Genomic DNA, 144,179 nt, shown 5'->3' on the forward strand with positions numbered 1-144,179 from the left:
ATCAAAATACAATGATACTCCATTGTAGCATTATGACATATTTTGTGTTGAACTGCACAGAATATAAAACCCAGAGAACAGATTGTACGGATAATACGAGCAGCCCAGTGGGAATGGGATGGATGAGAGTTGGATGGTTAGATGTCTTAAGGATGCAATTTTATTTTCAGACACAGGCAGACATTCCTTCCTAAAGGATGGGATTTACTTCAAACACCAAGCTGTATTCCCATGAAGTTACATTTGAACAAGACTCCAAGAATTACAAACTCATGAAAGGGATTTGGTGCCAACCAAGGTCCTGACGAAGGGTCTCGGCCTGAAACGTCGACTGCACCTCCTCCTACAGATGCTGCTTGGCCTGCTGCGTTCACCAGCAACTTTGATGTATGTTCCATGGTGTAAGTCTGATTTAATTTAAAATACTAATTCATCACTTACAGATTCCTTGGACGTCCACAGTCTCAAATATTCCACCCACCTGATTTCCAGCTTATTCCTGAGTCCATGATGATTGCTTGGTCAATCAATAACTCCAATATGATCCATGTATGATTATAGCTTTGGATGAATGTCAATATTTTGAGTATCCTAAGCTCAATAGTTAAAATCACCTGACCCTCTTTCCTAGATGCTTTCCGAAGTTCACCACCTGTGTCTACACTGCACAGCTCCCATTCAGAGATAAAATAGGCTAACTGATTGACAGACCTATGAGAGGGGCAATGCAATGATACACAAACAGGAAGGAAATGTCAGAGGAATGATCAACACTCCAAACCCCACATGGTCTCATAGATAAGGAGGTCTCGCCACATTTTACAACACTTGGAAGAAGTACTGAAAGTAGCAAGGTCAAAGGATGTACTCTGGATGGGGATTTCCAATTACCACCACTGACAGGCTTGGTAGAATCATCACACAGCAACTTCTAGAGGCAAAGTTACCTCTTTACACCATCACACAAGGAAATCTGCAGATGCTGGAATTTCAAGCAACACACATAAAAGTTGCTGGTGAACGCAGCTGGCCAGACAGCATTTATAGGAAGAGGTACAGTCGACATTTCGGGCCGAGACCCTTCGTCAGAACTAACTGAAAGAAGAGCTTTGAAACTGGGGGGGGGGGGGGAAACGAGGTGCGGTGAAGTCGAGACGGTTGATGTCCCGTCGGCAGTTAGCAATAAAGAGATCCAGAGCAGGCAGAAGACCAGAGCGGGATGTCCATGAAGAGGAGGAGGGTTGAAGACGGGAGAGGGGGTCATCGGTGGGGGTGGAAGAGTCCTTGCTGAAGAAGAAGGCTCAGAGACGGAGCTGGCGGAAGAAGAAGAGCTCCGCGTCATGGCGAACACGGAACTCGCTGAGGTGTGGGCAAAGGAGGACAAAGTGAGGCCCTTACTGAGGACAGAGCGCTCTGCCTCAGGGAGTTAAGGTCGAAGGGGATGGTAAAGACCTGGCACGGCTTCAGATTGCAGCCCCTGCCATTGATCTCACCGGCCTTCAGATTGCAGCCCCTGCCATTAATCTCGCTGGCTCCAATACCTCAGGGCATATTCAAAACCTGGACTCCAGCAACGACCATGGACACCTTCAAAGCGATTGCGCAACCACCAACTGCGACTCCCAGCCTTGAACTCCAGGCCGGGTCTTATGTGCTGCTATTGTGACTCCCGTCTCCCCTTCCCCCACCACCACTCTGCCACCCCGTCTCCCTCAGATCCCACCGTCAACTCCTGGGCCCTCAGAGGCTCCATCTTCCTCTCACCCCAACCCTCCCCTCTCCCCCTCCTCCTCTGATCCCACTTCTCATCTGTGCCGGGTCTTTACCATCCCCTCCGACCTTCAACTCCCTGAGGCAGAGCGCTCTGTCCTCAGTAAGGACCTTACCTTTGACCCCCTTTGCCCACACCTCAGCGAGTTCTGAGTTCGCCATGATGCAGAACTCTTCTTCCGCCAGCTCCGTCTCTGAGCCTACTTCTGTGGCAAGGACTCTACCACCCCCACCGATGACCCCTTCTCCCGTCTTCAACCCTCCACCTCTTCATGGACACCCCGCTCTGGTCTTCTGCCTGCTCTGGATCTCTTTATTGCTAACTGCCGACGGGACATCAAGTGTCTCGATTTCACTGCACCTTGTTCCCCCCCTCCCACTTTCAAATCTCTTACTAGCTCTTCTTTCAGTTAGTTCTGACGAAGGGTCTCGGCCCGAAACGTCGACTGTACCTCTTCCTATAGATGCTGCCTGGCCGGTTGCGTTCACCAGCAATTTTTATGTGTCTTTACACCATCAGTCATCTTATATGGTCTGAAACGAGCCAAATGGGATAAGCTCATAACAGATCTGATTGTTCAAAACTGGACATCCAGGAAGCATTGTAGATAATCAATAGATTATCAACACAGAGCCAAAATCTGTAACTCTCATTGTATAGCATATATAGTATCTCTCTCAGCTATTAACATCCGACCCCAATACCCTTGAATGGAGATACTTAACAGAAGTTCATGCCAGGTAAAGCCCTCTCCACCACTAAGCACATTTACAAGGAGTGAGGTCACAGGAAAGCAGCATCTATCATCAAGATGCCTCACCTTCCAGCCCAAGCTGTTCTCTTGCTGCTGCCATCAGAAAGCAGGTACAGGAGCCTCAAGTCCAATACCGCCAGGTTTAGGAACAGTTACTACCCCTCACCCAAAAGGCTCATGAACCAGAGGGATAACTTCACTCATCCCAACATCGAACTGATTCCTCAATCTATGGACTCACTCTTAAGGACCCTACAACTCGTGTTCTCAATATTTACAGGTGTCCCCCGCTTTTCGAACGTTCACTTTACGAAACCTCACTATTAAGAAAGACCTACATTAGTACCCTGTTTTCGCTTTCAGAAGGTGTTTTCACTGTTATGAAAAGAAAGCAGCGTGTGGGGAAAATCAGCGTGCGAAAAAATCAGCGCATGGTAAAAGGCAGCGCGCGCCCTGAGCAGCCACTCTCCCCCGGATTCGGAATGGCATTCTCGTCGGCATTGCTTAAACACGCCTGTGAGCAGCTGTTTGCAAGATGAGTTCTAAGGTATTAGAAAAGCCTGAAAGAGCTCGTAAGGGTATTACACTTAGCGTAAAACTAGACATAATTAAGCGTTTTGATCGTGGTGAACAAAGTAAGGACTAAGTGAGTTTGGCTTGTGGAAGCTGACGAAGATGATGTTGAAGAGGTTTTGGCATCCTATGACCAAGAACTGATAGATGAAGAGCTGATGCAATTGGAAGAGGAAAGGATAACAATTGAAACCGAATGAAGAAAGTGAAGCAACTGCGTGAGATTTTCGCTGCAATGATAAAGTACGACTTTAATTTTGAAAGGGTACATAGGTTTAGGGGATATTTGCAGGATGGTTTGAGTCCTTATAAAGAACTGTATGATAGAAAAATGCGCGAGGCTCAGTAGTCAAGCAAGCCTTCCGCATCAGCCACAGCAGACGACGAACCTCGACCTTCGACATCTAGGCAGGCAGTCACAGGAGAAGATGAACTGCCTGCCCTGATCGACGATGAGATGACACCCCAGTGTCCCACCACCCCAACACCCGGGCCCCGGACAGATACTGATTCGCGGAGAATGCAGCGGTAGCCGGGGGGGCACACAGCACATCTTTAAGAAAAAAGCCGAAATAAACATGTTAGTTAATTAGGTGCCACCCGACACGTAATTATTTAGCATGTTTATTTCGGCTTTTTTCTTAAAGATGTGCTGGATGCCTCCTGGCTACTGCTGGACCCCTGCATGCTTCACGGTTCGGTATCTGTCGGCGGCCTGGAGGGTGGGGGCCACTGCACCACCCAACCTGCGATGACTCAGTCTAACACACCATTATCAGTGTGCTCGGCGCTGAACCAATTCCGGTAAGTGATACTACACTGTACATACATTATTTCTACTTTATATCAGCTGTGTATTTTTACGTGTTATTTGGTATGATTTGGCAGCTTCATAGCTTAAAGGTTACTGGAGAGCGCTTGCGCCGTGTTCTTACCAACAGCACTTGCATGAGATTTTCTGCTGACGGCGCTTGGGCGAGATTTTCGCTACGGAGAACATTTCAGTAATGATTGCGGAAAAGTATTTCTACTTTATATAGGCTGTGTATTTATCATATTATTCCTGCTTTTACTATATGTTACTGTTATTTTAGGTTTTATGTGTTATTTGGCAATATTTGGTAGGTTATTTTTGGGTCTGCGAACGCTCACAAATTTTTCCCATATAAATAAATGGTAATTGCTTCTTCGCTTTATGACAATTCGGCTTACGAACCGTTTCATAGGAACGCTCTACCTTCGGATGGCGGGGAAAACCTGTATTTGTTATTTATTTATTATTACAGTTTTTGTATTTTCATAGGTTGATGTCTTTTGTACATTGCTTGTCTATCTGTTTGTCTTTGTTTTTCATTGATTCTATTGTGTTTCATGGTTTTTCACTGATTCTATTGTGTTTCTTTGTATCTACTGTGAATGCCCAGAAGAAAAAGAATCTCAGGGTAGTATGTGGTGACATATACATGCTTTGATAATACATTTACTTTGAGCCAGGGGTTTTAGCTTCGCTCAATGAGGAGCTTTAAAGGACATACCAGGAGCAATATCGGGTTTATCAGATAAGGAGTTGCCAACTTGGTGAATGTGCAGCACAGGAACAAAATCAGTGTTGAAGATGCAGAGGTAAGTTACCTCAAAACCAGCAGATCAGGTCAAAAGTGAATTTGGATCACATTCGCATTGGCTGACACGGACGAGTGGGCCGAACGGTCTGTTTCTGAGCTGAGTGGACTCCCTGAATCTACGACTGTCGTCCTGTCACATCTGGTCATGAATGATGGTGGACAATTAAAATATTAACAGGAGAGGATGCCACATCCAACACCAGCGATCATGGGACTAGTATGTTACCGGTATGAAGCACCCAGTACCAGATACAGCCTGTGGAGTGGATGATCCATCTCAACTTCCTCTTTAGTCCAAACAGTGGTTAAAAAGCCAAATTCCATGGATGAAGAAAGAGTAATTTCCCTTGACATCAAAGCAATATTTGAACAACTGTTATATCAAAGTAAAGCTGGAATCAGTGGACAGCATCCAGTCTAATGTTTGGAGTCGTACCAGACACAATGGAAAACGCTTGTGGTTTGCGGAAGCCAATCAACCCAGCTCTAAGATGTTGCTGCAAGAATTCTTCTGGCCAGCGTCTTAGGTATGAGCATCTACAGCTACTTCATTAACACTTACTTCCATCATCAGGTCAGAAGTGGAGATGTTCACTAAAAATTGCATAATGTTCACTTCCTTTCTCAACTCGATCCCAATGAACCACCCCATACATTCATGCAACAAGACCTCGACAAAACAATAAGCAATCTAATTTTTGAGAAGCAGCAAGCAACATTCACATCATAATTGTACTAGGAAAAAGCCATCTACAAGTCAAGACTTAAATCCCCTTAACATTTAATGGAATTACTAATCCAGAATCCTCCTGCGACTCAACACTGAGCAGAAGCTCAGCTAGAACAGCCACATAAAAACCAGAACTCCAACAGCAGTTCAGCGATTGTACGTCCTGCCATGTGTGACTCACTACCTGTCTCCCTCCTCCACTGCACTCCCTCCGCCCCACCACCTCCAAAGTCCTTTTTTGAAGGCGCAAGTCTGAAATGGAATACCCTCCACTTGCTTGGGAGAGTGCATTTGCAGCAACATTCACGTAGGTCAATGGCATCAAGACAAAGCAGCCTGCTTGGTTGGCACCTAAGCATTCATTTCTTCTGCTACCCAGTACAATGTTGCTGCAGTGGGTTTCCTACCTACAGAATAAACAATGACTATAGCACCACCTCCCAAATTCACAGTCATTGCCATCAAGTTAAACAAGAGTTTCTGGTACAAGGGGAACCTGCATCACTTGCAGATATCACTCCAAAATGTGTACCTTACCGACTTCAATAGAGGCTTGTTCCCTATATCCTTTACAGAACTGTAGCATTGATTTTTTTTAATTTATCCGATAAAACAACTGTAGTCTTGTTCTAAAGTCTCATGTCAAAGGGAGCACCGGGGAGAGTGTAGCATACCTTTAGCACTGCATTCGAATGTTGACCTTGGTTTGTGTGCTCAAGTCCCTGCAGCTCTCTGTTATCTCAAACTAAACTGTTTTGTTCTGGAGTAGAGATAATCAGCGATGTCAGCCATTGTGATCTTTGGTCCAAATTTAACAGCCCAATGTGTAGTGTGAGAGAAGTTTGCAAAGAAACATAGAGTGACAGAGAAAATTACTTGACAGCGATAAAAAATTTATACGTCCTAAATTTCAACCATAAAGCACTCAATGAAGAGACTCGGCCTGAAACATTGACTGTTTATCATTTCCATAGATGTGCCTGACCTGCTGAGTTCCTCCAGCATTTTCTGGGTGTTGCTCAGGATTTCTAGCACCTGCAGAATCTCTTGTGTAGACCATCACAGGTCCAGACCCACCCTCTCGACATCCCTTCCCGGATCCAGCGGCATGGTAGGGTCCAGGACGGCTGGGGGAAGTTCTGTTGCAGTGAATGGCCAGACCAAGCTTCGATGCAAGGGATGCCCTTTCCGCGCTTCATGGCACGTGTTTGCTAGATGGCTGTTGACCCTACTAGAGGGTTCATCCGCCCTTTGACAGGTCTTGTTTTACGTCTTGCAGGGTGTCTAGCCACCCTCCTCACCAGGCAAGCCTGGTGGGGGAGCTGGTTTAGTCGCCGACCACCCGACCATGTGACAGGTAGTACTGGGTTACATGGTACCAGTAGCACTCAGATGAGTGACTGACCAGACCTGACCATGACACTCTAACGTCTATGCTGAATGCTCTGATTGATCAAACCAAATCTCACCAAAAGTTTTCTTTACCTCACTGTCTACCTATCACACCACTTCCAATACACCTCAGCCCCTCATTTCTACACCACCTCTCAGTGCCCTACTGATCATTGAGAAATTCTTACTCTCATTCGTAGATAATTTATAGAGAAGTACAGCACAGAAATGTGCCCTTCGGCCAATCTAGTCCATGCCAACCTTCCAGCAGATTGCACCCGGACCATGGCCCTCCATATCCCTACATTCCACATACTTATCCAAACTTCTCTTAAACATCGAAATCAAGCTTTCATGCACCACTTGTGCTGGCAGCTCATTCCACACTCCCATGACCCTCTGAGTGAAGACATTTCCCCTTATGTTCCCCTTAAACTTTTCACCTTTCACCCTTAGCCCATGAACTCTGGTTGTAGGTCTACCCAACCTCAATGGTAAAAGCCTGCTTGCATTTACTCTATCTATACCCCTCATAACTTTGTATACCTTTATCAAATCTCCTCTCAATCTTCTACAGTTCTAAGGAATAAAGTCCTAACCTATTCTCTATCAGAAAATGTAACGTCTTGTATTTATCTTTATTTGTCTAAATTAAACTCCATTTACCAATTCTCAACCCACTTACCAACCAGACGAAGGTCCCTCTGTAATTCCTGATAACGGTCTTCGCTGTCCTTAAAGGAATTAGCAATGATGGCAGACACATGATATTGCCTTCAAATATACTTACTTCATTGAGAAACTGGAAAGAGAGAAGTGGCCACAATAACCTCTGAGATCCAATCACTGAATATTACTGATCGATCTGCTTTTAAAGATAGCTACTAACTTATGTTGAGCTTCACCAACAGAGGAAAAGAGTTCTAAGGCTAAGCATTAAATGTACTTTATTCTCCCTGTCTGGACAGAATTGTTGCATCATGATTTCCCTGATGTGCTTAAGACAAGATTTAGCCTGAATTTCAGGACTACTGTTTTCATTGAGGGTAACTGGGATCATCAGGAGAGAAAGAGTTGGCCAAATCACAGGTAGTGATGAATAAGCATACAGGAGTAAGCTAGAGCACCTGGTTGAGAGGATGTTGGATTAAAAATCTCGCCCTCAAGGTCAATGAAACTAAGGAGTTAATCGGTGACTACGGAAAGGGGAAGTTGAGAAACCACATGCCAGTTTTCATTGGTGGGTCAGAGATGGAGATAGTAAGCAGATTAAAATTAATATCTCAGATTATCTCTCTTGGGCTCACATGTAGATGGAATAACAAATAAGGTATGCCAATGCTTCTACTTTCTTTAGAAGCTTAAGGAGATTTGGCATATAACCATATAACTATATAACAATTACAGCATGGAAACAGGCCATCTCAGCCCTTCTAGTCCGTGCCGAACGCTTACTCTCATCTAGTCCCATCTACCTGCACTCAGCCCATAACCCTCCATTCCTTTCCTGTCCATATAACTATCCAATTTTTTTTTTATGACAAAATCAAACCTGCCTCTATCACTTCTACTGGAAGCTCGTTCCACACAGCTACCACTCTCTGAGTAAAGAAGTTCCCCCTCGTGTTACCTCTAAACTTTTGCCCCTTAAGATTCAGCTCATGTCCTCTTGTTTGAATCTCCCCTACTCTCAATGGAAAAAGCCTATCCATGTCAACTCTATCTACCTCCCTCATGATATTAAATACGCCCATGGAATTACAGGAAAGTTACATACGTGGATAGGCCGTTGGCTGATTGTCAGGAAACAGAGACTAGGAATAAGGGGATCCTATTCTGGTTGGCTGCCGGTTACCAGTGGTGTTCCACAGGGATCTGTGTTGGGGCCACTTCTTTTTATGTTGTACATCAACGATTTGGATTATGGAATAGATGGCTTTGTGGCTAAGTTTGCTGATGATACAAAGATAGGTGGATGGGCTGGTAGTGCTGAGGAAACAGAGAGTCTGAAGAGAGACTTGGATAGATTGGAAGAATGGGCAAAGAAGTGGCAAATGAAATACAATATGGTTATGCACTTTGGCAGAAGAAATAAATGGGCAGACTATTGTTTAAATGGAGAGGGAATTCAAAGTTCTGAGATGCAACGAGACTTGGGAGTCCTCGTGCAGGATACCCTTAAGGTTAACCTCCAGGTTGAGTTGGTGGTGAAGAAGGCGAATGCAATGTTGGCATTCATTTCTAGAGGAATAGAGTATAGGAGCAGGGATGTGATGTTGAGGCTCTATAAGGCGCTGGTAAGACCTCACTTGGAGTACTTGGGCAGTTTTGGGCTCCTTATTTAAGAAAGGATGTGCTGACGTTGGAAAGGGTACAGAGGAGATTCACTAGAATGATTCCGGGAATGAGACAGTTAACATATGAGGAACGTTTGTCTGCTCTTGGACTGTACTCCTTGGAGTTTAGAAGAATGAGGGGAGACCTCATAGAAACATTTCAAATGTTGAAAGGCATGGACAGAGTGGATGTGGCAAAGCTGTTTCCCATGATGGGGGAGTCTCTTACGAGAGGACATGACTTAAGGATTGAAAGCCGCCCATTCAGAAAAGAGATGCGAAGAAATTTTTCTAGCCAGTGGATGGTGAATCTATGGAATTTGTTGCCACGGGCAGCAGTGGAGGCCAAGTCACTGGGTGTATTTAAGGCAGAGATTGATAGGTATCTGAATAGCCAGGGCATCAAAGGTTATAGTGAGAAAGCGAGGGAGTGGGACTAAATGGGAGAATGGATCAGCTCATGATAAAATGGCGGAGTAGATTCGATGGGCCGAATGGCCGCCTTCTGCTCCTTTGTCTTGTCTATCAAGTCCGCCCTTAACCTTCTACGCTCCAAAGAATAAAGACTTAATCAAATACTCTATCAAACATTGACAGACGAATTGTGGAAAGTATCCTGACTGGCTGCATCATTGGATATTAGGGAAATTCTCACACACAGGAACACAAGAGGCTGCAGAGATTAACGTACACAGCCAGGTCCATCACAGTCACAGCCTTACCCACCATTGACAGCATCTACAGGAAACCCTGCCTCAAGAAGGAAACAACTTATAGTTAAGGATCCCCACCATCTGTGTTGTGTTCGCTTGTTGCTGCTACCAATAGCAAGAAGTACATCACCATCAGGCTCATGAACAGATATTTTCCTACAACCATCGTGTCCTTGAACTGACCTGCACAACCTCAATACTTTCACAACAATGGAACACTGCAGATCAAAGTTCAAAGTAAATTTATTATCAAAGTACATATATATATCACTATAGACAACCCTGAGATTTATTTTCTGGCAGTCATACATAATAGATTCAGAATAGAATAATACCCGTAATAAAATCAATGAAAGACCACAGCTCCTGGATTTTCAACCAGTGTGCAAAATAACAAACTGTACAAATACAGAAGAAGTAATAATATCAAATACATAAGCAATAAATATTGAAAACATGAGATGAAGAGTCCCTGAAAGTGAGTACATGGGTTGTAGGAAAATTTCAGTGATGGGGCAAGTGAAGTTGAGTGAAGTTATCCCCTTTGGTTCAAGAAGCACAGTCGTGCCTCGATCAAACCGCTGAAGAAAAAACGCTCTCCTTTTAAGTTCTTCCCACCGGTCTAACTCGCTGATGCCCACGTGCCTGCGCAGTCATGCCTCAAAGTCATCAAAGTCCAAAGTTCAAAGTAAATTTAATGTAAATTTTTTTATCAGAATACATAGGAGGGGTGATTGATAAGTTCGTGCCCTAAGGTAGAAGGAGTCAATTTTAGAAAACCTAGCACATTTTTTTCCTACATTTACACACTTTGTCCAGCGGTCGTGGAGCATATGGATCCCTCCTTTGTAAAAATTGGTGTCTTGGACCTCCAGAAGTGGTCCACAGCAGGGGTGATTTATAAGTTTGTGGCCTAAGGTAGAAGGAGATGAGTTATTAACTTCAAACTTTCTGCATTTTCACTCAAAGAGTTGAACTGCACGTGCATGTAACAAGAACTGTATAACTCATCTCCTTCTACCTTAGTCCAGAAATTTATCAATCACCCCTGCTGTGGGCCACTTCTACAAAGAAGGGATCTGTGTGCTCCACAACCGCTGGACTAAGTGTCTACATGTAGGAGGGGACTATGTTGAAAAGTAAATGTGCTAGGTTTTCTAAAATTGACTTCTTCTACCTTGGGCCACAAACTTATCAATCACCCCTCGTACATGTCACCACATACAACCCTGAGTTTTTTTTTTGCATACTTAGCAAATCTATAGAACAGTAACAGTAAACGGGATCAATAGACAACAAACTGTGCAAATGGAAATATAAATAAATAGCAATAAATAACGAGAGCATGAAATAACAAGATAAAGAGTCCTTAAAGTGAGACCATCGGTTGCAGGAACACCAAAAGTAGAATGAGTGTAGTTATCCCCCTTTGTTCAAGAGCCTGATGCTTGGTGGGTAATAACTATTCTTGAACCTGGTGGTGTGAGTCCTGAGGCTCCAGTACCTTCTTAGTGGCAGCAGTGAGAAGAGGGCATGACCTGGTTGGGTGGTGGGGGTCCTTGATGATGGATGCTGCTTTCCTGTGACAACATTCCATGTACAGGTGCTCAGCGGTGGTGAGTGCTTTACCCATGATGGACTGGGCTGTATTCATTAGTTTCTGTAGGATTTTCCATTCAAGGTGTTTCCATACTAGGCTGTGATGCAACCAGTCAATATAGTCTCCATTGCACATCCATAGGTGTTTGTCAAAGTTTTAGATATCATTCTGAATCTTCAGAGACTCCAAAGGAAGCTGAGGAATTGCTGTATTCTCCTTGTTATTGCATTTACACTCTGGGCATGGGACAGGTCCTCTGAAATTATAACACCAAGGAACTTGAAGTTGCTGACCATGTCCACCCCAATCCTTTGATGAGAATTGGCTAATGGACCTCAGGTTTCCTACTCCTGAAATCAATAATCAGCACCGTGGTCTTGCTGACACTAAGCAACAGGTTGTTGTTGTGGCAACACTCAGTCAGATTTTCAATCTCCCTCCTACATGCTGATTTGTCACCACTTCTGATTCAGCCTATGACAGTGATGTCATCAGGAGACTGGAATACGGCAAACAGCTGTGCTTAGCCACACAGTCATAAGTGTAAAGCGAGTAGCGCAGGGGGTTAAGCATACAGCTGATGGTGACTATAGAAGAGGTGTTGTTGCCAATCCAGACTGACATGAGGAAATTGAGGATCAAATTACACAAGGTGGTATTGAGGCCAAGGTCTTGAAGCTTCTTGATTAATTTTGAGGGGATGATAGTCTTGAATCTGTCATCGATAAAGAGCATCCTGATATATGCACCTTTGCAGTCCAAATGTTTCGGGATTGAGTGAAGAGCCAATGAAATGGCATGTGCTGTAGATCTATTGCACCAGAGGGAAAATTGGAGCAGATCCAAGTTGTTTCTGTGACAGGAGTTGATATGTTTCATCACCAACCTCTCAAAACGCTTCATCGGTCTGGATGTAAGTGCTCCTGGATGATTGTCAATGAGGCACGTTACCATGTTCTTAGACACCAATATGAGTGAAGTCTGCTTGAAGCAGGTGGGTACCTCAGATTGCCAAAGCGAGAGGTTGAAGATCTCAGTGAACACTCCAGCCAGTTGATCAGCACAAGTCTTCAGTACTTGGCTAGATGCCCTCTCTGGGGCTGGATGCTTTCCTTATGTTGACTTCTCTGAAGGATGCTCTCACATCGGACACAGAGACTGAAATCACAGGATCATCGGGGGCTGTGGGAGTTCATAATGGTTCCTCCATGTATTACCACAAACTTGTCTCTGTGGTTTTTATTTACACTAATGCTTGTTTATGCAATCTTTTTGTCTCTCTCTCTTCATGTATAAAATATATCCTTTGTGTTGTCTGTATCTAAGTGCTTGTGATGCTACTACAAGCAATATTTTCTTTCTTTGTTCCTATATCTCATTTTACTTGAGCACACGAAAATCACTCGACCACTTGAATATTGGGAAGATCTGGTAGAACAAAGGAATGAAGGTCTACAAAGTTTTTTACTAAGGCTCCATGCTATACTAATCAGACCACAATTAAACACACTGCAAAAAAGCATACCTGCGCACATTAGAGTAATTGTGTACAAAATATCTAATATGATCTCAAGTGTAACAAGTTTTTGATCTGGTGGAAATTAACAGTGACTATGCCTTAAAGTCAGTGATGAAGATGATTAAATGTTCACCTTATAATAATACTTAAAAAATAAATATTACTTTAGAATATCACTTTCCACAAGTAGGTGATAGAAATAAATTTAGAACACCATTGAAAATTATTATTAGAATATATTAAGAGTACACAGATTGACAGAATGAATAGCCCAACAGAATTCAAAATGAAATTGTATGATAAATAGGCAGGTTTGGGTGAAATACTAGATGAGGCTTGAGTGACTCAAATGACCTTTTCTCAAATTTGAGCTCTGCTTTAATTCTTAACTTTCTGCCATGTGTATCCAGGTGATGTTCATGACCAGAGAAACAATAGAATATTCAGAATATAGAAATGCTCAGCATCAGCTTACTATTTTAGCAAACGTGATGAAATAATTGGATTAAATCATTCAATGAAATGGAGGTCAGAGGAAAGGTGCATGGTGTAATTTCTGTTCACTGCTATTTGCTGCCAACACTTCTGTTTGTTTGAATTTGCTGCACCACTGCCAAGCTGTTTGCCCTTGTTCTCCAAACAAAGTTCAGGGAACTTTCAGCTGATTGAAATGGAAATGTACTTGTTTTATTAGTATTCCACCTGCTTTTGTAGCACTGGTGTCAAATCAGATTGCTATAAAATAGTCTACAACCACTGTTATAGTGGGATTAGCCATGTTAAGGAAATTGCAATTAATTAAACCATTCTAGAAACTCAAAGTTTGACTTAATAAAAGCCAGTCCATTCAGTTTAAGATTAATCTGGGCAAATCACCGACATCCCAAAAGTTTATTGCAACAGAATAATAATCTTAAACCAGAATTTAAAAAAAAATTCTGTAAGCAGATATCAGGGACTCTTGTTTTTTTTCAGTGAGCTTCCCTCTTAAAGTGCTAAAAGTTCTATTATTCAGACAGTAACATACAAGACAGTTTTCTGTGACTCTCTCAACATTATGCACATTAGAGGTTTTTAAATATTGCTATTCCTATTGTGTCCAACGACATGGATTCAAAATGAGTGCAAAGCAAGATGGAAAACTGAGGGCTAAGGAGAAGTTTAATTTACATTTAACCTGAATTATTCTGATGCATAGTTACAGGTGCTGGGTGAGTTGGGGATTGGAGTGAAGGCCAGAAATGATTATTATGTAAACCACAGATTTTACATCTATGTCAGTAGGAATGACTGCCCCAGATATTTTGACAGAACACATAATCGATAATGATATTTCACTTAATCACATAATTCTTAGGACACGGAAGAAAGCCTTTTTTGAGATTATGCCAACTTCTAGTTAAGTTGTCCGGTGGGTATTTAATGCAAATCTCCATTTGTATTCCACCAGCGTTTTCATCATAACTCCAGTCCCCCAACCGCTACACGTCTCTTCTCTGACTATTCTGCAAATTTCTCATCCAATACGTGACACCATCAAGCAGCAACTGCAACTCAAACTCACGTTCTCCTCGAGGCTACTCTCCATTCCAGCCCACCCCACTTAATCACCTATGGCATACAGTCTAACCAAATTCCTCTGCTTACTCTACTATTATGGAGTAAACAGAGGAAAGGATTTTTTTGGGCATTAACCATCCAAATCCTGTTCAGTTGTACATATCTCCTTAGTTTTCATGGATTGGCAGATCCTCACAATTTCTGCTGTCCAAACACCTCTACATCTCTCCTGCACGGTGCAATTTCCAAGATTTACTTGGAAGGAAGCTACCAAGGTGCAGAAGTACAAAGTCATGAAGAAATATAATCTTATGTGAAAAAACGAGTTTTATATTTGAGGTAAACAACAGGAATTCTGCAGATGCTGGAAATTCAAGCAACACACATCAAAGTTGCTGGTGAACGCAGCAGGCCAAGCAGCATCTGTAGGAAGAGGTGCAGTCGACGTTTCAGGCCGTGACCCTTCGTCAGGATCGAAGATCGAAGGGTCTCGGCCTGAAACGTCGACTGCACCTCTTCCTACAGATGCTGCTTGGCCTGCTGCGTTCACCAGCAACTTTGATGTGTGTTGTTTATATTTGAGGTGTTGGTCACCAAAGTGAGGTGAACAAGCCATACCTTACGGAACAGAAGGTAAAGTATATGAATCTGATAAGGAAAGAAATGGACTGCCAGGACTGGAGAGTACAAGAAAGCTTCTTCAGCATATACGGCTGATAGTGGAAGAAACAAATGTTAATAAAAAGTGGCAATAAATAGATTTGGAATGGAAATTACAGTTAAAAATTCAACTCTGGATCAAACATAAACCTTGTACCCGGCAGTATGGTTCAATCTGAAACATTACAAAAAAGTGGCTGTTTGGAAGGGCAGAGGGGATAGTATTCTTTTACTGAGGAATAGCTGATATTAACAATGAGAGGATTGAAAGTGAATGTCTATATGACAAGAACTAATTGGGGTTTAAGGCAGAAGTGTAACCATGAGCTGCATGTATATGCTAAAGAGCTGCGAATTCCATTTTCCACAGTCCGAGTCGTTAGCATAAATCGTTGGGACAATGCCTTGCTTTTCTAAGAAAATCTGAGAATGACCATTTTCTACAAAGAAGTTTTAAAATGCAGTATGTTATCATGCGCTCAGAGGAGTTTTGTTCTGACTATGTTTTAACCTCAACTTCTGAAGCCTGTTCCAATGGGACTCCACATCAGTTTTTAGAATATGGTTTCCAGTAAGGCGGGGGGGGGGGCGGGAAGGGGAAGTAGTGGAATATTGCTACATGATTCGTTATTTTGCTTTAACTGCTAAGAAATGCTGTTTATGTGCTTTTAACTACATCTGTCAGGTTGTACGTATTTTAAAGAAATTGCAAATGTTTCCACAGAAGCAAATATTTATTGAAGAATTTATCAGTGACTCATGAATGGAAATCTAATAATCTGGAAGTGATGACCAAAATCTGAGCAGACTGTTGATAATATCTCCTCCTCTCTGACAATCAACACTAGCACACCTCAAAGTTGTGTGCTTAGCCCACTGCTCTACCCCCATGACTGTGTCGGTAGGTATAGCTTAAATACTATCTATAAATTTGCTGATGATATAACTTTTGTTGGTAGAATCTCAGATGGAGATGTGAGGGGATAGAGGAGTGATATGTACCAGCTAGTTTAGTGGTGTCGTAGTAACACCTTGCACTCAATGTCAGTAAGACCAAAGAGCTGATTGTGGACTTCAGGAAGGGTAAGACAAGGGAACACTAATTAATCCTCACAGAGGGATCAGAAGTGGAGAGAGTGAGCAATTTCAAGTTCCTGGTTGTCAAGATCTCTGAGGATCTAACCAGGTCCCAACATATCAATACAACTATAAAGAAGTGCAATTATATTTCATTAGGAGATTGAAGGGATTTGGTTTGTCAACTATAGCACTCAAGAACCTCTATAGATGTACTGTGGAGAGCATCCTGACAGGCTGCATCACTGTCTGGCATGGGGGTCGGGGTGGCTACTGCAGAGGACTGAAAGAAGCTGTAGAAAGTTGTAGAATTAGTCAGTTCCATCTTGGGTACTAGCCTCTGTAGTACCCAAGACATCTTCAAGGAGTAGTACCTCAGAAAGGCGACGTCTATTATTAAGGACCCCCATTACCCAGGACATGCCCTTCTCTCATTGTTACCATCAGGAAGGAGGTACAGAGGCTGACGGCACTCACTCAGCAATTCACGAACAGCTTGTTCCTCTCTGCCATTCGATTTTTAAATAGGGATTGAACCCATGAAGACTACCTCATTTTTTAAAATATATATTATTTCTATTTTTGTACTATTTTTAAGCTATTCGATATACATATATATTTATTGTAATGGATTTACTTAGTTTTTATTTTTTTCTTTCTATATTTTCATGTATCGCATTGGAGTGCTGCAGGTAAGTTAACAAATTACACGTCACACGCCGGTGATAATAAACCTGATTCTGATTCTATTGTGTGTATTAATATAAGGCATATGATTATCTTTGATATCAAATATACAGTCTACTCCTCATCCTTTTTTTCTCCAGTCTTGCTGTATTGTTTCAGTCCGAAACACTGATTGTACTTTTTTTTCATAGATGCTGCCTGGCCTGCTGATTTCCTACTGCAGTTTGTGTGTGTTGCTGGGATTTCCAGCATCTGCAGATTTTCACTTGTTTAGGGACATCATTGTATCTGCTAAGTACCAACTACTTCCAAAAGGGGAAAAACTCACTCCATCTTTCATTCAAGTTTTTCAAAAGGGTGGAAAAGGAGACAGGATTGAGTATTTGAAATGTAACAACTTTGTGGGGCTAGGTCACACCTGTTGGAATCTTTACAACTGCGGGGAGGAGATTGTGCAAATGGTTATTCAATGCTAATCTTGTGTTTGTTAGGATAGTGGTCATAAATTAAAGGCGAGTATGTGCAATGTTATAAAACAATGACAACACTGAAGACTGCTGCAAATATGCAGCCTTCAAAAGCAACTTTAAGAGATGCTGAGTTATCCTCATTATCTACACAAGGAACATGTTTTTAATTAACACATACAGTTAAACTTCTACAAACCTCTTTCCAATATGTTGCTGCATTCAATAAGTGTCTTGGAAAGGAATTACGGTCCATTGATTAAATACATAGGTGAAGAAACAAAGCTGTAAAATGGAAATTAAACCTAAGATGTGGTTAAAAGTTTGCTTGCTAGCCTTTAGTTTCTGTTATAGAATTAACTATCACACAACATTTACCCTGACCTTTGCCAGCAATGCCCACATCCCAAAAGACAAATTACAATAATGGTCTTCTATCACTGGTAGAATAATGAAAGATAATCATTTTTCTTTGAATTTATTCCTTGATTCCTTTATGGGCACCTTCATTAGGATGATCAGTAGTAAAGTTATTAAAAGAATTGTGAAGGACAGGATTAATCTGTACTTGGACAGGCAGGTATTAGTCAAAATTAATCAGTATAGTTTCATATGGGCCCATCCTGTCAGAGAACTTTAACAAAGTGTATTGATGTAGGCAGTACAGCTGATATGGTCCTTATGGACTTCAGTAAATCCTTTGATCAGGTTCCACTTCAGAAAGGGACTGGTCCAAAAGGCTAGATCTCATGAGATCCAAAATTAGCTTGGTAATAGGAGGCAGAAGGTGATGATGAAGCAAAATACAAGCATCTGTGGAGGTAGAGTTACCCAATATTTCAGGTGGAAATGCTGCATCAGGAAGGTTGTATATTTTGTGAATGAGAGCATTTAACCAATGGTGCAAGCACAAAGATTAGTGCGGGGTTCCTTACTGGATATTACTGGATATTGGGTGTAAAGTATGATTAGTAAATTTGCAGATGACATGAAAATTGTTGATAGGATGGCAACTTTAGACCAGAGGACAAATTTGAATTCAGGAGGGCAAGAAGGGAGAGCATATACTGGTTCTCATGAACAGCTGGCAATGGTGAACAACTTTATGTTCCTGGGTATCAACATCTCGGAGGATCTATTCTGGGCCCAGCAGCGGGGAGGGAGAGCATTTTGCCAGGTATGGTGACCCCAATGCACGGGATTGCCATAGGCTGTAGAGGGTTGTAGACTCAGTCAGCTCTATCATGGGCACACCACTGATGACAGCTTCAAGAGGTGGTGCCTCAAGAAAGCAGCATCTATCAGTAAGGGCCCTCACCAGGACTTGCCTTCTTCTCAAAGTTCAAAGTAACTCCTAGCTACCATCCAGGAGAATGAAGACCACACTTAGTGATTTAGGAACAGCTACTTACTCTCTGATTTCTGACTGGTCCATGAACCCATGAACACCACTTCGATATTACTTTCTTTTGCAATATTTATTTATTCTGTAATGTGTGGTAATTTTATGTCTTTACACTGGAAAAAAACTAATTTCCTGACATTAGTTAGTTACAATAAACCAGATTCTTATTCTACCACCTTTACAGTGATGGTATTGTTCAGAAGGGATTCCTGAGATTCAGATCCAGTGATGTAGAAAAAAATCACAATATATTTTGGTTTGAATAATATGACATTCAAATTAACATTCACAATTATTTATCACATGTACCGCAAAACGTACAGTGAAATGCCTCATTTATGCCACATGCAACACACCCCAGGTGTACTGGGAGCAGCCCACAAGTGTCGCCACACTTTCCAGCATCAACATGGCATGCCCACATGCTCAGCAGAATAACACAGAACACTACAAAGCAGAACAGACCAAGGGACAGAGCAGGGTCACAGTTTGAGGATAAAGGGGAAGCCTTTTAGGACCGAAATTAGGAAAAACTTCTTCACATAGAGAGTGGTGAATCTGTGGAATTCTCTGCCACAGGAAACGGTTGAGGCCAGTTCATTGGCTATATTTAAGAGGGAGTTAGATATGGCCCTTGTGGCTAAAGGGATCAGGGGGTATGGAGGGAAGGCTGGTACAGGGTTCTGAGTTGGATGATCAGCCATGATCATACGGAATGGCGGTGCAGGCTCGAAGGGCCGAATGGCCTACTCCTGCACCTATTTTCTATGTTTCTATGTTTCTATGAACAGCAAAACAAGCCATCGCACACATACACAGTCCTCTGACCTCAGGCAGGCTGTCTTCAGCCTCAGACTCAGCCTCCAATGGACTCATCGATTCTCAGCCATTGGGTAATCATACTAAGGCAACAATCATACCAGTGCCCAAGAAGACCTGGTGAGTTGCCTCAACGTCCATCGCCCAGTTGCGTCACAGTTACTGTGGTGAAGTGCTTCAAAGATTGGCCATGGCCCAAGTCAACTTCTGCCTAAGCAGGGATGTGGAACTGCTGCAATTTACTTATCACAACAATAAGTCTACAGTGAATGCAATCTCACTGGCTCCCCATTCAGCCTTGAATCACCTGGACAGTAGAAATACCAACCTCAGGCTGCTGTTCATTAATGACAACTCAGCGTTCAACAAAATCATGCCTTCAGTTCCATTCGACACGCTACAAAACCTGGACCTCTGTATCTCTCTCTGCAACTCGATCCTTCACTTCCTCAGCAAGAGACCACAGTCAGTGCAGAACAGAAATAACATCTTCTCTATGCTGACAATCAGTACTGGCACACCTCAAAGACATGTGTTTAGCTAACTGCTCTACTCGCACTACATCCAGGACTTTGTGGCTAGGAACAGCTCAAACACCAGCTATAAATTTGCCAAAGACACAACTATTGTAGGCAGAATTTCAGCTGGCGCAAGGAGGTGCCGAGGGCGAGGTAGATCAGCTGGTCGAGTGGTGTCACAACAACAACCTTGCACTCAATGCCTGTAAGATCAGTTCTCATCGAAGGACCAGCAATGGAAAGGGTGAACATCTTCAAGTTCCTGGTTGTGGACCTCTCTAAAGATCTATCTGGGCCCAACACATTGATGCAATTACAAAGAAGGCAGGATAGTGGCTATATTTCATCAGGAGTTTGAGGAGACTTGATCTGTCACCAGAGACTCACAAATTTCTACAGATGTACCATAGAGATCATTTAACTGTTTGCGTCACCGTCTAGTATGGAGCAGCCAATACGCGGGATCAGAAAAATCTACAGAAAGTTGTAAACTCAGCCAGGCTCATCAAGGCCACTAGCCTCCCGAGCATTGAGAACAAATTTGAAAGGTGATGCTGCTAAAGAGTGGCATCCATCATCAAGAAACCCCATTACCCAGAACATGCCCTCTTCTCATTGCTACCATCAAGAAGGAGGTACACAAGCCTGAAGACTCACACTCAGTGTTTTAGGAACAGCTTGCTCCCCATTGCCATCAGATTCCTGAATGGACAATGAGCCCAGGCATGCTAGCTCACCACTTTTTCTTTTTTTTTGATTTCTTTTGCACTACTTATTTCACTTAATGTTTATATGTAGTATATATATAACACTTATTGCAATTTATAGAATTTTAAATTAAATATTGTATTGTTGCTGTAGAAGGTCAGAGTTAAGATGGCACCAAATGACTATGTCTTCCAGCTCATCTGCGGAAGCAGCTTAAATTCCTCTCTTTAATGTCTCTCTTTTCCTTTTCAAGGTGGTTGGGGTTCCATCATGGTATTTGATCTGCAGTGGCATTCAAAACTGGTGTTTTCACAACGATGAGTTCCGGTTCTTGAAGCTCACCAATCAACCATTCTCTAGGCGTGGCACAGAAGACACCCAGGGGGTAGCCCTGCCCGCCCCTATGGATGACCGAATCCAGGCTGATGCCACCAATTGAGGTATCACAGGAGAAGGAACATCAGGATTTTACAGCAGCGGATACTGTAGACAGAGGTCTCTGTAGTTGAGTGACTACTCTCTCTCTTTGTCTTGATGGTGGGGAGAATTTGTTGCCAATTCTTGAGTCGGAGAATCGCAGAATAAAAAGCAACGTGGCAGACTGTAACATCATAACAGCAATGGTTAGTGTCCCCTTTCACTATGAAATGGGTGACATTTCTCTGTCCCTTGTCAGTGTGAGAGAGAGAGAGAGAGAGAGAGAGAGAGTCTGTGGCATGTCAAACTGTTGGGTAAACAATAGTTTTTCTTGGCTGCAGATCATGATCTCTCTTTGGGCACTTTGCTTTTGCATAGTGGGGAGCTGTGAGCTTAACTCAGATGTACCAGTATTACAGTGGAGTAAAGGAAATTACAGAGGTATGAGAGAGAAGTTGACCAGAGTTGATTGGAAAAGAACACTGGCAGGGATGATGGTGGAGCAGTAATGACTGGAATTTTTGGAAGCAATTTGAAAGGCACAGGATATATACACCCCAAAGAGTGAGAAGTATTCTAAAGGAAAGATGACACAAAGATGGCTAACAAAAAAGTTAAAGCCAACATAAAAGCCAATGTGAGGGCATATAATAGAGCAAAAATTAGTGTAATGTTGGAGGATTGGCAAGCTTTTTAAAAATGAACAGAAGGCAGCTAAAAAGTCATTAAGAAGGTAAAGATAGAATACAAAAGAAAGCTGGCTGATAATATTAAAGAGGATACCAAAAGTTACTTCAAATACATGAAGTGTAAAAGAGAGTTGACAGTGGATATCAGACTGCTGGAAAATGATGCAGGCGAGGTAGTAATGGGGGAGGGGGCAAGGAAATGGAGGACAGACTGAATAATTTATTTGCATAGGTCTTCACTGTGAAAGGCATTAACAGTATGATGGGAGTTCCTGGTGTCAGTGGCATGAAGAGTATGAAGTCACCATAACTAGAGAGAAGGTTTTTATGAAACTATAATGTCTAAAGTTAGATAAGTCACTTGGACAAGATGGTCCAGAATTCTGAAAGAGGTGGCTGAAGAGATCGTGGAAGCATTAGTATTGACCTTTCAAGAATCACTAGGTTCTGCAATGGTTCCAGAAGACTGTAAAATTGCCAATGTCACTCCACTCTTCAAGAAGGGTAAGAGGCAAAAGAAAGGAATCTATAGGCCAGTTAGATTGACCTCAGTGGTTGATAAGATCTTGGAGATGATTATTAAGAATGAGGTCTCAGGATACTTGGAGGCACATAATAAATTAGGCTGTAGTCAGTATGGCTTCCTTGAAGGAAAATCTTTTCTGAAAAATCAACTGAAATAGCAAGCAAGATAGACAGAGGAGAATTGGTTGATATTGTATACTTGGATTTTCAGAAAGCCTTTGACAGGGTGCCACACATGAGACTGTTTAACAAGCAGTGAGGTCATGATATTACAGGAAAGATTCTAGCATGGATAAAGCAGTGGCTGATTGGCAAGAGACAAGGAGTGGGAATAAAGTAAGTATTTTCTGGCTGGCTGCCGGTGACTAGTGATGTTCCACAGGGGTCTGTGTTGGGACCAATTCTTTTTACATTATATGTCAGTGATTTGGATGATAGAATTGGTGGCTTTGCTGAAAGGTTTGTAGACAATATGAAGACAGGTGGAGGGCAGGTAGGTTTGAGGAAGTAGAGAGGCCATTGAAGGACAGGTAGGTTAGGTGAATGGGCAAAGAAATGGAAGATGGAATGCAGTATTGGGAACTGTATGTCATTCACTTTGGTAGAAGAAATGAAAGGGTTGATTATTTTCTAAATGGAGAGAAAATACAAAAAAACTGAAGTTCAAAAGGACTTGAGAGTCCTCGTGCAGGATTTCCTAAAGGTTAATTTGTAGGTTGAGTCTGTGGTGAGGAAGGCAAATGCAATGTTAGCATTCATTTCAAGAGAATTGGAATATAAAAGCAAGGAAGTAATCAGAATCAGAATCAGAATCAGGTTTATTATCACCGGCATGTGACGTGAAATTTGTTAACTTAGCAGCAGCAGTTCAGTTAATGTTGAAACTTTATAAAGCATTGGTGAGGCTTCACTTGGTGTGTTGTTTGCAGGTTCCAGCCTCTTATCTGAGAAAGGATGTTCTAAGACTGAACAGGGTTCAAAGGAGATTCATGACAATGATTTCAGGCTTGAATGGTTTGTCATATGAAGAGTGTTTGATGGCTCTGGGCCTATATTCACTCAAATTCAGAAAAATGAGGGGTGAGCTCATTGAAACCAATCGAATGGGGAAAGGCCTTGATAGTGTGAATGTGGAGAGGATGTTTCCTATGGTGGGAGAGTCTAAGACCACAGAACACAACCTCAGAATAGAATGGTGTCCTTTAAGAAAGGAGATTGGGAGGAACTTCTTTAGCCAGAAAGTGGTGAACCTGTGGAATCCTTTGCCACAGGCAGCTGTGGAGGCCAAGCCTTTACATATATTTAAGGCAGCAGTTGATAGATTCTTGACTGGTAAGGGCATGAAGGGATATGGGGAGAAGGCAGGAGATTGGGGCTGAGAGGAAAATTGGATCAGCCATGATGAAATGGTGGAGCAGACTCGATGGGGCAAATGGCCTAATTCTGCTCCTGTATCTTAGGGTTTTATAGTCTTATAAGCATCAACAGGTTGTGTAGATCAGTGAATGTGGAAATACTGTTTGTAGGAGTGTCATGTCAATGACTGGTAACTATATCTTTGAGAAGTATACACAATCTAAGCAAAAGCTTTGAAGACTCAACTTCTATGTATAGGTTATGTGTTCTAACATAATGAGCTTGTGAAAGTATTACAGTAGTCATGTTTGTGGGTTTGGGAGATGTTGCCAAACCATTATTCTCTGTAATATATTCTGAAGATTGTATGCGCTGATACCTAAAATCAAAGTGTTCCTTAACTAGAAGCCAATGCACTGTAAGTCAGCAAGCACAAGTGCATTACAAGTCAGGACGTGGGCAATTGTGTTTTGTAAGGCTTCGAGTTTACGAAAAATATGGCTAGCCAGAAATCTTTCAACAGCAGATGATCTGCTACCTGGACAGAATCTACACGTGTAAAACAGAAAAGTTCAGAAAAAGCTACTGTGGGTCTCCAAGCGATCGAGAATTCCAAAAACAGTGCTGAACAATGGGTCTGGAGTGAATAAGATACTGAAACAAATGAACCAATGGAACTGAAAGTCAATAAATCCCCAGAACCCAATGAATAGTGTCTTCAGGATTTGAAGATAATCAACATAATAGATTCCATAGACACCAGAAGAATGCCACAGACTGACAGGCAGAAAATATAAGTTAATCATTTAAGAAAAGATGGAGAGAAACCAGCAAATTACAAATCAGCTGCTTTGATATTAGAGGCAAGGAAATGCTGGAATCTATTATTAAGGAAGTGATAACAGGGATATTAATGTATAGAGAGACCCTGGGGATGAAGCCTATTATCCCTTGAATGTGGCAACACAGATAGATAGAGTGTTGAAGAAAGCATGTAGCATTCTTGCCTCCATAGGTCAGGATACAGAATATAAAAGTTCTGTTGCAACCTTACAAAACCCTGTTTAACCTGCACTCGGAGATTTGTGCGTATTTCTTGTCACCATACTATTGCATTGGCTACACTGGAGAGAGTGCAGGGGACATTTGTCAGGATGTAGCCTGGATTGGAGACATTAGTTATGGAGATAGCAACACACATTCTGTGTAGTCCCTTTGATTTACAGAGGTAGATTGCTTTCCCTGCAGCAAAGGAACCTGAAGGGTGTCCTAAGAATGATATTTCAAATTACAATAGATATAAACCGGGCAGATGGAAGCTTTTTCTTCTCATGGTAGGGATTTCTAAAAAATGAAGCACAATTTTAAGAAGAGATGAAAAGGCTTTAAAAGGGATTTAAGGAGTAAGATTTTACAGAGAACTTTCCATCAGAGTAGCTGTTGGAATCAGATACAATTACTATGTTTAAGAGGCATTTGCACAGCCACGTGAATAGGCAGGGCATAGAGGAATATGGACCTGATGTAGGCAAATGGGAATTGTGTAAATGGGCAAAGTGGATGTCATGAGCTGAAGGACCCACTTCAGTGCTGCTCAACTCTAGGACTATGGTTCTAAGTGTCAACTCATCGGCTTTAGTGAAAAAGTAGGAAAGCAAACAACAGGAATTCTGCAGATGCTGGAAATTCAAGAAATCTCTAGGAAGAGGTACCTCTTCCTAGAGATGCTGCCTGGCCTGCTGCATTCACCAGCAACTTTGATGTGTGTTGCAAGTAGGAAAGCAAAGTGCTTTTTAAAATAGTGTGAGCTTGAAACCTATTGTTGTTCAGAGAGACTTGGGTGTCCTTGTGTATTTATCACTGATGTTTGATGTTCTGGCATGGCAAGCAATCTCGTTCTTCAACAATACATTCTTCGTGAGTCTACAGCAGGCTTCCCTATCCAAGCAAGTACGAAAATGTTATAGGGGTAGTACAGTTTAGGTTCACGAGAATGATTCCTGGAAAATGTCCTATAAAGTGAGATTAAGCAGATTGGTCTTAATCTTCTTTAAGATAAGCATGAAAGTTGATCTCATTGAAGGAGTCAATATAGCTATGGGGCTTGATAGGGTGGGTGTAAGGGTGTTCCCTAACTGGATTGTCTAGAACCAGGGGGTCACAGTCTCAAAGTAAGCATCTGGGCATTCAGTATTGAGATGAGAAGAGATTTCCTCACTCAGGAGATAATAAATCTTTGGAATTGGATACCTGAAGGAGCAGTAGATGCTCAATGACCAAATATATTCAAGCCCAAGATGAAGAGGTTTTTTTGTCATATTAATAGGAATCAAAGGATATGGAATTTGTTCAAAGAAAGCAACAGCAAGATTAAAAAAGCTACAATATTCTTGAATGGCACAGCAGACACAAGGGGCCGAATGGCCCACTTCTACTTCTTTTTCTTGCGTCCTGTTGAATCAGCCAATGTTAGCACAGTTAACAAAGTCATATTTATGTTCAGACATGTTGTTCAACCCTTATCAAATTTTAATTGTCCTTATCTATTGAGAAGCTGTAAATATGGCTTCATACATGGAAAACTCGGAATGTCCTGCGCTCTACATGTAAGGTGTTCTGAACACCAATTTCAAGTACTGTGACTTCAACAGCAGGTTAGATCCTAAGCATCCTGTGGCAAGTGATACACTTCTTTACTCCCTGAAATTTTGTACTATGTACCAGAAGTTTGATGGAAGTATTATTATGGTTGCATTTATTTTACATTTCATGATAAACACAGCCCCAACAACACTTGGGAGTATTCACACCATCTGAAATAAAGCATCTAGGTGTCAGGACTTAACCAAAACCCATCCACCAACATAAATTGTATCTCTCTCCACCACTACAACAGACACGGCAGCAGATTTAGCAAGAATTGACATTCCAAAACCATGAGTTCTATCACCAAATGTTCATAAATTAGGAATGGAAACAATCCTTTTCCAGTCCCCACAGAACACCATTCCTGACCATCCTTTATGTAGTAGATACAGATACAGATGCCCTGCCTATGGTCAATGAACATTCCGAAGTGTTCAATCCAACACTTCTTCTTTTCCTGTGTTTCTGGTTGAAGACCCACTGTATAACAAGTACACTCAATGAAAAACCGCATTTATTAATCTGGAGTTGGGAACAAGCCCTTCCAGCCCAACGAGCCACATCACCCAGCAACCTATCTAATTAACATTAGCCTAATCACGGGACAATTTGCAATGACCAATTAACCTACTAACTGGTACATCTTTAGACTGTAGGAAGAAACCGGAGCAACCAGAGGAAACCCATGTGGTCACGGGGAGAATCTATAAACTCCTTACAGATGGCACTGGAATGGAACTCCCAAGTCCAGAACCTCCTGGGCTGGAAGAGTGTCACACTAACTGCAAAGCTACCACGGCACCCTTCAAATGTTTCGCCTTCAGTCAGTGTGAGCTGAGGCTCATAGTGATTTCTTGCCAAGAAAATATCAATTTCTGATATTTTATCAGTTTTATCAATTTTTGTGTAAACATTAAAATATGCCTGGTTTTCTACTGTTCCAAAACATACCTATTTAATTTCAGCCCATAGTTCTTCTGAGTAAAAAAGATCTGTTCCTTCATTGAATAATGGCCATTGTACAAAGTATATTCAGCTATAAATCTAATTTTTAGCCCTCCAGAGAAGATCACTGTAGATCTCCTTGCTCCAGTTCATGAATGGTAATTTCCTATTTGCAAACAACGGATTTTTTTTGTGTTAATGTAATATAGCTTAACTTGATATCTATGTTTTAAGCTAAATAAGAACCAAGTTATATTTGCTTCCAAGTACAGATAGATTGCAAAGCACAAATAACTAAAAAGATCAAAACAGTTAACAATGTAATAATTATGTTTGACTCCCTTGTTGGCTTTAGTTGAAAGTCGGGAGTCTCCAAATAGAATCTGTGTAATTTTACTTTCACGGCTGCAGAGTGTAAAACAAAATGGAGATCTGAAAAAGTCTGACTATTACTTGGGTACTGCTCAACTGACTGGAATATACGTAACAATGAGGTCCATTTCATATTATTTTCAACAACTTAATTTCCTTGTGGATTTTTATCATGAAATTCACTACTTCAAAAATCCTACTCCACACTTCTAGAAGGAATTAACACAATATTATAACTGAAACTACAGCAGTCATGGCAGCATCTGTGAAAATAGAAAGAAAATTAAGGTTTTAAGACAGATAAAAAAAGGAATAGATATAAATATGGCTTTATATTTATATTTATGGTGCTAAATGGCGACTCCTTTGTTTGCATCTTAGAAACAGCTCTATTTCCATCTTTAATATCTTTATTTTTCCCTTTTAGGGATCTCTTGAAGACTCTGACCTGGAGTTACACACTGACTTTGGTTCTTTGCGGGAATGGGACCCATTCTCGTGGTTTCAGGACTGCCCGTTGTTTAGCACACCGAGGGCTCAGCCTGAGAGTCCGGTTCATATTTGGAAGCCTGAGATCTCAGGGCTCTGAAGAAGGGCGGATCGAGGGTCGGTGTCATGGCAGGAGACCCGTGTGTCATCTGGGGAGCCGGAAAATCTACTGCTGCTGTGTGCCCGAAGACCCGGGATCTTTGCGATCTTCAGGCACAGAGCTCGAGAAAAGCAACGTAATGTCTTCTAACATCATAAACCAGCGAGTTGTTTGTTATGTCTTCCCGCTCGCTGGGAAAATGGAGACACCTCCTTCACCCTAATTAGTGAGAGAGAGAGCCTGTGGTATGTCAAATGCCGGATGAAACACAAAGTCTTTGAGGTCACTGCAAGTCTGTGTCTTTGCTATTGTCTTGCTCATGCTTAAGTGCTTGGTGGCGGTGCTGGTGCTTTTTTTTTGCTGCTGCGGGGAGGGGGGGATTGTTGCTCACTGCCGCTTATGTGCGGGGGGTGTTTGCTGGGAGTTGGACTTTGGAGTTCTCACATTTAACTTCATTCATTCTCTGGGGCACTTCTCTGTTTTCGTGGATGTTTGCAAAGGAAAAACGTTTCAGGATGTATATTGTATACATTTCTCTGACATTAAATTGGACCTTTGGACCTTTGAAATCACAGAGCACAGCAGGAGGGATGGGTAGAACAAAGGGAAAATAAGTTACAGCATGAAGAGAGGTAAAATTATTTAACGGAAGTCATCTTTGTCTACATTGTATGTTGCTATTAACAAGAATGTGGGTGTGCCAGTGGTCAGGTTATACTAATGGAGAAGGAAAAATTGAACCAATATCACAGATGGATGACTTACAGTAGAAATAGTAAGTTCTGATATAGACAGAGGAACAAGTTACGTAAAGTTAGCAAATTTGATATTGATTCCAGAGAGGTGCAATCTGATCACTTGGAAGATAAGGAGTTTTTTTTTATGGTCTTGTTCCTACAGTGCAGAATACCATAGCCAGCCACGTTAATGAAGGAGTCACTTTAATTCTCCATCCCATTTCCATTCTGACTGTGATCTCCCACAGTGCTACAATGTGGCTGCACGCAGGCTTGAGGGAAAACACTTCACCTTCCATCTGGGCATGCTATAACATTCCAGTCTCAAGGCCAAACCTTTAATTATAATTAAGGCAGGGGTTGATAGATTCTTGATTGATCAGGTATAAAGGAATAATGGGGGGAAGACAGGAGATTGAGGCTGAGAGGAAAATGACAGGGCAGACTTGATGGGCCAAATGGCCTAATTCTGCACCTATGTCTTATGGTCTTATTTAGCTATCACTTTTAGTGCCAGGTACAGAACAATCCATTTCTGTTGCAAAAATTACTCAGTTTTCCATTAATACAACCTAACCTGCTCGATACGTTTGACTGTCCTACTTTTAGCAACACATAAGGTAGATAAAGAACCTTAGTCACGATCTAACTGCATCCATTTACACATTTAACCTGGTCTCACCCTGTCACACCTATTCCCTTTGCTCTTTCCATCCCTTCCACAAATTTCTGTGCAATTTTAAATCACTCTTCTTATCTTACGTTCCCTGTTCTGATAAAGGGTCTACAGTGATGAAAGGCTTTGAGAGGTTGGTCATGACTAGACTGAACTCCTGCCTCAGCAAGGACCTGGACCCATTGCTATTTGCCTATCACCACAATAGGTCAACGGCAGACATAATCTCAATGGCTCTCCACACGGCTTTAGACCACCTGGACAACTCAAACACTTATGTCAGGATGATGTTCATCGACTAATGCTCAGCATTTAATACCATCATTCCCACAATCCTGATTTAGAAGTTGCAGAACCTGGGCCTCTGTACCTCCCTCTGCTATTGGATCCTTGACTTCCTAACCGGAAGACCACACTCTGTGCGGATTGGTGATAACATATCCTCCTCGCTGACGATCAACACTGGCTCACCTCAGGGATGTGTGCTTAGCCTCCTGCTCTACCCTCTATACACCTATGACTGTGTGGCTAGGCATAGCTCAAATACCATCTATGAGTTTGCTGATGATAGAATTTCATTGTTGGTAGAATTTCAAGTGGTGACAAGAGGGTGTACAGGAGTGAGATATGCCAACTAGTGGAGTGGTGTCGCAGCAACGACCTGGTACTCAACACCAGTAAGATGAAAGAGCTGATTGTGGACTTCAGGAAGGGTAAGACAAAGAAAAACATAGCAATCCTCATAGAGGGATCAGAAGTGGAGAGAGTGAGCAGTTTTAAGTTCCTGGGTGTCAAGATCTCTGAGGATCTAACCTGGTCCTAACATAGCGATGTAGTTATAAAGAAAGCAAGCAGCTGTACTTCATTAGGAGTTTGAAGAGATTTGGCATGTCAACAAATACACTCAAAAACTTCTATAAATGTACCATGGAGAGCATTTTGACAGGCTGCATTACCATCTGGTATGGGGGGGGGGTAGGGGGTGGCTACTGCATAGGACTGCAAGAAGCTGCAGAAGGTTGTAAATCTAGTCAGCTCCATCTTGGTACTAGCCTACAAAGTACACAGGACATCTTCAGGGAGCGGTGTCTCAGAAAGGCAGTGTCCATTATTAAGGACCTCCAGCACTCAGGGCATGCCCTTTTCTCACTGTTACCATCACGTAGGAGGTACAGAAGCCTGAAGGCACACACTCAGTGATTCAGGAACAGCTTCTTCCCCTCTCTGTCAATGTCAGTAAGACGAAGGAATTGGTTGTTGACTTCAGAAGGAGTAGCAGACTGCACGACCCAATTTACATCGGTGGTACGCAAGTGGAACAGGTCAAAAGCTTTAAGTTCCTCAGGGTCAATATCACAAATGACCTGACTTGGTCCAACCAAGCAGCATTCACTGCCAAGAAGGCCCACCAGCGCCTTTACTTCCTGAGAAAACTAAAAAAATTTGGCCTCTCCCCTAAAACCCTCACTAATTTTTATAGATGCACCGTAGAAAGCATTCTTTTAGGGTGCATCAGAACCTGTTATGGAAGTTGTCCTGTCCAAGACTGAAAGAAGCTGCAGAAGATCATGAACACGGCGCAGCGCATCACACAAACCAATCTTCCGTCCTTGGACTCACTTTACACCGCACGCTGTCGGAGCAGTGCTGCCAGGATAATCAAGGACACGACCCACCCAGCCAACAGACTTTTCGTCCCTCTTCCCTCCGGGAGAAGGTTCAGGAGCTTGAAGACTCGTACGGCCAGATTTGGGAACAGCTTCTTTCTAACTGTGATAAGACTGCTGAAGGGATCCTGACCCGGATCTGGACCGTACCCTCTAAATATCCGGACCTGCCTCTCGGTTTTTTTGCACTACCTTACTTCCCATTTTTCTATTTTCTATTTATGATTTATAATTTATAATTTAAAAAATTAATATTTACTAATTTTGACTATTTTTAATATTTAATATTTGTAATCCAGGGAGTGTGAAGCACAGAATCAAATATCTCTGTGATGATTGTACGTTCTAGTACCAATTGTTTGGCGACAATAAAGTATAAAGTATTTAGTACAGTATTCCTGTTTTTTGCATGTTTTAATCTATACAATAGACATATACTGCAATTGATTTACTTACTTACTTATTGTTATTATTTTTATTTTATTTTTTTTTCTCTGCTAGATTATGTATTGCATTGAACTGCTGCTGCTAAGTTAACAAATTTCACGTCGCCTTCCGGAGATAATAAACCTGATTCTGACCTGACCTGCTGAGATCTCTTCCACTGAACTTCCCATATTTCACATATCAGTAATAATCAGAACACACAGTTAATTCTGATGGTGTGGCAGATGAACTTCTGTACTAATAACATATTGTTTGGTTCAATGAGATTTTACTAAATTGTGATGCTAAATTCAATTGCATTTAATATATCTAAAAATATTTGCCCAATGAGATTTATAAACAAATTGTGTCTGAATCTGCTTTAAATTACTTTCAAAAACCTCAAGTTGTGTAGTCTATTACATTTTCAAATTTGTCGCATGTACCAAGAACAAAGTCAAATTCTCTCTCAGAAACTGTACTTGAGAAAGAACAAAAATTGTCAGTCCTCCATTGGCTCTAGTGGATGACGATAAGCTAAATATTCACTTTACAGGGTAATTTTAAGTCCTTATGAGTACATAAATTGAGCATTTCTTTAGTGACACAAGAAAGGTGAGGTTGAATAGACTCTGCACACCGCACTTTGGGGTAATTAATCTCCTACTTGGAGATTATTACCCCAAAGTGCACTGAATCTTCTGTTTGGGAAAAATAAAAATAAAGAAAAACAAACAGTTCTAAATTTAAAACAACAGGATAATCATCCAGCCTTAATGCTGGATTCCTTAATTAGTGCACATAATAAAGATAGCTGATACACACTTTATATTTCACAAGTCATTTACAAACACCAGTGCTGATATTTGTATTTTAGTGTAGCACTAAGTGCATGAAAGAGATAAATTATTTAATAATTAGAGAGGCATAGTGTTTATGCTCTTTTGTTATCATCCATTTTTGCACAACTGCAAAATCAGTATCAGCACCAACAAATCTAAATACAATATATAAAGATAGAGATGATCATGAATAATTTACCCATACTATGAAAAAGGCAGGTAACACACCAAATTGTCACTGTCTGATGTATTTCCATGATTGCATCATCAAGCCACTAGTTATCCCACTGTTCTTTGCCTCTATGCGTCAATTTGGGCTAATATTGCAAGTGGCAGAATCTTATGCATTGTTTCAATGTGCTGGTGATCATGACTCTTATATTTTGTATGCTGGCATGTCTGTGCATACTATGAGCATACCCAGGATCATCAGTAATGACCCACTTTTGCACAGTTAGAATTCTTGAATTCCAGTGACTTTTGTCCAGGGTATATGAGTACTGATCCACATGATCTACTGCCTATGGTCACACATCAGGTGGATTTTGAGGGCGAGAAGTCCCCTTTTTTGTTTCCAGTAGTGGGAACTGTTGGCATGTAGTGGCAACAAAGCAGAGTACATGTAACTATGAGCCATGAGGAAGCCTGCACTCTTGGCAAAAATAAATGCTCCTTCCTTTTAGGACAATATAGGACGGTGCAGTAACATAGCATTAGCGTATCACATTACAGAACCAGTGACCTAGATTCAATTCCTGCCACTGCCTGTAGGAGTTTGTACATTCTCCCTGTGTCTGCATGGGTTTCCTCCAGGTGCTCTGGTTTCCTCCCACATTCCAAAGATGTATGCATTAGTAGGTTAATTAGTCATTTAGGTGTAATAAAGCAGCACTGGCTCATTGGGCAAGAAGATAGATACTTTATTGACCCTAAAAGGAAATGACAGTATCACTGTAGCATTACATGTGCACAGATATAAAAATATACAAATATTAGAAGAGAAGTAAGAAAGAATGAAAATGTTACTTCAAACAGTCTAACAGGAGGGGGCCATCACTCCCCAGCTATGGGTTGACTCATTATAGAGCCTAATGGTCGAGGGTAAGAATGACCTCATATAGCGCTCTTTGGAGCAGCGCAGTTGTCTTAGTCTATTACAAAAAGTGCTCCTCTGTTCAGCTAAGCTGGCATGCAGAGGGTGAGAAGCATTGACCAGAAATACCAGGATTTTCCATTGGGTCCTTTGTTCTACCATAGCCTCCAGTGTGTCCAGTTAGACTCCTATAACAGAGCCAGCTTTTCTAATCAGTTTATCGATCCTGTTGCTCCAGTGTTACCAGTGTTAATGCTGTTGCTCCAGCACACCACCGCATAGAAGACTGTACTGGTGACAACAGACTGGTAGAACATGCGAAAGAGAGGCCTACATACTCCAAAGGACCTCAGTCCTCTCAGGAAGTAGAGGTGACTCTTGCCCTTCTTGTACACAGCCTCGGTGTGGTGCTCCACTCATCCGTCATCCAGGCACACCCCCAGGTACTTGTAGGTCTTTAACACATCCATGTCAATACCATCAATAGTAACGGTGAAAGTGCAGTCTCAGTCTTCCCAAATTCTATCACCGTCTCCTTTTGTCTTACTGATGTTGAGCTGCAGATGTTTCATCTTGCACCATTTGACAAAGTCCGCCACCAGGGCCCTGTATTCATCCTCCATCCACCCTTTATACACCCAATTATTGCTGAGTCATCATAGAATTTCTGCAGATGACATGACTCAGTGTTGTATCTAAAATCTAAGGTATACAGGGTAAACAGGAAGGGAGCCAATACAGTCCCCCATGGAGCTCCAGTGTTGCTTTTAGCCGTGTCTGACACACAGCTCTGAAGTCGCACAAGCTGTGGTCTGCCAGTCAGGTAGTCCATTATCCAGATTACAATGGAAGTGCCAACATGCATTGAATGGAACATTTCCCCCAGCAAGGAGGATTATATTGAATTGAATTGAATTGACTTTATTTCTTTCATCCTTCACATAACATCTTTACGTTACATCTCCATCTAAATGTTTAATGTACAATCATAGTAATTTATAATAATTTATAATAAATAGAACAGTCAATGTAACATCAAGTACACTCAAATCAGTGTGAGTTACTCCCATGGATCACGCAGGCAGGGGTTCCCAGTGTAGGAAAGTGAGTAAATGCTGTCTTTCCAATGTTCAGGAGGGTCAGTCTATTGTACCTGATGTGACTATCAGCTACTTGAACAGAAAATGCTAAGGAAATCATAGAAATTAGTAGTACACTGTAGATTTGGAACGGAGCTTGCAACATGGCCTCCATACACGGCACCATCTTGAAGGATAAAAATGGTGTGTAAGGTCCAGTTACTGTGCTGTATCTTGAAATAAAGTAAAAATTCATGATTGCCTACCAGGGAATAAAATATTGTTCTCTTTCCCTGAAAATTTCGGGGATCACCTTGAATCCTTTCTTTACACATATTCAAGCCTAAACCATGGATTAAATCAGAGGCAGTGAATATCGAAGGAGGATTCAGTTTTTGGCCTGTTCTGAAGCTGTTGATTTCAGTAATATCCAATTTTGAACAAGGAGCTCTCCTTCCCTCATCTCTCCCTTTCTGAGCAGCACATCCACTGCTTGTGCACACTACTCATTCTGCATCCCAACGGGAATGGTAAGTAACAGAACACTGACCAGTGCCTCCATGTCTTTGTGCAGTGGGTTATATAGGTGCCTGTAAGTCAGGAGAAAGTCACTCTGAACTTTCTGCACCATCCCCTGTAGACAATTTGAAACCAGAAGGAAAGAACAAAACATTCACTGAATCATTACAACTGCTAAAAATAGCAAAACATATCAACAAATACGTAATTTCCACATATTTAAATGGTGTTGATATGGAGTTAGGATTAATGATCTCAGGATTCCTGTCAACAAATATGAATCATATTGAATTGATATACAGCTGGATTAGTCAAATTGTTTTTATTGGATTACTGCTTTCATTTCTCCTTCAGCTAATAAATGCATCTGAAGATGGTGTTTTCCTGCATTAATCCCCAAGAATTTAATTTCTGGTTTAAAGGGTTAGGGAGCAAAACGATTACTTCTTGCATTGCAAAATCTATAGATTACTGCAGTGGTTTGGCAGGAATCGGGAGATCAGGAATAAAAGTCATATGCTCACTGGCCCATAAAAACCATAGAATTAATCCAAAGAGATACCAAAATTTTTTTTTTAATGTAGATGTTGGAAGCATGAACTAAAACCACAAAATTTGGGAACACTCACTAGGTCAGGCAGCATCTATCGCAAAAGTAACGGAGGCTATATTTCATGTTGAAGACCATCGGAATTAGGAAAGTGAGAAAAGTAAGTCATTTTTTCCCAGTTTCCCAGTTCTGATGAAGAATCCCCAACCCAGAACATAAACTCTGTTTCTCTTTCTGCAAATGCTGCTTAGCTTCAGAAATTTTCAGCAGTATCACTTCCATTATAATGACAATATTAATTTATCCGTTAACAGAATACAAGAAAATAGGAGCAGGAGTAGGCTATACGCCTTTAGTCTAAAGTCTGCCCCACCGTTCAATGTGATTATAGCAGATCTATCCCAGGCCTCATCTCCTCTGCCAGATTCCCAAAGCCCTCAATCCCCTGATGTTTCAAAATTTTACCTGTCTCAACCGTAAATACTTGTAATGATCTAGCTTCCACAACATTCACCACTCTGTCTGAAAAGAACTTTCGATGCACCTTGGTTATAAATAACTGGCTCTAATGAATTCCTCGGTGTTGTAATTTCAGAGGATTTGTCCTGGATCCAGCACTTAAGTGCCATTATGAAGAAAGTTCGTCAGCACCTCTGATTTCTTAGAAGTGTGCAAACATTGACAAACTTCTATAGATGTGTAATGGAGAGCATATTGACTGGCTGCATCACAGCCTGATATGAAAACACCATTGCCCTAGAATGGAAAAGCTTAAAAAAAGTAATGGATATGGCCCAGTCCTTCGCAGGTAAAGCCCTCCCCACAATTAAGTACAGCTATACAGAGAGCGGTCACAAGAAAACAGCATCCATCGTCAAGGACACCCCCACCACCCAGATCAAACTGCTGCCATCAGGAAGAAGATACAGGAGCCTCAGGACTCACACCACCATATTTCAGGAACAGTTATTACCCCTTAGTCTTGAACCAGTAGGGATAACTTCATTCAACCTTACTCGCCCCATCTCTATGTCTTTATGGGTACAGTCTTTAATTTTGATTCTACTGTGTTTCTTGTATTTACTGCGAATGCCAGCATGAATATTTAATCTCAGGGTTGTATATAGCGACATATATGTACTTTGATAATAAATTTACTTTGAGCTTTTGAATGTTTAACATCTTAATTTCAAACCTGCAAATGCTACCTGGAGCAGAACTTTAGTAGGATGCCACATCTTTGACCTTTTTAAAGGAAATAGCAGAGCACGGTAGCGTAGTGGTTACAGTGCTTTACAGGTGACCCGGGTTCAATTCCCGCTGCTGTCTTTAAGGAGCTTGTACATTCTTCCTGTGACTGCTTGGGGTTTCCTCCAGGTGCTCTGGTGTTCTCCCACAGTCCAAATACTTACTGGTTGGTAAGTTAATTGGTCATTGTAAATCATCCCATGATTAGGTTATGGTTAAATTGGGGATTGCCAGGTGGCACAGCTTGTTCTGTGCTGAATCTCAATAAATAAGTAAATGAATGTTAGTCTATAAATGAAATTGGGACTGCATAGGATGAAGAGTGTACATGCCTTTACATAGTAGTTATAGAGGCAATTATTATCACAAAAACAGGCTTTTGAACCCTCCATGTCAAACTGGCTATTGAGTTCCTATCTTTCCTAATCCCATTTCCCAGCGCTTGGTTCATGGCCACGTATAACATAGTATATCTTTAAGGACGTAATTTCTTCCTCGAATTCACTCTATCGCTTACATTAAGTGGATATCTCCACTAAGGGTAAAGGTTTTTCACTGTCAGTATTTTCACATGCCATATTTATGCTTCTCATACTTTGTACACTTCAATAAGGTCACCACTTGGCCTTCTCTGTTTCAAAGTTAACAAACCCAGCTCATTCATTCTCTTGTCTTAGATGAAATGCTCCATTCCAGGCGACAACTGGTGAATCTCCTTTTCACTCTCACTGATGCAGCAATGTGCAATGTTCTTCCAATTGGAAATGCCCGGGTTGTTCATACTAATGTTTTATTTTGTTGTACCCTAAACTTCCTGTTCTTATATTTATGCCCTGGACAAATGAGGCAATTATCCTACATATTACTTCAACTACCTGATATCCATTTTGATATCCTTGTATATGTGCATCAATAGCTCCCTGTTGCTCTGTACCTATTGCATTTAAGTTCAATGCACATTCATATTACCTGAGAGGAGGTATTTTCAGTAACACACACAGAACACTGGAGGAACTCAGCAGGTCAGGCAGCATCCTCGTAATTATCTGGATTGAAATACAGATAGTTGTCTTCAGGTATTTTCAGTCTTACAGCACATTAGGGTGGATAAATCCTCAGGGCCTAACCAAGTACATCCTCAGACTTTGTGGGAGGCAAGAGGAGAAAGTGCAATTCCCTTGTGGAAATACTTGCTTCACTTTTGGCCACTGCTGAAGTCCCAGCAGACTGGAAGGGGGTTAATGTAGTTCTATTGTTGAAGGATAGCTGGCTGGTGGCGTAGTGGCATCTGCACTGGACTTTGGAGCAAAGGCTCCCGAGTTCGAACCCAGCTGGCTTCCTTGCACGCTTTCCATCCATGCTGGGTTGAGCTTCGAGCTAGCACTCGGCCTTGTAAAAATAAGAAAGCCTGCTAAAAAATCACTGTTATGACCGCATCCCGATGACTCCACTCAGAGTTAAGGGCTTTCTTCTTCTTCTTCTTCTTGAAGGATATTAAAGACAAGCCAGTGAAAAACAAGCCAGCCAGCTTGACAGCAGTAGTGGGGAAGTTACTGAAGGGACTTCAGAGGGATGGGCTCTACCAGCACTTGGATAGGCAGACTCTGATCAGGAGGGGTCAGCATAGTTTAATGTTTGATGAATCTTCTGAAATAACCAGCAAGGCCTTCAACAAGGTTGCACATGCCATGCTGGTGTGGACAGATAGGTGCAATGGAATCCTGGGAGAGCTAATTAGTAGAATTCAAAATTTGCTCAGGTGTAGAAATAAGAAGAAGATGGTTGAACAGTGTTTCCTGGAACAGAGAGTGAAGACTGGTGATTGGTATGCCACAGGGGTCAGTGATAGTACCCTTTTTATTTGTTATTTATAAACATACAGTGGTGTCAAGAAAACAACCTCTCCTTCAATGTCGCAAAAACGAAGAAGTTGGTTGTGGATTACAGGAGGAATGGAGACGGGCTAACCCCTATTTACATCAATGGATCTAGGGTTTGAGAGAGTGAACAGCTTTAAGTCCCTCAGCATAACATCACCGAGGACCTCATGTCATCTGTACATATCGGCTATATGGTGAAAAAAGCACAACAGTGCCTCTTTTACCTCAGACGGTTGAAAAGGTTTGGCATGAGTCCCCAAATCCTAAAGACTTTCCACAGGGTCACTACTGAGCAGTATCCTGACTGGCTGCGTCACTGCCTGGTATGGGAACTGTACTTCCCTCAATCACAGGACTCTGCAGAGAGTGGTGCAGACAGCCCAGTGCATTTGTAGGTGTGAACTTCCCACTATTCAGGACATTTACAGAGACAGGTGTGTAAAATGGCCTGGTGAATCATTGGGGACCTGAATCACCCCAACAACAAACTATTACAGCTGCTGCCATCCAGAAATGGTACTGCAGCATAAAGGCCAGGATCAACAGGCTCTGGGACAGCTTCTTCCACCAGGCCATCAGACTGATTAATTCACGCTGATAAAATTGTATTTCTATACTATATTGACTGTTCTGTTGTACATACTGTTTATAAATTACTATGAATTGCACATTGCACAGTTAAACGGAGATGGAACATAAAGATTTTTACTCCTCATGTATGTGAAGGATGTAAGAAATAAAGTCAATTCAATTAAATTCAATTCAAATGATCTGGGTGTGAATGCAGAAGGCTTGATCAGTGAGTTTGTAGATGACAAGAAATTAGATAATGTCGCTATTGCAGAAGGTTATTGTAGACTACAGCAGAACTTGATCGGATGGGAAAGTGTCCAAGGCATGGCAAATGTATTTCATTAGAGATAATTGTGAGGTGATACATTTTGGGAGGTGAAATCAGTGTAGGACTTATACAATGAATGGCAGGGCACTGAAGAGTATAATGCAACAGTGGGACTTAGGGGTACAAATGCATATTTCATTGAAAGTGACACCGTGGGTAAACAGAGTATTGAAAAGGGGGTTGAGTATGGAAGCTTGGGGATTATGTTACAGTTGTACAAGTTATTGATGAGGCTGAACTTGGAGAATTGTGTACAGTTTTACTCACTCTGTTATAGGAAACACACAGTTAAAAAACTGAAAACAGAGCAGAAGAGATTTATCAACATGTTTCTGGAATGGGAGGGACTGAGTTTTGAGAGAGGTTGGCCTTGAAACGTAGGAGTTTGTAGGGTGACTTTATAGGAGGTTTATAAAATCATGACTCCTTGAGTTGATAAGAATGTCACATTCTTTTGTCAGGGTTCTTGAGGATGTCTTTTGAGGTGAGGGAGTCTGGTGTCAAGCATTCAGTCCGTGGTGTCAAGCGTTCAGTCCGTGGTGTCAAGTGTTCAGTCCGTCGTGTCAAGCGTTCAGTCCGTCGTGTCAAGCGTTCAGTCCGTGGTGTCAAGCGTTCAGTCCGTGGTGTCAAGTGTTCAGTCCGTCGTGTCAAGCGTTCAGTCCGTCGTGTCAAGCGTTCAGTCCGTGGTGTCAAGCGTTCAGTCCGTCGTGTCAAGCGTTCAGTCCGTCGTGTCAAGTATTCAGTCCGTCGTGTCAAGCGTTCAGTCCGTCGTGTCAAGCGTTCAGTCCGTGGTGTCAAGCGTTCAACCCGTCGTGTCAAGCATTCAGTCGGTGGTGTCAAGTGTTCAGTCCGTCGTGTCAAGCGTTCAGTCCGTCGTGTCAAGCGTTCAGTCCGTGGTGTCAAGCATTCAGTCCGTGGTGTCAAGTATTCAGTCCGTCGTGTCAAGCGTTCAGTCCGTCGTGTCAAGTGTTCAGTCCGTCGTGTCAAGCGTTCAGTCCGTCGTGTCAAGTATTCAGTCCGTCGTGTCAAGCGTTCAGTCCGTGTGTCAAGCGTTCAACCCGTCGTGTCAAGCATTCAGTCCGTGGTGTCAAGTGTTCAGTCCGTCGTGTCAAGCGTTCAGTCCGTCGTGTCAAGCATCTGAGCGGGTGGAGCATGGACAGAATCCCAATGCGGGGTGCTGTTCTGCGAAAAGTTATCATCCACATTCTCATGAAAATGATTTCTATACAGTATATTGCAAACAACAAAGTGCCCTTGGCACATCACTATAGATTTCCAGTCAGTAAAACACAAGAAAATCTCAAGTAGACACTATTGGTGGAACAGAGGAGACGTTCTCCTGGTCTTCAGCTCTGACTGTCCGCTCTCAAACAAAATCCTTGAAACCGTTATTATTATCTCACTCCTATGGGATGAAATCTTGCTGTGCACAAGTTTCTACATTACAAACGTAACAATATTTCAGAATACACCGTTGAAAGTAAAGTGCCATAATACATAGTTTTGTTCTGCAAGTGTCAGCGTCTCTGGAGTGGCCCAACTCTTTGAATTCAAAAGAAGCACTTGTGACTTCATGTGTATGGGCAACACCGTAAACATAACTTGGGTGAGGTTACCCATATCTCCAAAACAAGTTTTAGGAAGCGCACACGTGAGATACCTAAACATGAATCGAGCTAGAAATCCAAACAAAAATATCTGATAATGCCCCGACTCCAAGACTAACCGTCCATAACAAAGCAAACAGTGACGGCTACAACGTCGAGCCGCGCGCAGATGGTCCACTCACTTTAATCTTAAACATAGCGATTGGTAAACCAGTAAAGACATTGTAAAGACTTCTCGTTTTTTCCCACGGGCTGCTCTTAAAAGCATTTACATTCGCTAAGCCTCTCCAGTCGTATTTTAATATAGATAATACCTTCGTATTGTCTATACTAAACCAACGAAGACAATAGCAGCGAAGAAACAGCCACAAGCATAGACTGCAAACCAGTGCGCACCTATAATTATAATACACGTGATTAATACAATTAATACTTGTGAAACGTCCACAAATAAATTAGGAATTGCAGCGCGGCCACACTTCTTTTAAGAGTCCAATCTCATAGAAGCTCAAAAGTTACAAAGACAACCCCTCTGGTCCCGACACAGCGTTTTATATTTAATAAACACTTTAAACTCCCTCCGACCTTGGCGTCACAAAGCCTTTAAACTGGGCCCGTTCCGAATGACTCATAACACTGCTTTGATGCTTTCCCTCACCTAACTAAAAAAAAGGTAAACAATTAAAAAGTCTGCTTCTTGGCTTCCCATCAAAGGGGGGAAAAGCCGTTTGCTTCAGTTCGCTTTTATTTGGGACGTGTTTTCCCCAGAAGTCAATCCAAATGGATAATTATTTATTGTAAATGCCCCATTACCCTGTACGACATTAGCTTTGAAGTCGACCAGTGTTTCTCAGATGGCTAGTTTGGAAGCTTATTGTGTTAGGTGGTATTCGTACATGCCGTGTTTTATAAAAATAAAAGGTGACAACGATATTCATTTTACCTGATCCAGTTATCTTGAAAAATACCCGTCATTGTTCAGGGACCTGTTCTGAGGAGGATTCGAACTTGCCTCATAGGAGAACCAGTAAAATATCTGGAAACCTCCTGAAGTCATTTCGAATGTGTTGGAGCTGCATTAGCAACTTGGGTAAAGTAATACTTTTCCAATAAACGTTCAGCTTTTTCACCGTCCTTGGAAGATTTAGCCCAACTTTCCTTTAAACTAAAACCCAATTCGTTTCACTATTGAAGTTTTAAAATTCTATATTTTTCATTTAAATGTAAATCAATATCTAAATTCGTTAACTGGCGTTAAGTTTCTTTAGAACATAGTTATTAATGTTCGGCCTAAAGGCCTCATGGTCTGTTGTATCAAGTCAATAATTAGTTAGCAATTAAGCAGGAACTTCCCAACAGGTGTAATGTGCACATTTGTAAAACTCAGTCATTAAGTAACATGTTCGTTTCAGGAACTCAACATGCTGTTGATAAAATACAATTAAATTAGCCACCGTGCATGCTAGTCAGGCAACATCCAGGCGGATACATTATTATCGTTTTAATCTCAATAAATTAATCCTCTAAAATGGTCAAGAATAAACGCATTCGAATTTACTAACGACTCTGTACATTCGTTACATTACAATTGCATATTCAGGTCAATACCGAAATGCTATGGTTACTATTGTATTTAAGGTCTGTTTAAAAATACGCTGAGCATGTGAGCACCTGCAATAAACAGATAAATAAACACAGTAATGATTAAGGGAGAAAGATTTTAGATGTAAACATTTACTTAGCTGGTGACTCAGAATACAGATAGGCTGATTCAATTTAGTATGGCAGCAGTTTGTAGGAAATCAGACTAATGCTTGTATCAACGCAGCTAGTGCCTACCTAGTGGATACCAGTAGTCTGTCACCAAGCCTCTTTCGAAACTGTCTTTTTTAAAATCCCGGTCTTCTGCCCGATACTTGTGGTCGAATATGTTTTTGAAATGTAGCAATTTATAAATGTTAGCTTTTACTTTGTGCATTGTTGTTAGTTGAAAAGGGCAGTCCTGTGCTATTGTACTGTTTTAGTTCCCAGGCCAAATCAATTCTTTGCTCGCATACAATTGTTTTAAAATGAATTAGGGAGGGTTCTATTATGGAATGGCAGCTATTCGTCAACGCGTATGCTGCTGTTTAAAACAAAATAATTTTAAATATTTCAATTCAATCAAATTACAACACAACTTTTATTTTGGCAAAATCATTCAGATTCTGAGCACTGGTAACAAAAACACTAAAAAATTGCAAGTGTGATAATTTGAACAATTGGAGGTGAACGTGTTTTGCAGAAGCTTATATCTTGTCTCTTCTACACACGTTGATTTTTACATCCCAGTGGCCCAAGTTAGTGAAAATTAATGTCCATTTATCCCAACAATAAAGACCCTTGGAAGGAAGAGATTGCTGTTTGCTGAACAGACAGCAATGCCGATTGCGACTCTAGTTCGAAGGTACATTTCAGGTCTCTTCACAACATAACTTTCCATTTTAGGCTATACAGTATGTGCGGCGGAAAAGTTACATAATAGCTCTACATTGCAATAATATTTGAAGAAGAATAGAATTTCAAACTACAGAAGAAATGCTTAAAGATGGACATGTAGGAAGACTCAGAATTAAATGTCAGGTAGAAAATTAACGAGAATTCGGTGAGATCTTCAAACAGATTCGAAGAAAGATTGAGATATATTAAAGCAAAAAAAGGAAAACATTACTTTCCGTGTACATTTTAATGAACTGAACAGGAAGGGAATGAAAACCAAGTTAAGATTTTTTATACCAAAATAAACTTTAATGATAAATTAAAGAAACGATAAATCGTTCAACGCCTTCTTACATTCGCTAAGATTCGTGTTGAAAAGAGGGAAAGATTGCTGTTTCTAACCCTTTTCGAATGTATTACCTTGGCGGGGTTTATTTCTGATTTGGAAGGTGCAAGATAGCATTATCAGAGAAAACTCGGTCCTTATCTTCTTCAATTGTCTAAGGTGGTCAGTTTGAGCTTCTTTGGCGACCCGGATGATTTACATAATTAAATAGAAGGGGCACCGTCACTCTGAATACATTATTTTTGCCAGTTAGCAGACTCCTAAATCCCACTTTGATCGAAAGCAAATTTCAGTCTTTGATCTGAGGGGGAAAAACGAAACTGATCTCGAACTCTCACCTCTTTATTTTGAAATAACTTTTAAATGAAAATTTTCAATCCATTTGTGCAGAATGGATTCCAATTTATCTACAAAGAATAGACAAGTACCAAGTACTTAAGATGATGGAAATCCGAGCATATTCACAACAGAATAAAAGCAATCCAGACCTAAAACCTGAGATTGTATTTCACCGCGGCTACTGCTAAACATCGTCATTGTTTAACCTAGTTCTACCTCGATGCACCGCGATGTTGATCTAATCTGTATGAACAATTTGCAAGTCAAGCTTTTCACTGTATCTCCGTGCATGTGACAATAATAAACCAATTCTAGTTCCCATGCTTTTCCCTAGAGTAAATCAATGTAGTTAAAATGTTTATTGACTGCATAAACAACCATCTATTATTACAATATGCTTCTCAGTTGATTAAATCACGCGTTATTTAATCAACTGTCCCACTGTTTGGTTTAAGCTCCAGTTGATCAGAATGTTCTTTCCATTAAAGTTGGAGAAGCCGAATCCGATGTGTTTGCCCTCGCACCGCTCCATTCCACTGGCATCATTACTGCCAATCCATTCTCAGCCCAGTTTCGACCATCACCAATACTGTCTATCCCAGTTCTTATCTGTCTAGCGTTGAAGCTTATACCTGTGCCGTGGTTCCACTCAGATTCAAAGTTTATTGAACAATCAGCTGGCAGTACTCGGCCATCGCTGCTGTGATTTTGGACCCAGGGTAGCTCAACCAAACCAATGAATTTAAATTCCTTGTCCTCTTCTCCAGTTCTAGAAGCTCTCTTTTCGCACATTATCATTGAAATATTCCCCATCTACTGTACCACTGACTTCATCTGATGTCCTACTGTTTCCCGTCATCGGTAACAGGGTCTATCTACCGTGTCTCACGCAGCACCTTTAGGCTTCATGTCGTCAAACCCCTCCAGCGGCCCCAGTCCGTTCAACGCCATTCTCGGGCTTTAAGAACGTTAAAGCGTTCATCCATTTTGGGTGTCTTACCGCTCCCCACCCCCAGCACCACCACTTTTGGCTTTAATATTTTTTTAAAATCCCAACGTTTTCATTTTAATACGGGGAATGGATTTTTCTCCCAATGATAGGGTCTATATCAATACGATCAATGAGATTATTGTTAAAATTATAAGACTTGACAGGGCTAATGTGGTTACTTTTACAACACATGCATCACACTGACGGGAAACGACATACATGTAAGCAGTCCTGTGCTTGTAAGGTTTTTAAGGCTATATCGCGTGAATTACTGGTATAACTGAGAGAGGTACATTCGTCCTGCGTTGTCAAATAGGAAGCTACTTGATCCCGCTTTCAGTCTGATTCTTTCAATCTAGTACAGAAACGTTGTTTCCTCCTTCTGCCAGTGAGACATCTGCACGTAATAAAATCGGGTTTATATTTGCTTACTGTCCTGTGGTCCAGAGGGCATGGCAAGCCACTTATTTGAAGGCTTACAACATCACTATAAAAGGTGGTGTATTAAAATAAAGAGAAACGTGGCTTGGTCATGCTACATGTAACAATATTTGACGTAGCATAGACGTTTGGTAAACATTTGTATTCCAATAATACTATTTATACGTTGCACGTGACCTTTCAGCAACTGCCGTAAATTAAGGTCAAGTTTGGTACACAACTTTAGTGAAGGCCTTGACTACATGACAGGAAACCATATCAGATTTTACATTGCTGAAAAAATATTGGCATCCTCACACAAGGCTTTTCATTTTCTTTGTATAGTTTCCCCTCCCCAAGTGTACTTACAAGGAAAATTACGATGTGCAACAAGGCTCTTGTTGTATCCTGATCGTGCCTATATAAATACTTTAATTTTTTTTTATTCCATCTGTATTGCATTTGAGTTTATGCAGTACTGTACAAGTGTTTTAGGCACATGTAAAAAAAAATCTGTAAAGCGAGATTGCTTTCAAAAATCATGAAAAGTTTCGACATATCATTAAAAAACTACTATAAAGAGCAGTAAAACAAAACAAAATCAAATCAGTATTTGGTGTGATCACCCTTTGGCTTTAAAACCCGCATCAATTCTCTTAGATACAATTTTGTAAGAATATCGGCTGGTACGTTGTTCCAAGCATCTTGGAGAACTTGCCACAGTTTTCTTCAGACTTTGCTGTCTCCTTGCTTCTGCCTCTAGGTAATCACAGATAGCCTCGACGATGTTGCGATCAATGCTCCACGGAGGCTGTACTATTTGTTGCAGAATTCCTTCTTGTTCTTTTTGCTGAAAGCAGTTCTTCATGACCTTGGCAGTGTGTTTGTGGTTATTGTCTTGCTGCAGAATGAAGTTGACACCGATCAATACCCTGCTGGTGTTGTGTGATGGATGACAATATGTTTTTACTTCTCAACATTGAGGATGCCATTAATTCTAACCAGATCACGAACTCCGTTTGCAGAAGCACGGCCCCAAACCTACAGGGAATCTCCGCCGTGCTGACGAAGGGTCTCGGCCTGAAACGTCGACTGCACCTCTTCCTACAGATGCTGCCTGGCCTGCTGCGTTCACCAGCAACTTTGATGTGTGTTGCTTGAATTTCCAGCATCTGCAGAATTCCTGTTGTCTCCGCCGTGCTTCTCGTTTGGCGGCAGACACTCATCTATGTAGCGCTCTCCAACTCTTCCATGGGCAAACTGCCTCCTGCTTGAGGCACACATTTCAGACATTGACACCTCAGTCCAGAGAGCTTGCTGCCATTGTTCAGCATCCCAGTCCTTGTGATTTTGTGCATTGGTGAGCCATTTTGCTTTGTTTCTACTTGGGATAAACGACTTTTTAGCAGCGACTCTTCCATGAAAACACTTCTGACAAGACTTCTCCGGACTTTAGAGGGGTGCACTTGGGTGCCAATGGTTTCTGTGAGTTCAGAGAAATAGCAGAGCTGGACTTCTTCCGATTTATAAGGGACGTCAGTTTGATGTATCTCTCGTCTGCTGCACTCAGTTTCTATGGACAACCACTGCGTTTCTGGTCCTCAACCTCGCCCGTTAGTCCAGACGAAGGGTCTCGGCCCGAAACGTCTTCCCAGAGATGCTGCCTGGCCTGCTGCGTTCACCAGCAAATTTCATGTGTGTTGCTCGCCCGTTTCTTTGTGCTTCTCCAGAAGAGTTAGGACAAAACATCTTGAAACTCGTGTCTGAAAGTCTGCTTCGGAGAGATTTTGTTGATGCAGGATGGCCACCTTATGTCTTTTTGCTATCCTCACTCTTGCCATGGTGGAAGAACTGATGATTTGAAGGTTGAACTGTCACATCTGCCACACCCTCACCTGTTAGTTTGGTTGTCCTTCGCGCAACAGTTTGATTCCGTCTACACCCGTTTCTGTTTCCGTTAATCAGTTTGTTTCATTCAACTCATTATGTCGGTGATCATTAGCACCTGTTTGTTGTTTTTGTTTAATCATTCACTGGGCTATATACCTACAAAGTAATCAAGATTTTATTTGAAAAGTAGTCTAGTACTTAATATGTTACTTTCTTTAACGAAATACCAAATAAAACCTCTGTAACATGTAATTTTTTTTAGAAAATGAATGTTTGGAAATCTAAAATTTGCTCTTTTCTACTGTCATACCAATGCAGAAAACAAAAAGAAAAATAAAAACTTTATATAAAAATCCAGGGTGCCCAATACTTGCACAGTACTGTACATTGGAGTTCGAATACGCATATCCTTTGAGCCACGCATTTGTACATTATTGTTTTTTTAATACAGAGCAAGGTGTACTTCAACACTGTTGATAGTAAAGAAACTTCTCTGTTTAGCAAAAAGGAAACAGAATGCTTTACACTTGAAAAGCCAACGTTCTCTCTGGAAGGCAGCAAAACACAATAAAAACTAAAAACAAAACCATAATGCAGGGCGCACTGCCAACACTAATCGGGGCATTAATAGCCGAGTTCACCTTTTTACATGGAAGTGATTTTCTAACATAAACAGATTAACTATTACATGTGTTTTCTTAAACAAAAAATGCATTCCAGATTGATAATGTAGATCAGAGCTCTTTCAAGGATTTCTGTATAATGAAAAGAAAAAGTTTTTTGGAATTAATCTTCAATTCAGACGTAAACTTAGCGTTTTACAGTGAGTAACAGATCAAGGTAATTACCAGATATAAGGAATAAACGACGCTCTGTCTCTGATTCATGTTTTCATTTTATCTTTGTGAATAATAAATATTATTGAGAGGAAACACTGGTCAACTTTATGTATATATATCCGTGATCAATTTAGATAACAACAATAAATTACATTATCCTACCTAATATCTTACTCTTCAGCGGTAAACAGAAACTCGGGTTACTCATCTTAAACGCAATTTAAAATGAAAACTTCTAAATTCTTCAGAGATCTAAATTGTCGATTAAAAAAAAACACTTTACTAATCAAATGCATTGTTTTGTTTCTAGCTAGTCAAAAATAAAAACCGTTAATGTTCAGATAGGGTAAAAACAAGTTAAGATAATTGACTTATATTTACAACCTAAAATCGAAACGTTTCCGTTGAAATTAAAACCTTTCCGCAATTGTTCCAGGTGTAACAACATAGTTAAGTGCTCATTGATGATGTTGCGCTGGCCCTAGAAAGAGACTCTGTATATTGCAGGAAAATACATACAATATCAATAGTTAGCCACAAACTGTCTTCAATATCGGACCGAAACTAGAATTGATCCTTACAATATACACCACTAGATCTTCAGAAGGTGGAACTAACGACAGTAATAACAAAACTGATTCCAACGATGACATATAATTGTGATGTTGCCATTTGAATATAGTCCAAGAATCTAACTCGTTTAAGTATGTCCGGGAAGGAATCGAGACGAATTTAAATCGTTTTCCCCTTTAAAGGGTATTGGACTACTATACCAATTCAAACAACCAGAAAGGGGTTGCTGGGCTCTGTGGCTATGAGAGGTGGGTGAAATGGAATGTAGCATTTTAGTTAAAGAAACTTCCCAAACCCCGACATCATCCCGAATATGATGGAGCATTGGGAATGATGGATTGACGGATTTACATTAAGAATGTAAATGTCCACTTGCTGTAATGGGATTTGAGAGGAACAGGCGCGGAATTAATGGTACCTCTGGCTGGGTTGTCTGGAACCAAGGGATACAGTCTTGACATAGAGGGGGGCGTGGGGGGCGTGGAGGGGGGTTAACCCTTCAGTGCAAAGATCGAAGATCGTTTTCACAAGTGAATAGCGAAAGGTTGGAATTCTTTGTAGAAGAAGGCTGGGGTGCTTGCAGAGGGTGGGGGTCTCAAGTGTTGATTGTATTCAAGACAGACAATGGACTTTAAAACAGAATATTATAGGATTATGAATGTTGTAAGATTATGGCGTTAGCACATAAGTAACACCAGCCATGGCGGAAGACACCATGACCGAATGGCCAATTTCTGACTTTCCCTTTCTCATGTTCTCCGTAACGTTAAACAAGAAAGTACTGGTTTGTCGTAAAACCCATCAGGTTTGTTAATGTCCTCCATAGCAGGAAATTTACCGCCCTTGCCGAATTAACTATTTAGTACTGCTGGTCAAATAGTTTTGACTCTCGATTGCCTCTTCAGTTTAGGGGCAATTGCAGATGAGCGATAAATGTCGGCATCGTCAATGTCACCTATATTCGTGCACAACTAAATTTGATACGGCTATTAACGTAGTACATTTGCTTCGATTGAGCCGCGACAAAACTGCGTCCCAAATAACACAAGAATCAGCTTTGCAGCGCTCTTTGACCAGTCCTATCTAAAGAAGTTACAATTCACGGGCAAACTGAGCTTCTATAACTGTCTGCGAGGTTTTTTTTAATTGTATTCATTTGATTTAGACAGGCATGGCTACACACTCTTAGGTAAAAAACAATTTAAAAGAGATTTCAAAAGATTTGGTTATCTCTACATTGTAGATGTAATCTTCTACAAGTACCAGAATGCAGTTTAAGATTACCGTTTCGGGATTTCGCATGTAAGGGAGGGAGGAGCAGGCGGTGTATGTGGGAGCTGAAGTTCCGCCTCTTAGAGCCTTTCCCGGAAAAGTCCCGCCCTGCGGCTTTTCATTGGTCGCTATTTTATTTATCAAGCCTGCTTGCCAAAAAGTTTAAAGTATCTGCAAGCGAAGAATTTGAGACAGTGAGTGGAGTGTGCGTGTGGGCTCCCGACCAGAGCGAATTCACGCCCAGTCGTTCCCCATCCGCTCTATCACTGCGAGGAAAAACAGTCAACTCAATTTTAACTTGGTGTTCCTAGTTCCTCTACTGCATCAGGAATGAGCAGCCCTGATGCTGGTTACGCTAGTGACGACCAGGTTCAGAGTAGGTGCAACATGACCGGGATGTTGCCGACGATGGGATCCTGCCAGTGGGCTGAACCTATGAGCTCTCTCGTAGATACCAAAGTCGCTGGCGCTGCCGATCAAGCGAACAATCCCGGCAACCGATCGAAGTCTGAGAGCCGCATCCGGCGGCCGATGAATGCCTTCATGGTCTGGGCAAAGGACGAGCGCAAAAGGCTGGCGCAACAAAACCCGGACCTGCACAACGCCGAGCTTAGCAAGATGCTGGGTACGTACTACCGCGGGGAGATGAAAGAGGGTGGCGGAATCTCAGCATTTATATTGAAACTGCTACTTTACCCAAAGATACGGTTGGTTGTGTGTGTGTGGGGGGGGGGGGTTGTAAATCAAACTCACACTTTCGTGAATAATGTCCATGTACTTCATTAAACAACGCCATGTAAACCATCTGTCAAAGCTCGCAGTATTAATTTAAAGATGAGCGTCCAAAATGAAAGATACCTGTTTCAAACACACCACATACATTAAAACGATTATTCACTTAGAGGTAGAGTTCGAAGTCACTCGATCATATAAGGTAACAGTTCTTTTATTCTGCATCCGCAGGTAAGTCGTGGAGAGGCCTCTCCTTGACTGAGAAACGCCCCTTTGTGGAGGAGGCTGAGAGACTTCGGGTGCAGCACATGAAAGAACATCCCAACTACAAATACCGGCCTAGGCGGAGAAAACAGATTAAGAGAATAAAGCGGGTGGACACGGGCTTGCTGATGCACAGCATCTCTGAGCAGCAGCTGAGCAACGACGGGCGCGTTTGTAACCAAAGCATGAATATGTCGTACCACGACACCGGCTACTGCATACAGAGCCAGATTCCGCACCTCAGCCACTACAGGGAAGCACAAACCATGGCAGCCGGTGTGGAAAGTTTCGGCTTACCAACCCCCGAGACGTCTCCTTTGGATGTTTTGGAGGCAAGTTCTGTATTCTTCCCTACACAATTGCAAGAAGATTGCCAAATAATGCCTTATGGGAACAGCACTGGATACCACCCCCACCAACAACACCCCGACTACTCTTCCCAGGAAAACCAAGCCGCCCTTTTCCGTCGGCAGAGAGCTGAGCTGGGTGTTTCCCAGGATGATCAGCTGGGACACGACGGCGGTTTCCATGGGATGTTCAGCTCTTGCCATAACATGGTAGCAATGTACTACAGCCAGATGTGCTCGCCAAACGGCCAGCGGTCCTTGAATATGCATGTTGGCCAACTCTCTCCACCCCCCGAACCGCACCGCGCGGACAACCTGGATCATCTCAGCCAGGCTGATCTTCTGGCGGAAGTAGATCGCAATGAGTTCGAGCAATACCTCACGTCGGTCGCACGACCTGATCTGGCAGGACTCGCCTACAATGCACCCGAGGCAAGTCCGAACGGACTCACTTCAGTAGAGAGCAATCTGATTTCCTCCGTCCTTTCCGATGCCAGCACTGCCATGTATTATTCCAATTTCCCTTCGGCATAATGAACTCGCAAAAGAACTGCGCAAAACTATCGACCAGTATTAAAACCAAAATGCTTTAAAAATTTACTTGACCTCAGGGTGTCTTGGAAAATGTTGCCTGATAGAAAAAATTATTTAAGATTGCATATTTAAACTAATTTTGCTTTCACTTTGTGCTTCAGATCAACACGGCGGGGTTTGGGTTTGTTTTGTGCAACACCACAATGACCTTACCTTTGTATTTTCGTCACCTGGAATTTATTTTCTAATAATGGGGGAAAATCTGTACAACCAATCTGTCACAAGCAGCGTCCCGCAGTTTGTACTGGACGAGAATTGCTTAAGCAATCATTATGTAAATATTTAATTTCTTATTGAAATGGGAATGTTTTGTACTTTTTTTTGCACTTTTAGCTAATAAAGTTTTGAACACTATAAAATCAAACTCTGCATTCGTAACCCAGTAAATCCTTCGTCGTGTTTACATCAGTTACAGTATATGTAGATAGGAAATCAACGTTTCCTCGTAATGACAAGAAAGTTGAAACTCGGTATGATTTCGAGGAAAAAGCCCACAGAACTACTAACTGTATAAATTATTAGCAAGTAAATTGAAACTTTGTTTTGACCAATACGTCATTCCGTTAACCAAATCTTCCAGGAATTCAGAGAGGTGTATTTCTGTACTGGTTTACGGGAGCTGAGCAATCCATTAACCTATACTGTATTTCTGAAACGTTTTGAATACTCTTAAGAGGGTGAACAGAGGAGCAAAGGTCAGAACATTTCTCCTGGCTTCCTTCAATTGAGTTGTTGTGGTTAAAAGTAAATCCTCTTCAAACAGGCCGGACGTGAAGGTCCGATGTTTAAAGTCACCAGTGATCTACTTAAGTTTGTCAACATTGCGAACGTTACGGGATAATAGGCCTGGAAAGATGGCTATGCCACAAACAGTGCAGATAACTTTTATCCTTTAACGAATTAGGGTACTGTATAGTTTACTTCACACGGTAATGAGGGGGGGGGGAGGTTACAGCAAACTCGGGTATATTCAAGCATTTAAAAAGCTATAGAATACCCTCTTAAACAGTACAGATCATGAGGAAGGCATACGGTTCATTGCAAATTATCGTCGTAAAATTTGACCAGCTGCATTAAGGTACACGTACTATACGGATTAATTCAAAATATGCAGTGAATATGGAAACGTCCGAGATTTATCGTGAAATACAAATCACATTGTTGATAACATCTTACCATTTCTCTTGTCATTTGACTTGCCCTCAATGATTTGTTTCAATTACGGTTTGATTCAGACTCTGATTCAGGGTTCCCTTTCACCTCAATGACGTTGATTGTGCGGAGACACTGCCCGGCTCAAGAAAGACTGTGGCATTAGAAAGTTATTAACCATTTCTCATTTTCCAGCTGCCCCTGAAACGGCAAATAAAGTAATGTAACTGAAAGAAACTTATGCTTCGTACTTTGCATTAAAATTAATACACCGACCCTCCACCCTATTAGATTATTTAATTAGTTGAGATGTTGTCCATCTAGAGCTGTCTTAACATATCCAGAACTAGCCACAAGACACAGGAACAACTCCTGGTGAAAGCCAGATTAGGTAATGTGTATTTTAAGTGTGGGTTTGGGTTAGGGGTGGGATGGCAGTGTTGACAGCTTTTCCTTAATACCTACAAACTAGACATAATACATATTAGTCCATTCCTGTGGTGAAAAATCAGTGTTGAATTCATTTCCCTTAAACAGCAGAATGTAATTCAAGAGTTGGATTAGAATCTTCACTACCAAAGCTCAAAGTACAAAGCATCAGTTACCTAATTTAAAGGCCAAATCAGACATAAAATTGGAGGGACATTTGAGGAGGTAATTTCAATTATATCAACTATAATAACAAAAATAATGTAATTTAATAGCTATTTTGCTGGTCTCCATTAACCTTTTCTTGTAAACAAACTTACCCTTAACTGATAACATTACTTATTAATTATAAGTTATCCTTATAGGCAATACCCTACCCTTGAAACATAAGAGATCACAAATGCTCGAATCTGGAACAACAAAACAATCTGCTGGAGCATCACTTGTTGGGGAACAGCATTTGTTGGGGAAAAAGGAATGGTCAATTTCAGATCAAAACCCAACACCAGAGTCTGAAACATAATTCCTTTCCCCCTACAGTTGCTATTTGACTTGTTGTGTTGCTCCTGTAGATTGTTTGTTGGAACCTGATAAATCTCTTCTGTGTTCTTCCTCCTGCTGCCACATCCTTCTGGTAGCATGGCAACCAGAACTGTACAGAATCAGATATGGATTCATTATCACCAATTTACATGACATGACTTAATTTCAGTGCAATGCAATTACTATAAATTGCAAGCATAAATAAATAGCTAGAAGGAATAATGCGATTCATGGATTCATAGACCATTTAGAAATCTGATTACAGAAGGGAAGAATTTGTTTCTGAATTGTCGATGTGAGTATTCAGACTCACACTTGACAAAGTGCACGCAGTTGTCAGGCTGTGTAAAAATTTCCTGCTCAGAGCAATGGTTGGCCCATGCAGCTGTAAAAAAATAGAGGGAATATTGACAGAGGAACAGCTGAGCTGACGCCAGATTATTGAATAAATAAACATAAAGAAAAAATAAAAATGTTAATTGAAAAAGAGTAATTTTCAAATGGCTGAGAGGCCTTGCCTGGATAAAGTAGAATCAAAGTTTGACTGACAAAACTGTCATTGGCCATTGGAAAGCCTTAAAAAGGGAGATGTTTCAGTTTAAGTACATTTCATGAAGGAGAAATTGTACTTTCTGATGCTACAAAATAATAAATTCCATATTTGTCAGTGATAATAAACCTGATTTTGATTCTCATTGGAGCTGTATTTTTACAATCCAAGTGCCATTATAGTTAAATTCTGGATTCAATTCTTTAATATTTTATTTGAATGTAACTAGTTTGAAGTTCCCTGCCTTTCCTGAGATGTTGTTGCCTGGATTCTATTCCAAAGTCTAAATGAGGTTTGAAACACATATTAGATGGCAGAGAAACACTAAACTACAGGGAGCTTTTACACTTGAATCCATTCCATGTATGCAGTAGTTGTCTTCAGCTACTCCCCGTTGCCATACCATGTAATAATAAAGGAAATCATTTATATTTGTTTGGAGTGCAAATGTCCTTATATTAATTTTGATGACGTTATATCCACCATTCAGAGGTTTCGTTAAGGAATCCCTTTTATACATACATTACTTATTGTAATTTATAGTTTGCAAATTATTATATATTACATTGTGCAGCTGCTGCAAAGCAACAGATTTCACACACATATGCCAGTGATATTAAATCTGATTTCCCATTCTGTTTTCCTTAACACAGGGTAGCAATAAGTGTCAAACAATCTTGTACCATTTGTCCTGAAAATCAATCATTGTTACCTATGTTATCCTTTTGTCGAATAACTGCAGTGAGGAATACAGAAGCAGATAATAGAGCAAAACCTTCATTCAGGTATGATTAATATGTAAAAGATAACATTTGTATCACTAAAGTAAGCATATCTACAGTAAAAAGTATCCAACACCAAGTCCTGGCATTGAATGGTATTAACATCATTAAGCTCGATACTGCCAACATCCAGGTCAGGCACTGGATATCCTGTACTGAGTAACCCACCTCCTGACTCTCAGAGCCTTTCTACCAACCACAATGTACAAATCAGGAGTGTGTTGAAAATTTTCTTCACTCGTTTAGAAGAATGCACTTCCAATAACACCTAAGAATCTTAGCACCATCCAGGTAAAATCAGCCGGATCAATTGTAACACCATCCCTCATATAATTTTATCCCATCACCAACTTACTGCAGCTGATGTTTACAATGTGTAACAGCTAAATAATTCAAGTCCACATCCTCTCTCACTAAGAACAAGGTCAGTATGTATATGAAAGCATCAACTCCTGCAGGTTCCCTGCCAAGTCATATAACATACTGACTTTGAAACATTGCTGTTGTTCTTGGAAATTGCTTCCCAATAGCATAGGTTCACTTCCACCTTCTAGGAGGATCATCGTGCCCGACGCCAGCCCCCTAGGCCTGAGTCGACGTAGTAGTAGTAGTTCTAAGAGGGCATTTAGGGATAGGCAACAAATACTTAGCTCATTAGTGGATTTCTACTGACGTACCATGGAGAGCATTCTAAGTGGCTGCATCACCATCTGGTATGGGTGGTGTGGGTGCTACTGCACAGGATCAAAGTAAGTTGCAGAGAGTTGTAAACTTCCATGGACACTAGCCTCCAATAGTATCCAGGACATCTTCAAGGAGCGATGCCTCAAAAAGGTGGTATCCATTATTAAAGACCCCCATCACCCTCTTGAACCCTTCATTGCTACTATTAGGAAGGATGAAGATGACACACTTAATGATTCATGAACAGCTTCTTCTCCTCTACTTACTTAATTTAATAACTTTCTGTAACTCGCAGTTTTTTCTATTTTTATTATATATTGTATTGTATTGTTACCACAAAGATAACACATTTTATGACATATGCAGGCGATTTAAAACCTGATTCTGATTCTAATAAAAGAAAAAGTACAATTCAAGATGTATGTTGTTGATTGTGAAGTGCTCTCGATGACCTGAAGGGGTGAAAAACACCAGATAATACTTTTCTTCATCATGTCAAACTTTCATTATTTCAAATTAATAGAATTAAGGTGGCGTCTGCAACGAAGGGATTTTTCTCTGTCCGAAAGAGCTAAGAAGTCTTCTTTTAAAGTCTAGCTATGTTATTGGTGTTAATATCACTCCTACAGAAAGTGATACTTCTACAGAAGTGATACTCTACAGTTTGAAAGAGGAACTTTGTTCAGGTCCAAAATGCTGTAGGATTAAAATGGCCAAAGAAATACAACTACTCCTGGATTGCTTATATACTGAGCAACTTCCCAGGATGAAGAGTATGATGAAATGGTTACTGCCTCTCAAGAAATGCCATGTTCAGTTTCTTTATCCAGAGTCCTCAAATGATAACTGATATGCTAGAAAGCTTGGAGACAACTTAGACACTACAAAATTGGTCCTAGAGGGTTAATTTAGCACTCCACATGTGAATCCTCATCTTAGATTACGTCTATACTTTGTCATTTGTAAATCATCTGATGAGTTTTTCGATCTTTATAGCAGATAATATGAAGTTATCTAAAGATAATGAAGTTATCTGATACCCATCCCTCTAACTTAGACTGCCTTTGTTATTTCATCAACCTCGTAATTAGTGATGCTGAATTATGTAAATATCCACTGCATACTTTTCAGTAAACACTTTGTGTTTCTTCCTCCCCTCCCCCACCTCTAACTCTGATTCCTCATCTTTTTTTTCCTCCAGTCCTGGAGAACGGTCTTGGCCTGAAATATCAACCATATTCTTTTACATAGATGCTGCCTGGCCTGCTCAGATCCTGCAGCATTTTGTGTATGTTGCTTGGATTTCCAGCATCTGCAGATTTTCTCTTGTTTGTACTTTTCACTATTCTAGTATTTGATGTTATTTTACAGCAGTTAAATTTTAAATACTACTATATCCATTAAAAAATTCTTCAAAGTCATTTATTTATTTTAATGCCCTTTGTCCTAATGGCTAACAAGAAAAAGAACCTTTAAGGATGCAAGTCTCAATGTCTGCCTCTTTGCTACCAATTGAACATTATGCTTAAAATACAAGTTCTGCAAACTTAATGAAAAAAGTTGATTCTATTTGAGTTAACTAAATTTAAAAAAATATGCATTGTTCATCGCCCTTCCTTTGCTGAAAGTATTAATTGATTCTGAATGAGAATCCATAGGTGGCAGCACTTGAATGATGTCACATCAACGTCCCTGTGCAGAAAGCAGGGAAGATATGTAATGGAATGCTATTGAATTTGGAGATAAAGACAAATCTGATTGTAGGGCTCTTTGATTAAAAAATAAGCAAACTCTGCTTTTTTCTTGCTAATGAAATTTAGGAATGTGCTTCCATTCAGATTATAATTTCACGAGTAGTAAAAATAATTAATAAATCTAGTAATCATGGAATTAATGTTGATTTAATGACAATAATGGTCAACAATAGCAGTAGTCTAAATTATTTTAGAAGCAAAGATTAGGGGTAAGGTGATATCATTAAAATTATTGTGTGGCCTCAAAAATTGCATTTCTGCCCCATTAGAGAGCAAAAGTGGTCATTTTGGCATCTAATCAGCAATGCACTACCTTTGACTTCATAATCTGGTTGAAGTTAACTGTATATTTTCAAGCCCTCTTGTAAGTGCGATTGTCTGATGTAGATCCAGAAGGAGGCCTGTCTAGGTAGGCCCAAATTTTTAATCTCTTCTTATCCTTCAACACTATTTTATTTTCATTTTGATTCCATTCTTTCTCTCCTTTACCAGTCACTTTTCATTTATAAATCAATGATACAAAATAATATAAGTACCTAATAATTAACAGGAGGGAAAACAAACAGCCCGCAATCACGTTCAACCATTCAACCAGATCATGGTTGATCTTTTACATCATCCCTATTTTCCTGCTCTAAACCCATATTCCTTTATCACATTAACATATGGAAACCTCTGGATCTCGGTTTTGAATATACATGAATATCGACTGAGTTTCTGTAGAACTCTGAAGTAGAGAATTCCATTGCTGCTGTTGGACACGCCTTTTCCACTCCTCTTCTTTTGTCATTTCAAGCGGATCCTTCTTTCTGTGACAACCTTGTTCACTCTTCCACATACACCAAGTCGCTCTTCATTTTTTTGTGGCACTTTTCCAGGCAACCAAAAGGATTGTAATATTAACACCTTTATCTTTTGCTTTCCAACAGATTAAGCAGTATCTTCGAAGATAGAAAAAAATGAGTTAACAATACCTGGCAGTTCTAATGCAAACTGAAAAATCTAGTTATCTAAAATTGTTATTTTAACTTTGCCCTGTTGTGATGAAAGGTCATTGACCTGAAACATGAATTCTGTTTCTCTTTCCACCTATACAACCTTATCCCCTGAGTATTATTCACATTTTCTAACTTTGTTTTCCATTTGAACTGTACACTTGTGTTGCAAAGACTATCCTAAGCCTTTTAAGAGGCTCCTTGATCCAAATGATAGAGAACCCAATTTACTCATCCATTTTCATGGGGAGAGTCACAAGCCGGGGCTACAAAGAAGAAAAACTTTGGACAATTCTGTCTGAAGTCTTCACATAAAAAGTAGTCCACCAATAAATAATTTTGCTCTAATTTAATTCTTTATAGCAATATGGAAAAAAACTGAAAATTAGTACATTTATTCAGTATCCTTTCATTCTCAAATTTTCTTTCCAAACATTTTTTACTTTGCTTCTTCAACGTCCCCCCAGCCCCAATTCCTTATCTTGCTGGCACTGGAATGCATGGCAATCCTTGTGGTCTGTTCCCCGCACGTCCTTAGGTGTGCTGGTTATTAATGCACATGGTGTATATTTTGATATATATGTGATAAATAAATCTGAATCTGAATCTGAATCATATCTTTTTTTCCAAGTTCAGACACCCCTTCAAAACTGCACATTATCTTGCCCAAAATATTTTTCAAAACTTATGTATTTTAGTTATCCTGTTATTTACCCAAATTGCTGTATGTTGTTCATTGGTCTTCCTGTGAAGATGATGCTATCTAAAAGTTTTACTTCCAATTCTTATCCACTTTTTTTTGCAGTTAGTATTTTAGATTACTTTCAAAGTGAGTGCGGTCTTCCTTTGACTTTCGGGTTACCAGAATTAATATTTAGACAACTTTTAGGATGCCTTTGGTAAAAAGTAGAGAGACAATATAAAGATGCTCAAGCAACACACATCAAAGATGCTGGTGAACACAGCAGGCCAGGCAGCATCTCTAGGAAGAGGTACAGTCGACGTTTCAGGCCGAGACCCTTCGTCAGGACTGTTAATTGTTAGATGTTAATTGTTTTGTTCTACACTGGCCTGCTACTCTTCAGTGGAAAGTAGCAGTGTCTTTCTTTCAGATTTTGACTATTGCATCGTGTATATCAATAGATAAAGAATCACTGTTTATAATGGCATAAATCAATATTTATAATGGCAATTATATTTCCAGCTTTTCAAAAGAAAAAATGGAAATTTTAATAATCACTGGAATACATTTTACGAAGTTTTTTGTGGGAGTGACAATGACTGACTAGAACTTTTGAAATTTAAATTTAGTTTTCTAAACCAAACAGTAAATTTACTTAAATAGCCCTGAACAGTTGCTGTAGACTCCTTGGATTAATTAACAACTCAATTCAAAACAAAGATGTCAGTTATACACAGAACTATGCCAACTAATCCATTGTTCATGCTTGAATTATACAGCTTGATTCCTGTCTTAAGCCCATGACCTTGGAGGCAACCAACCAAATTGTATGATTTTTATAACAATTTAAAGTTGGCAGAAAGTTATTTACAGTTGATTTAAAATGTATTGCAGTCAAATTTCTGTTTCAGTAGCTTTACTAATGTCCTGAAACCAAGCAGATTTTGTTTCTAATTACAGGGCTGCCATTTCTTGGATAGAATTGTGAGGTTAGGAGATTCAGTTTGTCCAACAGTAAAAGATAACTTCTACATTTTAATGAGTGTGATGAAGATTATATGTTATTTGAGGGCCAAGAGATCTGACCTCCCTCCCACCCCGCCAAACTAATACCCAGATTCTGGAAGTAAACCTGTATGTCTCTGAGGATTTCACTCTTTAACATTCCCTTGAAGGGGTGATGAGCGCTTCCTTGCTGTCTCTCAATAGTCTTGAACTTGCTTGGTTGGTGAATTTTGATTGATACATAAACAAAATAGGGAACATTAAGATGCTGAGGTCAGCAGAAAGACCATGAGGACCTTTGAGCAGATTAACCAAGATTGCTGTACACATTGCCTCTTGACTGCGTGGAAGTTGATAACAAAATCTGCCTTTTAGAACATAATTGCGACAGGCATTTAATCTAGGACATCTGTGCAAACACTTTGCATTTATTTAGAACACATATAAATCATACTTAGATAGAAATGTATTTTGCTTCTGTTAATCCCATGAGACAGTAAAAAAAGTCTCCGCTGCCTGCACAGGTGGGTTGCAAGATATCTTAAAATTTGTCATGTTTTTGCCAGCAAATGGTCTGAAACACATCGGGAACCTAAAACACCTCATCGGCTGTTGGTCTTGCATTTCAAAGTCAGGACCAAAACAAGCTGATATTCTTGTTATAAGAAATTTGGCCCTGGAAATTAACTACTTTGTTAAAGCAGAATAAGACGGCAGCTTTTGCAAGACATTCTTCATATTTAAAGTCTATGTTAGGCAATATGCCTAATTTAAAGAAAGAATGGGAGGCATTGTAGTCAGCAATGTTGAGACTCATTGGCCAAAGGATGTGTGCTAGGTTTATTCTGTTTTAATGAAACTCTACCCTTCACAGCCTGCTCCCTGAAGCTAAAGGATTGCCTGGGTACTCCAGTTTCATCAGGAAATAGTGCCACAGCTAAATGGAACTTAGGGGAGTAAGGTCTTATATGATATGTTATATAGCAATAAGCACCATATAAGATCATTTAAGTTTAGGTTTACTGTCACCTATGGTTGACAGCATTGCAATTTTGACACTTTCTGGTTGCCCGGCTTTAGGAAGGATGCCATTAAGCAGGTTAGGATGCAGGAAAGATTCATGAGGATGTTAGCAGGCTGGATGGCTTCAGTTATAAGGAGAGCTGAATAGGTTGGGACTAGAGGAGATGTAAGGGTTAAGTTTTTTACACAGAGAGTGGCGAGTGCGTGGAATGGGCTGCCAGTGACGGTGGTGGAGGCGGATAGGATAGGGTCTTTCAAGAGACTCCTGGACAGGTACATGGAGCTTAAAAAATAGAGGACTATGGGTAACCCTAGGTAATTTCTAAGTAAGTACATGTTCAGCACAGCATTGTGGGCCGAAGGGCCTGCATTGTTTTGTAGGTTTTCTATGTTTCTATGTTTCTCTGTGGTATTGGAGGCTGAGGGTTAACCTCACAAAGATACATAAAATCACAAGGGCGTGCGTAAGGTGGGAGGCCAGTCATTTCCCCAGGGTATGGAAGCCTAAAACTAGAGCTTACCGATTTTAGGTAAGTGGGGAAAGATTTAAAAGAGATTCAAGGGGCAACATTTTCACACAGAGAGTAGTGTGTAATTGGAGCAGGTTGCCAGAGGAAGCCATAGATGTGAGGACAATCACAATGATTAAAAAGCATTTTGACAGGTACATGGATAGAGACATTTTCAAAGTGATAATGTCGTAATATTATAATACTTAGATGAAAAGCTTGCAACTTATGTTCTCTTGTGGTATGGGCAGACAAGTCATTTGGTCTGGATATAATGCATGCTAGATTGCTGAGGAGAATTGGAAAGAATCTGACTAAAATTTTCCAGCCACTTAAATCTGAAAGAGATCCCCGAAGAGTGATGGATTGCAAATGCAAGATCATTTTTTAGGAGTGAGGAGAACCTCAGTAGCAAGGCAGTCAGCCCAAAGCTGGTGCTGGGGAAACACAGAAGCACTAATCCAGAACAGAATGCATTTCACCTGAGTAAAACATGGAGTACTAAAATAAAGTTTTATAAGAACTACAGCTCAGCATTCAACACTACGATCCCCTCAAAACTAATCAATAATCTCCAAAATCTAGGCCTTGGTAACTCCATGTGGAACTGGATCCTTGATTTCTTCAGTTGCAGCCCCCAGTCAGTTCGGATTAGCAACAACATCTCCACAATCACCATGACCACAGGTGCACCAGAAAGCTGTGTGCTTAGCCCCCTGCACTACTAAGTTTATGCTTATCATTGTGAGGCCATGCACAGCTCCAAAGCCATACTCAAGTTCAAAAATGATTGCCTTCCTCAAGCAGTAAGGCTGATCAACACCTCCACCCATAACCCACCCCTCCACACTCCCAACCACCATAACTTTAGCATTTCCTGTCAATCACCTTATGTAGAGACACTCCTGTGCCAAGTGTCACTTTATGGACATATAATCCATCTATGTATATAAGCTATTTTTCCTGTTTAATATTTATTGTGGTTCTTTTATTATTATTATATTCATTATCTTACTGATTTTTTTGTGCTGTATCAGATCTGAAGCAACAATTATTTTGCTCCCCTTTACATTTGCGTCCTAGAAATAATATTAAACAATCTTCAATCTTAAATTTTGTCACCAATGTCTTTGGCCGAAACAAAGGTAGTGATGAGTTGGCATATAAGAAAGAGATTGAAAATGGGGTTGAATGGTGCCACAATAACAATATCGCACTCAATATCAGAAAAACTAAAGAGCTGATTATTGACTTCAGGAGGAAGAAACCAGAGGTCCATGAGCCAGTCCTCATTAGGGGATAGGAGGTGGAGAGGGTCAGTAGCTTCAAATTCCTTGGTGTCATCATTTCAGAGGATCTGTCCTGGAACCAGCATGTACATTTCACTACAAAAAAGGCACAACAGTGCATCACAAACAACAGGAATTCTGCAGATGCTGGAAGTTCAAGCAACACACCAGAAGCCAACATAATCACATTCTGAGTCTTAAGGGATTTATTCTCAAACGTTCATCAAATCTCTAGACAGCTCTCTGCGAAATTAAAAGTTCAAAGTTTATTATCAAAGTACATATATGTCATGATATAATACTCTGAGATCCACTTTCTTGCAGGCATTCAGAGTAGAACAAAGAAAGACAATAGATTAAATGAAAATCTACACACAACGACTGACAAATGACCAACGTGCAAAAGAAGATAAACAGTGAATACAAAAAGTAATAATAACTACATATATAAATAATACCAAGTCCCTGAGAATGAGTCTGCAGGTAATAGAATCAGTTCAGTGTTCAGGTCAGTGAAATTATCCACGTTGGTTCAGGAGCCTGATAGTTGAAGGGTACAACTATCTCCAACCTCGTTTGTGGAAACCTAAGGCTCTTGAACCTCCTTTCCGATGGCAGCAGTGAAAAGAGAACATGGCCTGGATGCAGGGGGCCCTTGATGGGTGGATATAGTTTTCATGTGGCAGTGCTGCTTGTAGATGAGCTTAGTGGTGGGGAGGGCTTTTCCTGTGATGGACTGAGCTGTATCCACTATCCTTATAGCTTTTTGTTCTTGGGCTTTGGTGTTTCCACACCAGGCTATAATCCAGCAAGCAAGGATACTCTCCACTGTGCATCTATAGTATTTCGTCAAAATTTTGGATGACATGCTTGAATCTGGGTTGCATTATATCATGTATTATATCATGACATATATGTATTTTGATAATAAACTTTGAACTTTTAATTTCGCAGAGAGCTGCCTAGAGATTTGATGAACATTTGAGAATAAATCCCTTAAGACTCGGAATGTGACTATGTTGGCTTCTGGTTTGAATCAAACCACCTCAGATACTCAAGTATTCAGAATTCCTGTTTGTATTTATGTGAATGAGATGATAGGCTTCCCCAACATAATGATAGTATTTATCAGGCAACATTCAATTGCCACACTGAGCCTCACTCAAATTTTCTATGAGCTAAATTCCACTTGCAATAGGCATATAAGGAGTTGATTATATTCAGAAAGGCAACAATTATACCATTTCTTAAGAAGAATAATATGAGTTGCCTGAATGACAATTGCCCGGGAGCACTCACATCTACAGTGATGAAATGCTTTGAGAGGTTGGTCATGACTAGACTGAACTCCTGCCTCAGCAAGGACCTGGACTCATTGCTATTTGCCTATCGCCACAATAGGTCAATGACAGACACAATCTCAATGGCTCTCCACATGGCTTTAGACCACCTGGACAATGTGAACACCTAAGTCAGGATGCTGTTCATCGACTATAGCTCAGCAATTAATATCATCATTCCCACAATCCTGATTGAGAAGTTACCGAACCTGGGGCTCTGTACCTCCCTCTGTAATTGAATCCTCGACTTCCTAACTGGAAGACCACAACCTGTGCGGATTGGTGATAGTATCTCCTCCTCGCTGATGATCAACACTTGTGCACCTCAGGGGAGTGTGTTTAGCCCACTGCTCTACTCTCTCTATACACATGACTATGTGGCTAGACATAGCTAAAACAACATTTATAAATTTGCTGACGATACCACCATTGTTGGTAGAATCTCAGGTGGTGACGAGAGGGCGTACAGGAGTGAGATATGCCAGCTAGTGGAGTGGTGTCGCAGCAATAACCTAGCACTCAACATCAGTAAGATGAAAGAGCTGATTGTGTACTTCTGGAAGGGTAAGACGCAGGAACACATACTAATCCTCATAGAGGGATCAGAAGTGGAGGCAGTGAGCAGTTTCAAGTTCCTGGGTTTCAAGAACTCTGAGGATCTAAAATGTCATTAGAAATGCGGATGGTGCCGGAGGATTGGCGTATTGCTCATGTGGTTCTATTGTTTAAAAAGGGTTCTAAGAGTAAACCTGGCAATTATCGGCCTGTGAGTTTGACGTCAGTGGTGGGTAAATTGATGGAAAGTATTCTTAGAGATGGTATATGTAATTATCTGGATAGACAGGGTCCGATTAGGAACAGTCAACATGGATTTGTGCGTGGAAGGTCATGTTTGACAAATCTTATTGAATTTTTTGATGAGGTTACCAAGAAAGTTGATGAGGGTAAAACGGTGGATGTTGTCTATATAGACTTCAGTAAGGCCTCTGACAAAGTTCCACACAGAAGGTTGGTTAGGAAGGTTCAATTGTTAGGTATTAATATGGAAGTAGTAAAATGGATTCAGAAGTGGCTAGATGGGAGACGCCAGAGAATAGTGGTGGATAACTGTGTGTCAGATTGGAGGACGGTGTGTAGCGGTGTGCCTCAGGGATCTGTACTGGGTCCAATGCTGTTTGTAATATATGTTAATGATCTGGATGATGGGGTGGTAAATTGGTTTAGTAAGTATGCAGATGATACTAAGATAGGTGGCATTGTGGATAGTGAAGTAGGTTTTCAAAACTTGCAGAGAGATTTAGGCCAGTTAGAAGAGTAGGCTGAAAGATGGCAAATGGCTTTTAATGCAGAAAAATGTGAGGTGCTACATTTTGGTAGAACTAATCAAAATAGGGCATACATGGTAAATGGTAGGGCATTGAAGAATGCTGTAGTACAGATGGATCTAGGAATAATGGTGCATAGTTCCCTGAAGGTGGAATCTCATGTGGATAGGGTGGTGAAGAAAGCTTTTGGTTTGCTGGCCTTTATTAATAAGAGCATTGAGTATAGGAGTTGGGATGTAATGTTGAATTTGTATAAGGCATCGGTAAGGCCAAATCTGGAGTATTGTGTACAGTTTTGGTCACCGAATTATAGGAAAGATGTCAATAAAATTGAGAAAGTACAGAGGAGGTTTACTAAAATGGTTCTGGGTTTCATCTCCTAACTTACAGAGAAAGATTGAACAAGTTAGGTCTTTACTCTCTGGAGCGTAGAAGGTTGAGGGGGGACTTGATAGTGGTGTTTAAAATTATGAGGGGGATTGATAGAGTTGACGTGGTTAGACTTTTTCCATTGAGAGTGGGGAAAATTCAAACAAGAGGACATGGGTTGAGAGTTAGAGCAGCGGTTCCCAACCAAAAAGCATGCGCTACCTGGCCGTGAAGAAACGATATGATATGAGTCAGCTGCACCTTTCCTCATTTCTAGTCACGGTCACTGTTGAGCCATTATGCATGCGAGGTCATTATCCGCGCGTTATCTGTGTCAGCGCGGGAAGGAGATCAACTCCTCGAGCTTGCAAATGACGGCGGGCTGAAAAGTATGTTTGACATAACATCTCTGCCGGCATTCTGGATCAAAGTCAAGGCTAAATATCCTGAGATAGCCACAAAAGCACCGAAAATGTTGCTTCCAACATATTTCTGCGAAGCGGAGTTTTCTGCAATGAATGCAACGAAAACTAAACTGAGGAATAGACTGGACATATGGAACCCCCTTTGAGTATAGCTGTCTCCCATCACCCCTCAATAGGACCGTGTTGTTGCAGGAAAACAAGCCCAGGGCTCCCACTGATTCAGCGATATTGGTGTGTTGCAATGATTTTATATGTTCATACGGGGAAAATATGCACTATGTGTTTAATATCCTAACGTTACTTAAAATGTTATGATGCTATTGACTTATATAACCATATAACAATTACAGCATGGAAACAGGCTATCTCTGCCCTTCTAGTTCGTGCTGAACGCTACTCTCACCTAATCCCACCAACCTGCGCTCAGCCCATAACCCTCCATTCCTTTCTTGTCCATATACCTATCCAATTTTTCTTTAAATGATAATATCGAACCTGCCTCTACCACTTCTACTGGAAGTTCGTTCAACACTTACTTCAAGCTCCCCTGTCCTCCCCTGATAATTGACTTATCACTGTATTCATGCGAGGAAAATATGCGCTGTGTGTTTAATATTAAATTCGTTAGATAAACCTTTTTAGAAATGAAACTGAGTGTATTAGCCACTTATCACCTATATTCCGGTTGTGATTAACACCTCCCCCCACCCCCCCAACTGAACAGAATCGCCAGAAACAATTTGCAGGGAAAAAAAATCGGCAGGCGCATGCATACGCAGGTTACGCATGCTAAGTCAACAAATTTCACATCACATGCAAGTGATAATAAACCTGATTTTGATTCTGATATGCCAGTGAGAGGGCTTTCATGTTTCTGAGCAATTGATCTCACTATGTTTGCTTAATACTTGATGTTAGTTGGAGAGTCAAGGTCAATTTTTCAGCAAAGGTCTCAGAACTGCATTATGTGGTGATTAATGTCCAAACTCGGGCAGATGAGACTCATCAACTTATCAGCCGTGATTGGCAGCTCACCTAGGGAAAGGAAAACTCTGATCTCAAGCCTCCACTGCCTTGCAGCTATACCCACTCATGGGGAAGGCTTTGGGAGTAAACTCCGAGGAAAAATCTGGAGCTAGATTTTCCAAGGCAGTCCTATGTTGAGTTCAATGCTGACTGGTAACTTCTGTGACACTGCTGGTGCCAAATTGTATGAGTCTCTGCAATTCCTTTGGATTCATCAGCTGTGTGCAAACAATCAGATTCAGATTCAGAATCAGGTTTATTATCGCTGGCATGTGTCATGAAATCTGTCAGCTTAGCAGCAGCAGTACATTGCTGAAAGGGGGAGCTTGCTACATGGGCAACCACTTGCTCTCCATATTGTACTGCCCAGGCTTGCGTATCACATAGGCAGCACAACATCCATGGCGAGTCTGACCAATGGAGGGCCTCACTTTCTAAATCTTCCTACTTAATCCACTTTGTGTAAGTGCTAGTATTACATAATCTAAACAACAGGAATTCTGCAGATGCTGGAAATTCAAGCAACATACATCAAAGTTGCTGGTGAACGCAGCAGGCCAAGCAGCATCTATAGGAAGAGGTGCAGTCGACGTTTCAGGCCGAGACCCTTCGTCAGGACTAACTGAAGGAAGAGTGAGTAAGGGATTTGAAAGTTGGAGGGGGAGGGGGAGATCCAAAATGATAGGAGAAGACAGGAGGGGGAGGGATAGAGCCGAGAGCTGGACAGGTGATAGGCAAAAGGGGATACGAGAGGATCATGGGACAGGAGGTCCGGGAAGAAAGACAAGGGGGGGGGGTGACCCAGAGGATGGGCAAGAGGTATATTCAGAGGGACAGAGGGAGAAAAAGGAGAGTGAGAGAAAGAATGTGTGCATAAAAATGAGTAACAGATGGGGTACGAGAGGGAGGTGGGGCCTTAGCGGAAGTTAGAGAAGTCGATGTTCATGCCATCAGGTTGGAGGCTACCCAGACAGAATATAAGGTGTTGTTCCTCCAACCTGAGTGTGGCTTCATCTCCACAGTAGAGGAGGCCGTGGACAGACATGTCAGAATGGGAATGGGATTACATAATCTCATGCTCTTTTTGAAACAGTGGCTAGAACAATTTAAACTTCAGATTCTAGGATCAGTCACCACATTGGAATCAATCTAAAAAATAAACTTGGAGCTGTTACCTCACAGAGACTGAACCTCAGCTTCAATCCTGATCTCAGGTGTTGTCTGTGTGCAATTTGCGTTTTCTTCCTGTGATTGCAGGGATTTCCTCTGAGTATTTCAGTTTCCCCTCACATCCTAATGGCACTCTACTTGATATTTGGCAACTGTACTTTGCCCCTAGTGCGTAGGTGAGTGGTAGAATATGGGCATATTAATGAGAATGTAGGGGAAATTTAAAAATGTGTTTATAAGAGGATGATGTAAATGTCTGGTTGTTGGCTAGTGCAGACTTTGTGAGCTTTGCTGCCTATTTCCTACCTGTACCATTTTTATGCATCTGCAAGTTTGAGGCCATTGAGTATAAATATAGCATAGAACATAGCATAGTACAGCACAGTACAGGCCCTTCGGCCCACATTGTTGTGCTGACCCTCAAACCCTGCATCCCATATAACCCCCCCCCCACCTTAAGTTCCTCCGTATACCTGTCTGGTAGTCTCTTAAATTTCACTAGTGTATCTGTCTTCACCACTGACTCAGGCAGTGTATTCCACTCACCAACCACTCTCTGAGTAAAAAACCTTCCTCTAATATCCCCCTTGAACTTCCCACCCCTTACCTTGAAGCCATGTCCTCTTGTATTGAGCAGTGGTGCCCTGGGGAAGAGGCACTGGCTATCCATTCTATCTATTCCACTTAATACTTTGTATACCTCTATCATGTCTCCTCTCATCCTCCTCCTCTCCAAAGAGTATAAAGCCATAAGACCGTAAGACCATAAGACAAAGGAGCAGAAGTAGGCCATTCGGCCCATCGAGTCTGCTCTGCCATTTTTATCATGAGCTGATCCATTTTCTCCTATTTAGTCCCACTGCCCCGCCTTTTCACCATAACCTTTGATGCCCTGGCTACTCAGATACCTATCAATCTCTGCCTTAAATACACCCAATGACTTGGACTCCACTGCTGCCCGTGGCAACAAATTCCATAGATTCACCACCCTCTGACTAAAAAAATTTCTTCGCATTTCTGTTCTGAAAGGGCGCCCTTCAATCCTTAAGTCATGCCCTCTCGTACTAGACTCCCCCATCATGGGAAACAACTTTGCCACATCCACTCTGTCCATGCCTTTTAACATTCGAAATGTTTCTATGAGGTCTCCCCTCATTCTTCTAAACTCCAAGGAATACAGTCCAAGAGCGGACAAACGTTCCTCATATGTTAACCCTCTCATTCCCGGAATCATTCTAGTGAATCTTCTCTGTACCCTCTCCAATGTCAGCACATCCTTTCTTAAATAAGTAGACCAAAACTGCCCACAGTACTCCAAGTGAGGTCTCACCAGCGTCTTATAGAGCCTCAACATCACATCCCTGCTCCTATACTCTATTCCTCTAGAAATAAATGCCAACATTGCATTCGCCTTCTTCACTACTGACTCAACCTGGAGGTTAACTTTAAGGGTATCCTGTACGAGGACTCCCAATTCCCGTTGCATCTCAGAACTTTGAATTCTTTCCCCATTTAAATAATAGTCTGCCCATTTATTTTTTCTGCCAAAGTGCATAACCATACACTTTCCAACATTGTACTTCATTTGCCACTTCTCTGCCCATTCTTCCAATTTAGCTCCTAGTTCCTTTAATCTCTGATCCTATTGCACACTCTCTAAACCAGGCAGCATCCTGGTAAATCTCCTCTGTACCCTTTCCAATGCTTCCACACCCTTCCTATAGTGAGGTGACCAGAACTGGACACAGTACTCCAGGTGTGGCCTAATCCAGACATCCCACCCTGCAAAAACTCATTTCAGGGAGGAAGCACCATCAATTTGCGGGAGACTTCCGGGAGAGATGGGATGTCTGCAATAGAGTAGCTCCTTAGCAGCTGGCCAGCTAGTTTAAATAACTTCAGCTATGCTAATGAACGAATGACACTTGTTAAACTCACCTCAACACATCTTTTACAGGCTTGACCCACCATGGGCAATAGAAAAGTCACTGTTGCAAACAGTGCGGCGAGCAACACTGTCACAATTTTGACCCCTATTAGGCAGGGGTACACTTTAGTGTAGTCTGGGGTGATGTACATTTTATATTTGTTTTGGAACACTCTGCCATGACACGCTCTCACTCGCGCTCTCTCTCTCCCCTGTGGCCGCTCAAGCGCTCTCGCTTGCTTTCTCTCTTGCTCACTCTCTCTCGCTCTCTCGCTCACGCGCTCTCGCTTGCTTTCTCTCTTGCTCGCTTGCGCTCTCGCTCGCGTGCTTTCGCTTGCTTTCTCGCTCGCTCGCTCTTTCTCGCACGCTCTCTCTCGCTTGCTTGCTCTCACTCTCTCTCGTGCGCGCGCTCTCTCTCGTGGTTGCTCTCGCTCTGTCTCTTGCTTTCTCTCGCTCGCTCTCAAAAAGATTGATTTCCGTGATACTATATATAATTTGCGGACATCAGGGAGTTAATATGCGGGAGACTCCTGGAACTTCCTGGAGAGGAGGGATGTCTGCTAACCAGAGTTTTATAGAGCTGCATCGTTACCTTGCGACTCTTAAACTCTATCCCTCAACTTATGAAAGCTAACACTCCATAAGTTTTCTTAACTACCCTATCTACCTGTGAGGCAACTTTCAGGGATCTGTGGACATGTACCCCAGATCCCTCTGCTCCTCCATACTACCAAGTATCCTGCCATTTACTTTCTATGCAGCGAGATAAGTTGCATACTGTATATCTAATCAAACTCTATTTTCATATAATTACTGCACTTGCTAAAGTCAAAGATCCAAATCCCTTAGTGATCTTACGTTATTTCACATTTAGTCATATTTTGGAATAATTGAATAATTTACATGTGTTCTAAGGTCACAAACTTTTCAATCTTTGTGTGTTCCGGCATGAGAAAATATGAGGGTAACACTCAAAGTAGTCTTACTTCACATTCTATTCAAGAGGAGTATTTGTTTTTCCAGATCTAATGAAAATAAAACAGGATGATCTAATGTCGTACTTTTATTTAAGAAGGGCATTAATCAAATATAGTAAGCACAGATTTGTTTAAAAGGAAATCCTATCTGACAAATTTGATTGAAAATTTTGGAGTCAAAATGTATTGATGGGGCAGTGCCATTGAAGTAGCCTACAGTAAGGCATTTGCCAACTGAAAATCTATGGCTTCACCTTATCCATTGTGAGAAAAGCATCATTCTTTTCCAGTAACTTTGTTCTCACCCGTTTCTTCAGGGACAGAACAAAGATAGTGTTCCACTGGCCTTCACCTCCTACCCCATGAGTCTCTGCATTCTGCAGAGAATTTTGCCGAATTTCTGCCACCTTCATAGAAATTCCACCACCAGATGCAGCTTCCCCTCTACATTCCAGAGATTCCCTGCTCCACCCTTCCCTTCCCACCAACTACATTCCCTTCACGTGGCATATTTCCTTGCAACCACAGGTAATGCAACACCTGTCCTTTCACCTGTTCCCTTTCCACCATCCAGGGGTTCAACAGTCATTCCAGTGAAGCACCAATTCACTTGTACCTCTTCCAACTGGAAATGGAATTAGAATTGTCACAGGTACTAAGGTACAGTAAAAAGATTGGTCTCACATACTCTTTATACAGATCAACTCACAGTACATTGAGATAGTACAATGTAAAAGAATAATAGAATGCAGAATAAAGAGTGATTGCTACAGAAAAATGCAGTGCAGGTGGCAGATAAGGTGCAAAGTCATAACAAGGTAGATTATGAGGTCAAGAGTCCATCTTATCACATTAAGGAACCATTCAGCAGTCCTATAACAGTGGAATAGAAGTTGTCCTTAGCTTGGCAGTACGTGCATTCAAGCTTTTATATTGTCTGCCCAATGGGAGACAAAAGCATCTGGTTTACTGCATTTGACATATCCAATGCAGACCATTGCAGATGATCACTCTGCAGTGTTTTCACAGGGTGACCCTGGGCTTCCCATTGTCTGCTTCTATAATTTTCTACCCTGCTCTCACTCTGACTTATTAGTCTGGGATCTCCTGTACTGCCACCCTCTCTGTAGATTTATAAGCTTCTTTTGGCTCCTTTCAGTTTCAACAAAGAGTCTCTGACCTGAACCATAGGCTCTGCTTTTCTTCCCACAAATGTGGTCTGACCAGCTGAGTATTTGCAACATTTTCAATTTTTGTTATATGCATTTGACGACATCCATTACAGGATCCAGGGCAAGTTGTCTAAATTTGGTATTAGAAAATAAGGATTGATGGTGGATGATTGATTCTGTGATCAGAACTCTAAGGCCAGTGGTATAACACACGGTTTGAAGCTGCGGTTTTAGTCTTCTTAAAGCAGGTGGGAACATCAGATTGAAGCTTTGAGAAGAACTTACGTTGTTGCTTCAGGAAAATGTTCTGCAGATCCTGGAAGTCTGGAAAATAACAAAAAACGTTGAAAAGTTTTGGCGGAAAATGGAAAAAACTTCCATTGAAAACTTATCAACCTGAAACATTAACTGCATTTCTTTCTTCAAAAAATGCCGCTTGATTTGCTCAATATAAGCAGAATGTTCTGCTTTTTCATGATTATGATTTCAACATGAGTTAAAGGAAAACAAAATGAAAGCATTTATTACATGCAAACAAGTGTTACACTCCAACAGCAATGAATAAAACTTATAGAACTCTGATGCATTGAATAATGATTATATTTTATACTTTATTGTCGCCAAACAATTGATACTACAACGTACGATCATCACAGCAATATTTGATTCTGCACTTCCCACTCCCTGGAGTTCAGATCAATAGTAAGTATTAAAAATTTAAATTATAAATCATAAATAGAAAATAGAAAATGGAAAGTAAGGTAGTGCAAAAAAAACGAGAGGCAGGTCCGGATTAATCTAAATTCTGATTTTTTTTTGCTGTTTTGATCTATAGCAACACCTTAAAAACATTAATCAGTATTTTTTTCCATAGGTTGCTTATCAGAAGAGAAACTTGTTTTATGTCTACTGTTTTGAGCTGTCAGGGGAATATAGTAATTGTTCGCTGGAAAGGAGGTTGCTGCAGTTACCCACAGAGAGTATGTTTAGGAGCCACTGAACTTGGTTCCTTTCCAAGGTATTGTGCAATTATTTCACAGTGTCTAATTTACTTAAAGCTTCTTGTTATTGCAGTTTAAAGCTTCAATTTATCCCACATACATCCTGTTTAAAACCGCTTTTTTTCTTTGTTGAACAATGACAAAGTATTATATATAATTATGGTTTTTACAGATGGAAGTTGCATATTGAATATGTACTGATTTTGATATGGTGCGGATTTGCAGAAATGTATGTTCTGCTGGTCTGAATTGAGCTGAAGATAATGATCAGAATATTAAAGAGAACTCTGGCTGAGGAATAAGAACATTTTTTATTTTTATTACATTGAATTCATGCCGCAGAAACTAGTCATGCAGCTCAACTGAACTATTCTCATGCTTATTGACCACTTGAATCTCCACACTAATTTAATTCACCATTCCCTATTATTACATTCTTCTGTTGCTTTTTTCTCTCAAGTAGCTCTCCAGGTTCCCCTTAACTGTGTGACACTACTAGCCCCAACCGTTTTGTGTTACAGCATGTTCCACATTGTCTCCATTCTCCAGTGGCTGCTAATTATCAGCCTGAAATTAATGCTGCCATAGAATATGAGTCCTTAAGCTTGTTGGTTGAACTTGAAATTTCACTTCATCTCTCCACTCCTGTAGAACATTCTACCTATGGGAATCTGTATTCCCTCTCTCTGTGCCCCCCCCCACCCCATTGCCCCCAGTATTTCTATTTTCCTGTAAAACAAATGAAGATGGGGAGGGGGAGGGAGGGGGAGAGGGGAGAGGGAGAGGAAATGAGAGAGAGTGAGGGAGAGAGAAGGAGAGGGAAAGTGTGTATGTGTGAGAGAGAGAGAGACAGACAGACAGACAAACAGTGAGAGAGAGACTGCTTACGTTCTATGTTCTACTTCAAATGAAGATTTGAAGATTTGTAAGTATTTCACTATCAGAACTCTTTTTTCTGCCCTCCAATACATGTTTGCCACCTTTCCATCTCTACATCCTGTTTTCAAATATATCAAGAAGGTTCATAATAACTTCAGACTTTCTGCATTATCACTCAAAGAGTTGAACTGCACGTGTATGTAACGAGAGCGTCTTGGACCTCCTGGTGGTCCACAGCAGGGGTGATTGATAAGTTCGTGGCCTAAGGTAGAAGGGGATGAGTTATACAGCTCTCATTATACGCACATGCCATCCAGCTCTTTGAGTGAAAATACAGAAAGTTTGAAGTTAATAACTCATCTCCTTCTACCTTAGGCCATGAAATTATCAATCACCCCTGCTGTGGACCACTTCTGGAGGTCCAAGATGCCGACTTCGACGAAGAAGGGATCCATATACTCCACGACTGCTGGACTAAGTGTGTAAATGTAGGGAAATATATGTGCTAGATTTTCTAAAATTGACTCCTTCTACCTTAGGCCACGAACTTATCAATCACTCCTCGTACTTTTCATTTCAGTTCATATTTCTTGAAGCATGTGCAGAGAATGAAACTTCATAGTATGGAAAATTGCAATACAGAATTGCAATGTTTTCTAGAAGCACACCCCATGTGCTCCTCCATGATGTGGAGGTCACCTGTAATAATAACAAAATAAGACAGGTAAGCAATTATCATATAAATAGAAGAATAAAGATGACATAGGATGATTACAACAGCAGTTAAAGTTAAATTTATATCCTGCCTTTGGCATAGAAAAACATCTAAGGCACTTTAATTATACCATTGCACAATCATATAAGGTCCTGGTGAGACTGTCTGGAATATTGTGTACAGGTCTTAAGGACGGATATACTGTATATGCATTAGAGGGAGTGCAATGAAAGTTCACTAGACTGCTTCCTAAAATGGAGAGAGACTGGACTGGACTTATAATCTCTTGATGTTATAAGAATGGGATGTGATCTTATTATGCAAAATTCTTTCTGGGCTTGACAATGTAAATGCAGGGATGATGTTTCCCCTGGCACTTACGACCAGGTGTTGCACTCTTAAAGCAAAGGTTTGGGTATGTGGAATAGAGATGAGAGCAAGTTTCTTCATGCAAAAGGTGAAGAATTGATGCAATTTTCTACCCCAGAACTGTGGATGCTCAGTCACAGAGTGTATTCAAAGCAGAAAATGGTATATCTTTTGATGTAAAGGAAGTGAAAGTATATGGAATTAGTAAAGGAACGTGGGTCTAATGTAAAAGAAAGCCCTGTTCCTCTCTCTATTTTTTGTGTATAAGGGGAAAATCTGTATCATGAAGTCTAGTCATTGAAGGGATGGCACCAATTGTCTAAAGAAGGAAGATAGGTATGTAAAAGAAAATTAAGTGACAGAAGGGGGAGTTCAGAGAACATAGTTGGAGTGTTGGAGAAAGTTTAAACATACAGTATATAGAAAGAGAAGAGATCCTGACAGTTTAAAGGCAAGAAATGGAATTTTAAACATGAACTGACAGGTGCCAAAAGCGAATGTAGTATTTGAGGAAAGTGTTAATAGATGAGTTTGACTTTGTGACACAAGGCACAAGTTAGAAATATGATGAATACTGTCTACATATTTGGATAGTTGCATTTCCAATTACATCTGAGAAGCTTTGTGCCTTCCAGGGCAAAGTTAGCCTGCTAGATTAGCTCTCTCTCCATCAAATAAGTATTCATTCCCTGAAGTGCACTTTGACTGCAGTATGCACTATGAGACTCTCTCTACTGCCATTGGAAAGGAGGTACAAGTGCCTTAGATCCCACTCCACCAGGTTCAAAAACATTTATTGCCCTTCAACTATCAGGCTCGTGAACCAGTGTGGATAATTTCACTCACCCCAACACTGAACTGATTCCACACACACAGGAGATTCTGTAGATGCTGAACATCCAGAGTAACACACACAAAATGCTGGAGGGACTCAGTAGGTCAGTACGCATCTACGGAAAGGAATAAACAGTCAACATTTGGGCGGGACCCCCTCATCAGAACTGATTCCACAACCTATGGACTCACTAATAAGGGACTCTACAACTCTTGCTCTCAGTATTATTTATTTACTTATTCATTATTATTATTATTATTATTATTGCAATTCATTTTTTTTCTGAGCTGAAGCTGGTGAAACCTAAGGTACAGGCATAGCCAAGCATGCTCACTTCTCAACTGCTAGGAACTTTCAGACGATTCTAGTGGCACTTAGTTATTGTGGCCTTCTGAAGATTTACATAGATATTACTGTGTAGCCCTAATTGTTTAATGCTGATCTGTAGGGATTTTGTAGTGATACCATTTGTAGAAATTACTGTCAGGACAATGCATACCCTGTTCATGTTCCATAGTCTTTCAATTTCCTCTTTTAATTTGACATATTTCTGATATTTTTCACTTACTTATTTCTGTAAGTTATGAGTGTTTGAAATGGCACAGTTTGTCTTCTTTTGCAATTGGTTGTTTGTCAGTCTTTGTGGGTAGTATTTCTTTGTTCTACTGTGAATGCCTACAAGAACATTAATCTCAGGATAGTATATGGTGAAAATATGCACTTTGATTATAGATTTAGTTTGAACTTTGAACTACAAATTGTGCTGCAATTGCTCTGCTAGATTATTCCAACAGCACTTTCCAAATTCACAACCTCTATCAAGACTAGAGCAGAAAGGAGAGTACTATCGGCAGGTTTTGAGGATACTGCTCCTGGAGCTGTATCACCATTCCTTCACCACAATTCTGGAATTTATATCCCATCAATGCCCTTCTCTGTGAAGGACTACAGAAGTTCAAGAACGTAGGTCACCACCACCTTCTCAAGGGCGTTCAGAGTGAACAATATATTCCATAAAAATCATAAGAAGAAAGCTGTGAAGGTTCATGGAGAGTACTGTGTGCAGGGTCAGTGAGGTTGTCAATGCAGAGCTGACAAATGAACACTGGGTGCAGCCAGCAGAATGTAATTGGGGAGAGGTGGCTGCTGCTATGGTGATGAAATTAGCTGATTTTCAAGATGAAAGCAATGAAAGAGATGAAAACAGTGCTAAAATTTCTCTAAATTTATTTAAATAAATATCCAAAATAACACTTCTAAAGCAAGTATTAAGTTACTTTTATTTTGGAACTCCTCACTTCTCTCTTACGTAGCTTCTTCCAATGTCCTGCTGCAATAAATGTTCTTACATGCAGTCCTTGGCAATATTTTCTAAGATCTATTGTGTGTTTTGTTTTGGCCAATATCCATACAGTCAATCATCAAGGCACCAGACACAAGCTGCTTGGTGGCAACAGAGACAGGCTGGAACAGCAGAAAAGGGAGTTTTGAGAGATTTATTGTTATGACTTTGAAATCTACGTCTAACATAAGTGAGTTAAAGGACACAAGGTTATGTAAACTACTGGACTACTTTAAAGTCCACTTCTTTACTGCTTCTATCTTGGCTTCAGAAACAGCATGTCACAAATATGTACCATTGAAAACATACATGTATTGTCATAGTTGATTAAAAATAATGTGGCAAATATGTTGAAACTAAGCACAATCTCCAGGACGTTTTTCCTCATTGGAGTATGAATTATAGTTTCTGTGGAGAAACGTTTCATAAAAATGGCTTAATGGATAATTTTATAAATGGAATATGATAGACTAATACAAACACAAGTGCCCCCCTCTTGATAATGCATTACCAATGTACATTGTTAGAAGAAGAGCATTATCCTATGTTTATGATTTTCCAAATTTCATTATGCAATTCATAGCGTTGTTAGAAATATTTGCATTTACTTTCCTGCTTTACAAATAATGAACCTTTTTTTCATTTAGTGAAAGCTAATACAGACAAATAAAACATGATAATCATTACATTATCAACCTTTTAATGATATTGATTTGGAGATATTAATTAGATGGTGTACATTTGGCAATTCTCCTGTTCTTTTATGAGATAGCACTATAGTGTTCATTAAATCCACTTGATATAGCAGCTGTGGTCAAGTTTAACATCTGTGAGGCAGCATTTCAGCTTGAAGAGAACCTCCTCAGCACCATATTTGCTTGTCAGCATTGACTTTTGAGTGCAGACCGTGCCCTAATGACGTCATCCTGCTAGTTGACAAATATGCCACAGTACTTTCCAAGTATGCTCAGAAAATATGTCACAATTGCACATCATAGGATAAAATGGCTGCACAATTTGTATAATACGTATTGTTTTGAAAAGGGGATAGAGGAAGTATATGAAAATCAAAATATTGCAGATGCCAGAAATCTGAAATGAAAACTGAAAATACTCCGCCATTCTGGCAGCATCCATGAAAAAAGAAACCAAGTTAATGTGTCAGATTAAAGAATCTTCATTAGAACTGGAAAATTAGACAGCAAGACAGATGGAGGGAGAAGGGAGAAGGATAGACAGGACAAAGGGATGAGGTCCACGTAGCCACGGTAAAGCCCTTAGGTTAATACATTAGTGAAGGCAGTTTCAGAAAGAGCAAGCAACTTAGGGGACACGTGATAAGTGTGACATGCAGGTTAGAGCTGTTGCATGAACTGAAACCTCTCAGTAGATAAAGTAGAAACTCAGGAGACAAAAGAAAGGAGTCAATATTGTATAATTCTGCAGCAGAGTTGGCAGGTTTCAATGTCATTGAAGAAATTGAGCTAATCAAAATTAATATTGACTCACGGACTGTGCAATATAAACACAAAATAATCTGCAGATGCTGTGATCAAAGCAACGCTTTCAGTACGCTGGATGAACTCAGCAGATCGGGCAGCATCAGTTAGAAACGATGAGTCGACGTTTCGGGCCGGAACCCTTCGGCAGGACTGAAGAATGAAAGATGGGGAAGGATTTGAAGAATGTTTGTAGCTTCAGTTGAAAGACCAGTAATTTGAAAGACAAAGGGTGGGGGAGGGGAAGCATTGATGTCATAGCCCTTGAAAACAATGGGTGGTAGGAGAAGGAGGTGGAACCATGAGGGAGCTGGGGGAGGGGGTAGAGTGAAATAGGGATAGAGGAAGGCGGGGGAGGGAATTACCGGAAGTTGGAGAATTCTATGTTCATACCAAGGGGCTGGAGTCTACCTAGATGGTATATGAGGTGTTACTCCTCCAACCTGAGTTTAGCCTCATCATGGCAGTAGAGGAGGCCATGTATGGACATATCTGAATGGGAATGGGAAGCAGAGTTGAAGTGGGTGGCTACCGGGAGATTCTGTCTGTTGTGGCGTACGGAGTGGAGGTGCTCGACGAAGCCGTCCCCCAATCTGCGTCGGGTTTCACCGACGTAAAGGAGGCCGCACCGGGAGCACCGGATGCAATAGATGACCCCAACAGACTGTGCAATGTTCCTGAGGTTTACATTGGGCCTCATTGAAGAATGGTAGAAACCACAGACAGGTGGATCAGAGTAGAAGTGAGATGAAGAATTGAAATAACAAATAAATGGAACTCAGGCTCACCCCTGCAGAGTGCATGATAGTTCATCACATAATGGGTATCCAGTCTGCCTGTGGTTCCTCCAACGCAAAGGAGACCACATTGTGAACATCAAATGTGACAAATTATTTTGGAAGAAGTGCAAATGGATTTCTGCTTCAAGTGGAGGTGTCCCTAGCTGATGAGAAAAGATGAGGTTAAAAAGATTCTTGATTGGTCAGGGAATGAAGGGATGTGGGGAGAAAGCAGAAGATTGGGGCTGAGAGGAAACTTGGATCAGGCATGATGAAATAGTGGAGCAGACTCAATGGGCCAAATGGCCTAATTCTGCTTCAATATCTTATGGTGTTATGGTCTAAAAAAACCAGGTGATGCTTGGTGATGGGGCGTGCCATGTGTGGGGAGTGGCTGTGGGGATGAAATCCTGGACCAGAGAATCAGGGAATTGTAAGAGAGACAGTCCCTTCAGAATGCTGAAAGGGAGAGTAGAGGGATATCCAGTGATGGAAGGTGCAAAGAATGATCTGTTTAATGCAGAGATGGTTGAATGAAAAATGAGCAAAGGGAAAATTTATTTTCCTTCCAGCTGGAAAGGAGTGGGAGTGAGACTGAGGTATTGAAATTGAATGAGATGCAGTTGGGAGCTCTGTCTACCATGGTAGAAATATTATGGATGCATTTATAATAAATGTTAGTATATCATATGCCATGGGAGAAGCCACAGTTCAGGAAGGACCCTGCGTGCAAAATCAAAGCAAATGCAATGAAGTTAGTGGAACTGAATGGGGAAATTGAGTCCCTGAGGAGATGTGATGGGAAGAAATGTAAATGAAAAAGATTTTTAATTATTTTATTTATTTATTTTTATTTAGAGGTACAGTGCAGTAACAGGCCCATCTGGCCCAATGTGCCCACACTTTGCAATTACACCCATGTGACTAATTAACCTACTAATCCATACGTCTTTGGAATGTGGGAGGAAACCAGAGCACCCGGAGGAAACCCACATGGTCACAGGGAGAACATAACAACTCCTTACTGATCCAGTCACTGGCTCTGCAACAGCATTTTACTAACAGTTGCACTATTGTGCCATCAGTTATGGGAGTCTCTGTAGACTTACGGTGGATGCTTGACCTAATCTGCACCCTGCAAAAGAAATTGAGAGATGCTAAAGGGAAGGGAGAAGTCAGTGATGGGTCAAATAAAGGTAAGCACAGAATGGAAATTTCAGCGAAAGTAACAAAACCTCTAGGTTTGGTATGAGTACAGGATGCATCATGAATACTGTCATTATATTACCTGACCACACCATTTCAAAGATACTCTCTCTATCTTATCCACTCCTTTTCCATCCTCTCTGCAACTTGTTTTCTCTCTTTCCTCTGATGTAGGCCCTTCAACCAAATGCATTATCACTCTGCCTTGCAGAGTGTTTCTAGCCTTTTCTGTTCTAATTAAAGTCAGGACATGGTAAGTTGATAATAGGGTCATAAAGTGAAATCATGAATGTATTACAACTGTTGACCCCTCCCATCCCAAGTAGTGGATTGTTAGGTCTCAAAATTAGAAATATCACAACAATCAAAAAATCATTGGAGGGGCATAAAACACTGAAGCAGAGTTAAGTTATTTGGCCGAATATGTCTGCTCCACCATTCAGTCAAGGCGGATATTTGCCCCCACTCAACTGCATTCTCTTGCCTTTGCTCTGTACCTTTGACGTTACTAATCAAGAATCTATCAACTTCCCCTTGAATATACTCAATGACTCACCCTCCACAGCTGTCTGTGGCAATAGATTCAACAGGCTCACAGCCCCTGGCTAAAGAAATTCCTGCTATTCTCTGTTCTAAAGGGGTGCCCCTCTATTCTGAGGCTGTGTTCTCTGGTTCTCGATTCTCTGATTCTCCCACTATTGGAAACAGCAAATGCATATCCATTCTGTCCAAGCCTTTCAATAATTACAGACAAGAGAAAATCTCCAGATGCTGGACATCCGAGCATCAAATGCAAAATGCTGGAGGAACTCAGCAGGCCAGGCAACATCTATGGAAAAAAGTACAGTCGAAGTTTCGGGTCAAGCCCTGCTAAGCGGTCTTGGACCGAAATATTAACTGTACTTTTTTTCCATAGATGCTGCCTCGCCTGCTGAGTTCTTCCAGCATTTGTGTGAGTTGTTTTCAATATTTGGTAGGTTTCAATGAGAAATCCTCAACCTTCTAAACACCAATGAATACAGGCCCACAGCCATCAATCATTCCTCATCTGTCAGTGCTCTCCTCCCCAGGATGATTCTCATAAACCATCTCTGGACACTCTCAAATGCCAGCAATCCTTTCTTAAAACTGCTCACAATACTCCAAATGCAACCTCCTTGCTTTCATATGTTAGTCCTCTCAAAATGAATGCTAACATTGCATTTGTGGAGGGAGAAACACAAGATGATAGGTGAAACTGGGATGGGGGTGGGGTTACCTAAAAAAGCAGGTACCTGATGCATGAACATTGATCTCTCAAATTTCCGGTATTGGCCCCTCTCTGCCTTTCCCCATTCCCCATCCCCTTTCCCCTCTCTCACCATATCTCCTTGCCTGACCATCTCCTCTCACTGGTGGTTCTCCCCCTTTTCTTCCTTCCATGGCCTTCTGTCCTCTCCTATTAGATTCCCCTTTCTCCAGCCCTGTATCTCTTTCACCAATCAACTTCTCATCTCTTTACTTAACCCCTTCCCCCAGCTTTTAAATCTACTCCTCATCCTTTTTTCTCCAGTCCTGCTGAAGGCTCTCGACCAAAAACATCAACTATACTCTTTTCCATGGATGCTGCCTGGTGCTGCTGAGTTCCTCCAGCAGTTTGTGTGTGTTGCTTGGTTTTCCAGCATCTGCAGATTTTCTCCTGTCTGTGAAAAAATAGTCTGTGCCTTTAATCTTTCAAGCAAAGTGCATGATCATGCATTTCCCCGCACTGCACTTAATTTCGTCAAACAACAGGAATTCTGCAGATGCTGGAAATTCAAGCAACACACATCAAAGTTGCTGGTGAATGCAGCAGGCCAAGCAGCATCTGTAGGAAGAGGTGCAGTCGACGTTTCAGACCGAGACCCTTCGTCAGGACTAACTGAAGGAAGAGTGAGTAAGGGATTTGAAAGTGGGAGGGGGAGGGGGAGATCCAAAATGATAGGAGAAGACAGGAGGGGGAGGGATAGAGCCAAGAGCTGGACAGGTGATAGGCAAAAGGGGATACGAGAGGATCATGGGACAGGAGATCCGGGAAGAAAGACAAGGGGGGGGGACCCAGAGGATGGGCAAGGGGTATGTTCAGAGGGACAGAGGGAGAAAAAGGAGAGTGAGAGAAAGAATGTGTGCATAAAAATAAGTAACAGATGGGGTACGAGAGGGAAGTGGGGCCTTAGCGGAAGTTAGAGAAGTCGATGTTCATGCCATCAGGTTGGAGGCTACCCAGACAGAATATAAGGTGTTGTTCCTCCAACCTGAGTGGGGCTTCATCTTTACAGTAGAGGAGGCCGTGGATAGACATGTCAGAATGGGAATGGGATGTGGAATTAAAATGTGTGGCCACTGGGAGATCCTGCTTTCTCTGGCGGACAGAGCGTAGATGTTCAGCAAAGCGGTCTCCCAGTCTGCGTCGGGTCTCGCCAATATATAAAAGGCCACATTGGGAGCACCGGACGCAGTATATCACCCCAGTCGACTCACAGGTGAAGTGTTGCCTCACCTGGAAGGACTGTTTGGGGCCCTGAATGGTGGTAAGGGAGGAAGTGTAAGGGCATGTGTAGCACTTGTTCCGCTTACACGGATAAGTGCCAGGAGGGAGATCAGTGGGGAGGGATGGGGGGGACGAATGGACAAGGGAGTTGTGTAGGGAGCGATCCCTGCAGAATGCAGAGAGAGGGGGGGAGGGAAAGATGTGCTTAGTGGTGGGATCCCGTTGGAGGTGGCGGAAGTTATGGAGAATAATATGTTGGACCCGGAGGCTGGTGGGGTGGTAGGTGAGGACCAGGGGAACCCTACTCCTAGTGGGGTGGCGGGAGGATGGAATGAGAGCAGATGTACGTGAAATGGGGGAGATGCGTTTAAGAGCAGAGTTGATAGTGGAGGAAGGGAAGCCCCTTTCTTTAAAAAAGGAAGACATCTCCCTCGTCCTAGAATGAAAAGCCTCATCCTAAGAGCAGATGCGGCGGAGACGGAGGAATTGCGAGAAGGGGATGGCGTTTTTGCAAGAGGCAGGGTGAGAAGAGGAATAGTCCAGATAGCTGTGAGAGTCAGTAGGCTTATAGTAGACATCAGTGGATAAGCTGTCTCCAGAGACAGAGACAGAAAGATCTAGAAAGGGGAGGGAGGTGTCGGAAATGGACCAGGTAAACTTGAGGGCAGGGTGAAAGTTGGAGGCAAAGTTAATAAAGTCAACGAGTTCTGCATGCGTGCAGGAAGCAGCGCCAATGCAGTCGTCGATGTAGCGAAGGAAAAGTGGGGGACAGATACCAGAATAGGCACGAAACATAGATTGTTCCACAAACCCAACAAAAAGGCAGGCATAGCTAGGACCCATACGGGTGCCCATAGCTACACCCAACAAAAAGGCAGGCATAGACTTAATTTCGTCTGCCACTTCTTTTCACAATTTCCCAACCCTGCCCAAATCCTTATGCAGACTCCCAGTTTCCTCAACACTATCTGCCCTTCCACATAATCTTTGTATCATCCACAAACTTGGCCACATAGAATAAGGACATTAAATACATCAAGTCTGTGCTAGCTTCTGTTGGGTAATCCATTCAGTCCCATTGTCCAACTCTTTTCACATTGCTATGAAAATAATTTTCCTCAAGTACTTATGTAGTTCTGTTTTGCTCTGTTGAGTCCTGAAGAAGGATGGCAGCTCAAAATGCCAACTGTTTATTCAATTCCAAAGATGCTGCCGGACTTGTTGAGTTCCTCCAGTATTTTGTGTTTTCTGCTCCTGTTTTGTTCTGCATGATTGAAACTGCTTCTCTCCTCTTATACTCACCGAGTTTCAAATTATCACCGCACCTCAAAAGAACATGTTTTAAATAATTTTAATCATTTATAAATGGTTCATTGTGGGGTAAAAAAAACAATGCTCCTGATTATATTTTAAATGGGAAATTTACTCTAAGGTCCATGAAAGTCGAATTATCCTACATGCAGATCTAAAATAGCATACTAAAAGGTATCATAAAAGATTCCATGAAATTCCTTTGTATGGAGCATGTGCTTTATAGACATTAACATAAAAATAAGCAAGTCTGTCATAAATTTAGAAAATACCCATGAAGCTATTTTTATTGAAAGGCTTACTCTTTTCTGAAAGGATTATTCTACTGTACTTGTGATACTATTTACTGAGACTGTCAGTTTGCAGTTATCCTTTGAAATCATGACTTTACACAAGGGAATAATTCATACAAAGAAAGAGGGAAGGAACAATTGTTTAAGCAATCAACTTAAGGATGTAGTGTTAAGATTTTTATTAATATTTTAACAAGAGATCTGTCAGCTATTAATATTGAATAGGGAGCTCTCAGATCAAATGTTTATTCTATCCAGTTATAGATATCCTGATTAAAAAGGAACTTCTTACTACAGACATAAACATTTGTAGTACCCTTATTAAATACAACAGAGATTTAATTTTGACATGGTTAATAATACAAAAAAATCAAATTAACTTCTCTCCTTGAATATGCCATTGGGGTGAGTCTATTGTATCCTGAGATATGAATTATATTATAATATTTTTAAAGTGGTAATACAACAGTAAAATTGTATCATAAATTCAAGTGACACTTCAACACTGCATCTGTTGAAATGCTCAAAAGATGTTGACGCAATATTACATCCTATTTTGCACAGAGCTTTTTCTGATTCAATCACATTTGGTGAAGAGTTTTTTTTTACTTAATACAGTATTACAGAAATGAGTGTAGTCTCAATTGCTAAGGAGAAAGTGATTGGGAAGCTAAAAGCTCTGAAGGTAGATAAAGCCATCTGGGCCAGATGGACTACAGCTCAGGGTTCTGAAAGAGCTAGCTGAAGAAATTGTGGAAGCATTAGCAGTGGTCACTAGATTCTGGAATGGTCCTGGAGGAGTGGAAAATCACAAATGTCACTCCACACTTTAAGAAAGGAGGGAGGCAGAAGAAGGAAATTATACAATAGGCTAGTTAGTCTGGCTTCAGTGGTTGGCAAGATGTTGGAGTCCATTATTAATGAAGAGGTTTTGGGCTACTGTGAGGCACAAAATAAAATAGGCCGAAGTCAACATGGTTTACTTTTGGAGAAATCTTGCCTGACAAATCTGTTGGAATTCTTTGAGGAAATAACATGTAGGGTGGACAAAGTAAAGTCAGTGTATGTTGTTCACTTGGATTTTCAAAAGGTCTTTGACAAGGTGCTGCACATGAGGCGGCTAAAGAAGATGGTATCACAGGAAAGGTAGTAGCATGGTCAGGCTGACAGGCAGGAATAAAGGGGTCCTTTTCTGGTTGGCTGCTCTTGGCTAGTGGCATTCTGCTACTTTTCATGTTATATATTATTGATCTGGATGGCAAAATTGGTGTTTTTGTGGCCAAGTTTGGGGGTGATACAAAAATAGTTGGATGGGCAGGTAGTGTTGAGGAAGCAGGGAGTCTGCAAAAAGTCTTAATGTAGATAGATTAGAACAGCAGGCAAAGAAGTGGCAGATGGAATATAATGTAGGGAAGGAGTAAAGTCACGGACTATTTTCTAAGTGGGAGCAAATTCAGAACTCTGAGGGGCAAAGGGACTTGGGAATCCTCATGAAGGATTTCCTAAAGGTTAACTTGCAGGTTGAGTCGGTGGTAAGGAAGACAAGGGCAATGTTAGCATTCATTGTGAGAGGACTAGAATAGGAAAGCAAGGCTTTATACAGCACTGGACAGTCCACACTTGGAGTATTGTGAGCAGCTTTGGGTCTCATATTGAAGAAACGATGTGCTGGATTGGAGAGGGTCCAAAGGAGGTTCACTGGAATGAAAGTGTTAATATATGAGAATGACTCTGGGCCTGAACTTGCTTGAGTTTGGAGGAATAAGGATGGATCTCATTGAACCCTATCGAATATTGAAAGGCCTATATAAAGTGGATGTGGAGAGGATGTTTCCATTAGTGAGAGTCTAGGACCAGAGGACACAGGCTCATAATCGAAGGATGTCCCTCTAGAACAGACATGAGAAGGAGTCCCTTTAGCCAGAAGGTGATGAATCTGTGGAATTCATTGCCACAGACAGCTGTGCAGGCCAATTCATTTGGTATATCTAAGGCAGGGTCTGATAGCTTCTTGATTATTAAGGGTGTCAGAGGTTGTGGGAAGAATGCAAGAGAATAGAGTTGAGAGGGAAAATAAATCAGCTATGAGTGAATGGTGGAGCAGATTTGATGGGCTGAATGTCCTAATTCTACTCCTACGTCTAAAGATCTTACATTTTTACCTAGGTTATTGTGCTGGGCACGTAGCCAAGTGGTTAAGGCATTCGTCTAGTTATCTCAAGGTCACTAGCTCGAGCCTCAGCTGTGGCAGCGTGTTTGTGCCCTTGAACAAGGCACTTAATCACACATTGCTCTCGTCTGTGCGAGGAGTGGCGCCCCACACAGATTTCCAATCTGCGCCTTGTAAGGCATGAAAATGCCCGACGCAGGCCTCTCATGGTCTGAGTTAACATTCCCCCTATTGTTTCTCCCTGGATTCTCATTAATTAATATACTGGCTTTGGCTCAAACAATAATATTCCTGCCATGCCGTACCAAAGCTGATATCTTAGAATCAAACCATCTTGAATTACAGAATATTGGCTAATTTCTTCCACACACTGAAAGCATTTCTATATCTCACTAACTTGCTGATTGTGATTCAGTTTGACACAATGGGCTAGTGTTTATAGAAAGTGTTAATTGGTTCCTTTATATACAGTATATGATTAATGCAATTTTGTTATTGGAATGAATTCTCATGTATAGTTTGAAAATGCTAATTAAAGTCAAAAGGTTCTTAAAAGAGTGGAACACTGGAACTTGTATTTGAGACAAAGTGCTAAGGCAGCATTTTTAAAATCTCTTTTTGACCCTAAAGCAGTTGTACAGTAACATGTATTATGGACCCGATGATACATTTATACACACTGCAAAGGAAACACAAAAAAATTTAAATCATTCCCATTCCTTCCTCTCATTCGATGATTGCAAATCCAAATGACCTTCTGTCTCAGGAGATGCGCCTGCTGCTCTACTCTTTAATTAACATAAACTTTCTAGATCTAAATGTGAAATTTGTCATAAGCTCTCTGCCTCCGACTTGAGGAGAGCTTCCAAGAAAAACATGAATTGATGTCAGAACAACTTCCTAATTCTTTGGTGTTTTCATAGAACAGGTCTACATTTCAGCCAATTTACCCTTCCCCCTGCTTCACAAAAATTATAATGTCTTTTCCATCAGTCTTGGATTGCACTCTGCATCTGAGCTCCCAATCCTACACAGTACATGATATCAATCATATGAAGAGAAATTTGGTTTCCTCAGGAACACTGATCCATTCCTCATCTAGTAGTGAACTAAGACTTCCAATTTTATTCTGACGGGTAACATTGTGAGTTCAATGTCTCTTGTCTCATTTGAATTGTACATTCTGCTTAAAGTTACTGATTTTTTAAAAATATATACTGCATTAATAATACTGATCTATTTTGAAGCTATTAATGAGTGATTATTAATTGATTTTCATGGGTTTAGTAAATGAATGGTGATGCTGAAGGTTTAATTTTCGGTTAAGTTACAACACAAGAGAGAGTAAACAAATGTGAATAAAGCTCATGATCCAAGAAAGCATTGTTTTGGAAAGTTAAAATTCAGTTTGTGCTGAAGATACAGTGGTAATTTAGGAGCTGCTTTGGGCCTGCTGAAATTTTGATCCATGTCAAATATTCAATATATTCTGCTTAGTATAGATTAGTGGACTGTTTCATCAACTACCTTCACTCTGCATGCCGCAGAGGGCACTGATGCGACAGGGCTTGGGTCCTAGTGTGAAGAACGACCTGATGTTTGGGCAATTTAAACACCAGGCCAGATGGATTGAAAAGATAGGGTGTCGGGACAAGAGTCAAGGGTCGGGCCTCTGTGCTGCTCTGTGACATCTACTTGGCTCTGTGCTGAACTGAGACTGAAGCTGTGGCCTACTCCAGGCTTTATGTCTGTGGACTCACTTTTGTTCTGAGTGCTATTTCTTTGTTTTGTGGTTGTCTGTAAGGAGACAAAACTCAAGGTTGTATAATGTATACATACTTTCACTATAGATGTACTTTGAACTTTGAACAAAAGGCACGATTTCCCACACATTGGCCACCCATTTCAATTCGACATCCCATTGCCATTCCAATGTGTCAATCTATAGCCTCCTCAACTGTTATGATGAGGCCCTGTCAGGCTGGAGGAGCAATACCTCATGTTCCATCTGGGAAGCTTCCAACCTGATGACATGAACACCAACTTCTGGTAATTTGTCCCCCCTTCCCCTTCTCTCATTCTCTCATTCTCCATTCCCCATTCTGGCTCCCCTCTTACATCTTCTCTTCTTCTCACCTGCCCAGCCCCTTCTTCCATGATCCCCAGTTCTCTCCTATCAGATTCTTTCTTTTTCATGCCTTTACCTCTTCCACATATCACCTCCCAGCTTCTCACTTCAACCTCATCCCACCCACCCACATTCTCCCTCACCTAGTTTCATCTACCATCTGCCAGGTTGTACTCCTTCCCCTCCTCCAACTTCTTGTTTGGGCATCCTCCCCTTTCTTTTCAGTCCTGATGAAGAGTCTGTACCCAAGACATTGACTGCTTATTCCCATCCACAGATGCTGCCTCACCTGCTTAGATTTTCGATGCTTTGTGTGTGTTCATACAAAGCACAGAGGATAACTACAAATAACGAACAGCTTTTTAAAAAATCAAATAACTACTCATAAAGGGCCTATGAAAATAATTTGTCATTTCAATCATTAGCTTTAAAACACAGTCACTTGTTTCTGCTTTGATTTCATATTTTATGAGGGTCGTTCCAACCTTTCTGTCTAGAACTGACTGGTGTTCAGAAAGTGAGATTCATATAATGTAATTATACTCTAAGTGGTTACTCCTTGTAAACTAAATGATGCAAGGGAGATTCCTGGGAAGCTGTGAGTATAATCAGTTGACACCACAGGCCAATGCTTTCCCTTAGAATGATTACACTTGAGAAAATATTGTTCTGGCATCCTGCTGGGAGAAGGGCACGGCATAATGAATTCCTTCAGAAATCAGCCATACTTGTCTTCACATCTGTGTGGAAAATAATCCTACGCAGTCTCAATTTTAGCATGCTATTATCAAAAAGTTCACTAAACATTTTAGTTCAGTTATTCAAGCCTAAAACATAATTACAAATTTAGGTCGTCTCTCCTCAGGCATTTTCCCAGCAATTGTAGGAAATGCAGCATTGTCCCTACCACCCCTTCCTCACCGCCATCCAAGGCCTTAAGCAGCCCTTCCAGGTGAGGCTGAGGTTTACATGCACCTCCTCCAGATTTGCCTATTGGTGCCAGGGTCCTCCTCTTTACTGGTAAGAGTAGGGGCAGACTAGCTGACCATTTTGCTGAGCACTTGCACTACAACAGCCATGCCAATCTGGAGTTCAGGTTGCAAGCTATTTTGGTACCTCTCCTCATTCCCACACTGATCTGTCTGTTCTTGACCACCTCCACAGCCACTGTGAGGCCAAACACAAACTAGAAGAATAGTGCCTCATATTCTACTTGGGTAGTCTACAGCCCGACAGCATGAATATTGAATTGTTCAGATTTTGGCTAACCTGCTTCCCCTGTGTCTCTTCATTTCTCATTCTGTTATAACCATAACCATATAACAATTACAGCACGGAAACAGTCCATCTCGGCCCTTCTAGTCCGTGCCAAACTCTTACTCTCACCTAGTCCTGCACTCAGCCCATAACCCTCCATTCCTTTCCTGTCCATATATCTGTCCAATTTAACTTTAAGTGACAACATCGAACCTGCCTCAACCACTTCTTCTGGAAGCTCGTTCCACACAGCTACCACTCTCTGAGTAAAGAAGTTCCCCCTCATGTTACCCCTAAACTTTTGCCCTTTAACTCTCAACTCATGTCCTCTTGTTTGAATCTCCCCCACTCTCAATGGAAAAAGCCCATCCATGTCAACTCTATCAATCCCCCTCATAATTTTAAACACCTCTATCAAGTCCCTCCTCAACCTTCTACGCTCCAAAGAATAAAGACCTAACTTATTCAACCTTTCTCTGCAATTTAGGAGATGAAACCCAGGCAACATTTTAGTAAGTCTCCTCTGTACTCTCTCAGTTTTATTGACATCTTTCCTATAATTCAGTGACCAGAACTGTACACAATAAATGTTCTTTCAACATTCTCCAACACACATTTACTACCACCACACTGCTGGCACTCATCCACTGTTTACCCAGTTTGTTTTCGCTCCTTCTCCTACTCTATCTGTCCATCACCCACACACTTGCCCACTGGGTCTCATCCCCTCTCCCCACTGTTTCCATCTGCCTCCTTCCATTATTTGGTTCCATGCTCCAGCTTCCTTTCCTATCAGGTTCCATTGCCTGCAGCGCTTGCTTGTCTCCGCCTATCACATCCCAGTCTCTGTCATTACTCCTATTCTTCCCTCCACAATCTGCCAATCACCTGGATTCACCAATCACTTGCAGCACTTGCCCACCCCTCCCTCTCATCTCTTTATACTGTCTATCTCTCCTTGGTTCTCTCAGTCCAGTTGAAGCGTCTCAACATGAGATATCAACTGTCCATTTCCCTCTACAGATTCTTCCTGATCCATTGAGTACTTCCAGCACTTTTTTGCTCCAGATTTCAGTATCTTCAGCGTCTTGTGTCTCCTACACATTATTCTAACATATAGTGGGTGGAACTTAGGAGGAAGATGGCGCCTAATGGCGACTCTTTTGCTTGCATCTTTGTAAACAGCTTTATTTCTATCTTTTTTTCCTTTTCAACGTTCTTTTGAAGACCCTGACCTGAAGTTACATGCTGACTTTAGTTCTTTGCAGAAATGGGACCCGCTTTCAGGGCCTCACGACTGGCCGCTTTTTGATATACCAAGGACGCGGCCTGGAAGACTAACGCACCTTCAGAGTGCCGGATTTTCATGGCTCTGGAGTCAGGCTGATTCAAGGCCAGTGCTGCCGTCTGATGTGTCATGGGAGTACACGGAAGATCAAAATCAGCGAGCTGGCTGCTGGCTGTGTGCCCAGGGACCTGAGTTCTTTGGGCACAGAGCACGGAAAAAGCGATGCAACAGACTTTTAACATCATAAATCAACGAGTTGTTTTTGTTATGTCTCCCCTATCGCTGTGAAATGGGGACATCTCTTTTTCTCTTATTAGGGAGAGAGAGAGAGAGCCAGTGGCATGTCGAATACTGGGTGAACGAGTAGTCTTTGGGGTACTGCAAGTCCATGTCTTTATTGATGCTTTGCTGTACGCTTGAGTGCTCGGTGGGGGTGCTGATGTTTTTTTGCTGGTGGGGGAGGGGTGTCATTACTTTGCTGTTGCTTATGCGTGGGAGGGGGGAGCTGAGGGGGCTTTGGGGTTCTAACATCTAATTGTCATTCATTCTTGGGGCACTCCTCTGTTTTCATGGATGTTTGCGAAGAAAAAGAATTTCAGGATGTATAATGTATACATTTCTCTGACATTAAATGTACCTGTGTGGGCACATGGCCAAGTGGTTAAGGCATTGGACTAGCGACCTGAAGGTCGTGAGTTCGATCCCCAGCCGAGGAAACATGTTTGTCCTTGAGCAAGGCACTTAATCACACATTGCTCTGCGACGACACTGGTGCCAAGCTGTATGGGTCCTAATGCCCTTCCCTTGGAGAACATTGGTGCCATGGAGAGGGGAGACTTTCCAGGTGCCGATCCATGGTCTCGCAAGACTAATGGATGCCTTTATTATTTTTATTAATGTACCTATTGAAATTATTCTATACTGACATCAATGGACAGATGGTATAAAATGCATGCACTACTAAATCAAGAGTCACCAGAATTTTGTATGCCCTGATTTTGTGAGATTGATACAATCAGTGCTGAACACTTTAGATATCACAGCTAAAACTGATCTACTTCACGTTTACCCTTCTTTTTTTGGAAACGTAGAAACCACTCCTTTGTGATAATTCAACATAATGTTGCCAATTCTTGGTTGCTTTTCAATCAACACTCTTATTCTTATTGAAGTGCTCAGCCGTACACCCACGGAAAAGCATGCTACACTCCCACTGCCTTCACAATGCAACACATTTTTTAAAATCAGATGGGTGTAAGCATACTGACTGCAATTGTTAAGCACAGGGCATGCTATCTTAATCAGATATACTTTTCATCACCCTTTCGGACATGCTACTAAAGGCTGGTTATTTTATGACCTCGTGGCCCTTTCAAGTTGTTTTGTCTGTGCATTGCCAATGTTGTCAATGTTTCACATGTAGTCAGTCACACAAAAATAACGAATACTGAGGCTGGATTGGAAGTAAATTCTATCTCACTGATAAAGGAATTTTAAATTTGCCTTTTCAAGAATATGTATAAATTGAGAATCCAAAGTTGGATTTATGAATAACCAGTGAACTCATCATGAGAGTTTCAAATCAATAGTGTCCTGTTTTCATTGCTGGCTGCAATTCAAATAGTCAAAACTTAAGGGAATTCTGTGTATGCATGTTTATGCACGTTCAAATCACTCCCAATCCTTACTGAACCCATGGTTTCCCTCTGAAGTTCTCTGGTTATTGTTCACTACATCCATCATAACAGTCATCACTGGGTCTCTGAAAGCAGCTATCACACTTCTGCAGTTCACCTGCACCTCATCAGTGCATTTACCAGAGTTGTTTTTTTCCGACCTCTTCCTGTCTTATATACTTCCCTTACAGAGTTAGTGAACCAGTAAACATTATCCCTCCTATCTTATGTCTCCACAAGCCTTCTGCAATTTTATTTTTCTCCCTCAAGCTCTATTCCCATTAAAATGCCATTCACTGAACCCTCCTTCCAGGTTCTTACTCTCCATGCTATGGTTAATGGTTGTCCCTCTCTTCAGGTACTGCTGCCCTTCCCTTCAAATCTGTCATTACCAGCAATCTCTCCATAAGCCCTAAACTTCAGCCCTCCACGCTCACAACTGACACCTCCTTTTTCTCTTCAAAGCCTTTGAGTACAATACATGCTTTTAAATCTTGCTCACTTCTCCAGAACTGCAGGGTCCATTGTATCAACAATCTGGATGATAACATACTTAAATGGATCAGCAAATTTATGGATGGCATCAAAATTGGGGGTGTAGTGGACAGAGAGAAAGACTGTTAAAAATTGCAACAGGATCTGAACCAGTTGGAAAAGTGGGCTGACAAATGGCAAATGGAATTTCATACAGACATGTCTGAAGTGTCACACTCCGGGAGGACAAATATCTTTATTATTTAATGTAACTTTTTAATATATATACAGTATATACCTGCTGTAATTCACATTGTTTAAATTATGTATTGCAATGTACTGCTGCCACATAAGAACAAATTTCATGACATACGCCAATGATACCTTTAAGTACAGACTTTCCATGAAGGAAAGTGGGAATAATTGGCAGTCTGACTCTTAAAGGGACAGTGGAAGCTAACTGCACTTCGGGGAGTTGGGGCGCCAAAGTTTGGATGGCTTCCGCTGTTCAGTTGGGACCATGACAGAAACACCACCCCCCACAGTCGGCTCCTGCTAGCCAAGGCTGAGCAGGATGGTGCTGATGAAAGTCCTCTATCAAGGTAGGGTCTAAGATGTCTCCTGAAGGAACCCAGCTTCTTTCTTCCGTTCCATTTCCCTCCCAATCTTCGAGGTACTGTCTTTCACCTCAAACAATGTGGGTTTCCACAAGTTGCCAGACTGTGAAGACGGGGGGTCCTTCAGCAGTTCTGGAAGACGGAGAAGGTTTGGGAACCGGAGCCAAGGCGCTGGCACTGAAGGACTTGAGGCTGGATACTTGGAATGTGGGGAGAATCTGCAAGGTGGTCAGGAGTTGGAAATAATAAGTAAAAAACTGTGTTGCAGGATTTTGAAGGACTGATGTGACAAGGGACCAATTTTCTGGATGCAACCCACATAGGGAAATTTCTAGTTGAAAGCCAGACCTGCCAACCAGGAAGAAGTGCTGGTCCCTGTTGCTTCTGGCAGTTGGCCTGCTCTTCTTGTTGCTGCCATGAATTGACCAAAAATGCATCTCTTGTTAACCCATTTCTGGCAACATCTCTGAACCAGTTGATGGAATCTCCAACTCCGCTTCCTGTTCCAGAAACAGTGGAGGACAGTATCCAAATTGGCAATCAAAAGGGGACATTCAGTGACGAATGCTGAAGTATATTGTGTGCAAGCTCCACCCAGATCAGGTTGTCATTCCAGGTTACAGGGTTCCCCAAGGCTAGATATCTGTGTTCTCTCTAGGTCCTAGTTAACCCTCTCTGTTTGCCATTGATTTGCAAATAGAATCTGGATGACAAACTGGGAGAGGCACCAATAAGCTCACAAAAAGGCCTTCCAAAACTTAAAGGCAAGCTGAAGGCCTCGATTGGAGATGATGTCCTGGGGTAAACCGTGAATTCTGAAGACATGCTACAACATGACCTTGACGGTCTCTGAAGCAGATGGTAGTTTGGGAAGTGGGTACGAAGTGGCAGACCTTGGAGAATCGGTCTACAATCACCATGATTACTGTCTTACCCCAAGATGCCAGAAGACCAGTGACAAAGTCCACAGGAATGTGGGGCCAAGTGTGGTAGGAATGGGGAGAGGCTGAAGCAGACATTGAGTCTGTGTTCAAGGTTCTTTATTTCATGTATCACACATTAAGACATATTCTTAGTTATCTTTAGTTATGCCTGGCCACCAGTAACGTCTCTTGACAGACCCTCAGGTGCAAGCCACACCTAGATGCCCGGCCAGGTTTGAAGCATGTCCCCATTTGAGCACCTCTGAGTGTACAGGTTCTGGAACGAAGATATGTCTGGGAGCCTGCCACATGTTGCTCTATCATGTCTATGTTCCAGCAGATGGGTGCCACCACCCTAGAGCTGGGAATAATAGATGACGGGTTCTCAGCCCTAATAGGTGTTGCAAACTGCCAAGACAGGGTGTCTGGTTTTTGAATTTTGGTTCTGAGCAGTAAGTAATAAGGTCGTTGAACCTGTCCCCAGGGACAAAGCAGACATATGCTTGGATGGACAAGTGTGATTAAGTATTTGTGGTCTAGGAAGTCATAGATATCAGTAATGATAAAGAATACAGTTTGAGCATTGGCCATTTAGGTATCATAGCTTTTAGGGGAATTGGGTCAGTAAAATCAGATAGTTCTATAAATTGTAGACTATCATTTACAGAACAGAGAGATCACTAGAGACAAAATTTGTGTGTTAATGTCATTGACGTTGGAACAAAATATCAGAATGTAGAATGAGAAATGAGGAGACCAATTCCCCTGTGGGTTGTAATTCACCCAGAAATGCCATCTACTCTGAAACAATTCAATTTTCAGAGGCACATCACTGTTTCTTTTGGAGTTGTCTGAATGAATTTCTTGGCTCATGGTTTGATTCAGGCTTAGACCATAAGACCATAAGAAACAGGAGCAGAATTAGGACATTTGGCCCATTGAGTCTGCTCTGCCATTTCATCATGGCTGATCCGATTTTCCTCTCAGCTGCAATCTCCTGCCTTCTCCCCGTATTCCTACATTACCTGACCAACCAAGATTGTTTCAACCTCTGCCTTAAATATACATAAAGACTTGGCCTCTATGGCTGCCTGTGCCAAAGAATTCCATAGATTCATCACTCTCTGGCTAAAGAAATTACTCCTCATCTCCATTCTGAGTCCATGGTTCTACAAGAAACGTATTAACATAGATAGAATAGATGAATGGCTGACTGGCAGGATGCAAAGAGTGAGAATAAAAGGGCCTTTTCTGACTGGCTGCCTGTGACCAGTGGTGTTCCACAGGGGTTAGTGTTGGGTCTGCTACTTTTAATGTTATTTGTTAATGATATAGACGATGGAATTGATAGCTTTGTGGCCAAGTTTGTAGCTGATATAAAGCTTGGTGGAGGGGCAGGGAGTGTTGAGGAAGCAGGGGGGTCAGCAGTATGTGTTAGACAGATGACAAAAATGGGCAAAGAAGGAACACAGTGTAGGTAAGTGGATGAATAAAGCTGTAGACTATTTGCTAAATGGAGAGTGAATTCAGAAATCAGAGGTGCAAAGGGACTGAGTGCAGGATTTGCTAAAGATTAATTTACAGGTTGAGTTGATAGTAAGAAAGGCAAGTGCAATGTTTGTATTCAATTTGAGAGGATTAGAATATACCATTAAGGCTGTAATACTGAAATTTCACAAAGCATTGGTCAGACTGCACTCAGAGTATTTTGAGCAGTTTTGGGCCCCATATAAGACCATAAGACATAGAAGCAGAATTAGGCCATTTGGCCCATTGAGTCTTCTCCACTATTTCATCATGGCTGATCCAATTTTCCTTTCAGCCACAATCTTCTGCCTTCTCCCTGTATCCCTGCATACCCTGACCATCCAAGAATCAATTAACCTCTTCCTTAAATATACATAAAGTCTTGGCCTCTATGGCTGCTTGTGCCAAAGAATTTGACAGATTCACCACACTCTGACTAAAGAAATTACTCCTCATCTCCATTCTAAAAGGACTGCCCTCTATTCTGACGCTGCACCCTCTGGTCTAAGACTTTCACTATAGGAAGCATCCTCTCCACATCCACTTCATCAAGGCCTGTGACTATTCATCAGATTTCAATGAATTCACCCCTCATGCTTCTGAATTCTAGTAAATACAGGTTCAGAGCCATCAGATGCTCTTCAAATCACAAGCCATTCAATGCTGGAATCATTTTGTGAAGCTCCTTTGAACCCTCTCCAGTTTCAGCACATTACGTCCTTTTGAAGAAAAGAGACGCAAAACTACTCACAATCCTCCAACTGAAGCCTAACCAATGCTTTATAAAATCTCAGCGCTACATCCTTGCTTTTATATTCTAGTCCTCTTGAAATGAATACTAACATTGCATTTGCCTTCTTCACACAGGCTCAACCTGCAAATTAACCTTCAGGGAGTCCTGCACAAGGAACTCTGAAGTCCCTTTGCACCTCAGTTTTTTTTGTATTTTTTCTCTATTTAGAAAGTAGTCAACCCTTTCATTCTTTCTACCAAAGTGCATGACCATACGCTTCCCAACACTGTATTCCATCTGCCACTTCTTTGCCCATTCTCCTACACTGTCTTAATCCTTCTGTAGCCTTTCTACTTCTTCAAAACTACCTGCCCCTCTACCTATCATCATATCATCTACAAACTTTGCAAAAAAATATGTCAATTCCATCATCCAAATCATTGGCATATAACATAAAAAGTATCAGTCCCAACACAGAACCCTGGTAAGTCACTAGCAGCCTACTAGAAAAGGCTCCATTTATTCACACACTTTGCCTCCTGCTAATCAGCCACTGCTTTATCCATACCAGAACCTTTACTGTAATGCCATGGGCTCGTAACTTAATAAGCAGCCTCATGTGTGGCACCTTGTCAAAGGCCTTCTGAAAATATATTCTCCTTTGTCTATCCTGCTTGTTATTTCCTCAAAGAATTCCAACAGATTTGTTAGGCAATTGAGGAAGCCTTATTTTATCATGTGCCTCCAAGTACCCTGAGACCTCATCCTTAATAACCAATTCCAACATCTTCCCAACCACTGATGTCAGACTAACTGTCCTATAGTTTCCTTTCCTCTAACTTTCCACTAATTTTTGTTCTATTATATACCCTCTCTTTGGCTTAAATGTTGGCACTGACTTCTCTTGTTAGCCACTGTTGTGTCATCTTTTTATTAGAATACTTTTTCCTTTTTGGGATGTATATATCCTGTGCCTTCTGAATTGCTTCCAGAAACTCCAGCCATTGTTGTTCTGCTGTCATTCCTGCCGAAGTTCTTTTCCTGTCAATTCTGGCTAACTTCTCTCTCACGCCTCTGTAATTCCCCTTATTCCACCAAAATAATGTTACATCTGACTTTAGCTTCTCCTTTTTGAATTTCAGGGTCAATTTGATCACATTATGATCACTTGTCCAGAAGGGTTCTTTTTCTTATGGTCTCTAGTCAATTCTGGTTCATTGCACAACACCCAATCCAGAACAGCTGATCCTCTATTGGGCTCAACAAGGAGCTGCTCTAAACAGCCACCTTCTAGGCACTCTAGAAATTCCCCTTCTTGGAATCCAGCACCAACCTGATTTTCCCAATCTACCTGCATATTGAAATCCCTTATGACTATTGTAACATTGCCCTTTTAGCATGCATTTTCTATTTCCCGTTGTAATTTGTAGACCACATCCTTACCATTGTTTGGGGGTCTGTATACAACTCACTTCAAGGTCTTTTTACCCTTGCAGTTCCTTAGCTCAATCCACAATATTTTAAACACCTCACCACCCTATGTCACCTATTTATAATGACTTAATTTCATTTTTTTTATCAACAGAGTAATGTCGCATCCTTGCTTTCCTACCTGTCCTTTCGATATATTGTGTTTCCTTAGACTTTAAGCTCTCAGCTATAATCTTCTTTCAGCCATGATTCCTACAACATCATACAACTGTGCTGCAAGTTCATCTACCTTATTCTGTATACTGCACGCATTCACATCTAACACTTTCAGTCCAGTATTCACCCTTTTCGATTTTGTCTGCTTTTTATGTTGCAACTCATCCTGTTGATTGCAAGTTTGCCTATCAACAGCCTCTCCTCACTACTCATTGCCTCTGTTTGTAAACCAGCTACCTCATCTGTAGCACTATCATCCATCTTTCCTATGATACTTCCTGATTTGAAGTATACACAGCTCAGGACACTAGTCACACCATGCTCAACCTTTTGATTCCTAACTTTTCTGAGGTCTTACCAACATCTGCCTCCACAACCGCTCCACTAACTGTTCTGGTACTTTGGTTCCCATCCCCCTGTAACTCTAGTTTAAACGCCACCATGCAAAATTACCAAACCTTCCCACTAGGGTATTTGTCCCCCTCCAGTTCAGGTGCAAACCATCCCTTCTGTACGGGACCCTCCTTCCCTGGAAGAAAGCCCAAAGATCCAAAATTCCCTCCCTCCTACTCCAACTCCTTAGCCATGTATTAAACGGTGCAAGCTTTAAACGGTCATAGACTGGCTAACATCACCCATGTCACGGCCCCGCTGAGTCTCAGTTTATCCAGCAACCGCCATGAACAGTTAACCCTTTGTTATTGACTCTCCTCAAGCTCCCATTGTCCTGGGCCATCCCTGGTTAGTTAAACACAACCCCCACATTGACTGGCTCAGTCGCAAGATTGTAGGCTGGAGCCCATTCTGTCACTTTCCACTGCCTCTGCCATGTTCAGATCCCCTTGTCTCCAAGCCCAGATCCTCCTGAGGAATTTCTGGACCTTAGTGCCATCCCTCCTGAATACATGGACCTCAAGTCTGTGTTTCTCTACTGCCTCATCGTCCATATGATTACGCCATTGATCTCTTGCCTGGTATATCTCCCCCAAGGGGCCACCTGTATCCCTGTCCGTACCTGAAACAGAAGCCATGAATAAGTACATTCAAGAGCCCCTGGCTGCAGGCATCATCCAGTCGTCTTCCTCCCCTGCTGGTGCCGGTTTTCTCTTTGTTAAATCCTTACATCCATGCATTGATTACTGGGGCCTGAATGAACTCCCGTCAAGCTCGTTGGACCCTGTTTCTCAAGATTGAATTTTACTCTGTCCTTCTGCTCCGGTTCCAAGAATGGAGAACATGATGCCCTCTCCCGAAGAGTTCCCTCCTTTGAGATCCCTGAGGTCCCTGATGTCATCATCCCTGCTCACTTGTCTCGTGGGTGCAGTGCAATGGGACATTGAAGCTATTGTGCAAGCTGCTCAACAGAGTGAGGCAGCCCCTAGTCAATGCCCCACTAACCGTGTTTATGTTCCCAGCTCTGTCCGCTCACAGGTATTGCAGTGGGGTCATTCCTCCCGGTTATCCTGTCACCCTGGAACCAAGCGTACTCAGGCCTTCATCAGTCAGCCGTTCTGGCGGCCCTACCTAGGAGATGACATCCGCAACTTCGTCTCAGCCTGCTCGGACTGAGCTCAAGGCAAGAACTCTAACCGATCACCGGCTGGTCTGTTACAATCCCTATCTATCCACAAGAGACCCTGGTCCCACATTGCCCTGGATTTTGTCATCCGTCTTCCCCCATCAGATGGTAACACCACCATTCTCACAGTAGTTGATCATTTCTCCAAGTCTGTACATTTCATTCCTTTACCTAAGCTCCCCTCTGCCAAAGAAACAGCCAAGTTACTAGTACTGCATGTTTTTAAATTAGATTAGATTAGATTATGAGGACACACAGTCCTCTTTTATTGTCATTTAGTAATGCATGCATTAAGAAATGATACAATTTGTTCCTCCAGAATGATATCACAGAAACACAAGACAAACCAAGACTAAAAAACTGACAAAAACCACATAATTATAACATATAGTTACAACAGTGCAACAATACTGTAACTTGATAGAAGAACAGACCATGGACCCAGTAAAAAAGTCTCAAAGTCTCTCAAAAGTCCCATCATCTCACGCAGATGGTTGAAGGAAGAAAACTCTTCCTGCCATGAGCTTCCAGAGCCGCAAACTTGCCAATGCAGCACCCTGGAAGTACCCGACCACAGTCTGGTCCGAGTCCGTCCGAAAACTTCGAGCCTCTGACCAGCTCTCCGACACCAAGCACCGAGCACCATCTCTGCCAAGCGCTTCGACCCCGGCCCCAGCAACAGGCGATAGGCAAAGCCGAGGATTCGGGGCCTTCCCCTCCGGAGATTCTCAATCAGCGGCAGCAAAGCAGGCATTTCAGAAGTTTCTCCAGATGTTCGTCCGTGCTTCTCACGGCTGTCTCCATCAAATCAGGATTGTGCACGACATCCTACTTCACAAATACGATATCAATTTGGAGTGGCCGCGCGCGCTGCGTCACGCTGCCATCTTCTCCTTCTCCAGGGTTTACTTGGTTTACCTGCAGATGTGTCAGGCAGGGGCTGTCAATTCACATCCAACTACTGGAGGGCATTCTGTAATCTTCTGGGTGCCTCCATGAGTCTGACTTCAGGATTCACACCCACAGACCAATGGCTAGACGGAGCAGGCCAACCAACAGCGAGAGACAGTAATGCGGTGTCTGGTCTCCCAGAACCCCTCTGCGTGGAGTCTGCAGATACCCTGGGCCAAGTATGCCATAAAACTCTCATTTGTCCTCATCCACCGGTCTGTCCCCCTTTGGGTGCTGCCTTGGCTACCAACCTCCACTGTTTCCTGCCCAGGAGGAGGAGGTTGGCATTCCATCTGCCAAGGCATTCATCCGCTGTTGTCAGCAGACTCGCTCTGCCCTACTCCATGCCTCTGCTAGGATCAAGCGTCAAGCTGATCGCCATCGCTCCAAGGCCCCACGTTACCACCAGCGACAGCGTGTGTGGCTTTCGACCTGAGACCTGCCCCTCAAGGTAGATTCCTGCAAACTTGCCCATCAGTTCATTGGCCCCTTTCCCATTGCTAAAGTCATCAGCCCTGCTGCCATCCGTCTCAAGCCCACCTCCGCTCTCTGCTGCATTCATCCCGCCTTCCATGTCTCCTGCATCAAGCCTTTCATGAGCCACCCCCTGCGTCCTGTCCCCAAAGCACCCCCCCCCCACAGCTCATTGATGGGTCAGAGACCTTCACGGTGCGTCAAGTGCTGGTCGTTCATCGTCGGGGTTGGGGCCTCCAGTACCTTGTGGACTGGGAGGTCTACGGTCCTGAGGAGAGGTGCTGGGTCCCCGCCCATAACATCCTGAACCCCTCTCTCATCAGGGACTTTCATCGCCAACACCCATCTCTACCTGCTGTGACGCCAGGAGGCACCCTTGGGGGGGGGTGTTACTGTCAGTGCCTCCAGTTGAACTTTGTCTTTTTGTGTGTTTGTTTTTTTTTCCCCCTAGCTGTCAGTCTGTGGTTTTATATTGCTATGTGCTCCTGTCCCGCTCCTGCTCTACTCTGGCCCCTGTATTACTGAGTACTCCGTCTCTCATCTGCTTCTCATTATTACCTGTATTGCTGCCACCTGTGTCTCATTGTTCTCCACCTATCATTTGCCTCTGTTTATTGCTCAGTGTAGTTCAGTCTTGTGTTTTCACCTATTTGTTGCTAGATCGTGCGGGTGAATTTTCCTGAGCCTCTCCAGCATTTGTATCTGTATTCTGTCTGTGTGAGTATTGACTCTGCCTGTTTCCCGATTCTGGTTTCTGGATTTCTCTGGATATTTTGATCTCTGCCTGAACTTTGACACCAACTTTGTTAGCACCTCAGGATTTGTTACTCAATTACTATCACTGTGCACAGTACTGGGTCTGCAATTGGATCCCTGCTCCAGCACCTTGACAGCTCCTTAACACAGATTGTTAGAAGCTGCAGCTGGAAGCACCTCTTGCAGTTGTAGTTGTCAGGGCCACTGGATGTCTCCCTGCCTTCCCACGTCCCGCTAGAGGAGCATTCCACTATTTTGCCAGTCATCTCTACTGTCCTAGCTAAGCAGATACTATATACAGAAGGGAAGGGAAAAAAAAACTTAACCTAGAGCTTTTCTTTCCTTTGCTTTCTGACTGAAGCCTCTTCTCTATGAAGCCTTGAAGAAGCAAAGCCTCAAGATCACCACTCTGACTTTGTTCACTCAGACGATGCCACTGTGTTTTCCCCTGCCTTCCTTTAATTTGCTCTTGTTAATCAATCCCAAATGTCGATTGGCCACTGGTTAAAGCTCTTTTTCACTGTAGCAATCCGCTGCTGTCTTTTGTACTTGGGCACTGGACCTGATTGAAGTCCCTTCCCCTCAAAGCTTCTGATGTCTGGATTTGCCGCTAGTCAGAGCTCTTTTTGACCAAGGTTGAAGTCATGGCTGGGAAAAGGGAAAGGAAGAAGGGAGGGAGTGGAAAGCACCAGAGTGACATTCTGTAATTGTCAATAAACCAGCTGTCTGAAATCAAATGACCTTGCCTGATTTCTCAGAACTAAATGCCTGACCCACACAACCCCTGCCCCTGGCACTCATTCTCCACCACCTATCCCACACCACTTCCATGGTGCTCCGTTTTAGCCACTCCCAACATCCTTTACTCCTGCCAGACTTACAAACTCACTTTCTGCTCCATGTTGAGAAATATTTGCACCATACTGTATCTATGATGCCACTTTCAGAGAATTATGGATCTCTACTCCCAGATCCCCCTGTTGTACAGCACTCCTCAGTGCTCTACCATACACTCTGTAAATCCAACTCTGGTTTTCCTCCTAAAGTGCAACACTTTACACTTGACTGCATTAAATTCCATCTGCCATTTTACAGCTCATTTTCCAGCTTCTCCAGATCACGTTGCAAGCTTTGATCACCTTCCTCGCTGTCCACTATGCTCTCAATGTCATCCACACATTTTCTGATTCAGTTTACCACATTATCATCCAGATCATTGAATGCGATGACAATATTTTTGATTTCTTTCTCATTCTCACCAAACTGCTCACTGTCTCTCATTCTGCCATTTCTCCAGGTAAACTACCTCCTTGAATTAACAGCAAGAATGAGTATAATTCGAGCTTAAGCATCTTGTAAGAGGGTTACTTAGAAAAACCAGTGCACTTGTATTCAAAGTTTGTAGCAGTATTGAAGTAAATACAGAGATCAGCAATAACCTGAGTAGGAACTTGTTATTCACCACATTCTTCAGTGTACTTACTCACAGGTTGCTCTCTCACTCTAAATGGGTAGTCTAGAACCCAATGGCATGAATATTGAGTTTACTAATTTGCGGTAACCCCTCCTTTCTACCCACTGCCCAGCCCCCAGTCTCTTTCTGATCCTCTCATTTTTGTTCTCCTTCTCAAACTCCCACCCCTTGCCTTCACCTATTGTCACCTTCTCCTTCCTCCACCCACCTCCTTCACACACAAGCGACCCCACCATCCCCACCTCCCACCTCGTTTCAACTGATGTTCACCTTGTCCAACTCCACCAACAATTGTTCCTGTTCTCACCTCCTGCTTATCTCCTTCCAGTAGCTGTCTCCAACCTTCACTTTCCCCTCCCCCACCTCACTCCTAATGTTATTTTTTTCTTTTTCCTCTCCCTCTCTATCGGCCTCTATCTATCATTCACCTGACACATTTTTCTAGCTCTACACCTGCTCACGTTCCCTATCTCTATGTCACATTCCACCTCTTCTTAGTCCTCACATATTGGTTTCCTCCCACATCTCAAAACCATACGGGTTTCTGAGGTAATTGCCAACATTGAACAATCCCTGATGTAGTTGGGTGGCAGGAAACACGGGAGGAATTGTTTGTCATGTGACAGGTTCAAAGAAATATTGGTGCAGACTAAACAGTTGAATAGTCTCCTTCAGGATTATGATAAATATGGATAAAATACATGGAATATGGATGCAAAAGAGTAGACTGAACACATGATTAGAATTGTTGGTTTAATGGAGGTTAAACACAAATAGGTTTGTTGCATCAGGTGGGCTCGTTCTATATTTAGAAATTAAACTTTTTTTGGGCTTCGAGCTGGGTACGGATATCGATGACAAACTCTTCAGGGGCAATGCTTGGGCGTGTCTAGTCTGGTGGTATTCTATGTTTATTGGTTTATCATTCTTATCACATGTAGTTAGGGATAGTGAAACACTTGCCTTGAATACGGCTCGCACAAATCAATTCATTACTACAGTATATTGAGATAGTACAAGGTAAAACAATAACAGTGTGCAGAATAAAATGTTGCAGTTATGGAGAAAGTGCAGTGCAAGTAGACAATAAAGTGCAGGGTCATAATGAGATAGATTGTGAGGTCGACTTCTGTCATATTAGGTAGCCATTGAATAGTCCTATAACAGCAGAATAGAAGCTGTTCTTGAGCCTGGTGGTGGGGAGTAGAAGAAAGGAAAGTCTCTTTATATATTTAGTATTTCTATGTACTGTTAAATTACAGTATATTAGTACATTTTCTTTTTACTAATTTCCCCTTTAGAGCAGCATTGTTCTGAGCATGTCTGACATTTAGGAGTGGCAATAAAGAAAACAGCCATTCTGCTTAGTTGTACTTTTGTATAATTAATCATATTTAACAAAAACTTCTTAGCCACAATTCGCAGTTGGTAGACTTACTGCACAATTCACAGTTGGTGAAGCCATGCAGAGCCCTTCAAGAGAGGAAAGCTGAGGGCTGGTCATTCACAACTAATTATGTGGACACGTTGAAGGGGTCTGAAGGCATCAATGTATTGTCCAAGAGTTGCTGCAGACATTATTTCATTTAGGGCTCTCAAGAAGTAAAAGGCATATAACAGAAGATATTGAACTGTAAATGAATGAACAAGTCTGGTACATTTGAGGGTATGGGGGTTTCACTGTTCCCTTTCTCCAAGCAGGTTTCCATAAGTCTCACTCCCTTCCCCCATAGTCTCCATACTAATCATCCAACTCCCCTAGTTCTCATGCTCAGTGAAAATACCACAGGACCCTATCCCTCCCTTTCTAAGTCTCCATTCTAAACAAAACACCACCCTTTCTAATTCCCTTCCCATTTCTAACTTCCCTTTCTTCTCACTCATCAAGTATAAAGGCCTGAACAGATTAGATATGGCAAAGTTACTTCCCATGGTAGGGGATTCTAGGACAAGGAGGCACAACTTCAGGATTGAAGGACGTCCTTTTAGAAATGAGATGCCAAGAAATTACTTTAGTCAGAGGGTGGTAAATCGATGGAATTTGTTGCCACGAGCGGCTATGGAGGCCAAGTCATTGGGTGTATTTAAGGCAGAGATGGATAGGTTCTTGATTAGCCAGGGCATTAAAGGGTATGGGGTGAAAGCAGGGGAGTGGGGATGACTGGAAGAATTGGACCAGCCCATGATTGAATGGCTTTCTTCTGCTCCTATATCTTATGGTCTTATATTCTCAGTTATCTAAACTGGACTCTGTAAAGGATTATCACAAAATATGATCATTGGCTTACCTGGTGTGGATTTGTTCCATTATCTATTTTTATTTCAGGTTTCTTGCATTTTTTTGCACTGGTTTAGTGTCACTTATATAATTCATCATCCTCAATTTCAGCCCCAGTCCATTCTCAGGTTGGTATTGTATATCTCAGGTTGCAACTCTGAAGTAACTTACAGGCTCACTGTGGCTACTCATTTGCCATCTTCCAGGCTGCCTTTCCTTGCTCCTGTAGTGCTGGATTACTGACTCAATTACTCAGAAGACATAGCTTATTCCTTTCTCTATTGTCTTCCCTCCACTGTATGCATTGCTAACAAGACCAAACATTGGTGCTTCTTCCTGCACCCATGCTGAACTCGTTGATTTTATCCACTTTGCCTCCAACTTCCACCCTGCACTCAAATCCACCACACTTCCCTACACTTTCTCAATCTCAGTGTCTCTGTCTCCAGAGACAGCTTATCCACTGTTGTCTACTATAAACCAATGGACTCTCACAGGTGCCTGGACTATACCTTGTTTCACCCTGCTACTTTCTAAAAATGCCATCCCATTCTCTCAATTCCTCCATCTCCATCACATCTGCTCTCAGGATGAGACTTTTCATTTTAGAATGAAGGAGATGTCCTCCTTTTTCAAAGAAAGGGGCTTCTCTTCTTCCACCATCAATGCTGCCCACAACCGCATCTCTTCCATTTCATGCAAATCTGCTCTTGCCCCATCCTCCCACCACCCTAACAAGGATAAGGTTCCTCTCATCTTCACCTACCACCCCACCAGCCTCCATGCCCAGCCACATAATTTTTCAAAACTTCTGCCACCACCAACTGGATCCCACCACCAAACACATTGTTCCCTCCCCACCCCACCACTTTCTGCTTTCTGCAGGGAGCGATCCCTATGCGACTCCCTTGTCCATTCGTCCTTCTTCACTGATCTCCTTCCTGGTACTTATCCTTGCAAGCAGAACAAGTGCTACATCTGCCACTACACCTCCTCACTCACTAAACAGTCCTTCCAGGTGAGGTGACATTTCACCTGTGAGTCTGTTGGGTCATATACTGGTGCTCTCAATGTGGCCTCCTGTATATCAGTGAGACCTGATGTAGATTGGGAGATTGCTTCGTTGAGCATCTATACTCCATCCACCAGAACAAGTGGGATCTCCCAGTAGTCACCCAATTTAATTCCACTTCCCCTTCCTATCCTGATATGTCCATCCACGGCCTCCTCTACTGTCATGATAAAGCCACTCTTAGGTTGGAGGAACAACACCTTATATTCCGTTTGGGTAGCCTGCAACCTGATGGCATGAAAATTGGTTTCTCAAACTTCCAGTAATGCCTCCCTGGCCCCCCTTCACCATTTCCCATCCCTTTTTCCCTCTCTCAAGTTATCTCCTTGCATGCACATCGCCTACCTCTGTTGCTCCTCCCCACCCTTTTTTTTCTTCCACAGCCTTTTGTCTGTTTCACCAATTAATTTCCTAGCTTTTTGCTTCACCCCCCTCTCCAAGTTTTACCTGTCACCTGGTGTTTCTCTCTCCCCTCCCGCCACCTTTTAAATCTACTCATCTTTTTTTTCTCCAGTCCTGCAAAAGGGTTTCTGCTCGAAACATCGTCTGTACTTTTTTTCCATAGATGCTGCCTGGCCAGCTGAATTCCTCTAGCACTTTGTGTGTGTTGACCGAACACCCAAATTACTTAGATGGGACCTACCATTTAAAAAAAAATCATCTTTCGCTGGATCTGCACACTGGATGTGAGTACTTTCTGAAAATCTTTCCCATTTTTCTGTTGAGGTCGATTAATAACTTACTTTTATAAACATATGTTGCAGACTACAATATTGGCTTTCACTGTTGAGGAAGGATATTTACTGTTTCTTCTTACACCATAGTTTAAAATTCTGATAAGATCAAAGTTCAAAATAAATTTATTGTCAAAGTACATGTATGTCACCATATGCAACCCTGGGATTCATTTTCTTGTCCATAGAACTCTAATAATTTGAAAAATACCTGGATATGATTGTGTTACATTTCTTATGTCTTTCAGTGGCAACTTCTAGTTCGTTATACCTTGGTACATAAGTCACTGAGGTACTTCACATTTATTAAGTACCTATAAAGGGAATATCATTCATTTAAGTCCTGCGAAGCTGAGAGGATTTTGTCATTGTGAAACGATTGATGGTAGCTGAGCCACCCACCATGCATCCCAATGGATGAAATCTAAGCCCCCAAGCAAATTCTCTTCTAGCCTTTTGTTTGTGCATGGTTTAATGCAGTAAAACTATTGGTCCTGAAAGGGAAACACCTTTCAAGAGAACACTACTCTTTTTGACCTCTCATTACCTCAAAAAATAATTCTGCCCTTTAGTAAAAAGAATATACTCTCAGTGGCCCTTTATTTTGCACAGGAGGTTGCTAATAAAGTGGCCACTGAATGTATGACATAGACTACAAGACTGTGTCTTTACGTACAGAGAGGACCTTGTAAGTGCACTGTGACTGCAGGATATTACCTCTTGCAGTTAGGAGGTTTAGGTTTAACTACTCTGCAAATAATGTGGGAGTCCCATGATCTGCATGACTCCAGTACGAGCATAAGGGCCACAGGAATTTACAATTGCTGATCTTTCAATGTCTAAGGAGGTTTCCTAATTAGTTTGCCACAAGGAGTTCTCATATACCCCTTTATAAATGACTCACAGGTTATGCAGCACATTTTGTTTAGCGTCCCAAGACTTGGGTCAGACTTTGAAAGGACAATCGGTTCCAATGGACCCTATTCAAGCACTCAAGAGTGCAACTAAAGCCTATGCAAGAGCTCAGTTCTCAGTCCCTAAATGTGCCTTATTTATGCTGCAGGGTAAGCTGGTTCACTATTTTAGACAAATAACTGTCCTGTGTAGTAAAGGCTAGGAACTTATCATCCAAGGGGTTATATTAACAAGCATATGTTTTAGTAAGATCTGATTGAAGATTTGTCTAGAATAGTGCCCCCAACATGCCTATGCTTATCACCTATCTTACTCCCAGCCCCTCTGCTTGCATGCAATCACGCATCCACACTTAATTGAGTCATATGAGAGAGAATCCATTTATATCTATCTACTAATCCATCTGTTCTATGGCCTTCATTTTGTTTGTGTTTCTTTGGGTGAATCCCTAAGATTTTAGAATCCAGAGTTCAAAGTACCTTTGAGTTCTGGTTTCTTCTGTCATAGTTTGCAATTTAAATGAAGAAAAAAAACTTGGTCACAGAACTTGAAGTCAAAGCACTTTTTACAAAGTGACAAATGTTACTTATTTATTCTCCTGCATCAAAACAGACATATTTCAATTCTTTGGTTTATTCACTTAAAATAATTACATAAAAAACTTCCTCTCTTCTCACAATCTATTCTTTCTTCCTTTCCCTTTTGTTCCTGACTCAACATTGTATTCAATATACTAACTCTGTGTTCATCTCAGAATCTCCCAAACTGGTCAGTTAAGAAAATGACTGCATGTTTCACTCAGATCTCAAATCACCTGTAGTAACTTGCACCACAAATTAAATGTCTACAAGTAAGCTTCGTTGATGATCTTTAGTGATTTTGAGGCAATAATGGTAAATCATTTCAGGTTCTGGTTTATTTATTATTATCAAAGTATACAACTCTGAAATTCTTCTTCTCCAGGTAGCCACAAAATCAAGAAAGAAAGAAAAAGAAAGCCAATGTGATCATGAACCTCCAAATTCCCTCTCGTCAAACAAAAAGTGAACAAAAGCAGAACAGGCACATCAACCCCCAACCCCACTCCCCCCAAGTACAAGAAAAAGATCCGGAGAAAAGCACAAAATACAAAAAAAACTAAAAGACTGAAAAAAAGTCTATAATCCAAGTCCACATTCAAAATGTAGAAAATCTGTGCAACATTCTCTGAATTGACAGATTAATAATGTCGCTGATCAGAAGTCCAATAATAAAAATTAACGTGCTCCTTGTTTTTGCAAAGCATTCAAAGGGAATCAGTGAAATATATTCCATAAAATATTATTTATTTCCTGCAAAGGAAATAACTTGACGCTTTTTTCTCTCACATCTTTGTGATCTCAATAGAAAAAAAATGAATTTTCAAGTCAGTTTTACTAATTGTTCTCAGATAATTTGTTAACTTAAATGTGTAAATTTAAATTAGTATATTGGTTTATTGTTGTCACATGTACCGTCCTGCATATAGTTGATAAGGATCAATTCATTACAGTAGTGCATTGAGGTTGTACAAGGTAAAACAATAATAGAGTGCAGAATAAAGGGTTAATTTGCAGGTAGGCAATAAAGTGTAATATCATGTGGAGGTAGATTGTGAGGTCAAGAGGCCGTCTTCTTCTAGGGAACTTTTTAATGGTCTTATAACAGTGACATCGAAACTGTCCTCGGACCCAGTGTATGGGCTTTTATGATTTTGCTTCGCTTGCCCAACAGGAAGGAGGAAAAGAGAATGTCCAAGGTAGATGGGTCTTGGCTGCTTTACCAAGGCTGTAAGAAGACTAGACAGAGTCCTTAGAGGGGAGGTTGTGATGTGCTGAGTTGCGTCCACAACTCTCCGCAGTTTCTTGAGGTAATGGGCAGGGAGGTTGCCGTACCAAGCCATTATGCATCTGTTTAGAATGCTTCCTATGGTGTGTCAATAAAAATTGGTGAGGGTCAAAAGGGCCATGCCAAATTTCTTCGACCTCCTATGGAAGTAAAGGGACTGATGTGCCTTTTTGTCATGGTGCGAAAGTGCTTAGACCACAACAGTATTTGGTGATGTTCACTTCAAGGAACTTGAAGCTCTCAATCCCTTCGACTTCAGCACCATTTATGTAAACTGGAGCATATGCACTTCCCTCTTTTCTAAAGTTAGCAACCAGCTCTTTTGTTTTGCTGGTATTGAGGGAAATGCCAGAAGAACTGGCTGAAGAATTGGAGTGGGGGCAGGGATTCAGATTTCTGGATAATTCGTACATCTTCTGGGCAGGTGGGATCTGTATAAAAGGGATGAGTTGAGCTTGAATCTGAGTGGAACCAATATTCTTGTAGGCAGACTTAGTAGAGCTGTTGGGGGAGTGGTTTAAGCTAATATGGGAGGGGGATGGGAACCAGTATGACAGAACTGAGGATGAGCCAGCAGGTTCACAAGTAGATGATGGGTGTAAAATGAATTTAAGAAAGGACAACCCAATGATTGGGTACAAATGCAGACAGAGCACAGAGTTAAATTGTACCACAGAGGTAAAATTCAAAAGGGCGAAGAATGCAGCACTGAGGTTGCTGTGTTTAAATGCACATAGCATTTGGAATAAGGTGAATGAATTCATGGTGCAATTAAAGGTTGGTCGGTATGACATTGTGGGCATCACTGAATCATGGCTGAAAGTTGGGAGCTTAATATCAAAGGATATACCTTGCATCGAAAGGACAGGCAGGAACGCATAGGTGGTAGTGAGGCTCTGTTAGTAAGAGATGGAATTAAATAATTAGAAAGTGGTGACATAGGGTCAGAGAATGTTGAATCTTTGCGGGTGGAGTTAAGAAATTGCATGGGCAAAAAAACCATTATGGGAATCATATATAGGCCGCCAAATAGTAGCTAAGATGTGGGGTTGAGATTGCAAAGGGAGATGGAAAAGGCATGTAATAAGGGTAATGACGCAATTATAAAGGGGGACTTCAATATGCAAGAAAATTGGGAAAATCATGTTGAGGTCAGTTCGCAAGAGAAGGAACTTGTTGAATGCCTATGAGATGACTCCTTAGAGCAGCTTGTGCTTGAGCCTGCTCGGGGAAAGACTACCTTAGACTGAGTGTTGTGTAATAACCAGATCTTATTAGGGGGCTTAACGTAAAGGAACGCTTAGAGATAATGGATGCATTAGCCATGATCTTTCAAGAATCACTTGATTCTGGCATGGTCCTGGAAGAATGGAAGATTACAAATGCCATTCTGCTCTTTATGAAGGGAGGAATGCAAAAGAAAGAAAATTATAGGCCAGTTAACCTAATCTTAGTGGTTGGAATCTACTATTAAGGATGAGCCTTCAAGGTACTTGGAGACTAATGATAGAATAAGTCAAAGTCAGCATGGTTCCTGTAAAGGGAATTCTTGCCTAACAGATCTGTTAGAGTTCTTCGAGGAAGTAACAAGCAGGAGAGGCAGTGGTTGTCGCTTCCATGCATTTTCAGAAGATACTTGATAAGGTGCCAAACAGGAGGACGTTTAACAAGATAAAATCCTGTGGCATTACAGGAATGATACTGGCATGGATAGCAGAATGGCTTACAGGCAGGGGGCAGTGAGTGGGAATAAAAGGGGCCTTTTCTGGCTGCTGGTGACTAGTGGTTTTTCCTCAGGGGGGTCAGTATTGGAACCACTGCTTTTCACATTGTTTGTCAATGATTTAGATAATGGAATTGATGGCTTTGTAGCAATGTTTGCGGATGATACAAAGGTAGGTGGAGGGGTTGGTGGTGCTGGGGAAGCAATGCAATTGCAGCAGGACTTGGATATATTGCAAGAGTGGGCAAAAAAGTGGCATATGGAATACAGTGTTGGGAAATGTATGATAATGCATTTTGGTAAAAGGAACAATAGTACGGACTATTATTTAAATGGGGAGAAGGTTCAAACATCAGAAGTGCAGAGAAACTTAGGAGTCCTTGTGCAAGATTCTCAGAAGGTTAATTTACAGGTTGAGTCTGTGGTAAAGAAGGCAAATGCAATGTTGGCATTTATTTCAAAGGGAATAGAATATAAAAGCAAAGAGATAATGCTGAGCCTTTATAACAGACTAGTCAGGCCGCACTTGGAGCATTGTCAACAGGTTTGGGCTCCATATCTCAGAAAGGATGTGTTATCATTGGAGAGAGTCCAGAGGAGTTTCACAATGATGTTTCTGGGAATAAAGGGGTTAATATATGAGGAGCATTTGGCAGCTTTGGGCCTGTATGCTCTAGAATTTAGAAGAGTGCATGGGGATCTCGTTGAAACTTACCAAATGTTGAAAGAACTAGATAGGGTGGATGTGGAGAGGATGTTTCCTATGGTGAGGTTACCCAGAACTAGAGGGCACAGCCTCAAAATTGAGGGGCACCCTTTAGAACAGAGATAAGGAGGATTTTTTTTAGCCAGAGAGTAGTAAGTCTGTGGAATGCTCTGCCAGAGATTGCGGTGGAGGACAAGTCTGTGCATATATTTCAGGGCATCAAAGGATATGGCAAGAAGGCGGGTGTAAGGGATTGCGTGGGATCCAGAATCACCCACGATGGAATGGTGGGGGAGACTTGATGGTCTGAATGGCCTAATTCTGCTCCTGTGTCTTATGGTCTTATTTTGGAAAGGTATATGTGCAGTATAGAAATTGAGATTTCAATGGAGCTTTAGCAAAAATTCAGTGATGTTTGAATAATGTAAGATTTTGTGCCATTATACACTAGAAATGCATCCCACAGCGTATACTGTATATGTTATGTTCTGTTGAGTATATGAAATCTTGGTATTCCTTTAAAATGAACATCGGAGCTTAAGGTTTTTAATTATTTCGCCACTAAGGAAACGTTAAGGAAATTAAAGAAATTAGATCTTTTCTTCAGAGAAAATAAACTGGCAAATTTGCTTTACTGCTGTCCCTTTGCCTCCACTTTCCAACCCCTACCCAACCCCATCACCTTCTCATCACTCTCTTCACTAGGAATTCAAATTAAAGCCATGAAGCTGTCCGGTAAATATTAGCAGTAGTGCTGCTGTTGATCTAATGTTATTTCAGAAGTGGTGTCAAAGATTATTGAGTCAGTTCCTTGCTTTCTAACCTTTGATTTTATCTCAGTGGTATCTGGTGAGACGATGCCAGCATCTGATCAGATGATTAGCATAACTGCAGCTTCATTCTGCAAGTATAAGCTCTTATGCATAATATAGCGGAAAGTCGGCCAAGATTTGGCATGGTCAACATGAGCAGATGGTCATGATAATGGCGTCTTTGATGTTTAACACTGCGTCTTCCTGTTAGAAAACGTGAGGATGAGCCTGTGAATTTTTTGTTTGAAGCTTTTCTTAACCAGCTTTTAGAACCTCAGCAAGGATACTGTCCTCTACAGAGGCCTCATTCCTCTTCAGTTGACAAAAGGCAATTTTTGATCTCTTGCCAACTTGGAGAATAGCAAGGCTAGACCATATAAAATTCCATGGGACAGAATGAAGTACAGAGTCATCATTCAATGTCTTTCAACTGCTTCATTTCGTGCATTTTAATCCTTGCATTTGAATAAACTCTCCTTATTCTTCCACCTCTGCAGGGTGGATCCTTGCGTGCTTGGGGGCTGTGCTGAAAATTCAGCGCATATCATGGCTACGCGATAGTTGTTAGACATCTGATGTTTTCTCTGCTCTTGAATTCTTGAATCAAGGCTTCTTTTTTAAATTAGACTTTAGGTTCCAAATACCCGCAGATGAGATGGAATGGAACTTTGAATCCAAGAATACCTTGCATTTCTGGTTAATTTGTTCCTGGTTTATTTGTGTCAAGCCAGAAAGGCCAAAAACAAAGTTGCTTTCTCCAATAGGGAAAGTCATAGGAGGGTCCTCTTCAAATGTCTCTCCAGTGACCAGTAAGCTACTCTGTAATTTAGTATGGATCTTGAATATGTGGGAATGTCAAAAAACATGAAGGGAGCTACATCAGCCACAATCTACGGCCTTTCTCCTTCTCACAAATGCTGGGTGGTACAGAATACATCAGCGTTTACCTGTCTTCAAAAATTCACCTGCATTCTTGTTGTACTCCCACTGCAAACCCGATTCAAGCCAAAAGACACAATGTCAATGCAGTGGGACTGGACAAAACTGAATCATTGCACAAAACCTCTTCTCATTCTTTCTCATTACAGTACTGCATTTCCTCTTCAACAAGCTCCCCTTAGAGTCTGCAAGGTCAATTGGGAACTATTTCAATTATGTCCCTCCAGCGTCCTTCATGGGGCAACAGTGTGTAGTTGAGACTTTCATGTGTGCGCTTTCAGAGACTGAGCTCCAACTCCTCACTGACTCCTTCGTAGTGGTGTTAGGAAAATGAGCCATACACTGGGGTGGTAGGCAGCCGTCGATTCCAGGGGTCATGGGTTTGTGCCTCTTGTAGACAGTGTCCTCTCCAGGGAGCAAGCCTGGGTGGGAAGTTTCGAAGAACCGGTTGTTGCCCATGCAGTGGGCACCCCCTCTCCGTATCACTGAAGTAGTCCAAGGGAAGGGCAGACACCGATACAGTTTGGCACCAGTATCATCGCAGAGGTTGCCAGAGTGAAGTTGTAAACAACATAAAACTGCCTTAGGAACCTCGGCTCCAGATTTCTTTCTCGGGGTTTACTCCCAAAGCTTTTCCCATGGGTGGGGTATGGCCGCAGAGCAGGGGAGGTTTAAAATCAGAGTTTTCCTTTCCCTAGGCAGATTGCCATCCAAGGCTGATGAGCCCCACCTGCCAGAAGCAGCTGGTTTTGAGGCGCTAGCAGTCCACCGTTGCCCCTTCTCTTGCCAGTGGAAACAGTTCTGCCGGGCCTAGAAGCTAAGCCACACATGAAGGCCAAGAGTTGGACTTAGTTGTCAGAGGCTATTAGAGACGCATGCCATTTGGAGCACTTTATAGGTAATGAGAGCTTATCCACACTACCACCCCCAGCTACCACAACCTTAGGAACCACCATACACTACATATCCTCAAAACAGCCGTCCTCCAAAGACCTGTCCAAATTAAAGACCATCAAACAACCATTATCATTTACTGTTCATTGAAGATGTTAGCAATTTGGGGAAGATGAAGATCTTTTGCACATCTATATCATTAATTTTATCCTTCTCAACTTGATCCAGTCAGAATCCTACCGAAACAAGCTTTGTTAATTATACTACTAAAGTCAAAACCAAAATCTCTCTGTATGCTTGCTGTGCAACACTTTAATAGCTGCCTAGATCAAGGAAAATCTGTGGAAATCCAGATTAATTACACCTTAAAGCAGTTTTTTATTTCTTAGTCTTCACACATCATTTACCACATGGGCTTGACACAGTGAGTTTTAGGTCTAATGACAAGGAGATTGAAGAGAACTGGAGACTGGGATGTTCAGAAATAGGAAGCTGTGAATCCACAAAGGAACTTGAATATGAAGATAAGAATTTTAACTGTGATGCTTTTACTCCTCTAGGATCAAACAGAAGCCAGTGAGCACAAATGTAGTTATAAATGCTGATTATGTCATGGTGCAGAGTTGCTGCAGAGGAATCCCCTTTACAGATCTCACCTTCCATTTCTAATCCAGTCAGCATTAAGGCCAAAGGAAGGATTTATTTTTCTCACTTAAAATCTGGGAACTGGAACATCAATTTAAAAGGCAAAGTGCAGTTTTGTTACTCTGCATATTTTCTAATGTAATCTGAATGTAAATGCATGGTGACAGAGCTATCTATTTGCTCTGGAAACAGCAGATATATCCGAAGGCAGCTTTCTCTGAAGTGACATCCACATCAGAATCAGGTTTAGTATCACCAGCAAATGTGAAATTTGTTAACTTTGTGACAGCAGTACAATGCAATACATAATAATATAGGTCAAACCTGTGAATTACGGTAACTATATATATATATCAAAAAATGTGCATTGCCATATATATATATATATACACACACACACACACGTGTGTGTGTGTGTGTGTGTGTGTGTGTGTGTGTGTATTAAATTAAATTAAATTAGTGCAAGAAGTAAATAAGGATAAGTGAGGTAGTGTTCACAGTTTCATTGTCCATTCAGAAATCGATTGGCACTGAGTGTGTGCCTTCAGGCTTCTGTACCTCCTTCCTGATCCCTCAGCCTTGTTCCTTCAACAACTCTAATAACATTCACAGGTAATCTGCCCTCTGCTGATTCTACCACACATGAGCACACATTAAGCACACATCCCTGAGGTGGGGCATTTCCTGGGTGTTTGGGGTCCTTAATGATGGATGCCACCATTTTGAGGTACCACTACTTGAAGATGTTTTGGACACTACAGAGGCTAGTACCCATGATGGAGCTGACTAATTTTACCACTCTCTGCAGCTTATTTTAATCCTGTGCAGTAGCCCTCTCCCACACCAGACGACAATGCAGCCAGTCAGAATGCTCTCCATGGTGCATCTGTAGAAATTTTTGAGTGTTTTAGGGACATACCAAATCCTCTCAAACCGCTGATGAAATTCTACCACTGGCATGCTTTCCTTAAAGCTGTATTGATATGCTGGGACCAAGTTAGGTCCTCAGATATGTTAACATCCAGGAACTTGAAATTGCTCACTCTCCCCACTTCTGCTCCCTCTATAAGGATTGGTGTGTGCCCCCTCATCTTACCTTTTCTGAAGTCCACAATCAGCTCTTTAGTCTTATTGAAGCTGTGTGTGAGGTTGTTGTTGCAACATCACTCAACTAGCTGGTACATCTCGCTCCTGTACGCCCTCTCATCTCCATCTGAAATTCAACCAACAATGGTTGTGTCATCAGTAAATTTATAGATGGCATTTGAACTTTGCCTAGCCACACAGTCATGGGTGTAGGGAGAGTAGGGCAGTGGGCTAAGCTCACATCCCTGAGGTGTGGCAGTGTTGATTGTCAACGAGGTGGAGATATTGTTTCTGATCTGCGTAGATTGTGGTCTTCCAGTTAGGAAGTTGAGAATCCAGTTGCAGAGGGAGGTACAGAGGCCCAGGTTCTGTAGCTTTTCTATCAGGACTATAGGAATGATAACGTTAAGTGCTAGGCTATTGTCAGTAAACAGCATCTTGACATAGGTACATGCAGTCCTCACGTGTGGTAGAATCAACAGAGGACAGATCACCTGTGAATGTCATTCGAGTTGTTGAAGGAGCAAAACTGAGGAGAGCAGAAGCAATAAAGTTATAATAGAAGATATCACACTAACAAACTGAGAGCAATAAGAAGAAGATTAATATAATAAAGTAAGAACAGGACTTGTGAGTGAGAATTACAAATGATGGTAACTGTTCGAAAAATAATCTTTCTATAAGACAAAATGACAGGGGTTCGGACAGATTTTCAAATTTTTGCTAGTCACTGCTGAGGGATCAGATGCCTATTTTCAAGAAGGGCAATGAGGACAGAATTGTAATTACAGTCCAATGAGTGGAGTGTCAGGAATAGATAAGTTACTTGAAAAATTTTGAGAAACAAGATTAATCTATACCTGGAAGGGCAATGATTAATCAAAGGTAGTTATCACGGTTTTGTTAGGGGTAGATGTTGTCTAACTAATTTGATTGAATTATTTGAAGAGATAACAAAGTGATTAATGAGGTCATTGCAGTTGATGTAGTCTAAAATGGACCTCAGTAAGGTATTTGAAAAGTTGTAACTGGTCCAAGTAAGAGCCAATGGGATATAGAATAACCCTTCATTCGAGCTGTGTGTGGTGCCCACTTGCTTCAAGCAGGCTTCAATCGTGCTGGTGCTCAAGAAGAGTGTGGTTCCTGCCTAAGTGATTATTACCCAGTGGCACTTACATCCATAGTGATGAAATGTTTTGAGAGGCTGGTGTTGAAGCATATCAGCTCCTGTCTGGGTGGCGACTTCGACCCACTCCAATTCACCTACCGAAGCTCCAGGTCTACAGAAGATGCTGTCTCATTGGCTCTTCACACACCCCTGGAGCATCTGGACAGCAAAAATGCATACATCAGAATGCTCTTTATTGATTACAGCTCGGCATTTAACACCATCATCCCCTCAAAACTAATCAGTAAACTCCAAGACCTGGGCCTCACTAGCCCTTTGGATCCTGGATTTCCTCACTTGCAGACCCCGGTCAGTTCGGATTGGCAAAAACATCTCTTCCACAAACTCCATCAGCACAGGATCGCTGCAGGAATGTGTACTTAGCCCCCCGCTCTACTCACTTTACACCTGTGGCCGTATGGCCTAAGTACAGCTCCAACCCCATATATAAGTTTGCTGATGACACCGCTGTTGTGGGCTGTATCGAAGGTGGTGATGAATCAGCATACAGGAGGGACATCGAAAATTTGGCTGAGTGGTGTAATAACAACAACCTCTTACTCAATGTCGATAAGACCAATGAACTGATAGCAGACTTCAGGAGAGGGAAACCAGATGTCCATGTGCTAGTAATCATCAGAGGATCAGAGGTGGAGAGGATCAGTAACTTTAAATTTCTGGGTGTCATTATCTCAGAGGACTTGTCTTGGGCCCATCATATAAATATAATTGCAAAGAAACCACAACGGCATCTCTACTTCCTCAGGAGTCTGCGAAGATTTGGCATGTCATCAAAAACCTTGGCATACTTCAATGCATGTGTAGTGGAAAGTTTGCTGACTGGCTGCTTTTGGCCTGGTATGGGAACGTCATGCTGTTGAGCATAAAATCCTACAAAAAGTAGTGATTTCAGCCCAGTACATCATGGGTAAAGCTCTTCCAACCATTGAGCACACCTACATGAAACATTGCTGTAGAATAGCAGAATCCATCATCAAAGACCCTCACCACCCAGGCCATGCTGTTTTCTCGCTGCTGCCATCAGGTGGAAGGTACAGGAGCCTCAGGACTCACATCACCAGGTTCAAGAACAGTTACTACCCCTCAACCATCGGGCTCTTGAACAAAATGGTATAACTAAACATCCTGCTTCTGGTATTCTCACAACTGATGGGCTCACTTTTAGGACTCTTTTATCTTGTTATTTCACGACTATTATTTATTGCTTTTTATTTTCATCTGCATTTGCAGATTGTTGTTCATTGATCCTGTTTGCAGTTACTGTTCTATAGATTTGCTTAGTATGCAAACAGAAAAGGAACTTCAGGGTTGTATGTGGTGACTTGTATATCTCTAATAAAAAAATTTTACCTTGAACTTTGCACTTTGAACATTGATGCTGATGTAAATAGAGCCACAATTTGGTTGGTAACAGAAAGCCTGGGACTAATATTTGACAATAGGGATTGGCAATTAGTGTTACAGATGTTAGGGTTACAAATGTTTGTGATTTAAAATGCAGCAGGCTTGACTTGTAAGTTTGTAGAAGACATGAAAATTGGACACATTGACTAAATAGGCAGAAGAGTAAGAAATGGAATTTAATCCTGATAAGTGTGAAGAGAATCATTTTGGGAATATAACAAGACTAGAGAAAGCAGAATGAATTGTAGTGTTTTAGCGAGTTTTGGGAAAGAGAGAAACATTGGCATGTATGTTCATATCCCCGAAGGAGGCTGCTAAGTTACATGAGGTTGTTAATAATGACCATATGAGTAAAGAGGTTATGATATAACTTTATAAACCAGCAGACAATCTGCAACAATAGCTCGCATATCCACATTGGTGGATCTAGATTCAAAAATAAGTAAAGTAAGGTTTGCAGATTTCATCCTCTGAAAGACATTTTTTTCACGATAATCCTGCAGTTTGGTAGTTATCATTGTTAATGACTAATTTGTTTTTTACTTCAATTCCAGATTATTAACTGAAGTAAAGTTCGGTATTGCATATTTTCACTTGTGCACACTACCATTGCCTAATATGAATGAGAAATTATCAGGGAGGTCTGGGCCTCCAACTATGTCCAGTAGCATTCATGATTACTGTGATGAACTGCTTTGGTTGGGGCTAGAATCAACTTCTCCCTGCACAAGGAGTTAGACCCTCTGCAATTTGCCCACAGCCATAACAGGTCTACAGCAGGCACAATCTTACTGGCTCTCCACTTGGCCTTGGACTACCTGGTAAATAGCAATGCCTATGTCAGGCTGCTGTTTATTGATTACAGCTCAGTGTTCAACATCATTATCTCCTTAATACTAATCAACAAGCTTGAAAAACTGGGCCTCTGTACTTCCCTCTGCTATTGGATTCTTGAATCCCTAAATGTGAGACCATAGTGAATATAGATTGATGATAACATTTCCTCCTCACTGAGAATCAACACCAGCGCACCTTAAGGATGTGAGGTTAGCCCACTGCTCTATTTATTAGAATCATGACTGTGTGGCTAGGCACAGCTCGGACGCCATCTATAAATTCACCAATGACAACTCTGTTGTTGGCAGAATCTCAGACGGTGATGAGGAAGGATAGAGGAGTGAAACGTATAAGCTAGACAATTGGAGTCACAACACCAGTCTTGTTCTCTATGCCATTAAGAGCAAGGAATGATTGCAGATTTCAGGCAGGGGAAGTCAGAAGAACACACATCAATTCTCATTGAAGGGACAGTGGTGGAAAGGTTGAGCAATTTCAAGCTCCCACGTATCAACATCTCAGATCTATCCTGGGCCCATTACATTGATGCAATCATGAAAAAGATTACCAACAGCTATACCTCAATAAGTAATGGGAGAGATTTGTTACACCACCAAGGACTGGTAAATTCATGCTGAATAACTCTGGAGAGCATTCTGATCACTGTGGTGTGGAGGCACAAATGCACAGAATCAGAATAGATTGCAGAAGGTTACAGCCTCAGCCAGCTCCATCACGAACAATGGCTTTGCCAGCATTAAGGACATATCCAAAAGGTGGTGCCCCATGAAGGTGACATTCATCATTAAGGACATTCATCTCCCAGGACATTCCCTCTTCTCATTACTACCATTAAGGAGGAGGCACAGGAGCCTGAAAACCCAAACTCAACACATTAGGACTTGTTTCTTTCTCTCTGTCATCAGATTTATGAACAGTTCATGAACACCACCTCATTATTTGACTTATTTATTGTTCATATTGTAACTTATTTTTATTTATATGCTAGCTTTGGGGTGTATGTGGTGTCCGGGGAGGTGTTGCACCTCTGGTGAAGGGGCTTGTCGTGTACAATCTGGGTTAACTCACTCACCTTTGGTTCCCACTGGGCACTCAGCTCTCACGTGTGACTCCAAGTAGCTGTTTACATATAACAGCAGCCACACCCTGAACATTGCTTTGATAGATGGGCTAAACCAGGTGAGAGTATCAGGTGAGATAGGGAGATGCCTGTCCTAGCATTCAAAGTAATTTCCGGAGGACTGTGCGGATGAGATCCACAGTGAGATCCAACGACCAGGCAGGTGATTCTCCAATATTCAGTGGAGAGTGAAGGACAAGGTGAGGCATAGAGGATGTCATGGCCATTCTTTGCAACCAAGGAAGTCCCCAGTTGTGATGACTACTTGTACTATGGACCCAAACTTCTGAGGTTAAGAGAGTCGATCTGCCCCAGTGCAGTGGCTTTTCCACTTTAAAAAAAACCTCTGCCGTACAGGTTTCCTGTCATTGTCTGATTCAACGGACAACCAGCATGTTGAAATTATAGTAATTTGTTATTTCTATATCGTAATGCTGCCACAAAACAACAGATTTCACAAGTAATGTCATTGATGATAAAACTGACTCTAATTCAAATTCTAATGTTTAGGGTCACTTTGAAACGAGGGTCAGCTGTTTGGGGTCAGGGGTTGCACAAGAACCTTAATCAGAGTCAGAATTTGGAATTAATTTCCCAGTTGGCTACTGGATCAGGGATTCAAGGTTAAGATTGATGGGTTGATTAGGAAGTCAGTGGTCTGGTGTAGAGATGGGTTCTAATGTCATAGAGTCATAGAGTGAGTCTCACAACATGAAAACAGGTCCTACCACCGAATTTGTCAATGCCATCTGTGATGGTCAGTGAGCTCATCCCATCTGCCCATAGCCCTCTAAATCTCTCCCATCAACAGTATGTACTTACCTAGATGGTTTTTAAACATTGCTAATGTGTCTGCATCAACCACTACTTCTGACAATTCATTCCAAATACACACTGCCCTTTGTATGAAGAAGCTGCCCCTGATGTCCCTTTTAAATCTCTCACTTCCAACCTTGAATTTAAGCCCTCTTGCGTTTAGCACCTCTTTCCCAGGAAAAAGACTTGGTGCTTTCATCCTATCTATGTTCCTCATGGTTTTATATACCTCCATTAGATCACTCCTCAATCTCCTATTTTCCAGGAAACAAAGTTCTAGTCTACATAACCTCTCCTTGTGATCTAAAGTTAGTGGCTGAGATCACTGGATGTGGTTAAGCATCAGTACTGTATGGGGGAGTGGGTAAAACCTAAAGGAGAGAAGGTAAGTAAAAGATGATTTCAATTCAGGAGTAACAATTTTAAAAAGTTGTTGTTCTGTTTGCTCCCAATCACAGGCACACTTCAGCACAATATAAACTGACTTCTGGGCAAAGATTTCAAGAAGCATAGCAAAAGCGGAAGTATCATTTATGCATGTTTAACATGTAAAATCGAATCATAGTTGCAAATATACTTTACGACCACAAGTGCCCATATGAATTTCTGGATCAGCACTGTTCCACCCAGATGCAATCCTGTTAGGGTTCCACTCCAGAAGTAAATTATTTTCTTTACATGATGCTTATGAAAAGCAAAGCAGAGCTGGCTGTATAAAGTAACACGTGCAAAATGCTGGTGGAACTCAGCGGATGAGATAGCACGTATGGAAAGGAATAAACAGTTCACATTTCAGTCGAAGACCCTTCATCAGGTCTGGATGTATAAATTCTAGTTTTTAGTCATGTAGTGGCTCTTTGTCCACTATATCTCTCAAATTGTTTCTTCTGGTTTGATTCAGAGACAGTGGTTCTCTGCAAAGGAGTAATTTCCCAACATCTAAACTAACGCTGCCTCCAATATTTATGTCATAACTTCTAAAGCCATCACCCTAACCATATAAATAAACAATTCCTCACAAGCTTAAATGAACATCTAAACCATTCATCATGAAGAAACCCTCAACAATGTCCTGTCTAAGTAGACAAAAATACTTTGGTGCTTATTTTTATAATATAGAAAAGTCAGAATAATGTATTCACTTGGTCCCGAATTATTAATTTTATTATTTTTATTACCTTTCCTTCAGAGGTATTTGTAATGATGCTATGTGAGGCAAAGGAAGTGATCTCAAACTTCATAGAGTTTGATATAGTTAAACTATAGACTAAAATAAAGCAGAAAAGGTTTATTAGTTATAATAGTTAACTCCTTCACCATATAGACAGAGATGGCACATATGGTAAACTGAATCTGCGACCTGTTTTGACCCTCACCTTGGGTTCTATCTGTGTTAGTTACATGTTCATCCTGTGACCATGTGGATTTCCCTTGGTGCTCCAGTTTCCTGTCACATCCCTAAAACATATTGGTTGATATGGTAATTGGCCACTCTAAGTTACTCGTAGCAAAGATGGGCAATCATGGGTGGAGTGTAGCGGGGAGCAGTTGATGGGCATGTGAGTAAAATAGTTTACAAATCAGTAAGTGGTGGAATAGGACTCATGCGCATATCCTGAGAGGCAGAATAGTCTTAATGGTCTGAGTAACCTTCTGTATTTAAAGGTATAAATGACAATCAGAGGAGCTTTTATAATCTCTAAATTGATGTTGGAAGAAATGAAATAAGATGTCAACAGTAAAGGTAGGTCATCATCATCATTATGTGCTGCGTCCTATGGTATGGGTGATCATGTTCTTTGACCAAATGGCAAATTTTTCTGCAGAAGTAGTTTGCCATTGCGTTCCTCTGGCCAGTGTACAAGCCAGATGACCCCGGCCATTATCAATACTCATAATAGATTGTCTGTCTTGTGTCAGTGATCACGTAACTAGGATCTGTGATATGCACTAGCTGCTCATACAGGCATCTACCACCTGCTCCCATGGCTTCATGTGACACTGATTGGTTGGGGAGGTGTGTTAAGCAGGTGCTACACCTTGTCCAAGGGTGACTTGCAAGCTAGTAGAGGGAAGGAGCACCTTACACCTCCTTTGGTAGGGACGTATCTCCACCCTACAATGAGGTAAAAATCTCAATTAGGTGTGAATCCCTTAAAAGGAAGTAAGGATTCGTCACTTCATGTTCTCAATATTTATTGCTTGCTTGCTTGCTTATGTATGTATGTATGTAAGTATGTGGTCATTCTGTATTTGAAAAAGAATATATCAATACAAAGCATAATAAAATACCAGGCTTTTTTTTTGTTTTGCAGTTTAGGAATAAATTAAGACCAACCATCATTGAAGCTAAAAGCAAAGATTCGGTGTGCTTCTTAAAATGCTGAGAAGCAGAATACAGTGGAAGCCCAAAGAAACCGGAAAGGCATTTGGGGAGGTGGGCAGGTTGTGGGGGTGGGTTGGTGATTCGTAGATGACCCAATTTTAGGATTCACTAAAAGTTTATAGGCAGAAACAGTTACAGAAAAGCATCAAAAGGCCAATGTAATGCTGGGCTTTATATCAAAAGTAGATGTGCATAAGAGGATAGGAATTTTGCATCTACTATATAAATCATGTTTGGACACTCCTACTATGAATAAAACAATTGATATTAAACATTTCAAGGTGCCAATCTTCAGGAAGACATCAGTGAGAAATAATATTGGGACTCCAAGAGTTAAATTATGATGAGCAATTACAGTAAATAAAGTTAAGGATTGAATTCATTGAAATTTTGAAAAGAATAAGGGAAATTGATAGAGTAGATTAAATAGTACTGAAATTAGCTATTTAGGAAAACATAAGAACATAAGAAACAGGAACAGGAGTAGGCCATCCGGCCCACCGAGTCTGTCCCGCCATTCAATAAGATCATGGCTGATCTGTCCGTAAACTCAGCTTCCATCTACCTGCCTTTTCCCCATAACTCTTAATTCCCCCTACTAGGTAAAAATCTATCTAACTGTATCTTAAATATATTAAGTGAAGAAGCTTCAACTGCTTCCCTGGGCAGAGAATTCCACAGATTCACCACTCTCTGGGAAAAATAGTTTCTCCTTATGTTCGTCCTAAATCTTCTCCCCTGAATCTTGAGGCAATGTCCCCTAGTTCTAGTCTCACCTACCAATGGAAACAACTTTCCTACTTCTATCATATCTATCCTTTTCAAAATTTTGTATGTTTCTATAAGATCCCCTCTCATTCTTCTGAATTCCAGAGAGTATAGTCCCAGACGATGCAATCTCTCCTCATAGGTTAACGCCTTCATCTCGGAATCAACCTGGTGAACCTCCTCTGCACTGCCTCTAAAGATTGTATGTTCTTCCTCAAGTATGAAGACCAGAACTGCACACAGTACTCCAGCTGCAGCCTCACCAGTACCCTGTATAGTTGCAGCATGACCTCCCTGCTCTTGAATTCAATCCCTCTAGCAATGAAGGCCAACATTCCATTTACCTTCTTCATAACCTGTTGTACCTGCAAGCAAATGCTGGCGGAACTCAGCATATCAGGCAATGTTTTAAAGAAATGAATAAACAATTGATAAACAGGGCCTGATAAAGGGTCTCGGCTCTAAACTTCAACTGTTTGTTCATTTTCACGAATGCTGCCTGACCTGCTGAGTTCCTTCAGCATTTTGCGTCTGTTGCCTTGGATTTCCAGCATCTGCAGAATTTTGTGTTTTTGATTAGCTATTTAGGAATATAGGTAAAGGAATCATCAAGTCAAGTCAAGTCAAGTCACTTTTTAATTGTCATTTCGACCATAACTGCTGGTACAGTACGCTGTAAAAACGAGACAACATTTTTCAGGACCATGATGCTACATGAAACAATACAAAAACTACACTGAACTATGTAAAACAACACAAAAACTACACTAGACTACAGACCTACACAGGACTGCATAAAGTGCACAAAATAGTGCAGGGATTACAATAAATAATAAACAAGACAATAGGCACAGTAGAGGGCAGTAGATTGGTGTCAGTCCAGGCTCTGGGTATTGAGGAGTCTGATGGCTTGGGGGAAGAAATTGGTACATAGTCTGGTCGTGAGAGCCCGAATACTTCGGTGCCTTTTTCCAGATGGCAGGAGGGAGAAGAGTTTGTATGAGGGATGCGTGGGGTCCTTCATAATGCTGTTTGCTTTGTGGATGCAGCGTGTGGTGCAAATGTCTGTAATGGCGGGAAGAGAGACCCCGATGATCTTCACAGCTGACCTCACTATCAGCTGCAGGGTCTTGCGATCCGAGATGGTGCAATTTCTGAACCAGGCAGTGAGGCAGCTGCTCAGGATGCTCTCAATACAACCTCTGTAGAACGTGGTGAGGATGGGAGGTGGGAGATGGATTTTTCTCAGCCTTCGCAGAAAGTAGAGACACTGCTGGGCTTTCTTTGCTATGGAGCTGCTGTTGAGGGACCAGTTGAGATTCTCCGCCAGGTGAACACCAAGAAATTTGGTGCTCTTTACGATCTCTATGGAGGAGCCATCAATGTTCAGCAGAGAGTGGTCGCTCCGTGCTCTCCTGAAGTTAACATCCATTTCTTTTGTTTTGTTCACATTCAGATACAGGTTGTTGGCTCTGCACCAGTCTGTTAGCCGCTGCACCTCCTCTCTGTATGCTGACTCATCGTTCTTGCTGATAAGACCCACCAACGGTCGTGTCATCAGCGAACTTGATGATGTAATTCGAGCTGTGTGTTGTAGCATAGTCATGGGTCAGCAGAGTGAACAGCAGTGGACTGAGCGCACAGCCCTGGGGAGTTCCCGTGCTCAGTTTGATGGTATTGGAGATGCTGCTTCCGATCCGGACTGACTGAGGTCTCCCAGTCAGGAAGTCTAGGATCCAGTTGCAGAGGGAGGTGTTCAGGCCCAGTAGGCTCAGCTTTCCAATCAGTTTCTGAGGAATGATTGTTTTGAATGCTGAACTGAAGTCTGTGAACAGCATTTGAGCGTACGTGTCTTTTTTGTCCAGGTGGGTTAGGGGCAGGTGGAGGGTGAGGGCAAAGGGATTGTCTTTTGTACGGTTGGGACGGTACGCGAACTGCAGGGGGTCCAGTGAGGGGGGCAGCAGGGTCTTGATGTGCCTCCTGACGAGCCTCTCGAAACACTTCATGATGGTGGATGTGAGTGCAACGGGACAGTAGTCATTGAGGCATGACACTGAAGACTTCTTTGGCACGTGGACGATGGTGGCGACCTTGAAGCACGTAGGAACAACCGAGTTGGGCCAAAGATGCTGTTCTGTTCTTTCGTTTGAATGACACATTATGAAGGATGACATGTCACATGATAACTTGGAACACTTTATTTGAAGTGTGATACATTACATACAAGAACAGAATAAATTTCAGAACCTGATGGGTTTGAGTTAAGTCATTACAATTTCCCTCAAAATCAAACACCTTTTATCATTGACCGAGGTAAATGTATTCCAAAGACAGTAATTCAGAGATATATTGGCCAAGAACAAATTTAGACATTTACCTCAATATTGAAACTAAGGGGTACCTGTGGTGCCAGATTATATTCTATTTTAGTTGACAGTAACTTAATTTAGTTTAAAATGTATAACTAATTATGCATCGTATTCTTTATTCGTTAATGATGACAAAGATGTAGAGTTATTCAGCACAGAAACAGGCCCTGCAGCCCAACTCATCAATACTGACCAAGTTGTGTAACTGAGCTAGTCCCATTTATATTAATTTGGTCTATTGTCCTCTAAGATTTTCCTATCCATCTAACTGCCCAAATGCCCCTTAAATATTGCGGTTTTGCTGCCTCTATCACTTCCTCTGGCAGCTCATTCCATATACTCCCTACCCTGAGTATGAAAAAGTTGGACCTCAGGTTCCTTTTAAATCTTTCCTCTCTCACCTTAAATCCATGCCTCAAACTGCTGGAGGAACTCAGCAGGCCAGGCACTCCTGCTGAAGGGTTTCAGCCCAAAATGTCGACTGTACTTTTTTCCATAGATGCTGTCCGGCCTGTTGAGTTCCTCTAGCATTTTGTGTGTGTTGCTTGGATTTCTAGCATCTGCAGATTTTCTCTTGTTTTGTAATTAAATCCACATCTTCTTGATTTGGACTCCCCTACCCCAGGGAAAAGACTTTTGATATTTACCTTATTTAAACTCCTCATGATTTTATCAACATCTTTAACGTCAGCTCTCACCCTATGTTTCAAGGATAAAAACCCTATCCTATCCAGCCTCTCTAGTTACAATAACATGCTTCTAAATCTTTTCTGTACACTCTCTAGTTTAGTGGCATCCGTCCTATAGCAGAGTGACCAGGACTGTATACAATACTCCAAGTATGACCTTATGCTGTGTCTTGTCCAGTTGTAACAATGATCCCATTTTCTGTACTCAGTGCTCTGAGTGATTTGTACCTGGAGGTAATCTGTACTTTTGCCAGGACCAGACGACATCCTTATTATTGCAAAAGAATCAACATTTTAATTTACATTCCAGAACTGTAGTAATATCTATCATGTCTGAGTCTAGTTCAGAATGTTAGTCTATTGTGCTTATATTGACAGTGATTGGGTAAATCTGCATCTTCACCCAATGGGGGGTAATTTGGTAGAATCAATTGCCACCAGTAATAGAGTTCATCAGATGACCATCTGAAGACAAAAAAAATATTTAAATTAAAGAGGTACATTACTGATGAAACCTTGACATACACAATATTTTCAGATAAGTTATATTTGAAATAAAGCAAATTACCACTTATAATTAGACTGATTGGATGGGATGTCTGAGACCAAATCTTTATGAGTTAATTCACTGAAAAACCTTTACACTGACATAATGTTATAACAATGACACGAGGAAGCCAAAAGCCTCCCTCCAACCCCCAACCCCCACGACCTCCCTCAGCTTGAAGTGTTATGACAAGGGAGGGAGAAGGAATGCAATCTAAAAATATAAGGAGTTATATCCTTGACAAAGATTAAGTGTAGCTGGCAGCGGCACATTAATGGGGATTTACCTGTATTTCCAGTAATCTGATGCTACTCTAATAAGGAGATTAAAATGAGGCAGTTTGTTTGTACATCAGTGAATAGTCTTAGCTCCACACGGTGTTAATGCAGTTTTCCAACATATGATAGTTTAGATATTTGTCTTGATACAAAGGAGATAGTACTGACGTGAAGTAACCAAATGCATATGCAGCTATACAACAATGCTAATTGCCAATTTCGCAATTATTCATGTTAAAATAGACATAGATTCCTGGAAGTGATCAAACATTTATCTCATCAATAGTCTGAACACACAGCATGTCACTGAATCAAGTTGTAGATAGGCTGACAAAACATTTCTTGGATTCTACAGAGATTCCTACAGAGCCCATTTAAATGTGGGAATGTGGGGCTTTGATCCGGTCAAGTGGAAAACATAAATATAGGTAAGATTTATTTTCTGTACAAAAGTGTAATAATTAATTTGCATTAGTTAAATGTATTTTAAATTGATTTATTATTTTCAACATATTAAAATCATTTGAGATTATTTTAAAAAATTGTTAAATATGCATATCCATTTCAAACGTGACCTTCAGATACATTTAAAAAACAAATTGAAGAGCGGTTTAAGCACAAAGGAAATCTGCGAATGCTGGAAATCCAAGCAACGCACATAAAATGTTGGAGGAACTCAGCAGGCCAGGCAGCATCTATGGAAAAGAGTAAATAGTTGGCGTTTCGGACCAAGACCCTTCATCAGGATTGAAGAGGGCTTTATCAAATTGCCAGATCATCAAGGACAGTCTCAGATTTTATCACATAAGGTCCAGTCGCTGTTCAGGGACTGTTCTGTTTTGGGGAATGACCATCATGGCCAGGGAGCAGGGCTGAGGAGGGAACAAAAGGATTCAGCCATGATTAAATGGTGGAGCAGACTCAATGGACTAATTGTCCTAATTCTGCTCCTATGTCTTATGGTCTTATAACAAAATCTCAAAAAACTGGAAGATTAGAACATAGAACATAGAATAGTACAACACAGTACAGGCCCTTCGGCCCACAATGTTGTGCCGACCCTCAAACCCTGCCTCCCATATAAGCCCCCACCTTAGATTCTTCCATATACCTGTCTAGTAGTCTCTTAAACTTCACTAGTGTATCTGCCTCCACCACTGACTCAGGCAGTGCATTCCACGCACCAACCACTCTCTGAGTAAAAAACCTTCCTCTAATATCCCCCTTGAACTTCCCACCCCTTACCTTAAAGCCATGTCCTCTTGTATTGAGCAGTGGTGCCCTGGGGAAGAGGCGCTGGCTGTCCACTCTATCTATCCCTCTTATTATTTTGTACACCTCTATCATGTCTCCTCTCATCCTCCTTCTCTCCAAAGAGTAAAGCCCTAGCTCCCTTAATCTCTGGTCATAATGCATACTTTCTAAACCAGGCAGCATCCTGGTAAATCTCCTCTGTACCCTTTCCAATGCTTCCACATCCTTCCTATAGTGAGGTGACCAGAACTGGACACAATACTCCAAGTGTGGCCTAACCAGAGCTTTATAGAGCTGCATCATTACATCGCGACTCTTAAACTCTATCCTTCCACTTATGAAAGCTAACAACCCATAAGCTTTCTTAACTACCCTATCCACCTGTGAGGCAACTTTCAGGGATCTGTGGACATGTACCCCGAGATCCCTCTGCTCCTCCACACTACCAAGTATCCTGCCATTTACTTTGTACTCTGCCTTGGAGTTTGTCCTTCCAAAGTGTACCACCTCACACTTCTCCGGGTTGAACTCCATCTGCCACTTCTCAGCCCACTTCTGCATCCTATCAATGTCTCTCTGGAATCTTTGACAATCCTTTACACTATCTACAACACCACCAACCTTTGTGTCGCCCGCAAACTTGCCAACCCACCCTTCTACCCCGACATCCAGGTCGTTAATAAAAATCACGAAAAGTAGAGGTCCCAGAACAGATCCCTGTGGGACACCACTAGTCACAATCCTCCAATCTGAATGTACTCCCTCTGCCTTGTGCAGGCAAGCCAATTCTGAATCCACCTGGCCAAACTTCCCTGGATCCCATGCCTTCTAACTTTCTGAATAAGCCTACCGTGTGGAACCTTGTCAAATGCCTTACTAAAATCCATATAGATCACATCCACTGCACTACCCTCATCTATATGCCTGGTCACCTCCTCAAAGAATTCCATCAGGCTTGTTAGACACGATCTGCCCTTCACAAAGCCATGCTGACTGTCCCTGATCAGACCATGATTCTCTAAATGCCTATAGATCCTATCTCTAAGAATCTTTTCCAACAGCTTTCCCACCACAGACGTAAGGCTCACTGGTCTATAATTATCCGGACTATCCCTACTACCTTTTTTGAACAAGGGAACAACATTCGCCTCCCTCCAATCCTCCAGTACCATTCCCGTGGACAACGAGGACATAAAGATCCTAGCCAGATGCTCAGCAATCTCATCTCTCGCCTCGTGGAGCAGCCTGGGGAATATTCCGTCAGGCCCCGGGGACTTGTCTGTCCTAATGTATTTTAACAACTCCAACACCTCCTCTCCCTTAATATCAGCATGCTCCAGAACATCAACCTCACTCATATTGTCCTCACCATCATCAAGTTCCCTCTCATTGGCGAATACCGAAGAGAAGTATTCATTGAGGACCTCGCTGACTTCCACAGCCTCCAGGCACATCTTCCCACCTTTATCTCTAGTTGGTCCTATCATCCTTTTTTTCTGTCATCCTGTCATCCTTTTTTTCTTCACATAATTGAAGAATGCCTTGGGGTTTTCCTTTACCCTACTCGCCAAGGCCTTCTCATGCCCCCTTCTTGCTCTTCTCAGCCCCTTCTTAAGCTCCTTTCTTGCTTCCCTATATTCCTCAATAGACCCATCTGATCCTTGCTTCCTAAACCTCAAGGATGCTGCCTTCTTCCTCCTGACTAGATTTTCCACCTCACTTGTCACCCATGGTTCCTTCACCCTACCACTCTTTATCTTCCTCACCGGGACAAATTTATCCCTTACATCTCGCAAGAGATCTCTAAACATCGACTACATGTCCATAGTACATTTCCCTGCAAAAACATCATCCCAATTCACACCTGCAAGTTCTAGCCTTATAGCCTCATAATTTGCCTTTCCCCAATTAAAAATTTTCCTGTCCTCTTTGATTCTATCCTTTTCCATGATAATTATAAAGGCCAGGGAGCGGTGGTCACTGTCCCCTAGATGCTCACCCACTGAGAGATCTGTGACCTGACCCGGTTCATTACCTAGTACTAGATCTAGTATGGCATTCCCCCTGGTCGGCCTGTCCACATATTGTGACAGGAATCCATCCTGGACACACTTAACAAATTCTGCCCCATCTAAACCCTTGGAACTAATAAGGTGCCAATCAATATTAGGGAACTTAAAGTCATCCATGATAACGACCCTGTTATTTTTGCACCTTTCCAAAATCTGCCTCCCAATCTTCTCCTCTGTATCTCTGCTGCTACCAGGGGGCCTATAGAATACCACCAGTAGAGTAACTGCTCCCTTCCTGTTCCTGACTTCCACCCATATTGACTCAAAAGAGGATCCTTCTGCATTACCCACCCTTTCTGTAGCTGTAATAGTATCCCTGACCAGTAATGCTACCCCTCCTCCCTTTTTCCTCCCTCTCTATCCCTTTTAAAGCACTGAAATCCAGGAATATTGAGAATATTACAAAGACCTTGTGCGGTTGCAGAGAAATTTCAGTGGATATTGGTGAGACAGGATTTGGATTAATCACAATCCTGCCCATTATAGTTTGTGAGAGTTTTGAAAGGTAGATAAGGGTGGAAATAGGCACTGTGTGACCTTCGGTTTAAAGGTTGGATTTGGCCTTCAATATTGGTCTTGGTTGATGACTATTTAGGTGATTTGATCTTAGGTGATCACCATTTAGGGGTCTGGAGAAATTAAAACACAGAGGGGTGAATTGAATCACTCTGGAAAAAGTGACTTTGAATTGTGATGTTGCATGGAATCTGTTTAATGTGCCCTTGCCCCCCTCACAGTGAAGTCTTCTCATTCTGCCTCAATGCACAAAGTTGATCAATGGTTATTTAGACAAATAGGTAGCACATGCCCATATATCTACATCTATATTACAACATGCTTCGTTACACACAAATAAAAGGAGGAAGAAGGGAAAATTAGCAGAAAAAAACTTTGAAAACCAAACTGAGCTCTTTTCCATTTAAATCTAATTAACCTGTTTAAAATGAAAGATGAATTATAGTTGCGGCTTGGCTGAACTGGCATAAATCAAAGGGGGTTTTAACTATTGGATACTTCAGTTTCATAGGAGATCATTACTGCAGCCACATTTCTCTTCTTTGCTGATAATCCAGTTAAACGGGAGTGTGGGGGAAAGCAAATCACAAAAATAAATGAATTCAAATTCAGATCCCAATGTAAAAAGGGTTTACAACTCTGGTGCCATGGCTAGCAAATGGTATATTCATAGTTCTAAAATCTTCCTATATAGTTCACCAGAGCAGCAATCAAAATTCAATTAAATATATTTATAAACCAGTAATATCCAACCAAATAGCAAACAGCAACAATGAATCTTTCAAATAATAATGTATTTTCACTAATTTTTATAGATGCACCATAGAAAGCATTCTTCTAGGGTGCATCACAACCTGGTATGGAAATTGTCCTGTCCAAGACCAGAAGAAGCTGCGGAAGATTGTGAACACGGTGCAGCACATCACACAAACCAATCTTCCGTCCTTGGACTCACTTTACACCGCTCGCTGTCGGAGCAGTGCTGCGAGGATAATCAAGGACACGACCCACCCAGCCAACACACTTTTCGTCCCTCTTCCCTCCGGGAGAAGGCTCAGGAGCTTGAAGACTCGTACGGCCAGATTTGGCAACAGCTTCTTTCCAACTGTGATAAGACTGCTGAACGGATCCTGACCTGGATTTGGGCCGTACCCTCCAAATATCCGGACCTGCCTCTTGTTTATTTTGCATTACCTTACTTTCCATTTTTCTACTTTCTATTTATGATTTATAATTTAGATTTTTAATATTTACTTTCAATTTGTAATCCAGGGAGCGGGAAGTACAGAATCAAATATCGCTGTGATGATTATACATTCTAGTATCAATTGTTTGGTGACAATAAAGTATAAAGTATAAGGTATTTTAATAATAACCAAAAATTGCACCTCTCCTTGAAAGTCACTGATCTCCTTGAACTAAAACGTTGACAAACTTCTATAGACGTGTAGTAGGGAGTATATTGACTGGTTGCATCATGACCTAGTATGGAACCACTAATGCCCTTGAATGAAAAATCCTGCAAGAGGTACCGGATGCAGCCCAGCACAGCCCATCATGGATAAACCCTCCCCATTACTGAGCACATCTACACGGAGCATTGTTGCAGGAAAGCGGCATTCATCATCAAGGACCCCACCATCCAGGCCATGCTCTCTTCTCACTGCTGCCATCAGGAAGAAGGTACAGGAGCCTTTGGACCCATAGCAACAGATTCAGGAACTGTTATTATCCTTCAACCATCAGGCTCTTGAACCATTCACACCTTCAAGGACTCCTCATCTCATGTTCTCAATATTTATTGTTCATTTATTTATTTTTTTTGTATTTGTAGTTTGTCATTTTTTGCACATTGGCTGTTATTTATCCCGTTGGGTGCGATCTTTCATTGATTCTATTGTGTTTCTTGGATTTACTGTGTATGCCCACAAGAAAATGAGGTTGTGTATGGTGACATTTAAGTACTTTGATAATAAATCTGCTTTGAAATTTGAACTTTGCACTTTGAAGTATGGTCGCAACAATTGAAGTGATCACCCCATGATTTGTTTTTAGTTTTTTATTAGATTTTGAACTACTTGTGTGATTTTCCATTTGTTTTTCAACATCTCAATTTCACTTATTTGAGAACATGAGATCTTTTTGAAATATAGTTCAATGTAATTATTAAAAAGCAGAAAAAGAATGAAATACTTCCCATCCAGAGCAAGATATAAGGATTATGTATAGCATTGTATTTGGTATTCATTTAAAATCTAGACATTTATCAGCCTAGGTATGAGGGATGCTTTAGTATTGAGTGTTGGCAGGGACAAAACTGATGTCCTGCCATAAACAGAGCTACGGTAAACTGATTTTTCTCCATTATGTAAAAACCTCTTGTTTTAATCCCTTCTTCTACCTGGCTCTTGCTGTTAATACAGGCCACCTACTGAGGGGACTTAACTGGACCTGATGCACCCCACGTAGTCAGCAGAGACTGATAATCCCAGCAAGGGGCCTTATTTAACCAAATCAGGGTTTGTTGATCCTAACCCAGCTGGTGTAAATTGAGCCCTTGGTGAGTTGTTGACAGCCCAGGGGCTGACAGGCTCCAGAGGTGGAATACCCAGCAGGATTAACATTAGTTGACTTCACTAATTAACACTGGTGGGGATGATCCCACTGAGGAGGCATAATGACTAACAAATCATGACACCACAGCATTTCTCTGGCCTTTACTTTGATAGGAAAAATAAAGAAATGTGTATTTCATTAAATATCATAAACTCTTCAAAAATAATCTTGGTTCTTACAGTTTTTTTATTATACGTATTAGATTATTACTGGGAAATCAAAGAAAAAAGTAGTAATCAAGAAACCGCACAGGTGTTGCAACGCTTTGCTTTAGAATATGAATTGAGGCATTCATCATTGTCTCTCTGCATGGGTGCCAGTTATTGATTTACTAATGTCTTCACATTCAATGGATCCAATAATCAGTGCTCTTAGCCAAAGATGATTTTTTTCCCCCTGCAAAAGCAAAAACACTGATGTATTTTTAAGGTTTAGTTTCAAACCCATTTCATATCACCAGGCTAATTCACAATGTAGAATTATAGAGGAAGTCTGTAAGGACATGGGTTCTTCTCCAGGAATAGAAATAGTACAGGATATGCAACAGTCAGCCTGCAATTTTCAATAAAGTTATAGTGGTACAATGAAGAAAACAGGTTTCAGTTAGTAAAACATAAAGACTAGATATGACATTCAAGAACTTATACCTTAGCAAATCAACACAGAGTGGTAGAAGTGAGATTCCTGGAATTATTTGGGAAATAATTGGATTCCACAGTGGGGGAAGGTGGGTGGTGGGTAGGTTTGTAGGTGCTTCAGTCATGATGGCTTTAGATAGGTTGATTAGCATTCTTATCTGTAATTATCTTGTGAAGTTGTACCACTCGTGGTGCTTTTGGGTAAATGCACCTTATCCAATTCTTAGCATTCCTCCAGTCTGTGAATGCTTGTAATCCAAGCAGTAAACTATCTTGTCCTTTATAAAGTGCTTTTCCAACATTTAGACATTTTGTTACAATTTTTAACCTCCTGTTCTGTGTTGAAACTACACGTCATAATGTCTTTATCAACATTATCAGAGACCCCCACCGTCCAGGCCATGTTCTCTTCTTGCTTCTGCCATCAGGAAAGAGCGACAGGAACCTTAGGTCTCACCCCACTAGGTTCAGGAATAGTTATTACTCATGCTCTTGAACCAGAGAGGATAACCTCACGTGTCTCAACACTGAACTGATTCCACAACTTATGGACTCACTTTCAAGCACTCTACAACTCATCCTCACAATTATTTATTATTATTATTTCTTCTTCTTTTATGTATTTGCCCATTGTACACAGTGTCTGAAGATCATGAAATATCCCACAAGGTTGAATTTTGGAGGTCATTGTGGCACCATAACTGTAGTTATTTTTCTATTTTCTATTTATGATTTATAATTTAAAATTTTAATATTTATTATCGATTTGTAATCCAGGGAGCGGGAAGCGCAGAATCAAATATCACTATGATAATTGTACGTTCTGGTATCAATTGTTTGGTGACAATAAAGAATAAAGTATAAAGTCTCAGCCTCACTGGAATGACAGGCTTTAAATGAGACAGTAAACTAGAACCCTCCATATAGTGCATTAAGATTTTATATGTCCTCACTTTTATGGACTCAAGTCAAGTCAAGTTACTTTTTATTGTCATTTCGACCATAACCGCTGGTACAGTACACAGTAAAAATGAGACACCGTTTTTCAGGATCATGGTGCTACATGAACAATACTAAAACTACGATGAACTACGTAAAACAACACAAAGCGACACTAGACTATAGACCTACCCAGGACTGCATAAAGTCATGTTAACTCATGTTTATTGTCATTTAACTATATACTTGTATACCTTCAAATGAGACAAAGATTAAAACGCTATAGTATACATACACACATAACACAAAAATAGCTATGAAAGTAAGGATGAAATCTACAGATGGATTACACGTAAGTAAACAAACAAAAGTGCATAAAATAAATATTGTAAGGTACAGTACAGATTAATCAGTGACATTTTGAACACAATGCGACAGGAAGTTTAGAAGCCTAACAGCCTGAGGGAAGAAATTGTTTCCCATTTTTGTTTTTATGCATCGTGGTCTCCTGCTTGATGGCAAAAAGTCAAAGAGGATGCTGAGATCCTTAATAATACTAAAGGTCCTGTATACGCAGCTCTCCTGATGAATTTCCCTGATGGATGGTAAGGGAGACTTCTATGATCCTATCAGTCCTTTGAAGGAACTTTTGGTCTGATGCTCAGCTGCTGCCATACCAGACGGAGATGCAACTTGCCAGGACGATCTCAATGGTGCTCCTATAACATGCAGTTAAGATGGGGTGACTTTAAGGACTCTACAGCCTGTGCTCTCAATAGTTATTGTTTATTTATTTGTTTGTTTGTTTGTTTGTTTGTTTTTATTTCTTTTCTTTTTGTATTTGCACAGTTTGCTGTCTTGCACATTGGTCGTTTGTCCATCTGCCGTGTTTGGCTTTTCATTGATTCTATTGTGTATCTTTGTATTTACTGTGAATGCCTGAAAGAAAATAAATCTCAGGGGAGTAGTATATGGTGACATATAAGTACTTCGATATTAAATTTACTTTGAATTTTGGATGGACATAAACAATCCTTTTGTATTTTTTGATAAAACTTTCCTCAGAAACTCTTCTGCACCAGTATCAATTTCTGAAAGTGTGAGGTTGACCCTTGCTGTGAATAATGTACAAGTTATGGAGGTCATCAGGTTGATACAGTATTGTCTAATAGTTTGATATTTGGTTAAGGTTCATTTATTTCAAATTTTGCTATGCAGGTAGAATCCTCAGAAGGTCCTGTCCTGAAATGCTGAAGCCATTATCAATATAATTCTGAAGTACTCTACTGACTTCCTTCAGTATAATAGCTCAATCCTATCCAATCCTACCCAACACTCTCTCTGCCCCCAACTTGTCAGCTCTGATAATGTCACTCAGCTGCTAACTACAGCCTGCAAACATGTTTCATTGCATTGAGTCACAAAGCAGAATGCAATCCTCACTTCATCCTGCTATTGGCCCTTTGAAAGAACTGTCAAATCAGTCGCACTCCTGTGCTCATTGCCCATGAGTGTGGAAGATTTTTCGTTTTCATTAAGTATTTGAAGATTGGTTTCAGGGAAATTATGTGAACTTCTTTCCAGCACGAGGTAGAAAAGCAGGCAGGAGGGTTGCCTTTGTGACTGGAGGCATGTGACCTGGAATCTTCCACAGGAACTGGTACATAGACCCTTGCTGTTTGTTATTTAGATAAATGATCTAAATGTGAATTGAGGCAACATGATTAGTAAGTCCATTGATGACAAGATTGAGGGTGCTGTGTATAGTACAGGTTATGCTCAATATCTGATAAGGTGCTAAGAAATACTGAGGAACAGAAGGACCTTGATTAGATATCCAAGTATCCCTAAAGGCTGCAATACAGGTAAGTTAAGAATTCATGTGAGATAATTGCCTTCATGAACCAGGGTATAGAATAAGAACAAAATGATTATGGTACAATATCTAAAACATTATTAAGGTTACAGCTAGAGTACCGTGCACTATTCTGGTCACTACGTTGTAAAAAGGATGCAAGACCAGCTTTGTCCCTGGCAAGTTGAAAGAAGAACATGATTTTCCATTCTCCAGCCCTACAGAATACTTCCCTTCTGGGTAAAGTGAATTGTGAATTTATTCTGATTTTGAATGGAACAGTGACACTATAAATCTAATATTAATATCATGACTATAGTAGAATACGAGAATATAGAGAAATAGAGAAACATCATGGCAGTGACAAACGCTGTAGGGTGCAGCACCGTAATGCTTGGCTGGAAAGCTGGAATGGAATGTCATATATGGGTGTTATGGTGGAACTGTCATCAGTGGGACTTAACACAAATGACACCTTTTCCGCTGACAGTGTTCTGTGTGGCTTGTCTCAAAAAATTCAGTGAATTTCATAAATAAAACAGTTTATTTAATTTTCTAATTTAATGCCCACAATTCATTCTACTGGAGTGTTTTTACAGTTGTTGGTTTACTTCCTTGACTAATTAACTCACAATGCTTCGACTAAACTTGCTGAATGACTTGAATGTTGATGCTGCAGCTGGCGTATGGCTGGACAGATATTTTTGGTCCTGCAATAATCACAGTTGAAGGATTAAGCCTTTCTGCCAGCTTCCGTAGACTATATTAGACAAACGGCCACAACGCCGTTGCACTGTAATTTCATAATCAAAACACAAAATAAAAATCACTCCTGCTTTTCATCACTAAGTTACAATTGAATCACTGCATCTCCAATTAAACGAGTAAGATTCATTCTTCTAATAATATAGGGACTCTATTTTATTCTTTCCATTACTTTCTGTGACCAAAACAGGTAGGCAAGACTTCAAAGAATGTGTGAGGATCACGTAGGTTGATTCAATTTTCATTATTCTCAATATTCATATAGGAAAACACATGGATGTCCAACTTTTGAAAACTTTCGGTGTTGTTAAAGTATGTTGCCCCTCTTTTTTTAAACATCACTATTCCCCAAGGGAATGCATCCAGTACCGAAACAGGCATCACAATGAAGCTTCCTTTCTCTCTGTTTGGTGTGCTCCGCATATTGTATTTAATTGACAACAGTCCTTCCAATTCGATTGGTCAAAACAAGAAAAAAAGTGAACTAACCTGTCGACTAATTTTATACTATTGCTCAGTGCCAAAATAACCACCAAGACAGATAGTTATTTCTTTTTCTCCAGTCCTGCTGAAGGATCTCAGCCCGAAACGTCGACTGGACTCTTTTCCATAGATGCTGCCTGGCCTGCTGAGTTCCTCCAGCATTTTGTGTGTGTTGCTTGGATTTCCAGCATCTAATAGCAGATTTTCTGTTATTAGTTATTTCTTTCCTTACTCTGTGTTCCTTGACCTGGACAAACAATACGAAGGAAAAACTTCACAGCAAACAAGAGAAAATCTTCAGATGCTGGAAACTCAAGCAACTGTACTTCTTCCTATAGGTGTTGCCTGGCCTGCTGCATTCCACTAGCATCTCTTGTATGTTGCTTGAAAAACTTTGCAGTATGGGTTTGATTTGAGGAGAATCGTGTATTATGCTTTCTTAAAAAAATACTTATCTGAAATGCAGATCTACTACTTGTAATAATTAACTTACTCTCATGCAGATAAGTTAATAATCATGCCAAATCAAAAGAAAAATTCCAAAACTGTGAAAAATTTACTAAAAATTAAAAACCAAAGCATTCATCACCTTTGTAATTACAGTGCTAACTTTCCTCAGATGCAATACTATATATTGCCTTACC

General features: G+C 41.4%; 1 protein-coding gene across 1 annotated transcript; it reads left to right on the top strand.

Moving 5' to 3' along the window:
• Positions 1-51,020: 51,020 nt before the first annotated feature.
• On the top strand, positions 51,021-53,107 carry LOC134343020 (transcription factor Sox-17-alpha-A-like). Its single transcript, XM_063041842.1, has 2 exons — positions 51,021-51,451; positions 51,790-53,107. The coding sequence occupies exons 1-2, from the start codon at positions 51,157-51,159 to the stop codon at positions 52,701-52,703; spliced, it is 1,209 nt and encodes a 402-aa protein (XP_062897912.1). The 5' UTR covers positions 51,021-51,156; the 3' UTR covers positions 52,704-53,107.
• The last annotated feature ends 91,072 nt before the right edge of the window (positions 53,108-144,179 follow it).

Source organism: Mobula hypostoma, chromosome 1, assembly GCF_963921235.1.
Source record: "Mobula hypostoma chromosome 1, sMobHyp1.1, whole genome shotgun sequence".
NCBI lineage: Eukaryota > Metazoa > Chordata > Chondrichthyes > Myliobatiformes > Myliobatidae > Mobula > Mobula hypostoma.

Bases quoted from the DNA above. Each gene is read 5' to 3' on its own strand.
- LOC134343020 (XM_063041842.1), top strand. From the start codon at position 51,157: ATGAGCAGCCCTGATGCTGGTTACGCTAGTGACGACCAGGTTCAGAGT. The intron at 51,452-51,789 runs GTACGTACTACC...CTGCATCCGCAG, and splicing joins CGAGCTTAGCAAGATGCTGG to GTAAGTCGTGGAGAGGCCTC.